The sequence below is a fragment of the Musa acuminata genome, chromosome BXJ2-2 (assembly GCF_036884655.1).
Source record: "Musa acuminata AAA Group cultivar baxijiao chromosome BXJ2-2, Cavendish_Baxijiao_AAA, whole genome shotgun sequence".
In the NCBI taxonomy this organism is placed as follows: Eukaryota; Viridiplantae; Streptophyta; class Magnoliopsida; order Zingiberales; family Musaceae; genus Musa; species Musa acuminata.
This window is the reverse complement of record NC_088339.1, coordinates 18,955,036-19,099,214: the sequence shown is the minus strand read 5'-3', so window position 1 is coordinate 19,099,214 and position 144,179 is coordinate 18,955,036. Positions and strand designations below refer to the sequence as shown.

The window sequence follows — 144,179 nt, the reverse complement described above, 5'->3', positions numbered from 1 at the left end:
GCCTTTGTCTTCCACTCCAGCGATAAAGTGTTTTATTATTGGAACAGGAATAATGTATCTGCAAAAGATATATGGAGCAAGGATAATGATATAAACTTTTCTGTGTAAGTAATTTGAAATAGTCCTCTTAGTTTATAGAAGAACAACTTGCTCCATATTAAAGTGCAGTAAACTAGCCCTTATGTTTCTTTGGTCATAAACTTGCAGTAAACCATCTGATCAAACGACAAGAGAATTAGTAGACATTTCAGAGTGTATTAGCATAATAAATTTAATTGTTAAGAAGATAGTAGTATGAAAATTTGTTCGCACCAAGACTCACTAAAAAAGTTATCAACAAAAAAACAAATTTGTGGTACTCATTTTCATGATTAATAGGAAATGTTTTATCTTCCCTACATTTGAAGTATCTAACATCCTTCTTGCAATGGGAACAAGATGTCAAGAACAAGTTAATAGCTCAATAGAACTCACCCAATGTTTTCTGCACCTGAAAGGTTTTGAAAAGCCACTCCAGCAACCTTGTCACCCATGATTGCAGGCCCCCCACTGTTTCCTGGGTTAATAGCTGCATCAATCTGTATGGCCATGAGCTGGGCAGCACCATGAACATACTGTGTTGGTTCAACTCTAGAGACAACTCCTTTGGTAACAGAAATGTTGTCTCCACCTGCACCAAGAAGGAAGCATTTTCATCCACAACACAGATTAATGTTTTCTTAATACCCCACCCAGAAACTACATAGAGAAAGTCTAAAATTGTTTCTATGGGAACAACACGCTAGTTTTTCTTACCGTCCAAACTGTCTTAATTTACTATAGTAAAAGTGCAATAAATACAAAGGCGAAGTTTGACCATTAGGTAGGAGCAATTACAACTTTATCTATTGTGAGCAGTATCAGTGAGATAGCTAAAGACCAATGATTTTACATTTAAGCAAGCTCCTTCAACCCTAATGGATGATGGCATTTTGGTCTGTTTGATGATACAACATTGAAGTTTCTCCCACTGGAGAATTTTAGCTTTTCCCATTTATAAAATTCATTCATTTAGTTATAAAGAAATTTTTACATAAAATGCACTAAAAACTAGAAGAGTGAAGATCTGTCTGTATCACTCTCCATGTGAAGAGGATAAATATACACAACATGTTTGTGAAGAGGAAAATTAGAATCCATGACCAAGTCATCCTTCTGAAGTCAGTATTCATACCTTGAGGATACCCAACTACAGCAACTGCCTCCTGTAAATATGGGATGTCACCCAGCTCCAAGAAGTTCATGCCATCCCAAAATTCCTTGCTGTCAACAGTGAGAAGTGCTAAATCACATTCATGACCAACAGCTTGAACTTCTGCCTTGTACTTGGTTGGTGAACCATGCTTTCTTACAAGAACAAATGTGTGATCAGATACTACATGAGCGTTTGTTACAATTCGCCGGCCAGGAATCACAAATCCTGTATGATATCAGGCATATGATAAGTTTAAAGGAGCGAGTCTCAGGGAGTCAGTAAATGCCAACTTTCATATGTAGCTTGATAGATATAAAAGGAAAATATGACTCATCTCCACTGCTCTAAAAAAGGTTTGCAAATTCAGAATGTAAACATAGCTGCACATTGGCCTAGCCCCCTGTTAGGGTGGAAAGGTATCAGCTGCGACCGGCATGTATTGAACATAACAAGTAAATGGAAAATTAATCAAGTCATGCCTGTGTGTATCATACCTCACCAAAGTTGTGTTTTTTTGCTTTATTTTTATTGTTTAATCATTTTAAGATATCAATATTTTTTTATAGGTTTTGTGCTAAAGCATAGACAGTTTCATACTGGAGGATCATCACCTGACTGTGGATCAACCTGAATTTCCAAAGCATATTTCATTTCAAGGGTATCAGTACAATGATTAGTCAACCTGAATTTTGACTAATGCTTTAGCAACCAGCTTAGCAAGGTAAGATGAACTATTAATAAAAGAAAATTGAAAAAAAAAAGTAAGATGAACTATTAATAATTGTAACAATTATGCTCGACCAGCTTAGCAACCGAAAAAAAGCGACTTTTATGCTACTTTATACTAGAATAAGTATGGCAAGTTCCAATCGATAAACATAAGAAACCACATTACTCTCTGAGGCGCCTTCCCTGTCAATATTGGTGAAACTATGAAGACTTGAAATTTGAATATAAGTAAACTGCATACAATCAATAAATTCAGGAATTCCATACGCTAAGCACGTAGGGACAGCAAAAGAAAACCACAACATTCTATTTCTATAATCCTCTAATTCAATCACAGCAAGTCACAAACATTTAAAGGAAACAAGCATCAAACAAGTAAACGCGAAAAGAATTTTCATGCCGCAGACAAAACTAGAAGGCATCTTAAAAAACAAATGCAAGAAGGAACCTTTTCCCCTCACCCGAACCCATGCTCTCCCTCTGCGCCTTGTTCTGCCACGGCAGGAAGTAGTTGGGACTGCTCGACACCGTGAACACCTTCACGACCGAGTCGAGCGCGAGCTCGATGGCCGCGTACGCGTCGGTACACCGGTGGCTCGCCGGCTCTTCGTCCACCTCGGAGACGGCGTAGGGGGAGGCATCTCCGCCGGCAACGCCCTCGAAGGGGGCGGTGGTGGAGAGGAGGGAGAAGGGGGCGAGACAGCGGGCTAGCGGGGGCAGAAGGGTAGGAGGTCGGAGGATGGGACGGGTGGTACGAGGAAGGGAGGGGCGGCACAGGGGGGGTGCCCGGCGGAGTGAGGAGAAGCGGCGGAGAGAGGCGAGCATAGCGTCGGAGGCGCGGACGAAACGCGAGGGTTCCGGCGACTTCTCTTGATGCTTGTTGAGGAGATGCTATCGGATCGGATCGGATCGGATCGAATCGGGTCGGGTCGGATAAGCCTACCCGAAACGGTTGGAGTTAATGGATATAATTAACAAATAAATTATATAATTAAAGACACAAATTAAGGTTTATAATATCGAAAAAATTTACTTCAGTTGTTCAGATAATATCTTTATAATCCTCTCGATTTGAAATTATTGCACTCTTCTGTTAATTATATGCATAATTAAGTATGTTTAATGTATAATAAAAATGCAAACATTGATCTATGGATGAGTAAATGTTATTTTGTGTATTTCTAAATATAGTGGTGTGCATATTTGAAAATGTTATATGTAATTATGTAAATACCAATTGAAATTCTTAATTTTGACCAATGATAAAAATTCTTGTGTACGAATATACACTATTTATCTTATTTGACATACTAAATTGTGCTTTATTTTTTATATATATTTAATAAACTACATATCCTTAAAGATATAAATTTAAAAACTACTTTATAATGGATTAATGTCATATATATATATATATATACCAGTTTATAAGAAATATCAAATTCTTTTGATTCGATGTCCGAACTCATGATACGAAGTCTATCCTCCAATATGTTGACCAATCATCCGACATGATATTCTCCGGCTCAATGTTAGATTCTGCTTCCATGATTCAAGTCATATATATATATATATATATATATATATAAGTTTATAAGAAATATTCAATTCTTTTGACTCGATATCCGAACTCATGACACGAAGTCTATCTTCCGACAAGTCGACCAATCATTCGACATGATATTCTCTGGCTCAACGTTAGATTCTGCTTCTATGATTCAAATTTACGATCGAAGTTTTTTCTGCGTCATTTATCTTAAACACATATTAGTTCATAACTTCATTAATTAATTTCATCATCAAAATTCAAGGTTAAACACAGCTTTCAAAACAATTATTACCAACACTATCATAAAATGTTAAGATCACGAGGCATATGATCTTTAGCAATAGATTAACCCATAGATATATAACCAAGTTTTTTAAGTTAGATAAAAAAAATAACTACCACTTATACTTTGAATAAAATTGGCATAAAATAAGTAAGAATTTGGATTCCCAAATTATATAATAGCATGAATACATTAAGAGTGAAAAGTTATTATTTGGATTTCCAATGTTAAAAAAATTACAAACAAGTATGAATCTCCTCAAAATTTCTTTTTAAAACTTGCCTAAAATAGAGTGATCCATTTATATTGTTTATCAGGAACATGCATATTCGAGCTAGACTTTTTCTTTTTATCATAAAGCTATGCCTAATTTTATTATACTTTTAAGTTTATTTTATAAAAAGAAAACTATATATTACTTAATCACCAAATACATCTTAGTTCTCAATAAGTCCAAAAGCTCTGAAGGTAAACCATCTCCCCACCATACATCAGATCTGATAAAGTTTGCCACTTTATTTCCTTCTCTAAAAATATGTGTAATAGAATAGACACTAAAAAAGAATTCCAAAATACAAATAATATTCTTGACCACATTCAACTTAGGAAATCGTTAGGAGGGTGGCAAGGGAAAATGATAACTTTCTCTCTCTTAAAATGATGAAAATGAAAAGAATTTACTTAAAATTAGATCATCATAGGCAAGGCCTTTGTTCCCTTGGCTTAATCATTGAAGTATTGAGAGCCTAATACTTTGATAAAAGGGATAAAAATTTTTATTTGAAATAACTATAAGAATTTTATTAATCTATACATCTTGTTAGGAGATATATCTATTTTTATATAAGAAAAATAAATTTATCATATTTAAAATGTAAAAAGCTATCATTCACTTTTAGTGGCTGATCAATGAGAAAAGATGCTAGAAAAAGATATCAGTACAACTTGTAAAAAGATATCCTATATCCACTTACTATGTAGTCGATAAATTTTTGATATACAAAGTCTATTTATCAAATATTAACATTAAGGGTATGAAATATAATCTAATAATTCTTACACCTAATATTATTAGTTTAGTGATTATATATATCAGACTCACTCATCAATAAATCATCGGAACATCGCCGGAAGAAATCTAGATTTATCGGACTTATTTAGCTTAGTGTATGTCTTCAAATTTGTAGTTAGCACATAATTGGGTTAGAATTGGGCCAACTCAATTAGGGGTCAATTAGGTCTAAGTTTGGACTATGTTGGGCCAAGTGAAAGGTCCAAATAGTGACCCAACAGGTGGAACCATCATGGCACAATCTTCGAGACTATGTCAGACAATGATATCGCCAGTCTGGACAATGGTACGACCCAGACTCAATCTACGAGACTGTTAGGCGATGGTACCGTTAGAACCCGAGAAACCTGGGATAATCTTTTTATGCTCCAAGTTTGAATCCATTTGAGGCATATAAATATCCCTCTTATCTTTGGTTAACATACACATAACTAAGAGCAAAAGAAAAGAAAACACTGTTGTAATCTTGTGTGAACTTCTCTCAAACTCCAAGTGTTAGTCTTGTTTAAGAGAGGGGTGAAAGAGGTCGTAAAGGTTCTCTCCTAAATCTGTCAAAAGGAGAATCGAGTTGTAAACGTAGTTGATCTTCGCCTATTGAAGGAAGATCATTAGTGAATACTGGTGGCCTCGATGGAAGAGGAATCGATGGAGTGGATGTAGGTCACGACGATCGAACCACTATAAATTGGTTTGCATTTCATTTTGAGTAATTTACCTTTACTGCAAACTGCTTTACCTTCTTATTACTTTCACTACACTCCCATACTCTTTCAAGTTAATATATTTATGAAACAATTTTCGTCGGAATCGAATTTTTATCGTGCGAAGATTTTCAAACCGACGTACTTTTTTCGCTGCACTAATTCACCCCCCCCCCCCTCTTAGTGCCGACTAGATCCTAACAATTACAACTTATAAAAAGATACCCTACATTCACTTACTATGTCATTGATAAAATTTTTTATATACAAAGACTATTTACCAAATATTAACATTAAGGATATGAAATATCATCCAATAATTCTTACACCTAATATTATTAGTCCAGTGATAATATATATCAGACTCACCCATCAAAAGTTAAAGATTTAAAATATTATTATAATAATTTATGTATAAGTTATTACTATTTACAAATTTTACATATAAAATATTGATATGATGCTATATATCAAACTTACTTACCGAAGATTAGGAGTTCAAAACCTTATCTGAAATTTTTTTTTAATGTTCTATCTGACTTAACTAGTAAAGAGTTTATTATATTACGGATGAATACCCACCTTTATCATTTATCCATTATAAAATCATACAAACTAAATGAAATATTAGAGAACTGAATCCATATTGAAATATTTTTACAACAAAGCTTGATTCCGCGACCTGCATTTACTATTTATTTGTTAAAAAAATCTACAAATTAGATAAAATATTAGACATCGAAATATGTATCAATGAGTATTTCCTTCAGCAAAGGTTGAAAGTTCGGATGCATGATAAACTTCTTTAAAATATTCTCACTGAAATAAACATAAAATAAGGGAAAAAAACTATGTTCCATATCCATGACAAGAGAGGGAGAACACATCATCCAAGCAGAAAAATTATAATCTTCAAAAATCACAAGATCATGAGAATAATGTTATTGGAAAATCTCCTAATAATTTTACTCATGAGTATCCTTTTCCATGAAACTCTAACAAAAGGTTCATGCCATGTGGTAAACCGTTCCTCTTTAGATGAGTTTGAAGGCCTTTAAAGGATTTACAAGTGAGGAGTTGAGGCTAAAAAACAAAAAAAAAAAAAGCTACAAAATATCCATCTCCAAAAGTTATGAGAATACTAATACAAGAAAAACCAAAAGAACTCATATAAAAAACTATAATATTTTTTTTACAAAATTCTACCAAAAGACCTATTAAGATCATTTTGGATAGTTACATACAGATCATGAAGGAACTGATCTTCTCATACAATAAATCGAAAGCTTATCAAATCTGGATTTGGTGACAGTCCAGTGTGCTGCTAAATTACATTCTCTAAAGCAGTGTAAAATGGCATGGGAATTAAGCTATAACGATTGATGTTTGATGCTAGCAATTGAATGCTTGATTAGCCATAGGGTTTGCTCATTTGATTTGAGTAGGTTTACTAATAATGTGATGGAGTCTCATCCCAATTTGTAAATTGTGGTAACCATTGTCGAGTGCATATTGGAGTCCCAATTCTACAGCTTTTGCTTCACATTATAGTGCTAAGCTGCTACATATTTACTCAAGTCCAACTGCTCTACATCTTCCATGAAGAATAAAGTCAGTTCCTCCGTCCTACAAAGAACAAGATCCTATATATATATATATATATATATATATATATATATATATATATATATATATATATATATATATATATATATATATATATAATTTGTAAGGAGGAGGTTCCTTCTCGTCCATGCAAAAAAAAAAAAAGGGGAAAGGCGACGTTGCTCGGTTTTATGTACAAAGAAAAAAGAAAGAGAAAGGCACCTAAGCTTCACAGGCAAAAAAAAAGAAAAAAAAGAAAGAAAGAGAAAGACGACGTCTCCCCGATTTCCCTGTGCAAAAAACAAAAAAAGAAAAGAAAAATGTATGTTGCTTGATTTCCCCTAACAAAAAAAAGGGGTGGGGGGGAGACATCGCCTCGGTTTCCCCACACGAAAAGAGAAAAAGAAAGACATCGTCTCACTTGGTTTCTTCTGTTGGGGAGAAGAAATTGCTTTTCCCCGTGACGTCACCGAGGCTTCGTCGCTATGCCGAATCACTAGGTTTTATTTTTTCTTCTCCATCTTCTTTCTTCTCCGTCATCGACCTCTTTCTTCTCCCTCTTCTTTCTTCTTCATCACCGACCGATTTAGGAGCGAAAATAGTCACAATCGATGCTACCTTCCAGTAGCAGACGATTTGTATACCGATCTATTGATGGACCGATATGTACCATCCGATACAAACGATATTATTCAAAATTAAAATCCTTGAATGCAGATGAATAAATGCACCCATGAAAGTAGCTCTCTCACAAGGGTGTTCCTTCCATATCCAAGTATTTATCACTTGGATACTTTGCAATCCCTACAACTTTTATAGCATTAATCAAATCAGGCGTTCATATCCAATAGCAACTGGTAATTCTAGCTGCCATATTGGATTGGCACATCAACCTTTGTATCTATATCTATAGGCAGCACATATATTATTAATAAATGCTGGAAAGGTATTATACTATAAAGCCAAGGGTCTTGAGACAAAGATGTATCTGATCCATTTCCTATTTGTTTGAAAATTCCTTCCCTTAATGCAAACATTGATTGACTAAAAAGTTTCCAACTCCAACTAGATCTAAGAAATTTTGGAATATTTCCAGGATTTACATAATCATATTTATCATGAATGATGTTGGATCAGAAAGAACCATCATTATTATGATATCTAAAGATTTGGGAAGCTTGTAAAGTGTGTTTAAAGTTACTGATGTCATGTATATTAAGATCACCTGCATCAGTAGTAAATGTTATGGTGTGCTAGTTAATCAGATGTAAGCCTTCTACCAAAAATTTTTTTTTATTAAGGTTTCAATTTTCTTAATAACAGGATCCTGAATCGGTATGGAAGTAATAATTGATTTAATTATAGTTAAATCATATTTTTTTAACTTTAATTAAAATGTAAATTTGAATTTATTCATTTTTAGTATGTCATCATGAGCACTTAAAAGGAATTCTTCTAGGTGCAATAATGGCACCTAAGATACTCAAAGGGGAAAGGGACAAATAGATGCTTGCTTTGGTGGATCTAGAAGTAGATTTGGGAAAGAAAATTTTAGATTTTACAGCATTGATATGTTGATTTGTTAGAGATTTATATTTTTAATTTTTTTTTATAGTATTACAAGATTTAATTTTTGCTCTAAAATATAAAAAGAAATATCCTTGGCAAACATAATATGAATACAATTTTGAATCCATGTAATATATTTGGAGGAAAAATTCATAATGGAAAGGGTTTTAAAATAGGTTCCCAAGAAAGCATATCAAAAGTATTTTCTAAATCAATCTTAATTAAAATAATAAAATTGCTACCCTCAGAAGTATATATTCTGAGGATAATTAGTATAGTATCTATCATATATACTATGCTCAGAAATAAAAGCAGGTTGTTTTCTATTAATAAGAAGGTTGAGAAAAGGCTTTAAGCGATTTGCAAGTACTTTAACCAAGATTCTATAATTAACATTAGATGAGGCTATTAGTCAAAAAATGATTTATTTGAGTAAGATTTTTATTTTTAGGAATAGAAGTTAAATGAGTTAAGAGGGAGGGATGCAGCATGGTCATAAAAGGATTGAAAAACCTTAAGTAAATAAGGGGAGAGAATGATTGTTATTAAGTAAATCTTTGTAAAAAGGATGGAATTAGAATGATTGTTATTGTCCAGTTTAGATTCAAAATCAATAATTTTGTTTTGAATATTTTCTAACTTGGTTTTTATAATTCCAAGATTGTTTCTATTCCCTTGAGAGAAAACTCAGATATGACATTTAAGTTGGAGTTCGAGAGGAGAATGATTTGAGCAGGCTCTCTGAGAGATTGATAAATAGAGAAATCACTATAAGAGTTGATCTATAAATTATTGCCAAAGATCCTATCAAATCTAACAAAAATTCTAGCTCTATTATTATACCATGTATAATTGGAAACGAAGAAAACATAAATAAGTAAGATTATAGCTTTTCATAAAATCTATAAAAGCACACATTGAAGCATTACTATAAAAATGTTTACCACACAATTTATCAATAGAATTAAGAATGCAATTAAATTTTTTTCATAATACACCAAGATATATCAGAGAAGTTTAAAGCAGTTAATTGATCCCAAAGCTTACTGTGATCGAAGTCAAAGAACAAGTGGTATTGGGTGGGATTAGATTGAAATTTATACTTCAAAAAATTACATGATATTATAGGAGAATTTTTAATATTGTGATGATTGGAGATAAACATATCTTAAGATTATTATGAAGCTAACAACCTTGAGACAAAGGCTTCAGTCTGATCATATTGGAGATAAACATATCTTAAGATTGTTATGAAGCTAACAACCTTGAGACAAAGGCTTCAGTCTGATCATATATATTGTGGTCCAAGTTAGAGCCATTATGAAAGCAAGCAAAATATCCCCTGAAACAATTGTTCTTGAAGCATCAACTACACCTCCTCCCTGATTTCAAAGAAGGTCTTCTCTTGGACCACTTGAGCTTGTTTTATAGAATTCTGAATCAATGCTCAGGGTGCTGATGCTCAAACTTAATATACTTCTCACTGAATCCTTCATTCTGAAACTTGATCAGTAAACCTTTTTTGTGTGGCCAATGACAAGGTAGAAATTCATCATCTGTCTATTTGGTAGATGACTTGAAGACAATGTTGTATGTTGACAAGCAGACAGCAAGATTATCAATTTGTTGTTTGAAGAAATTACTGCAATATGCCAAAACAAAGAAGAAAGAAACATTATATGCATAGTCTATTATTTCCTGTCAGATACTACTAAGATGCTTTAGTTTCAAACATGCGATACAAGAACTGCAATAATAATCCTTCTTCCTCTTGCATAGTCTATTAAATACCTCTAATTTCATTCTTCTTGCATGATCACTAAATGCTACTATATTATTAGAGGGATGAACCCTTGAGAAACATATTAAGCTTCAATGATTTGCTGCAGCAGTAGTTTCATCTCAGATTTGTAAGGATTAGCTTTGACAGCAAATCGTCACTCGACACATAGCACCTAATCAAATAATTGGTGACCAAACCGGGTTTGAAACGCGTCACCTAATTTGATCATGAGTGGCCAACCAGCATGACAATGATGTGGCACCACTTAGGCAATCTCATTCATTATGATGGTGATGTGGCATCACTTAAGAATACATAGTCAATAGGATATTCAAAAGAAAATATTTTTCATTAATACCAGTTTTATTTTTCTGCCCCTTTCGACTTTATTAAGTCTACACTCAAGGAGATGAATATGATCGATCACTTCAAATATTCTCGAGATATATTTGATTTCCAAATGTAATAACATTCGAAAATTAGGCATGATCAAGGTCAATGTAATCATTAATATAGAGCTTACTACTATTTCTAAGGTGAAAATTGGTTCAAGAAAAATTCAACCTCAATCCCAAGCTGAAATTGAAGAACTCTTGAAGTTTCTCAGCAACAACACATATTCTACATGAATGGACATGAAAATGAGATGGTCCACCAGAGAAATGTTCCAAAGCAACCTGCAATCTTTCAACATCTCGCGTTCTTTCTTCAGTCAAGGAGCTGAAGCAACAAATAAGACTCGTCGCAATCTGTAAACAACCAAATGGGAAGAAAGGTATGTCCTACCAACAAGACCCTTTCAATGTCACAATGTGATCAAAACACAAGAAATTTCTCAACCATCCATGTCAACAATAAGCTCTCATGGCTACCACATGATAAAGAAAAAAAGGTATTAAATGAGATAAAATATTAGAGATGGGTAAGAGATTAATAAAGGATTAAAAAACAAGTTATAAATACTGGAATGATGCACAAAATGAACCATTGAAATATTGACTATGATTTTTCCATACCTGATAATAAAAATAAATGGCATGGTTACAATGCCAGGTGAAGAAAACTAAGTTGACAAGTTTGACAAGGTGTTGTTGACTAATTAGAATAGAAAGTAAGGTTGACTGAAATGAATGAATAACTTAACAAGAAAACAACCTTCATATATAATAATGAGGTAATCATTAGCATTTTGCAGATTAACACAAATAATTTTTTGGTGCATTTTAAATTTATATTTAAGAAAAATACAGGGACAAGGAATATCTCACTAGAATTTACCTTTTCTATTACAATTAATGATGGAGATATTGAAGTTCATTCTAACTACAAATGTATTCATTTCAAGCTTGATCATTTAGTATTCTGATCTGGTTTAAGTAGGCTTGATGGATGTAAATATCAAAAGAATTAAATTCTTATCATGTATATTGAATTAATTAATATCTTAAAGTTGAGTAAATTGAATTGTTGGATTATTAGTGGGTTCTTTTTTTTTTGCTGTATCTTTTTGAAAAGTTGTAATCAAAAGATCAAACCTTATGCTTCGATGACATTTCAAGCAGTGGCGTATAAAGACCGTCTACCCAGAAGTCCATTCCTCACATGCATAATGACTCAGCCTTGTCGAGAGAGAGAGATGAGCGAAAAGAAAGAGAAAAAGGAGGCTTTTGTTTTTCATTGTCAAAAGCAGAATTCAAGCAACGCATCAGACAATCTATAGAGAAAAAATAGTCTAATTTATACAAATCATAATATAGATTTGATATGTGAAATTAAACTCAGGTATATAATGTAAATTAATTACCAAAAAAGTATTTATATAAATAATAATTGAAATCATGAAGGATTCGTAACCACCCAATTCATACCTTTCTATATGAAGCGAGGAAGAGCGAGAGGTGTGATTCGGGTACGAGAATTCAATACTTTCGCCTACCCACCCCCGAATACCCTACCATCAGTTGCTGTCACCACAGTGCTGAAGAGTCCCACGTGGGTCCCGCCGAGGAAGGGAAAATTCGGATTGGGTACCGATAATGCAGAGAGAGTCAATATTGTCGGGAGAGAAAATACTTTTGCCTACCGCCCCATCGTTCCCCACTCCTCTACCATCAGTTGCTGTCACCACAGTGCAGAGGGGACGCACGAGAGTCAACATTGGCGAGAGAGAATTCGATACTTCGGCTTACCGGCCCCACCTACTACTTCTTCCGCTCCTCCACCATCAGATGCCGTCACCACAGTGACGATGGGTCCCACGTGGGCTCCGCTGGTCAAGCAAGGACGGGCAGTGCGGTGCGACGAGCATCGCAACCCTGTCGCCGGCTTTTGACTTGCCGTGCCGTGCCGCCGCAGTGGTTGAACCGCACGCTTCGACGAAAGCACAAGAGGATGTCGGCACGTGGGGAGATCACACATAGGTTTGGTGGCGCTAAGAGGATTACAACCGTAAGTGATGTGATATAGCTGCTTATATACAGTGATAACCTCAGGCCAAAAACAATATGGAGTTCGATGGCAAGTGCTAACCACTAAACATGACATATTGACTATGTTTTGATGTAGATGGATAGCACTAATTAAATCATTATATTTGCTTTAAGGACGACTTGGGGATACACATAGAGCCCGCCCACTGTGGTAAAAAGAAACGATTCATCCAACCAAGATTGACCGGCATCGGAGTGTAACATATAATAAATAGCTTACTGAAATTATATTAATGCTGGTGGTTATACACATTCAAGACAAGTGTATTATAATTAGACATCAACACTTGGTTTTTGTGTTTTGGGATCAGAACAAACCCATCATTAGATCACTAATTCGGTAAAATCTCAATGTAATAGAGTGACACATCACATAGCTTTAATCATTGAGTATGTTTATCTTCCATGCTCCTTCCTAAACTCTCTTGGCCTATGTGGCTTTCGCACACATGAATCATGTGACACAACAATGATGACAACGTGACCTCATTTATGGACCCATTTGTCATGGGGTAAGGAAGCTTCCTCCAAAAGTTTTCTCATCCTTTGTAACACTCTCCCACACCTAATCATGATACCATATAAGGCTTCCAAATTTGGTGTAGGAAAGAAATTAATGACGTCATTATTATTGTCAAAAACATGTTGATACCAAATGTCCATTAAACTATAAAACACATAAAAACAAATACAATTAAATTAATTTTTTTTTTTATCATGTGACAACATTAACACAAAGGCTATATATATATATATATATATATATATATATATTAAATATCCTCTCACACATATTTCAAGAAATCTCTCAATTTTGTGCATGTTCTCCCCAGGAAATTTGTCTTGATTGAGGTAAGAAAAAAAAAACCTTTTCATTTGTCATGAAAAAATATAGTAAATATGAATTTTTTTATCGACCAAACAACCTTGTCACAACATAATTACATGACATTTATAATATTAAATATGAAAATTTCCTGACAATTAGGAATTATGTAATAATAAATATCATTAGATTCCAACTTTATAATAAATTATTAAGATTTTTATCTACTAATTTTTTAATCAATTTTATTTAAAAGAATAGATAAAAAGAACACACAGCCATCTTAACCCCTAATTGGTAGGCGAAATATGTGTCAATCCAAAACATCATTATCCTTCACAACATAATTACATGACAGTTATAATATTAAGTTATTTATCATCATTAATTTTACTTAAAAGCTTTAATTGGACAGCTGAAACACGGCATACCCATCTTTGCACCTAGTTGGTATGTCGGTGGGTAGGGAACAACCGTGCAGTAAAATTGCTCTTAATTAATAGTATTAAAAACAAAAATAATTATCCTTTGCACCATAATTACATTTTTAATATTAAATTAATTATCATCATTAATTTTATCATATGCTTAAGCTGATAGGTGAAACAGGACCCACCCATCTTTACCCCTCCCGTCTCTAATTGGTGGGTACGTGGTAGGTAAGTGAGTAACAAGAAGTAAGCCTCCACCTCCACTGTCCTCCAGCGGTACACGATCCAACGTGCAAGCCTTCACATCTCTGACGCCTGACCTCCATTTCCAGAGCCAAAGTCAACAGAGCAGCAGCACAGCCAGTTTGTGCTCCAAATCCCATCTTACCAACTCTCCTCCCTCCACTGGCTCCGAATCTGCCACGCTTTTCCTGTTTTCCTGCACGGTAGTGGGTCATCGACGCAGCAGCCATGGTTAGGTGGCAACAACCCTCCCTCTCCTCCTCCTCTTAAAGCCCATACAACCGGCTTTCTCCTCATCTCTCATCTCTCATCATCACTCAACACTGCTTCTGAGGTGCGGCCATGGCGGGTGTGGAGGAGATGGTGAGGAACAAGCAGGTGGTGCTGAAGCACTTCGTGGTGGGAGAACCCAAGGAGACGGACATGGAGTTCAGGGTGGGGAAGGCCAGCTTGAGGATTCCCGAGGGTGTGGAGGGGGCTATCCTGGTGAAGAACCTGTACCTCTCCTGCGATCCCTACATGAGGGGAAGGATGAGGGAGTACTACGAGTCTTATATCCCTCCCTTCCAGCCCGGCTCGGTATCATCTCTTCTGCTTGCTTGTTTCCTTTCGCATGGAACTCAAAGATTCAATTTTGATGCATGGTAGTGTAGTTCTGTGTGAATTCTTGGTCTTCTTTTTTGTTCTTAGATGAGGGCTGAAACTTGCTATTTTGGGGGAAAATATTAGAACAAAGCTTGAAATAGAGAAGATCTAAGACATAAAAGAAGAATTTTGTTGCTCTAGTGGCAAAGAAAACATAAGCGCAGGGGTGGGGATAGGTCTAATTGATTCACACTTTGATATCTTGTAGTTGAATCTTCTACTCCCTTTCCGTTTCTTCCAACTGTTCGATCAAATTCCAAAGACAGAGAAGTTGCTCTGCTGCAAATTATGGAAAACATTTCTACATGGCTTACCCAAGTTTGACCTATTTGTGCTATATCACTCTGCACCCACAATTCATACACAGAACTCTGTTAGTTTTGGTGAAAACAATTCTGGATTTTCTTTGTGTTAATTGGCTTTAGGTGATGGGCATGAAAATTTTTCATAACGCGGTCCTTTGCTGTCTTGGTTGGGGAAAATAGAGAGTAAACACAACAAGAAAGAGAGACAAGACTAGTTAAGACTGAATCATGGCTAGAAAACTTGGTGAAGTAGATCATGCTTCAGCACTTCAGCTAAATCCTGAAAAAGAATATAAAGGTGAATTTGTCTTGGACCTTGCTCGAAATCCCACTTGATTACATCAACCCACTATAATCAAGTCCAGGGACCAATCAATTGATTTAGTATGAATATAGAGGGACACTCTTCTCGGGAAAACACAGCATATATGATAATTGAAGTTCCACGAGTGCAGGTGCCAAGCAAGAACCTCTGCTTTAGAATGACCAGAAAGAAACTACCACCTTTGTTCTTAGTTAAACAATATTATACATCAATTTTTGGAAGCATGATTATTTGTATATAAGTTAGTGATGATATGAGATGATGCTTGGACTATATGTTACTAATAAATAATAAATTTCAAAACACATGGTATCTGATGCATGGAGTATATCATCTGATGTTGCATCACATCCACCCAAATCTTGATCCGTCACGTTCCTAAGGATTTTTTTTTTCCTTTCGACTTGACATTTCGTTCTCTAGGATGTTTGTATCTCACTAAACACTTTATTTAACAGAGAGCTTGAATTTTTGTCTTCCACTCTTTGTTTGAGATCAACAATGGACCCATGCTAAATAAACCTACTAGTGCAATCTTCCTTGTCTTGTTGCCTTTGCAATCACCTTGCTTTGTGAGGTGGTTGAGATACAAAGGAACAAAAACAATAATTTTTGGACAAAGGATGTGACCTGTGGAGCCCCCCCATGTGAGCATGACACAAGATAAAGAACAGCTAAAGTGTTCCAAATTTGAGCGGAAGGTATATAATATCCTTAATGCATAAGATACTTTTCTCACTTAAGAAGACATCTTAATCATATAATTTGTTTAGTTTTCTTTCTACTTTTTGACAATGTCTTAAAGCGACCCACTCAAAAACCCTATTTGTTAGATCACTGTATGCAAAACAGTGGCACTTACAAACATCTAGTGGGACTTTGTTTAGGTGGAGATTAGCCTCTGGGGTTGAACATAAGGAATCATCATAGCAATCTTTTTTCAGAATGGCCCATTTTTCAATTACAAAATTACCCTTAATTATGAGGATGATTATCATTTAAAAAAGTTGAAGTCTCTATGGTAAAAGAAAAAAAAAGCGATCTTTGGTAAAGAAGTAAAACTTGTGGATTTTCCTTCAATTCCTTTCTTTTATGTTTAAAAAGGGAAAGCATGAAGAGTCAATACATATAACTCAAAATCTAAACCCAGGAGTCATGAAGAATCTAGAACTCAGCAAAATATATGTGCATCAGATCATGCTTCAGAAGCCTCTTAAGACATGTAAATAATTTTTGAACTCTACTGGTGGAATCAATTCCCTTAGGACATGGGGTAGCATGGTTTGAATCAGATAGTTGTGGTCTTAGGACCAGTCATTCAAGAATATTCTCAAACTATATCACAATGATATCGTATACTATTTTAGCTTATAGCTGAGACTTGAATGATTATATACCACTTTTAAGCTCCTAATCATTTACTTGGTTGTTATTTTCATGCAGGTAATAGAGGGATTTGGGGTAGCTAAAGTTGTTGATTCCACAAACCCAAAGTTTACCGTCGGTGACTATATTGTGGGACTAACTGGCTGGGAAGAGTACAGTGTTATCGTCAGAACTGAGCAGCTGAGGAAAATAGAAACTCTTGATGTCCCTCTTTCCTATCATGTGGGACTTCTTGGTATGTAATTTCTCTTTAAGTAATCTTGGTCTGACTGTATACCTTTTCCTTTTCTTCTTCTTTTTCATTTGGCTTCTTCTTTTTCATTTGGTCTCTATTCAATATTTGGAATTTATATTGTAAAAATGGTAGAATGTTGCTCTTTTGGCTGCTAAACTGTCATTCCATGTTTGTATCCAATGAATGCAGATATAATTTGCTTGATATGTTTCATTTGTTGGAACAGGTATGCCTGGTTTCACAGCTTATGTTGGCTTCTACGAGATCTGTGCTCCAAAGAAAGGTGATTATTTCTTTGTATCTGCTGCATCTGGAGCAGTCGGCCAACTTGTAGGTCAACTTGCCAAGCTACATGGATGTTATGTTGTTGGGAGTGCTGGATCGGCAAAAAAGGTCGGGTCTGTTCTTGAGTTCATGTTATATGTTGCTGTTACTTTATCTGAGTTACTAATTGAACGTCATATCAGGTTGATCTTCTGAAGAACAAGCTAGGGTTTGATGAAGCATTCAATTATAAAGAGGAACCTGACTTGACTGATGCCTTGAAAAGGTCAGTATATGACTCAACATGGCATGAAAATCAGAAAGTAACAATCTCATACCACATAGATTCTTACACCAATTTAAGTGAATATTATGACCTACAAATCAATGACATTCTATCCTGATTTTTTTCAAAGATCATTTAAATATTCTGATTCTATGTTCTGCTCAAGTACCTAAGATTCTTTCATGTATAAATAAATGTTCAGATTTGTCCATCTCTTCTTCAGTTCTTTCTCGAATTATTCCATACTTCAAATCCTTCAAAGTCACACCCTCACTCAGAGGATTCTTTAAAGCAGCCTTCATCTTCATGACAATTCAGCTCAGTATGTTTTCTTTCGACCATGTGTCTACTTTGATGTAAGTTAAACTACTAGTAAAGGCCTAGGCAAGGAGTGCAAACTGTAATGTCATTACCTTCCTTTTTTGTGCATTAATTGCAATTTTGTTCATCAAACACAATATAATTATGCTTCTTTTTTTCATATTCCTTTCAAGTAGATGAGCCTGTAAGTCACTTTACTGTATCACAAAAAGCCCACATCTATTTTGCTTATAAAAAATATTGAACAATGTTTGGAATATTTGCATATGTACTTATGATCAAATCATCTATTAGTATATATCTCCCAAGTAATTATTGTGCCTCCTAAGCTACAAGAAGTTAGATACACATTGCAATTTCTCTTATGTGCTTTTTTTTTCTTGTTCTTGTATCATTTCAACGTCAGGTACTTCCCCAAGGGCATTGATATCTACTTTGACAACGTCGGCGGTGCCATGCTTGATGCAGCACTTACGAATATGAGAGTACATGGTCGAGTTGCCATTTGCGGAATGGTCTCTCAGCATTCCATTTCTGACCCCAAGGGGATCTCAAACCTGTACACTCTCGTGATGAAGCGCGTAAGGATGCAGGGTTTCATCCAGAGTGACTACCTGCACCTGCATCCTGAATTCTTGAAAACCATTGTGAGTTTCTACAAGCAAGGGAAGATTGTTTACATAGAGGACATGAACGAAGGACTCGAGAATGGCCCTGCTGCATTTGTTGGATTGTTCAGTGGCAAAAATGTGGGCAAGCAGATCGTACGTGTTGCACAGGAGTAACTCATACTCGTCATTTACATCTCATCATTTTTTTTTTTTTGTTGTGTTCTACCATGTGTGAGGCTGTTATGATGGAGACACTTCTCTTACAGAATGTTGTGTCCAAATTCCTCAGTAGAATGTAATTTTTGACTAAATGCTGAAAGATGTTTTCGGAGATGCATAAATTGAAGTTATGGAACTGAAGGAACAATCTGTAAGGATACAAGTATTAATATAGTAACTACAAAATCTTTTTGATTAAAAGCTTTAGCATTGTATGCAGATGATGATCCTGCATCATCCTATAAAGGATTCATGGAGAAGAGTATTTGTTTCTTCTATTGTCAGATGTATCCTGCTCAACTAAATAAAAGTTATGGGATGCATTATGCTAAAATAAAATATTATTCATTAGAGATTGTCAACATTCTTGTCGCATTCCCTTTATGTAGATTAAGGTTTTTACATGATTCTAACTGGATTATTGCACACACCCACAGATCACTGTTTGCCAATTAGATATGCAACAAAATAGTCACAAGAAGCAAGAGTTCCAATCTTGGTACACATGATATATTCTTCAACATTTACAAATGTTTTTGGGTCTTTCAAAAAATAAAAAAAGAAATATTTAGGGTCCCAAGAGTGATGTTGGTGACTGAGCTTGATAAATACCTCCTTGAGGGATCTAATTCTTCAACAAAACATTCTCTTAGAGAAAAAGAAAGAAAAAATAAAAAATAAAACATTCTATGAGCAAAAGCCACTATAGAAGAAGAGAGATGCTTACATTACTTTTTCTCTCTTTCTCTGTCTCCTTTTTTTTTTTTTTTTAATGTCAAGAACATAAAGAAAGAGAAGAAGAGATGGTTCATTGTCATTTTCCTTGTTGATTTTTAACTTGATCAGGCACATCATTTAAAAATAAAGGTCTGTTTATGTGTATCATTTTAAAGTTTCAGAAATAAATTGTCTTTTCAGATTTTAATGTGGATCCCTCAAAGATTAACAGCCTTCATGTACTCCTCCCATAACCATCGCTAATTAGGATCGATATTAACTCATTAAGTTATATATTGTTATGGCAAAAATGACGTAGTTGGCGTGTCAACTCCCTTTTTGACACCGTGGCTTTATCTGGTCGACATGACAAAACCTTTTAACCGTCTCATCAGCTTCCTATAGAAGACACAGTATCTCCACATAATTACCAACAAACTGCACGTGGCTGTCACAGCGGAACCGCTGCACTCGTCACCACCATAGCTTCATAGAGACACCCTATAAGATAGTTGGCCATAGCTTCGTAGAGAATCCCTTTGAGTAAAGATAGTTGGCCGCTCGATGAATGTAGGGGAGTTATGCAATCTCGAATTCTGTGAGTTAACAATAATTATGATCAAATCCCACATCCCTGCATCGCCATTAAATAGACGAAACGATTTTGAACCTCCTGGAAAAGGGACAGGACCTCTTAGGGATAAAACAATCAATCATTGAGAAATTATAGATCTTTTCTTATATCTTCTTTATCCATAATCCAAGTTCTACGAAGGATAGGAAGAGAGGAGAAGGTGAGTTTAGTTCTTCTTGCATATCGATATTGTTATAACTTTCGGATCCGATAACGATGCGCTTATAGATCAGATAAAGACTTTATGAGTAGCATCAAAAAGCTAAGTATCATATATTTAATTTATTATTATTTAATTTTAATTTTTGATATTAAAGATTTTTACGAAACAATAGTATATCATAGTTTTTATGCTCATAATTAGCATTAGAGACATTATAAAATCAAATACTTTAGATGATAAAGTATTTCAAATATATTTTAAATTTAGATCTATTTATTAACACCCTCGCTTATGAAAAAGTGTTATTTAGTCTTGATTTACAATGCTTAAATGATTTATTTGTGTTGGCGATCTATTTATCTATTTAGTCCGTCTTACCACATGCTTGCAGATGATGCGAGGTTCTTCATGTTTGATCTATGGATCACAATCTATAGCTTGCTTTTAGGTATCAATTTAACTTTACGTCCCTCATGAATAGTTCTATCTATCTTGACTATTGGTATTGGATTATTTATGGTTCCTTTAGGAACACAAACTAATTTGTATGAGCTATATTTTTTAAATAAATATTTATAAGTAAAATATTCACATATACTATAAAAATTATATTTATTTTCATGAAAAATATGTAATGTGGGTCCTTTAACAAATAAAATCAATTTTTGTTGAGTATTACTACTCACAAAATTGATTCCTAGTTTTCTATGTACATGACCTTTTTTAATGTTTAAAGATTTATTTCTAATTTTAAAATTTTCTAAAATTTATTGTAATACTACATTTACCTTCTTAAGTGAATCTAACGCTTTATACTTACTACAAGGAGTTAACAAGCATTTATCATATTTATTTTTAAAATTTTTAAATTTATTAGAAAGAGAAGTATAATCATTTTTAATAATTTATATTTTTTACTAACTAATTTATATTTATCAAACAAATTATGAAAAGCATTAAGTAATTCATCATAAGGCAAATGAGTTTCGGTTAAGTCACATACTTCATCATTGAGAGCCATTAGTGTGTAATTCGCCATCTCACCTTCATTGGTTTGTTCCTTATTTTCGGATGAGCTCGATTCGTCTCAAGTCGCCTTGAGTACTTTCTTCTTCTTCTTCTTCTTCAGTTGAGGACATTCACTTTTGAAGTGTCTCGGCTTCTTGCATTCATAGTAAACAATTGTGTCTATTTTAAGTTTATTTTTATTTTTAGTGTCTTATTTTGTTTTGTTCATTTTTTAAAATTTTTTAAATTTTCTTGTAAGAAGTGTCAAGTCATCATCATCACTTGAGTTTTCTTCTTAATAGTTTCTTTTAGTTCTAAGTGTCATATCTTTCCTGTTCTTTAGAAGATTGTTTTTATATTCATCATGTGTCATACATATTATTTCATAGGTCATTAAAGATCCGATAAGTTCTTCAAGTGAAAAATTGTTTAAGTTCTTTACTTCTTATATTGCCATTAATTTTGGATCCCAACTTTTTGAAAAAGATCTTAGTATTTTATTTACAAGTTCAAAGTTAAAAAAACTTTTACTATGTGCTTTTAAACCATTGACGACATTTGTAAAATGGGTGTATATGACTCCAATGGTCTCGCTTGATTTCATTCGAAACAATTCATAACTATACACCAAAAGATTAATTTTTGACTCTTTAACTCTACTTGTGCCTTCATTTGTGACTTAAGTGTATACCAAATATCACGTGTAGTTTCGCATATAGAAATTCGATTAAATTTATTTCTATCTAAAGCACAAAACAAAGTGTTCATCGCTTCAGCATTTAAAGAGAAAGTCTTCTTCTCCAAATCATTCCATTCGTTCATTAGTTTAAAAGACATTTGAAAATAACTTTCAATGATATTCTATAAATCGAAATATATAAAAATTTAAAAAATTCTCATGCGAGTTTTTCAATACGTGTAGTCCGTCCTATTGAATATAGGAGGACGAGTGATAGAGTGACCCTCTACTAACAAAAGTCATCTCTATTGGGTGTTAAACCAAATGGGGAGAAACGTGACTATGATACAAACTGTTAGGATTATGAATAACATTAAAAGGGGGGGGTGAATTAGTGCTATTAGAAACTTTTGACGATTTTAAAAAATTACATTCGATGAAAACCGATATCTAAAATAAGCTTGACTTAGAGTAAATGTAAAATGGAGTGAGAAACAAAATTAGTAAGCAATAAAGGTAAACAATAAAGGAAAAGAGTATACTAGATTTATAGTGGTTCGGTTGTCGTGACCTACGCCACTCTTGATTCCTCTTCTAATGAGGCTACCGGCAATCACTAATGGTCTTCTTTTAATGGGCGAAGACCAATTGCCCTCTTACAATTCTATCTTCTTTTTACAAGTTTAGGAGGCAACATTTACAAGTCTCACACCTCTCTTAGAATAATCACAAATCTTAAGGAAGAGGAGGAGGACACTTAGCACTTTTTTAAGACTTTTACAACTCAGAATCTAAAGACTTTTGTTTACTTTTCATGCTTTGTCAAACAGGAATGTGTGGGATATTTATAGGTTCTAATTGACTTAAAAAATGGAGCCAAAAGGTATTTCATCCCGGGTTTCCAGAATATTGGTAGTACCACTGCTTGCTCCAACAACTAGCGGTACTACCACCAATCTAAGCGATACGATCGCTTGATAGAGCCTTGGAGACTGGGCTCTGGCGATACCCCCACCCGACAACATTAATTATTGGCGGTATTATTGAATCTCATATTTTGATGATGAAACCAATTGATAAAGTTATGATCTAATCTGCATTTTAAGTAATACAGGACTAACTTCAATTAGAAAAGGCAAATCAATTAAAGCAAGAGAAATCCGATGTTGGGTCGGAGTTGAACATGTTAGGAGATTGGACGTCAAGTTGAAGGATCGGTCGACATGCTGGCAGAAGGCTTCATGCCATGAGTTCAGACATTGAGCCGAATGATCAAACATTGTGCTAAGTAGATCGGAAGTTACGAGTGTCAACATGCCGATTGGGCAATACGTCGAAGAAGAGGACGAAGTGCTGAAGGATCGGACGAAGCACTGAAAGAATCAATGGCATGCTAGACAATATATGATTTATACTTTGTAATAATTTGTCTAGATCGAGTTAGTTTAGGTCGTAATTGAGTTAGTATCGGGTGTAACCATTCCAACTCAATTAGTGGCCAACTAAGCCCAAAGTGGGGCTGTTTTAGGCCAAGAGAAAGGCCCATTCAATGGCCCAAATATTGGGTCAAGAGGTGGCACCGTCGACCCAGGCGGTGGCACCACTAGAGGCTTAGTCTCCAAGACACAGTCTTTGAGATAGTGTCAGACGGTGGTACAATCGGACTAGGCAATGATATCGCCCAATGTCAGGTGGTGATACTGTTAGTCTAGGCGGTGGTACGGCCCAATGTCAGTGTTGTAAGAGATAATATAGCCCAACACAGGCGATGGTACTACTAGGACCCGGGAAACCCGGGATGAAACCTTTTTTTGCTCCAATTTTGAAGTCATTTGGGGTCTATAAATACCCAACTATTCCTGCATGGAAGAGCATGAATTTGAGTAAAAGAGGAGGAAAGAATACTTAAGTAAAAATTGTAATCTCTCTAGATTAGTAAGTCACTTCCTCCTATAATTAGAAGGTTTCTATGGGAGGAGTAAGGTCTAAAAGAGAGGTGTAAAGGTTCTCTCATGAGCTTGTGAAAAGAAAAAAAAGAGTGTAAAAGGGTAGTTGATCTTCGCCATTAAAGGAAGATTGGTAGTGAAAGTCAGTGGCCTCAAGTGAAGAGGAATTGGGAGTGGATATAGGTCACGATTACCGAACCACTATAAAACCCAACTTGCATTTACTTTAAACTCTTTACTTTCATTGCAAACTACTTTACTTACTTATTCACTATCCTTACGAATGCTTTCAAGTTAAACTCTTTTTAGATATTAGTTTTAATCATACGAAGATTTTTAAATCGATGTAAGTTTTACTATATCACTAATTTACCCCCCCTTTCTCTCTCTCTCTCTCTCTCTCTTAGTATCGACTCCGACTCGATCCTAACAGTTGGTATCAGAGTCACGATTTTTTCTCTCTATTTGGTTTAACACCTAAGAAAGATGATTTTTTTCGGCTTTCAAGAGGGTTACTCTATCATTCGTCCTCCTATGTTCAATGGGACGAACTATACATATTGAAAAACTCGAATGATAGTTTTTTTTCTATTTTTAGATTTTAATTTATGAAATATTATTGAAAATGGTTTTCAAAAGTCTTATAATCCAATGAACGAATGAAATAATTTGGAGAAGAAAACTTTTTCTTTGAATGCTAAAGCGATTAATGCTTTTTTTGTGCCTTAGACAAAAACGAATTTAATCTAGTTTCTATTTGTGAAACTGCGCATGACATTTGACACATTTTTAAAATCACACACGAAGGCACTAGTAGAGTTATAGATTCAAAAATTAATCTTTTGATGCAGGATTTTGAATTGTTTTAAAAGAAGCCAAGAGAAACTATCGTTGACATTTACACCCGTTTTATGGATGTCATTAATAGTTTAAAAGCTCTTGGCAAATATTTTTTGAAGCTTAAACTTGTTAATAAAGTTTTATGATCTCTTTCTAAAAATTAGGATTCAAAAGTAACTGTAATATAAGAGGCAAAAGACTTAAATAAGTTTATATTTGAAGAACTTATCGGGTCTTTAATGACTTACGAAATGACTTATGTGGCACATGACGAACTTGAGAACAACCTTCCAAAGAACATGAAGGATTTTGCATTTTAAACAATATAATACTACTTGAGTGATAATTCAAGTGATGATAATGATGACTTTGAACTTCTCACTATAAAATTTAAAAAGTTCATGAAACAACAATTAAAGAATAAAAATAAACTTAAAAAGGACAAAACAACTTGTTATGAATGCAATCAGCTGGGGCACTTTAAAAGTAAATGTCCACAACTAAAGAAGAAGGGGCTCACACAAAAGAAGAAGAAAACACTCAAGATAATAGTGGAGGATGAAACGAGTGCATCTGAAGACAAGGTTGCGAACCATACTTTGGTGGCTTTCGACAACGAGGTAAGTGACTCAACCAAAACTCCTTTACCTTATTTTGAAATTACTTGATTCATTTCATGAGTTATTTTTAAATTAATTTTTTTAATTATATATAAATTATTAAAAAATTGATCATGAAAATTACATGTCTTATGATAAAGGAACAAAATGTTAGATTTAAATCTAATGCTTGTATACCTAATAAGATTAATTCTATATATATTTTAAGAAGTAATAATATGTATCTTGATGATTTTCATATTGCTTTTCGATTATAAATGATGATGCATGGCCAAAGACTAGAGCATGAAATCAATCACAAAATTTGAAACTAAAAGAACTAGCTATTTTTAATCTTATATGAATATATTTACGTTGCTTTTATTGAATTATTCGAAAAGTGATTTTGATAATGATTTTGAATTTCTTTTCATATGATTCATTTTAATAATGAGATAATATATCTAAACGAATTATGATTATTCTTTTTATTACAACTTGAAAGTTTTCTATGAATCAAGATTTTTTCCTTTCACTAAGGAAGAGATTTATCTAAACAAATCTTGATTTTTTCACTTGATGAATTGAGATTTATTATGAATCAAGATTTTCATAAATTATCCTCCTACGATTCTTCGTCTTGGTATTCACTAAAAAAAAAGGGGATGTATTCAAATTAACCATGATATATCACTAGACTTCATGATGTTTATAATTTAAATTTTATTATGTATAATTTTTTTATATTTATGATTTGTATATCTCATGATATGATTGAATCATTATTGCAAAAGAAGAAGGAAATTGTTAGCTTGCACGTTGCAAAAGAAAACAAAAAAGTGCTAACTTGAATGATAAACTTAAATCTCCCAAATGCATAAATTCTTCTTTTATATTTTTTGATCATTATTTTGATTACTCAATTTTTTATTACTTAATTTTTTTTTCTTTTTGAATCAAGATAATTTTCTATCATTCTTTCTATTTACAAAAGAAGAGATTTGTCAAAAATGACATATGGTCTTCTGGTATTCATGAATTGATCTTTCATTTTTCAGTGATTGAAATATTGATGCAAATTTATCTTTATTTTTTACCTTTGTCATGATGTGAAAATTTATGTAAAGGGAAAAGAATTACAATATTGTATTCTTCCCTCTTTTTTTTTTTGACAATGACAAAGGGGGAGAAAGAATTGCTAGCTCAAGATGCAAAATTTGAAAACTTTCACATCGCAAAAGGAAGAAAAACTTGCTAGCTTGCTCATCTCAAAAGATGTAAAAATTTTGCCAAACTTTCATATGTGAAAAACTTGATAACTTGGATGTTCTAAAACTTGCTATTTACTATCTTGCATTATTTTTCAAAAAATTTCTAGCTTGAACATCACAAAGAAAAGAAAACACTGTTAGGAACGAGCTGGCACTAAGGGGCAGTGGATATAAGTGTCGGTTTAAAAAACTTCATATGATAAAAATCGATTTCGACGAAAACCGTTTCGGAGAGATGTTAACTTGAAAGTGTTTTCGTAAGTAGTTTGTAGTAAAGATAAATTGCTCAAATATAAATGCAAACCGTTTTATAGTAGTTCGGTCGTTGTGACCTACATCCACTCTACCGATTCCTCTTCCGTCGAGGCCACCAACATCCACTAATGATCTTCTTTCAATGGACGAAGATCAACTATTCTCTTCTCCTTTTTACTGGTTTAGGAGACAACCTTTACACCCTCTTCACTCATCTCTAAAACTATACTAACACTTAGAGCTTTTAGAGGAGTTCTCACAAGATTACAATAGAGTTTTTCTACTTTTTTTTTTACTCAATTCTTGTGTATGTTAACCAGGGATGAGAGGGGTATTTATAGACCATAAGTGGATTCAAACTTAGAGCCAAAAAAGATCTTATCCTGAGTTTTTCGGGTCCTGGTGGTATTGCCTGATAGCCTCGGAGACTTGAGTCTGGGTGGTACCACCGCCTGACATATTCTCGGAGACTATGCCATGACGGTGCCACCTATTGGGTCACTGTTTGAGCCTTTCACTTGGCCCAACATAGTTCACACATGAGCCCAACTAGCCTCTAATTAGGTTGGCCTAATTCCAATCTCAATTATGTGATAACTATAAAATTTAAAGTATACACTAAGCAAATCCGGTCCGGTTAGTCTAGATTTCTTTCGGCGAGCTTCTAGTGAGCTTCCGACGATCTTCCGGTGAACTTCTAATGATCTCTCGACAATATTTCAACGAACTCCCAGCAAACTCCTGGACTTCACGATGATCTTCTTGGCGAGTTCTGACGAGCTTCTTCGGCAAGCTCCTGGACTTCTCGGTCAATTCTGGTAGAACTTCCGATAAACGTCCGAACTTCCGATGAACTCTCGAACTCCCAACGAAGTATCGTTCTCGACTCTAGGACTTTATTTTACTTTATGCCTTGATCACTATAGTAGTTAATCCTGCACAAATAAAACTTACTTCGATATAGATAATTATTATAAAGCTTAAATCATGTTGTCTGGCATGTCATTGGTTCATCGACACTTCGTCCAATTCTTTGGTGCATCGTCCTCTCTTGCGACCTATTGCTCAATCGGCTAGTTGACCTCCGTAACTCTGATTTTCTTGCCCTAATTTTCGTTCTTCTTGGCCCGATGCCCGAACTCATGGCCCAAAGTCTTATGCCGATACGTCGATCGATCCTCGGACTTGACGTCCAATCTTTTGACATGTTCCACTCTGGCCCAACATGATTTTTCTTGCTTTTAATTATCTCTCCCTAATCAAAGCTTCTTGCATCACTCAAAATGCAGATAAGATAAATTCTATCAATTGGTTTCATTATCAAAATTTAAGATTCAACAAATACGCTATCTTGCACATCTCAAAAGATGCAAAAATTTTGCTAACTTTCATATCTAAAAAACTTGCTAGCTTACATGATGATATATACAATGATGTTTCAAAAACATGAAATTATGCGATGATATATAATGTTTCAAAACTTGAAATTATGCAATGATATAGGTAATGATTTGAAATATACGTCAAAAATATGTTAGTTGTACTTTTCTTCTTTTTGTTAATGACAAAGAGTGAGTTAAAGATATTATTAGGTGTTAAAGACATTTCCTAAGCTATTACAAAGTCTGCAAGTCAAGACTTCTTCCGGCGAACTTCCGACGAACTTCCGGCGAACTTCTTCCGGCGAACTTCCGATTAACACATAATCCTAACTCTAATTAACGTGCTAACTACGAATTTAAAGATATTTCCTAAGCTATTACAAAGCCGTGCATCATTTTTAAAAGCAACTTTCATCACAGTAAAAATTGATAATCTATAAATCGCAAAAGATCATCATGAAAATCATCAAAATCAATAAATTAAAAATTATCCAAAACTCATCATCATCATGCATAGTTTCAAAAAATAAATTTATTAGGCACGATATCATATAAGGTATTTTTAATCAAAATTATTTTGTTTATCATAAACATACAATTTTCATGATTATTTTCAAAATTACTAGAATGATAAGCATGATTCCTAATTTTTTTCATTTTCATTACATTAAGCAATTAAATTTTTTTTTCTAAACTAATAAAAAGAAAATACGTCATGGAAAGCATTAAGTAATTTCAAAATAAATTGGCGGGATTTCGATTACCTCATCATTGAAAGTGGTTAAGGCGTAGTTTGCCACCTCGCCTTTCTTGATTTTCTCCTTATCTTCGGAGGAGCTCGATTCATCCCAATTCTTGTTCTTTTTCTTGCATTCAAAGCAAGCAGTTCTGTTCTTTTCGTTCTTAAATTTTTGTTTCATTAACTTTTTAAATTTCTTAGTGAGTTCGAGTTCACCATCACTTGAGCTTATGCTCAAGTGGTCTTCAAATGTTCTATGTCCCAAATCCTTCCTGTCTTTTAGAAGGTTGTTCTCGAGTTCCCTTTTTGTCACATTGTTCATTTCATAGGTCATTAGAGACCTAATAAGTTCTTCGAGAGGGAATGTTTTAAGGTCCTTGGCCCCTTAAATGGCCATAACTTTTGGATCCCAACTTTTTGGAAAGGATCTTAAGATTTTACTAACTAGTTCAAAATTAGAAAAACTTTTACTAAGAGCTTTGAGTCCATTGATGACATCCGTGAAACGAGTGTACATGTCTCCAATGGACTCAGTTTCATCTGGAAAAGTTCATAAGAATGCACAAGAATATTGATTTTGGACTCTTTCACTCGGCTAGTGCCTTCATAAGTGACATCTAGAGTTCTCCAAATATCAAAAGCCGAGTCACACATCGAAACGCGATTAAATTCATTTTTGTCAAGTGCACAATATAAGGCATTCATAGCCTTTGCATTTAGAGAAGACATCTTCTTCTCTAAATCATTCCAATAGTTCATTGGAAGAGAAGATATTTTAAATCCATTTTCAACTATGTGCCATAAATTCAAATCCAAAGAAAGTAAGAAAACTCTCATTCGAGTTTTCTAGTAAGTGTAGTCCGTCTCATTGAAAAAGGGAGGATGAATGAGAGAGTGACCCTCTTGAAAGTCATAAAGAGCCATTTCTATTTGGGTGTTAAACCAAAGTAGAAAACCATGGCTCTGATACCAATTGTTAGGATCGGAGCGGCACTAAGAGGGGGGGTGAATTAGCGCAACAGATTCAAACTTGTAAGTTTGAAAATGATTCCGTAAAATGCAAGTAGATTTCGCTTTGATTGTAACTTGAGTAAAGTAAAAACCGGAAACATGCTGTTGTGTAGATAACGATTGCAGAAAAGTAAGTACTCATACATTCAATGAACACGCCAATTTAAAGTGGTTCGGTCAAATGACCTACATCCACTTGCAAAGCCTTCTTCATTGAGGCTCCCAACTTCCACTAGCAAATCTCTTTGAAGGGAAAGGACAAATACTCCTCTTACATCCTTTTACATGTGGTTCACACTCTTACAATTTTTGAAGAGAAAGCTGAAGGTGAACACTCAAACTATTGAAAACAAGACTTTTGCTAAAGCTTTTCTCAATTTCTAACTTCCCAAAGGTTGTACTCTCAGCTGAGAATTGAGGGGTATTTATAGGCCCCAAGAGGATTCAAATTTAGGCTCCAAATTTTGAATTCTCTTGGGTTTCCGAGGCTGGCGGTGCCACCGCCTGTCGGTGTCTGATACTGATAGTGTACTGGCAGTGCCACCGCCCAGTCCGGCGGTGCCACCGTCGGACCTCTTGGGTGCTGGGCGGTGCCACCGCTCAGTCTAGCGGTGCCACCGCTCGGTTCTTGGGTTCTGGGCAGTGCCACCACCTAATCTGGCGGTGCCACCGCCTACACTATTTCAGCTCACTGGTTGGGCTCCAAACTTGGCCCAAACCAGTCCGAACTCGGGTCCAATTGGCCCCTACTTGGGTTATAAGATTAACACCTAATCCTAACCCTAATTAAACATGCTAACTACGAATTTAAAGACATTTTCTAAGCTATTACAAAGTCCGTAAGTCAAGACTTCTTCCGACGAACTTCCGACGGTCTTCCGATAAACTCTTGGAAACCATTCTGCGGACTCCCGGCAAGCTCCTGGACTTCACGATTTGATCTTGGCGAGTTCCGATGAGCTTCTTTGGCAAGCTACAATCTTTCTCGCTGAGCTCCGTGACTTCCGACGTACCTTCCGGCGAGCTTCCGAAAACCCTTCGGCAAGCTCCCTACTCATTCTCGGCTAGTTTCGGCAGCATTCCCGACAAATCTTCGGACTTCCGTCGGACTCTCGACCTCCCAACGAATCCTTCGCGCTTGACTCCGACACTTTGTTTCGCTTTATGTCTTCGTCGTTATCGTAGTTAATCCTGCATACACAAGCCAAAACTCTACTCCGATCTAGACAATTATTACAATGCGAATTGACATTCTGTTGCCCAGCACGTCATTGGTTGGCGCTTCGTCCGATTCTTCAGCGCATCGTCCTCTCTTGCAACTTGTTGCCCAATCAGCGGTTGACCTCCGCAACCCCGATATCCTTGGCGCAATTCTGCTCTCCTTAGCCTGATGCCCAACGTCCGAAGCCTTTTGTCGTCCAATATCCTGACGTGATCTCCTCCGGCGCAACGTCAATTCCTCCTACGTTAACTGTCTAATCCTGATCGAGTAGACCTGCATCACTCAAAATGCAATTAAACATCTAAACATAATCAATTAGTTTCATCATTAAAATCCGAGATTCAACAATCTCCCCCTTTTTTATGATGACAACTAATTGATGGCTAACGGAGTTAACCTTAACTCCCCGGAGTTTAACTAAACTCCCTCTATCAATATGCCATTGATAGAACACTTGGATTATCCCAAATCTAAGTAACATTCATCACATGTTATGAAAAACATTTAAACCATCATGTAAATATATATAAAATATTCAATTCAATGCATGAAGTCATCAATATACTTCTCCCCCTATGTCATCAACAAAAAGGAGAAGTAGCTCTAGCTATTTTAAAAGATATGCAAGTTTTTGCAATATGAAGCTAGATTTTCATCACAACATATAAGCACAAAAGCATAGCAAGATTCTTAAGTTCAATCGTGGCAATTCAACACTTGAATTTTTGTGCAAGATTGCACTTTGCTTTTCTTTGCAAGTAACAATATTTATGATGTTTGATATAGCAAATTTCTTCATTACAATGATCGAGCTAGCAAATTCTTCATTCAAGTATGCAAGCTAGCAATAACTTTCTCCCCCTTTGTAAATGTCAAAAAGGAGAGAAATCAATGATTTAGACTTTTACATCAACTTTGTATCAATCAATATTTCAATCATCACATGATGCATACAAGACAATAATGCAAAGAAATCATTTCATGAAGGATATCAATGTGAAAATTCAACAAGGATCACATGATACAATCGCAAATCATGATATCATTATGCGATACATCATGAGATGAAAATTTATCATATCAATGAAAGATATCAATTGTTAAACATGATATGATAATAGTCTCAAAAATTTTAATTTGCGATACATGTGATACATTGCGATACACTAAAAAATTTAATGCGATGCTTTTAAGGATATCAACCTATTTTTGATACAAAGCATGACAAGAGCAATTTTGTTACAAGTTTTCTAAGTTTTGCACTTTTTGTTTCTTTCAATAGGCAAGATCTTTCTTCTCTTTTTGAGAAGTGCAAGCTTACAAGTTTTACTTAGCATGCTAGGAAGTTTACTTTCATTTTCAATGCACAAGCTAGCAAAACTTTCTCCCCTTTTATCAAAGTCAAAAAGAAAGGGAGAACTCAATGGCTAAAAATTTCAACCATTCAAGAAGCTAAATATGCAAAGAATTCATGAAATATATCAATAAGGATCGATTCATGAATACCAAAGATATGATTCATAGTTCATTAAAATTCTTCTTAACAAGTTCATGATCAAGATTCATATAATTCATAATAAAGCAAATTGATGTACAATCATCATATAAGGCATACAAGGCAAAGAAATCTCGTTATTTCTATATTATGAAATATATGATACCAAGGCTCATGATTCATTTGAAAAGATAATAGCACAAAGAGCAACTTGAAACATTCTTATCGAGATCACATTTTAAAATATTCCAAGTATCAAGTGTTTAGAGATAAAAAGTTCAATACATTATATGAAAAAAAATATAATATCAAGTTTTATCATCATGCAATGTAGCAATTAAAGATGTGCAAGTTTAGCATTTTAGCTTTTCTTGAGATAGCAACTGTTTGCTTCTCTACAAGCTAGCAATTTTTACGATATGCAAGTTTTACTACATACTGTAACATCCCATTAGTCCCACATCGGAGGTGGGCAATGTGTATGATTAGCTTATAAGGGCCTGATGAGTGTGCTATGTTAACTCCCGCTTAAGCATTTTGGTCCGTGGTTGAAGGACCAAAATGGAGTTATTGGCCAGTTGACTCATCAAACCTGGGTCATGACATTTGGTATTAGCCGACCTAGTATTTGGGTATGGTGAGAGGGCTCGAGTAGGAAAGGGCTACCCGTGGATGGAGTCAGAGAACTCATCACAGCGTGGAGCCACCACATGACGAGGATGTCAAGCTAATTGAGTTGGGGATATTGTAACATCCCATTAGTCCCACATCGGAAGTGGGCAATGTGTATGATTAGCTTATAAGGGCCTGAGTGTACTACGTTAACTCCGACTTAACGAGCCCCGGCTCCGTTCTCCTATAGAAGATAGCAACTCTGGAATCCGTTCTCCTATAATAAGATCATAATGAATTTGGTATGGTTTCTTCTACGGTGTCTCTATTGTTGAAATAGAAGTCGTTTTTCTGTTGACTTTAGCTATCTTGAAAGTTTGAAGTAAACTCACTACTCCCGTTAACAGCTCTATACTCCGACCGAAATAGAGTTAGACCTAGCATTTGGGTAGGGTGAGAGGGCTCGAGTAGGAAAGGGCTACCCGTGGATGGAGTCAGAGAACTCATCACGGCGTGAGCCACTATTGAGTTAAACCTCACATAAGGCTTGATGAGTGTACTACGTTAACTCCCGCTTAAGCATTTTGGTCCTGGTTGAAGGACCAAAATGGAGTTATTAGCTAAGTTGACTCATCAGACCCGGGTCATGACATTTGGTATGGTTATGACATTTGGTATTAGAGCTGACCTAGCATTTGGGCAGGGTGAGAGGGCTCGAGTAGGAATAGGAAAGGGCTACCTGTGGATGGAGTCAGAGAACTCATCATGGCGTGGATGCTAGGGTTTGATCTGGGATATGTTGGGCCTTGACGAGGACGTTAAGCTAATCGAGTTGGAGATAATGTAACATCCCATTAGTCCCACATCGGAAGTGGGCAATGTGTATGATTAGCTTATAAGGGCTGATTAGCTTATAAAGGCTTGATGAGTATACTATGTCAACTCCCGCTTAAGCATTTTGGTCCATGATTGAAGGACCAAAATGGAGTTATTGGTTAGTTAACTTATCAGACTCGGGTCGTGACACATACAAGCTAGCAAATTTAAAGATTTATAAGTTTTTGTATTTTCTTGACTTGTGCAAGCTAGCTAATTTCTTGTTGAGATGACCCTTTACATCAATTCAAGATAGCACATTAGCAACTCTTTCTCCCCCTTTGTCATTGGCAAAAGGAAAGAAAGATTCAAGTCATGAATATCAAAATAATAATTTTATCATGAATATTTCATCATTGCATGCATCATTATCATACAGTAAAGTATTGCATACATAATACTAAATCATCATATATATTTTTAAAACATATAAACTCATCATTATATGCATGATTCCAAATCATCATTCATATTATTTCAATCATTGTTTCAATCATCATATAACTCAACACAAAATGTAAAATCATTAACATGATACAAACATTTATTTTCAAAATATTTATCACTATTTTCATGTATGATAATAAAGTATTCTTGATACACATTATATGCATGTATCATCACAATAAAAAGCAAATGCATGCATAATTTCAAATCATAAATGTTTCAAATCATGATGGTATTAACTTGTCAAATTTCATCCTACCATTCATGATCATAACTTTTCATTTGTATGCTTCAAAATAATATCAAGAGTATTTCATGCATAATTTTATATCACCACATAAGGAATATCAAGAAGAAAGTAATTGGGTGATGCGATAAACATTTCATGAATACAAGGAATTGCATAAAAATCATATAATGAAATATTAGAACATGTGAATACCAAACGGCATGATTTCTTTTTGAAAAACCTACTCATAAATAATCAAAAGAAAATCTTAAGAGATTGATTAATGAAAAAATCTTGATTCATAATAAACTTTAATTTGTAAATATCACGGAATTAAGATCATGATTTTGGATAAAACTCATTCAAATTCAAATCGTCCAAATCATCAAAATCTCAACATTTCTTTCGAGAGATTCAAAATGACATAAATAATTTTATTGGTCTCTTAGGTAGAAATCAATAAGATAGAGAAAAAGAAAATTTTAATAAAAAAATCTTTCCTCCTTTTGTTTCAACTTATTGATTGATTCCATACATGCATGTCCCCCCCCCCTTTTTTTTTTTCAAATCCATGCATCATCGTTTAAAATGGAAAGATAAAAAATCATCAAGATAAAAAAAGTGCAACACATAATTCAAAAAAAATTATTTCAACTCATTACTTCAAGTCAAACATGATTTCATTTAATCAAAATTGAATAACTTCAAGACCAATAAATCATCATGTATAACAATCATCAAGTATAATACAAACTTTTCAAAACGTTTATCATGATAAGGCATATAAGCCAAAGAAACCATTAAATATAAAGCATATTCATCAATGATGGTTTCATTGGGTATAAGACATTTTCAAACAAAATCATTTTGTTATTTGTTGTAGTCATGCATTTTTCTTTTTAGGTGAATCTATCTTTTCATACTTAGTTTGCATACAAAAGCCGTGCATCATTTTTAAAAGCAACTTTCATCATGGTAAAAATTGATAATCTATAAATCGTAAAAGATCATCATGAAAATCATCAAAATCAATAAATTATAAATTACCCAAAACTCATCATCATCATGCATAGTTTCAAAAAATAAATTTATTAGGCACGATATCATATACGACATTTTTAATCAAAATCATTTTGTTTATCATAAACATATAATTTTCATGATTATTTTTAAAATTACTAGAATGATAAGCATGATTCCTAATTTTTTCATTTTCATTACATTAAGCAATTAAAAATAATTTTTCTAAACTAATAAAAAGAAAATACATCATGGAAAGCATCAAGTAATTTTAAAATAAATTGGGGGGATTTCGATTACCTCATCGTTGAAAGTGGTTAAGGCGTAGTTTGTCACCTCGTCTTTCTTGATTTTCTCCTTATCTTCGGAGGAGCTCGATTCATCCCAATTCTTATTCTTTTTCTTGCATTCAAAGCAAGCAGTTCTGTTCTTTTCGTTCTTAAATTTTTGTTTCATTAACTTTTTAAATTTCTTAGTGAGTTCGAGTTCACCATCACTTGAGCTTATGCTCGAGTGGTCTTCAAATGTTCTATGTCCCAAATCCTTCCTATCCTTTGGAAGGTTATTCTCGAGTTCTCTTTTTGTCACATTGTTCATTTCGTAGGTTATTAGAGACATAATAAGTTCTTCGAGAGGGAATGTTTTAAGGTCCTTGGCCTCTTGAATGACCGTAACTTTTGGATCCCAACATTTTGGAAGGGATCTTAAGATTTTAGTGACTAGTTCAAAATTAAAAAACTTTTACCAAGAGCTTTGAGTCTATTGATGACATCCGTGAAACAGGTATACATGTCTCCAATGGACTCACTTGGTTTCATCCGGAAAAGTTCGTAAGAATGCACAAGAATATTGATTTTGGACTCTTTCACTCGGCTAGTGCCTTCATAAGTGACCTCTAGAGTTCTCCAAATATCAAAAGCCGAGTCACACATCGAAACGCGATTAAATTCATTTTTGTCAAGTGCACAATATAAGGCATTCATAGCCTTTGCATTTAGAGAAAACATCTTCTTCTCCAAATCATTCCAATAGTTCATTGGAAGAGAAGACATTTCAAATCCATTTTCGACTATGTGCCATAAATTCAAATCCAAAGAAAGTAAGAAAACTCTCATTCGAGTTTTCCAATAAGTGTAGTCCGTCCCATTGAAAAAGGGAGGATGAATGAGAGAGTGACCCTCTTGAAAGTCGTAAAGAGCCATTTCTATTTGGGTGTTAAACCAAAGTAGAAAACCGTGGCTCTGATACCAATTGTTAGGATCGAAGCGGCACTAAGAGGGGGGGTGAATTAGTGCAGCGGATTAAAACTTGTAAGTTCAAAAATGATTCCGTAAAATGCAAGGAGATTTCGCTTTGATTATAACTTGAGTAAAGTAAAAACCAAAAACTTGTTGTATAGATAACGATTGCAGAAAAGCAAGTACTCATACATTCAATGAACACGCCAATTTAAAGTGGTTCGGTCAAATGACCTACATCCACTTGCGAAGCCTTCTTCAATGAGGCTCCCAACTTCCACTAGCAAATCTCTTTGAAGGGGAAGGATAAATACCCCTCTTACAACCTTTTACATGTGGTTCACACTCTTACAATTTTTGAAGAGAAAGACGGAGGTGAACACTCACACTATTGAAAACAAGACTTTTGCTAAAGCTTTTCTCAATTTCTAACTTCCCAAAGGTTGTATTCTCAGTTGAGAATTGAGGGGCATTTATAGGCCCCAAGAGGATTCAAATTTGGGTTCCAAATTTTGAATTCTCTTGGGTTTCCGAGGCTGGCGGTGCCACCGCCAATTAGTGTCTGACATTGACATTGTACTGGTGGTGCCACCGTCGGACCTCTTAGGTGCTGGGCGGTGCCACCGCTCAGTCCTGCAGTGCCACCGCTTAGTCCAGCGGTGCCACCGCTCGGTTCTCGGGTTCTGGGCGGTGCCACCGCCTACACTATTTCAACTCACTGGTTGGGCTCCAAACATGGCCCAAACCAGTCCGAACTCGGGCCCAATTGGCCCCTACTTGGGTTATAAGAATAACACCTAATCCTAACCCTAATTAACGTGCTAACTATGAATTTAAAGACATTTCCTAAGCTATTACAAAGTCCACAAGTCAAGACTTCTTCCGGTGAGCTTCCGGCGAACTTCCAGCGGTCTTCCGATAAACTCTCGGAAACCATTCTGCGGACTCCCGGCAAGCTCCTAGACTTCATGATTTGATCTTGGCGAGTTCCGATGAGCTTCTTTGGCAAGCTATAATCTTTCTCAGTGAGCTCTGCGAACTTCCGACGTACCTTCCGGCGAGCTTCCGAAAACCCTTCGGCAAGCTCCCTACTCATTCTCGGCTAGTTCTGGCAGCATTCCTGACAAACCTTCGGACTTCCGTCGGACTCTCGAACTCCCAACGAATCCTTCGTGCTTGACTCCAACACTTTGTTTCGCTTTATATCTTCGTCGTTATCGTAGTTAATCCTGCACACACAAGCCAAAACTCTACTCCGATCTAGACAATTATTACAACGCAAATTGACATTCTGTTGCCCAGCACGTCATTGGTTGGCGCTTCGTCTGATTCTTCAGCGCATCGTCCTCTCTTGCGGCTTGTTACCCAATCAGCGGTTGACCTCCGCAACCCCGATATCCTTAGCGCAATTTTGCTCTCCTTGGCCCAATGCCCGATGTCCGAAGCCTTTTGCCGTCCAATATTCTGACGTGATCTCCTCCGGCGCAATGTCAATTCCTCCTATGTCAACTATCTAATCCTGATCGAGTAGACCTACATCACTCAAAATGCAGTTAAACATCTAAACATAATTAATTAATCAAAATGTCAATTCCTCCTATGTCATCAAAATCCGAGATTCACCAGTGAGAAGTTATGATGATATGAAATGATACATGAAATACTAATGGTATTATAATGATGCATACAATTAGAAGTTATGATGATTATACATGGTATGATGTAATATACTTTGATATTTTGATACCATGATGATTTAAAATATTTATGATGATGCATGTAATACTTATGATAATAATGAATGCAATGCAAGGATATGCATATAATGTGTTACATATGATTATGATTATAATTGCTTCGACTTGAATTCAAGGTTCTATCAATATGATATATTGATAGGGAGAGTTTTGTTTAAATTTCATCATCAATTGGTTGTCATCATCAAAAAGGGAAAGATTGTTGAATCTCGAATTTTGATAATGAAATCAATTGATAAAGTTATGATCTAATTTGCATTTTGAGTGACACATGACTAACTTTGATCAGAAAAGACAAATCAATTAAAGCAGGAGGAATCGAATGTTAGACCAGAGTTAAACATGTCAGAAGATTAGACGTCGGGCCGAAGGATCGATCGACGTGCCGATAGAAGGCTTCGTGCCATGAGTTTGGGTATCGGGTTGAAGGATCAGACATTGCGCTAAGGAGATCGGAAGTTGCAGGTGTCAACATGTCAATTGGGTAATACGCCGAAGGAGAGAACGATGCGTCGAAGGATTGGACGAAGCACCGGAAGAACCAGTGACATGTCGGACAATAGATGATTCATGCTTTGTAATAATTTATCTAGATCGAGTAAGTTTAGGTCATAATTGAGTTGGTTTATGGTGTAACCATTCCAACTCAATTATGGGCCAATTAAGCCCAAAGTGGGACTATTTTGGGCCAAGAGAAAGGCCCATTCAGTAACCCAAATGTTGGGTCAAGTCGTGGCACCGTCGATCCAAGCGTTCGCACCGCTAGAGACTTAATCTCTAAGACACAATCTCTGAGACTATATTAGGCGATAGCACCATCAGACTGGGTGATGGTACAACCCAGTGTCAATCGATGGTACCACCAGTCTAGGTGGTAGTACCGCCCAAACAAAATCTCCCAAACAATGTTAGGTAGTGGTACCACTAGTCTAGGTGATGGTATCACCCAGTGTCAGTGTTGTAGGCGGTAGTATCGCCCAAGATAGGTGGTGGTACCGTTAGGACCTAGAAAACGTAGGATGAAACCTTTTTTGGCTCTAATTTTGAAGTCATTTGAGGTTTATAAATATCCCAGCTATTCCTGGAAGAGCACGAATTTGAGCAAAAGAGGAGGAAAGAATACTTGAGTAAAAGTTATAATCGCTCTAGATTAGTGAGTCACTTCCTCCTAGAGTTGTAATCTCTTTTAGAGTTGTAATCTCACACCTCTCCTGAGCATGTGAAAAGGAAAAAAAAGTGTAATAGGATAGTTAATTTTCGCTCATTGAAGGAAGATTAGTAGTGGAATCAAGAGTGGATGTAGGTCACGATGATGAACTACTATAAAACTCGGTTTGCATTTACTTTAAGCTCTTTACTTTCATTGCAAATTATTTTACTTATTCACTATGCTTACGAAAGCTTTCAAGTTAAACTCTTTTCGAATATTGGTTTTAATCATACGAAGATTTCTAAATCGATGTTGTTGGGAAATCATTGGGGGGCGACATCATATGCGCAGCGGAAGAACAAGAAAAACAAAATCCCCGATTCCCAAAAAGATGTTCGTCGTCGTGCGAAGATTGGTGCGAAAAAATCCGCAAAACACAAAATTGCGTATAGAGATTGTATTACCTAGGGAGATCGTATATCCCTGTTTCCTTGCAGATCCTTAGGAGAGGGTGAAGGAGGTCAAGCGTCCTCCTCTCTAGCGGTGATCCACACAGCAGGGTTGCGACGACGCTCCTCAAAACTCCAGGCCTACTCTGAGGTGGAGAGGGAGAGGAGAATAGGAAAGGCAAGCAAAGACTCTAGCCTATGAGGCTGTGAATCCCTCCTATTTATAGAGATCCCGTGTCAAACCCTAATGGGTCCTTCCCTAGTGGGTATTAGATCTGCATCCAATAAGCAAGGGCTCCGTCGGATATCTCATATCCGAACCTCTACTCATCGCAATGCCTACCATATGTGTGTGACCCTCTAGGCCCAATATCGAGCTGGCCGTGAGTCATACCTGTCAGAACTCCTTCTAACTCAGTGAATTATTATCTCTGTAATAATTCACTCGACTCATCGACTACGGACGTACTAGGCCACTACGCCGTAGTCCCCAGACGATACAGGGGAATCCAATCCATTGGACCTGTCTGTCCTCAGTTACCATGTACCTATAGTCCCTCATCCATCTAATATCTCAGAGACCGTATATCGAGCATGGTGCTGTGAGACCCATACGGTTTCTACTCGAGTCTCGCTCTAATCGGATTCTCCCGGAGAACTCTTTCTCTCTCAACCCGAATGACCCTGGCCAGGGATTTGTTTGAGCAAGAACACATAGGATATTCCTCTCATGATGCCGAGAGTGGATGATCCTCTATTAACACTCAATAGCCCTCGTAAGGTCGACTACCACTCCCAATGACCAGCTGTACTAGATCTGGGGATAGCCAAACCTATAAGTCTGGTATCAAAGAGTGGAGCACTCATACAGGACATCCTTGGTGTCTCAAGTCTAAGGACCAGATACACCACTAGGACTACGGAATCGCTGTCTGACAATAAGGCATCATCAACCATCCAGCATTCCGTAAGCGGATCAATCAGTGAACTCATTCTCCAATGAGCACCTGTACTGTATCCCTAGTGTCCCTACACGAGCAGCTATGAGACCAGCTGCATCCATCATATAGACGGGTATACAGCACACTAGTCTATCCGGTTATTACGATGTCCCTCTCGAGTAACCTATGACCGGGATTATTTAGGATATGTGTTTAAAGGTGAATCGATCTCATTATCGTGATCTCATCACGATCCGATTCCCATTGCACAAATCCAAGGACATCACAATATATATATAGCATTTATGCAATAGTTATAAAGTGATATACGCCAAAATATAATAAGCAAAAAGATTCTGTATCAAGTCACACGTGTCATCACTCACGTGATTAGCTTGCTGGGCACCTATGACTAGCAATCTCCCACTTGACCTAAAGCCAATCACCTATGTGTCTGATCCCCATCAGACCCCTATGACGCTCAAAGACAATCTGAGACAACGGCTTTGTCAGTGGATCTGCAATGTTATCTTCGGATGGAACTCTTTCCATTACTACATCTCCTCGGGTTACGATCTCTCTTATAAGCTGGAACCTCCTCAGAACACTTCTGATGAGACCCGGGTTCCCTTATTTGAGTAATCACCCCATAGTTGTCGCAATATAAGGAAGTCGACTTGTCGCTATCTGTATCGACTCCCAAATCTGTGATGAACTTCTTCACCCAGACTCCCTCCTTTGCTGCATCTGATGCAGCAATGTACTCCGCCTCTGTGGTCGAGTCAGTAGTGGTATCTTGCTTGGAACTCTTCCAACACACTGCTCCTCCATTCAAGGTGTACACATACCCTGAATTCGACTTGCTATCATCGACATCAGACTGAAAACTTGAGTCAGTGTAGCCTTCAACCTTAAGGCTATTACCTCCATATACTAGTAAAAGATCCTTAGTCCTTCTCAAGTACTTAAGGATACACTTTATGCTTTCCAGTGCTCCAAGCCTGGATCCGCCTGATACCTGCTCGTGACACTCAAAGCATGCGCTATATTAGGCCTAGTACATAGCATGGCATACATGATAGACCCTATTGCTGAGGCATAAGGTATCATATCCATGTTCGCCCTTTCTTCTGGAGTCTTTGGGGACATACTCGTAGAAAGCGATATCCCATGTCTCATCGGTATGAGACCTCTCTTGGAATTTTCCATGCCAAACCTTTTGACAATAGTTTCTATGTACCTGGACTGGGACAAGCCAAGCATCCTCTTGGATCTATCTCTATAGATTATAATCCCCAAGATATAAGATGCTTCCCCTAAGTCTTCATGGAGAAGTGTCTAGATAACCAAGCCTTTACTGTGGATAGCATTCCTATGTCATTCCCAATGATGAGGATGTCATCCACATATAATATCAAAAAGGTGATAGCGCTCCCACTTACCTTCCTGTACACACAAGGCTCATCTTCGTTCTTAACGAAGTCATAAGATCTGATTGACTCATCAAATCTTATGTTCCAACTTCGGGAAGCTTGCTTTAGTCCATAAATGGATCTAAGCAACCTACACACCTTATCTGGGCAGTTCTTGGACACGAATCCCTTAGGTTGCATCATATACACCTCCTCCTCGAGGTTCCCGTTGAGGAATGCGGTTTTCACATCCATCTGCCAGATCTCATAATCATAGTGTGCTGTAATAGCCAATAGAATTCTGATGGATTTTAACATTGCTATGGGTGAGAAGGTTTCGTCGTAGTCAACACCTTGCCTTTGACGATACCCCTTAGCCACTAGCCTTGCTTTATAGGTCTCTACCTTTCCATCTACTCCGATCTTTTTCTTAAAGATCCACTTGCAACCGATGGGTACAATACCTTCGGGCGCATCAACTAGGTTCCAAACCTTATTGGAGTACATAGAATCCATCTCAGAATTCATGGCTTCTTGCCACTTCCCGGAGTCTATACTCATAATAGCCTCCTCGTAGGTCTGAGGATCAATATCCTCAGCATCCTCTCCTCTAATATGTCCCACATATCTCTTAGGAGGATGAGATACTCTATCAGACCTGCGTAAAGTTGAAACTTGTGTATTAGGTACCTGAACAGACTCGGGCTGTAGAGTGGTGCTTGAGCTTGGTTCTCTAACTTCGCTCAACTCTATCATTCTCCCACTGTCTCCGCCAAGAATGTGTTCCTTCTCAAGGAACACTGCTCTCTTAGCTACAAAGACCTTTTGGTCCTCGAGATGATAGAAGTAATACCCACAAGTTTCCTTGGGGTATCCCACAAATATGCATCGCTCTGTCCTTGATTCTAACTTATCGGGGTTGTGTCTTTTAACGTGGGCTGGGCAGCCCCAAATCTTAACAACCTTAAGATCAGGCTTCTTCCCTTTCCATATCTCATATGGTGTAGACACTACCGACTTAGTTGGAACTCTGTTCAGAAGGTAAGCTGCGGTTTCTAGGGCATATCCCTAGAATAAGATGGGTAGGTCAGCGAAACTCATCATGGACCGTACCATATCTAATAGCGTACGATTCCTCCTTCCAAAGACACCATTGAGCTGAGGTGTATAAGGAGGTGTCCATTGGGATAATATCCCATGGTCCTTGAGGAACTGAGTAAACTCTGTACTTAAGTACTCACATCCTCGATCTGATCGAAGAGTTTTGATACTCTTTCCAGTCTGGTTCTCCACCTCATTCTTATACTTTCTGAATTTCTCGAAGGCCTCGGACTTGTACTTCATTAAGTACATATATCCATACCATGAGAAATCATCAGTAAATGTAATGAAGTAGGAGTAACCTCCAATGGCATGAGTTGACATGGGTCCACATACATCACTATGTATGAGTTCCAACAACTCAGTGGCTCTCTCTCCAGTTCCACTAAATGGAGATTTGGTCAGTTTTCCACGAATGCAAGGCTCACAAGTTGCATATGACACATAGTCGAATGGATCTAGATATCCATCATTTAGCAACTTTTGAATCCTTCTTTCATGGATGTGACCTAGCCTACAATGCCACAGGTATGCACCGTTCAACTCATCTCGTTTCCTTTTGGACACATTTACATTCATGATATGTGGAGTGGTGTCTAACATAAATAAACCATTATGCAATGTTCCTTTCGTGATGATCTTATCATCTAATAATATCGAACAACCATTGTTCTCAAAAACAAATTTATATCCACTAACTGTTAAACATGAAATGGAGATAATGTTTTTGATAATAGAAGGAACAAAATAACATGCATCTAATGCAATAAAAGCTCCACTAGGCAGATGTAGGGCGACCTCGCTAACAGCTAATACAGCAACTTTTGCTCCATTACCCATCTTGAGGTCCATCTCGCCTCTTTCTAGTCTCCTAGGCCTTGCTAGAACCTGCAATGAATTGCATATATGATAAGCACTACCGGTATCCAATACCCATGTGTTATCATAAGAGTCTGACAAATGGAGACTGATCATGAATGTACCTGAAGCTTCATCAAGCTTTTGTTTCGCCCTTTCTGCAAGGTACTCTTTGCAGTTTCTCTTCCAGTGCCCATCTTTACCACAGTGGAAGCACTGACCTTTGTCCTTTGTTGGGTCTTTCTTAGCAACCTTTGCTTTACCTTGTTTGCCCTTGCCCTTTCCCTTCTTAAGGGACCTTTCTGTTTTCCTTTTCTTTCTGGTCTCACCAGTGTAGAGAACTGGCTTCTCTTTCTTAATAGTACTCTCTGCCTCCCTCAACATATTGAGGAGCTCTGGGAGAGTCACCTCAAGCTTGTTCATATTAAAATTCATTATGAACTGTGAAAAGGAATCTGGTAGGGACTGAAGCACAATGTCCACACACAAGTTATCCTCTAGGACCATTCCTAGACCTGTGAGTTTCTCTATCCACTCAATCATCTTTAGGACATGGTTCTGAACCGGTGTCCCCTCAGTCATCCTAGCGCGGAAAAGGCTCTTGGATATCTCATATCGTTGAGTCCTTCCCTGTTCCTCAAACAATTTGCGGACATGTAGGAGAATGGATCTGGCATCCATCTTTTCATGTTGTCTCTGTAACTCTGGAGTCATAGAGCCCAACATATAGCACTGAGCAAGAGTGGAGTCATCAATGTACTTCACGTAGCGAGCGATCTCATCCTCGCTTGCCCCTTCTTCGGGCGTAGGCATCACTGTATCAAGGACGTACACGATTTTCTCCGCTATGAGAACAATTCTCAAGTTACGGAGCCAATCCGTATAATTTGGACCAGTGAGGCGGTTGACATCAAGTATGCCACGTAAGGGATTTGAAAGCGACATTTTCTGAAAATAAAGATGTAGCAGAAATGAATAACATGCAGATTTTGCAAGAAATAAACTATCAAGATATGGACTTCTATCTTAATATGCTCCCACTATTTTACTAACGAGTCACGCGACACCCTCAGCACGTGAAACGGTAGTCTCCGGCAGACTTCTAGTGGGGATCAGGATCCAATCAGCGTCTTAGTGTAACCTCGAGGGACTCGACCAATCACACTAAGCCTAAAAGGTAGGCAACTCTTGCCGATCACAACTCCTTGTGATTCCCGTCCTGTTCGGCCTCCGAATCACCATGGCCTCGAGGGACTCGACCAACCATGATGCTCGGTTAAGTCAACACCTTCGTTACAAGATGAGTCTGATTTGATGATATACCCTCGAGGGACTCGACCAAGCATACCATGCCCTCAGGTCACCGGTGACATCTCTATGTCGTAAGCAAGATAGCGAATCGCGATATAGGTGAGTCTCGAGGGACTCGACCAACTCAACCTACACCGGGAATCGGTTCCTACTCATAACGATGGAAGGCCACGTGGGTCAATCTAATTGCCTCACGTTTACCGACTTAATATTATCGAGAGATGTTTCTATAATTTGGTCTCCTAATATGACATGTCACACATATACATATTTAATATATATCTACATCGCATGCAAATATATATACATATTTAGTATGTGTATAAGCAATCACACCAGATGATCATGGACCACAACCTAATATGATTAGGCCCGAGCCAGTAGGCCTAATCACTCACATCAAGATCTATGTGTGCAACGGTGCATCTCCATGCCCTGTGATCGTCCATCTCGTCCTCGTCGGTTTCGTCGACATCTTGATGCATCTCCATGCAACACGATCGTCCGTCTCGTGGGTCCCGCTATCGCATCCACGCTCCTGCTGCGCCTTCTCATGTGATTACAACTTAATCATAGGCACGCAGGCCTGACAATAAACGAGAAATATAATGGAGGTTCGCAGACCTCAATAATAATAATCACAAGTACACACATCACACGGTCCATGATCATCCGTCCACACATCATACATCACATGTATAAATAATCATCATCATGTAGGACTACTAGATAATAATAAAAATAATAATCAACTAAACCTTTTAATTAATTAATATTTTTCTGAAATCAGGGACATGTAGGGAATTTCTCAATTCCTAAGGGTATTTTCGTAATTTGGACAAAAGACGGAAACTGGAATTTCTCAAATTCCGAGGGGCAAAACTGTCTTTTTCCAGAAAACCCTAATTCCCTCTTTCTGCTGCCGCTGCCGCCGCCGCCACCCTGCTGGCGGCAGCCTGTGCGACGAGGCGAGGGCGCTGCCCTCGCTTGCAGGCGGAACGCCCGCTGGCGGCGCTGCCGCTGCAGGTAGGCTCCCCTTTCGGGCGTCGCTGCCTCCGCAGGCGGTGCTGTCCCGCCGGGCGGCCGCCCCTGTGGGGGGGGGTTTCGCCCGCGGGAGCAGCGGCGGCAGGCGCCGCTGCCCTGCGGCGCCTCTGCCCGTGGGCTGCCAGCCCCGCCAGCAGCAAGCCTGCTGCAAGCAGACCGCCGACCGGCTGCTGCAGGCACAGCGCTTGCGCATGCGCCAGCGCTGTGCTGCCTGGCTGCGGCTGCGGTTGCCGCGGTGGCTGCAGGTATGCAGATCGAGGGCAGCAACTGTTGCTGCCCTTCCTCGCTTTTGCGTCAACGATTTTGACGTCAATATTCTTCCTAAACACAACACACGCAGTTCAAAACCAATCATTCGCACGAACAACCTGGCTCTGATACCACTATTGGGTAATCATTGGGGGGGCGACATCATATGCGCAGCGGAAGAACAAGAAAACAAAATCCCCGATTCCCAAAAAGATGTTCGTCGTCGTGCGAAGATTGGTGCGAAAAAATCCGCAAAACACAAAACTGCGTATAGAGATTGTGTTACCTAGGGAGATCGTATATCCCTGTTTCCTTGCAGATCCTTAGGAGAGGGTGAAGGAGGTCAAGCGTCATCCTCTCTAGCGGTGATCCACACAGCAGAGTTGCGACGACGCTCCTCAAAACTCCAGGCCTACTCTGAGGTGGAGAGGGAGAGGAGAATAGGAAAAGCAAGCAAAGACTCTAGCCTATGAGGCTGTGAATCCCTCCTATTTATAGAGATCCCGTGTCAAACCCTAATGGGTCCTTCCCTAGTGGGTATTGGATCTGCATCCAATAAGCAAGGGCTCCGTCGGATATCTCATATCCGAACCTCTACTCATCGCAATGCCTACCATATGTGTGTGACCCTCTAGGCCCAATATCGAGCTGGCCGTGAGTCATACCTGTCAGAACTCCTTCTAACTCAGTGAATTATTATCTCTGTAATAATTCACTCGACTCATCGACTACGGACGTACTAGGCCACTACGCCGTAGTCCCCAGACGATACAGGGGAATCCAATCCATTGGACCTGTCTGTCCTCAGTTACCATGTACCTATAGTCCCTCATACATCTAATATCCCAGAGACCATATATCGAGCATGGTGCTGTCAGACCCATACGGTTTCTACTCGAGTCTCGCTCTAATCGGATTCTCCCGGAGAACTCTTTCTCTCTCAACCCGAATGACCCTGGCCAAGGATTTGTCTGAGCAAGAACACATAGGATATTCCTCTCATGATGCCGAGAGTGGATGATCCTCTATTGACACTCAATAGCCCTCGTAAGGTCGACTACCACTCCCAATGACCAGCTGTACTAGATATGGGGATAGCCAAACCTATAAGTCTGGTATCAAAGAGTGGAGCACTCATACAGGACATCCTTGGTGTCTCAAGTCTAAGGACCAGATACACCACTAGGACTACGGAATCGCTGTCTGACAATAAGGCATCATCAACCATCCAGCATTCCGTAAGCGGATCAATCAGTGAACTCATTATCCAATGAGCACCTGTACTGTATCCCTAGTGTCCCTACACGAGCAGCTATGAGACCAGCTGCATCCATCAGATGTAAGTTTTACGATAGCACTAATTTACCCCCCTCCCTCTTAGTGCCGACTCGATCCTTATAGGTACCACTGCCCAAACAAGTTCTAGGAGGCTAAGCCTCAAGCGATTCTACCGCTAGCCCTAGCGGTGCCACCACCTGACATGGCTCCAGGTCACTGAATGGGCTAAATAGCAGGCCAAATTCAGCCCTGATTAAGGTCCAATTGGCTCCTATTTGAGTTAGTAGGATTATTGTCACATCCCAGATTTAGGAAAAGAAAAATAAATCAGTATTTTATTATCCATAATTTATATAGTAAACTTTCACTTTTATTTTTTGAATTCAAATCATTATCTTTACAATAGTAAATATTCTATTAAAAAAATGATCACATCTTCTTGGTAGGGTTACAAGTCTCTTCCACCCGAGCTTCAAATCTATTACAAAGTAGTAGATAACTCTGAAAATAAATATAAAATAAAAACATATCAGCAACCATACATATTGGTAGGAATCTCAGAAAAATCATAAAAATAATATTTAATATTCATAAAATATAAACAAATATCAATAATTTAATAAGAAATGATAATATATCGATTCATCATAAAACTTATGCACCGAAAAAATGATGATAATTTCTTACATAATAAACATAATTATGCATCAACCACATACAACACATATATAATAACTAGATAACAAAGGCGTACATCACACCCGATGGTGCACTCTCCCGATAGTGGATGGATAAACATATTCCACGAGATGAATTCCTCCCAACAACGGATGGAGATAATCCATATCACACTCAACAACGGATGGAGTGATATCCCTCACCCGTCCAAGTGGAGACACATTCCTCCCAACAACGAATGAAGGAACCGTTTAACCATCACGTTTGACGGCTCACTAATCCTCGAAAGGAACCGCCATACTTACCCTTGATAGGGATACATAAATATTTATGATCATTCATTTACACTCATTCATTCACTAACGCATGCATCAAGAAATTAATATGATTAAATATTATGAGAGACCATACTTGATGTAAATATGCTAGACTGTGTTCATTGGTGGCTCCGCACTATGATGGGCTCGTAGCTCATTTCACAGGTCACACTTTCAATGTGAACTACTAGCATAGTCATATCTACTACATGATAATAATCATATCAATATCATAAACTTAAGAAAGTAGAAAACCAATAATCATTTTCAAATGACAACTTTAAATAAAACCTTTAAATTAATCAAATCATAAAGACATGAAACATCAATACCTTAATAGTCCTTAATCAATCAAAACCCTAATTGGAATAGCTTAATTGACTTAAACCAAACTCAATTCAATTATGATCTAATGGAACCAACCTTAAATCCTTATAGAATCGATCTAAAATCACCCTAGACCGGTCTAATCTAGATTTGATTGATTTCGATTAGATTAAGTAGATTTAAACTAGTCAAGTTAGTCTGTAACCACCATAAACTGACTTTAATCAATTAAACATATATGATTTAATCAATTAACGAGATTAAACCAATAAAGGGAGAGGAAATTGGACAATGTCTTATAGTGCTAGCCTAAATCAAACCAACCCACCTAAGTCTTAGACGGGTCACATACGCTGCATATGTCTATTCCAAGTAATAGGTTGAGTTAAGGTACAACGGGCTAGATAGAGGAGCAACGATGTATCTGATGCCAATCACATAGTTGGGCAGGCTTAACTTCATAGACTAAGCTAAGCCTTATTTATAAGTTGAGCTGAACCTTACCACTGAACTAGGCCATGCTTGGCTCGCGAGTTGGTCGTACCTAGACACATGAGTTGGGGTCGTATCGGACCACATGGACTGGATCGTACCTAGCCGCATAAGTTGGGATATATATAGTTACATGGACTGGATCATACATGGCTACATGAGTCGGGTCATGCCTGACCATATGGATTGGGTCGTACCTTGTCACATGGGCTGACTCTTACCTATGCCTAGACACATGCGCTAAGCTGTACTTGGTCACATGGGCTAGATCATACAAAACCACATGGGCTGAGTCAATCTGGACTAATAGATCAACTTGACTCAAATCCCAATTAAAATCCTCTTAAAACAATTAAAGAATGACTCAAATCCATTAATTAAAACTTTAAATTTATGATCTTAAATTTAAAACTAATTATATTATAGAAATTCATACATACTTCTTAAAAACATAGATATATCCAATTAAATAAATTAAAACTATTATGCTAATCCAAAAATAATAATTTTAATAATTAAGTCAATATTAAAATTTACTTAAGCTTCAGAGATCAATATAAATCAAATAATCATTCTAACATCACAAAATAATTATCATTATTTATTAATAATAAAAATTTAAAATTAAAATACCATATCATAAAATTATAACAATCTCAACATCAAGATTTCAAAATATGAATCAAAGCTACTTAAAAAAAATAATCTTACCTCTCATCAACTATTCTTTCATCGATATCATCTCTTTGGAAAATCCTCTCCTTAATCCTTCCATTGTTAGGCTCGGTGAGGAATGAGAGAGGAGTATTCCCCTTTATATAAGAGAAGATAGATCTCCCCAAAGAATAAGTAATAATTTAATTCTTATTTTTAATTTATTTTTTTCATTCATAAATAAAAGAGAGAAATATAATATTTATTTCTTATAGTTCACACAACAAAATGAAATGTAAACTATTTACTTCCTAAAAATCAAATCACACATTCGGAAATAAATTAATTAATAATTTAATTGATTAGTAAAACTCTTAACTTATCCATATGATTAAAGAAATCAAATTTAATCATTTCTTTAACTATAGTATACATACAAGTTAATAATAAAGTAATACATCATTTATATAAAATAATTTATGTTAAGGAAGAAATTATCAGTGATTACAATTATTCCCAAAACTAATGGCGCGCTGTGGCTTCAATATATATATATATATATATATATATATATTCTGGATTTAAAAATGGCGCGCTGTGGCTTCAATCTTACCGTTATTTGGCGGTGCTTTCTCCCAACTATAAAAGCTGTAACATTTCCCTCCCCTTCCCTCCGGAAAACTAGGGTTTCCAATCTCCTCCCCACCTCAACTCCTCCTCCATTCCCTCCCCTCCGCTAATTCATACCCACTTCCACCCCGATTCCTTCTCCTCGACCTCCCGCCTTCCTCCAAGTCTCCTCCCCGCCCTGGTTCTCGATCGAACCTGGGGTCTGCATCCCGATCTCCTTCGAAACTCTCTTCCAAAGATGTGATTTTTCCATTCGTTTTTTGGTCTGTCTTCTTGATTAGTGGGGTTGGGGCTTTTCCTTTGATCGAGGGAGATGGAGCAGGCGTCCCCCCAGCTCAACCGCGTCGTCTCGCGGCAGCTCTCCGGGGGCTCCGGGAGGAGAAGCGGTCGGTTCACCTTCCAGCGGAACCGCTCCTTCGATCATCGGCTGAGCAACGTGATCCGGTTCAGCTTCGGGCGGCAGTCCTCGCTCGACCCGAACCGCAGGAGCAGCAGCCCCGCCAGGGAGGAGCTCACGGTGCCAGAGAACCTGGATTCCACAATGCAGCTCCTTTTCTTGGCCAGCCGAGGGGACTTCAAGGGGATGGAAGAGCTCCTCAGGTGCGGCGTCGATGTGAATAGCATCGATCTGGACGGCAGGACGGCGTTGCATATAGCGGCGTGTGAGGGGCATGTCAACGTCGTGAAGCTGCTGCTGAGCTGGAGAGTCAACGTAGATGCCAGGGATCGATGGGGCAGCACGGTAAAAATCCCACCTTTCTGCTTATGATTTCTCATTTGCTTCCATGTGTTCATTAGTATTAGGTCAGAAAAACAACGAGCCTTCGCTAAACCTATTGCAAGCGACCCAAATTGAAGTAGTTCATGCTCTTCGGTGATATCTGATTTAATTTGGGGATTTTACACTATATAACAATTTTGCTGCATAGTAGGCTGCTGCAGATGCCAAGTGCTATGGCAATGTTGAAGTCTACAACATCTTAAGAGCTCGAGGAGCCAAAGCTCCGGTATTCTTTCTGGTCCCTCTAAGACATTTTTTTCTTTTAATTAGGAGAAAGAACCTCCTAATTTTCTTTCTTGTTAATTCTGCAGAAAACCTGGAGGACTCCCATGGCTGTGTCAGATTCCCAAGAAGTTCCAGAGTATGAGCTAAATCCAGGGGAGATACAGATTAGACGAGGTGAAGAGGCCCTAAAGGCATGTTTTCGTCACTTTTTTCCCTGCGTAACCACCTTGCTTTGAACAGCATATTCAGCATAAATTCTACTTATTTTGGGGAACAAAAATTAGTAGTTATGATCTCCTACTTCGCATCAAGATTTCATCTAGTTTCTGTACTTTGGATGGAACAACAGAGTGTTTGGTGAGAAACAGAGTTTGACTCTATTGCGACTTGTAGTCTGGCCAAAAAAGGTGCCCGATTATACATGTGAGTGCTATGTGGCTGTTCTTCTATGCTAGTGAAACTTGATATATGTTGATCCATAACAGGTCAATATGGTATGCAAATAATGAATTTAGTGTGTTGAATAAGGTACTGTTGTTGCAGCAAAAATCATTTCTAGTGTTTGAGCTTTGATTTCTTGATTTAGTGCATTCCAACTCTTATATATTTTCATTGTACAAGCTGAATTTATCTTGCAATAGAACCACACTGTTATCCGTATGGATTCCTCGCATATTGGTTTGTTGATGCTTCTTTAAGTCATATGATGGTTTATCTGATTAGCAGTTGAAACTTTACTTATTTCTTTGCTCAACATTTTGTCAGGGTACTTATCAAGTTGCTAAGTGGAATGGTACTAAGGTTTCTGTGAAAATCCTTGACAAGGAAAGCCATTCAGATCCAGACAGTGTGTAAATTCTTAACCTACTTTTCTATTCTTTAAGATAGCTGTTATTATTTGTGCAATAAGAATAGGTGGCCAACCATTTTTATATTTCAGAAGTTCTCTGGATCAAATTATGACTTGCTTCTGTCATTTACATGTGGCAAATTCAATGTTGTATTTATTCCACTAATGACCACCTGATATTTCAGCATCACTTCTGTTCTTGTATATTAGACTTCACAAAGTGTTACATTTAGTTTCTTGCATCCTCTCGATTCTTTGTTCTTACACTTTTTAAGATGTTTCTCATCTACAGAAATTCTTTCAAGCATGAGTTGAATCTGTTACAAAAGGTCCGGCATCCTAATGTGGTTCAGTTTGTAGGAGCTGTAACCCAAAATGTACCTATGATGATTGTTTCGGAGTATCAGTCAAATGTAAGTTATTTATGAGTCCAGTGTGTTCGAATATTTCTGTACCATCATGTTTCTTTGCCTCATGGTTTATATCCTTTTTGCCTTTCTATATGAGCCTCTTAGTTCTAATTGTTGTCTCACCACAAGGTTATCATAATATTTTATCCACGAGGATTCTTCATTTTTTCTTGATCATAATGTCTGGAGTATTTTCGTTGAAATTCAGGGTGACTTAGGGAGCTATCTTCAAAAGAAAGGACGTCTACAGCCCCATAAAGTTCTTAGATTTGCTCTTGAAATTGCCAGGTAAGTCATAACCTACTTTAAAGACTGTACAAAGCTAATAGTAAGTTCCTACAATTGTTTGCTATAAGTTTTGGAATTAATAATTCATCATATGTTTTATTCAGAAAATTGGATTTAAGACTTTGTGGAAGCTAGTGATGTCACCGACTCTGTGGATCTTTTCTCTAACATAGTTGCACCCCCACCAATCATTCAAGTTTTAGTTGATGTTTTAAGAGATAATGTGTAGTTTTCCTTCAGGGCAGTGAAGTGCTACACTAACAAGTGTCCTTTTTCTTGTCATGACAAGACTAAGTACATCTCCCTTTGTTTTTGTTAACATTTTACCTTCATTTGATTTATAATTCCAGTCTTCGAATGAAAAAGGATCATGGTTAGACACTAGCTGCAAATATGATACTCCAAATTTAAAAGTTTATCAAACTTAAAATTCCATTGGCCACAAGGTGCTTGTCATGATGATGAAGGAGCTCGTAGTGCACGTCACTTCAGCCAATGTGAGTCTCGGGAGGATCACTATATATAGCCTTACCTTTGCAAGCAAAAAGATGTCATGTACAACTACAATATTTAGTTAGAAAGAAGTAAAGGTCACATATTGTACACCTTGCAAGAGATGTGATGACAACAATTTATGGTGTCAAATGAGCTGAGAAGCAAAGGTCACATGTGGTACCCCTTGCAAGAGATGTAATGACTTACAATTTATGGTGTCAAATGAGCTGATAATTAGCACTGTGATTAACAATAAACAATAAATAATAATTGTAATTAGCTGTGCTTTAAAAGCCAACAATGTAGTTAAGTATCTAGTAAAATATCCCTAAAATAAGGTGGATTCTTACAAGTTGATATCATCAAAGTCAGTGTGAAATATACTAACTGCTCTTGTTTGATTGCATGTCTCTAAATTTGTATTGAAGACCTCTACTTTTAATAACATGGAGGGCTTTATTGATGCTGTGGTTGTTGTTTCATATTCAGGGGTATGAATTATCTTCATCAATGTAAGCCAGAACCAATCATTCATTGCGATTTAAAACCAAAGTAAGATGAACCAATGAAGATGTGAGCTCATTTTCATGCGTATATTATTCTGCATCAATGTTTACTTATTTGTTTTTGTATTGTACTTTAATATTTGAAATTTGGTAAGGTGCCAGAAATATCTTGCTCGATTGTGGGGGGCAATTGAAGGTGGCCGGTTTTGGATTAATGAAGTTATCAAAAATTTCATCTGATAAATCAAAATTGGCAGATTCCAAAACTAAAATTAACAGCTTGAGTAAGTATTGCTTTCAGCCAAAATTGCACAGTTTGACAGGAAACTTTCACTTTTGAAGTTTAAAAATTTATTTGTACACTGTCATAGACTATGAAGTGATTCTTTGCCATTACTTAGACATCCATGAGGTAATTACAGTTGGTACATGTTTGAATGCTATATGTGTTTCTTGTCCTAAAGACTGTTCTTTAAGCTCCATATGATAGATATTATAGCAGGTATTGTTTAAGAATGCTATATGTTCTTGTTTGTGAAAAATGCTTGTGTGAGTATTTTCTGTATTACAACGGGATACAATAATTTAATTCCACAGATTATCAGTGATTGGCTTGATTGACATCAACAATGATGACTTTTGTTTCTTGAAATGCTAAAGTTGTTTACATGTTTGGTGGGTAATTGTTCCTTTAGATGATAGATAAAAAGCATATAGGTTGAAGAAATTGATCAAACTACTCCACATTGACATTTATGAGAATGGCATTCTTAAAAATTAGTTCCAATCTTCAATATTCTTAGTTTCACTTTAGAGAAAATAGTCTTTTTAGAATAGTGCCTCGAGTCCTTGGCTATGTTAGTAACTTTGAATCTATTTGTGAAAAGAACTTCATAGAATTGGAAAGGATTGACATGCTTAATCCTTGAGAGACTAGTATTAAGAATGACTAGTATACCGCAAATGATGTTACAATTCTTATGACAAGAAAATTGATTGAGGCAACATTAGAATTAATTAAGTGTGACAATCAGATTCTTATATTGGATTAGACATTTTTTTTACTGTTAGATTGCGTTAAGCTGAAATCTTTTGCATCATATATTTATCAGTATCATCTCTCATTATCTTCATTAGAATACACAATAAGCTCAATTCATATTGGTATCTTCTAAGAGTTATCCAGATTCAGCCAATTGCTTGGCCTTATATTCATATATTAGTTGGAAAAGACTAGAATCGATAAACCCAATCAGAGTTAAAAAGGAGACAATTTGACAACCTTGACAGAAAAATAGGAGACAAAACAAAGTTTAAAAAGAGACACATGACTATGACCCCGATATAGAGGAGATGGTAATACTGTTGTGTTTGTTATTCACTGAAACCATTGTATACATAGTTCACATTGTTGTTAATTTTATTGTTAGCTGTTGGTCAAACAGAGAGGAAGTATTATCAGGAGAGAAAATGAGAGGATGAAGTGAAATCCTTAAGAAGGCAATCTGTTCAAATTAAAATTTGAATTGAAAATCCTAAAGGACACTCTATTTAAATAAGTTTTTTTACTGTAATAGTCTTTGCATTACCAAACATGTCACTTGCATTACAATCAACACTGAGATACAATGGGTTGCATCATTTATCTTGAACATCACAAGAGGATATATTTTGAATCTTTTGTTTTTATTGGATATATGTGTTTTTTTAAGAAAGTCAAATATTTCATGAAGTTTTTTAATGTATAATTAATGTTGTTCCTATAATCTTTTTATCATTGTATTCTTTATTTTAGATTTTTTTTGGCTGCTTTTGATATCATTGTTTCTATCTGATCGATCTTACTGATCCCAGTCATGTAATCCCCTTTCAATCCCAATTACTGATGCTGGTACCAATCCCTATTCTGGCCTCTCAAAACAAAAAGATAGCTCTTTTCTTTTATAACTTGGGAAATTATCACATAGAGCAGAACAAATAAAGTTTCATGTTAGCTACTGGAGCTTTCAGGAGCCACACTTCAACACTTGTTTTAGCCTAATTTATGGGAGTGCTGTCTTTAAACACTCTCCAATGGATGATCATACAGGAAAAGCCACTAGGTTGAATGGTATCTGTGCCTGCAAGGTCATGGTGTTCAAGATTGAAACCCTTCCAAAGTTGAAAATGGTTTTCTGCATAAGTTTATGCATTTTACTAGTGAAAACAATGAGTGAAACTTATTTCATATCGTCAGTGAATAATTGCAGACCTTATTTGACAGGAGCATAGAGCATAGGAGAGATATTGCTTGTTACAAATCAGTAATCTTACAGTTCAAAGATTACACTTATTTTGGCAGGCTTGTACGTGGCACCTGAAATTTACAAGGACGAAATCTTTGATATGAGCGTTGATGCATTCTCTTTTGGTCTCATTCTGTATGAGGTTTGTTGAAGTCTTTAGAAGTATTTTATCTGCACAGTTTGAAATTTAGTTTTCTGCAACAGTCTTTCTTAAAATTTCTTAAAATGTTAGTGATACGAGGAGAGATAGAGGGAGAACTAGAAAATTTTTATTAGAAACTATAAATAAAGATTTAGATATTCTCAATTTAACTAAAAATATAATTTTTTATATAGGTCAATGATGACAAGAGATTCATAGTAGCAGTCTTCTTATCATCCAAAAAATGACTTGCAGTAAACAAGAAATATAGCATGCAACTCATTGCCAGTTTATTAGTAATGATGAAAGCTTGTTTCAATCTCTAGGGAAATGCATAGGTATTATATGTGAACCATGATCCAAAGTATCTTCTTGATCATGTTGGTTAACTGGTACTTACTATCAGGTAGGTGGCTTGTTCATTCTGTTTTCATCTATTTGAAATATTTGTGTCAATTTCCTTGCCATGGGATAATATTTTGGATCATTTCCTGCTTTTTTTTAACAAATTGTATGTCTTCATTTTACCTCTCGATTTTGGAACCTCATGTAGTAGTATTCAATATAAATTATATTAGTTGATTAACATAGTTAAGATAATTCTGTGGTAATTTTCATCAATTTTATGGGTTGGTTCTCATTTATTGATCTAGAGATCCAAACACGGTTAATTTCCTCACTTGATGGTTTCAGATGATCGAAGGAGCACCAGCTTTCCACCCAAAGAGTCCAGAAGAAGCTTCAAGATTGATTTGCTTGAAAGGCATGAGACCTCCATTGAAGAACAAATCTAAAAGTTATCCTCCAGAGGTTAAGGAGTAAGTTTGACTTATTAAAGTTCTTCTAAACCAATGTGATTTCTTCCATAATATGCATATATAATTTCTGAGAAATATGCTTCAAATAAATTCAAATTATTTAGTAGATATAATCTTCTACAAACAAATAAAAAACCTGAAACCTTAGCATTTGTCGTGTATTACATGCTAGAATTCACGAATCAAACTACTAAATAGCTTATCAGGTTAAGTATTCTTTAGGTTTTTCTGCATACATGTATCCCTCCCTTAGACTTGTGGCATATGCATTAATGCCCAACAAATTCCATGGCATTAAAGTTGGTATTTGTGTCCATGCCTTCCAAAACATAAGATTTATGTGCCCCCCCTTCTATCACTTCTTAAAACTTTTTTTTTCCATGTAATACATTTAAATTCTTGGTGTGTTTTTCAGAAACTGAGAATTTTAGAACCTGATGTGTATGAATATTTACCATATTAATTAAATGTGGAACCAAAAATTATGTGATCTTTTGCTTCAAAGTATTTCTCTAGCTTAGGAAATGTTAGTATTATATATCGCTTCTTTTCTTAATCTTAAATAATTGATGTCTTAGCTTCACTATAATCATATCATCCTATTATTTGTTTCAATAATTTAAGATCGACTACATAAAAAAAAAACAATATATTGGTAGGAGATCTGTTTATCAAATCGTCTGTTTATCATGGCAGGTTGATCGAAGAGTGTTGGGATCCCGAGCCTATCGCGAGACCGACCTTTTCGGAGATAATTGTTCGACTTGATAGAATCTATGCTGCATGTTCTAAGCAGCAGGGAAGTTGGAAAGAGACCTTTAAACTCCCCTGGTATGCACTCATTCATGTACTTCAAGAAGATGAGGATTCATGTGGGAAAATATATGAGCATTCTTGAATATTTCTTATGTTATTAATGAGAAAGTGATCATGTAGTTTCTCTATTGATAGACAGGTGAAGACACCATGCATTGACCCCCTCCACACTCCTTAGCTTTGTCCACTAGATTCATTTTTCTTAAAAAAAGAATTATGATTCATTCCTTTGGACACTTTACAAAAGAAAGTTAAGCCTTTTATGGGGATGTTTTTTGAAACAAAATAGTGCATTCGGTTGATCTAGATCAATAGCACAATTCTCTCTCATCTAGTTTTATAACTATTTGTCCTACCTTTACTATTATATTGGGTATTGATAGGCATGTATTTTGCATAATTGTATATATAATGCAAGACATATTCTTGAATAAAATGCTTAGCAAGTATATGTTGTTTTTCCAACTACAAACTTAATTACAAGGCAAAAAAGTTCTTGTTATTATTTAAAAAAGAATATAGCATAGAATTGGTCTTGGATAACACTTGGATGAAAAAAAAAAAATGCTTTTTATCTTGTGATCTATGTTTTCCCTGTGTTGCACCTAATATATTATCAGGTTTAGTCATCAACTACATATTTTTCCTAAACTTTGCTAGTTGGGTACCTCTTCATCTCATGTATTAATCCAAGAGCTCCAGGTAGCTGTTTGAGGCTTTCTTAAGTACTCATTATGGTTGTATCCACAGTCCAAACATAATTCATCTGCCTTTTTCCATTCATGCTGTTGTAGTTGGTTACTGTCTTTTATTTCATTTGACAAGATGTCATCATTGATTTGCAGGAAATAATGAGAAAAGGTGGAAGGCCTCATCATGTTTTCCTGCAGATGTACATGATAAACACAACCATCTGCTACAGTGTACATTTTCTTGTTCACAGTTGAAATACACAATTGAAGCATCATCCTGTGTACTTTTTATATTCTGATTCATATTTATTGTTGAAAAAAACAAAATGACATTTGAGATCTCTACACAAATTTTTGATCTGTGAGAAATGATAGCACCAACTCATCCTTTTATTTAAAAAAAAGCCTATGAATCCTCACATGTTGCTTAGCCATTTACCAAGTTATAATTTCTCTATACTCACATTAGTATTTATAATTTTCAAGGTTCTGATATCATACTACTACGTATCAGTGTGTCGATATTTATCAATTAGTACTGGTGCACACCAAATTAAAAAAATAAAAAAAAAGATTAAAAAAAGAACTACTAGCAAGTGGCTTATGCAAAGTTGTCTATACGGGTCGATTTACCATCGAATCGATAAATATTATCCAATATTATATTGTAATAAGTCGTATTATAAATTTTGGTATAAGTTAATAACCTTATAAAAGAATATTTTATTATATCTAATCTGTTGATTAAATCATATACTATGCAAAATTAGCAAAAAATCATACAAAACAAGATTATTGGACAAATTATTGCAAATAATCTTACTAAAATTCTTATTCCAAGTCTATAATGTAAGCAATCTTAAATGCCACAATTAAAACAATCATCATACAAGTCAATGTGATGGATGTTTTTGTCAAAAGTGTTTGTAGTTTCTTCTTGGCAACTTTAAGAAATTTATTTTGCTCTTTGTACATTTAGATTCACCTCAACAGAAATACATACACCGTCAACTCAAGAAGCCAAATGTTTAGAGCTCCTATACAAGATAAATCCTTAAAGATTTAGCTAAAAAATACAAGAAGTCAAATTAGGATTATTTGGATTTATGTGGATTGCAAAAAAGAACAAAATATTAGCACAGCAAACATTTTAAGGAAAAAGACACTTGCATCCAAAAGAGATAGGCATGTCAAAGGCTAAAACCATATAATTGAATTAATTGTCCGAATTGAGATATCATAAAGTAGGCAACATACTAACAGTACAGCTTTTTAGAGGAAAAAAGGGTACTTGTATCTGAAAACAAAAATGTAACGAACAAAGAGAAGATATGCTTCCAACCCATGAATCAGTAGCACGAATTGGTATCTTAATAATGATCGGCTACAAAAGACAAATTTGTTCTACTGGTCACATTTTATCAGCCACAATTGCTGATAATTAATGTTGAATTTGATGCAATCGATTTTCTTGAAGATGTACATGTCATGTTATTGTATCAAAATGAATAGTCTCAATGCACATTATCCATCTGACGTTACTTATGCTATCTAAGTTCCATCACAACTTTGCTTGTTAACCCTTATGTTCAGTATCAAACTCTTTATCCATGCTTGTTGATATGTAAAATCCACATGGAAAATTCAACATGCAGTTGATATGTACAGAAATACCAGATGAAATTGCATGGCCACAGCCAATGCTTTCTTTCCCATTTTGTCAACAATTATTTGAGATGAAAACATCCTAATGTATAATTGCCCTAAATAGTTGAGACATTTCAGCTTGTTGTTGTTGTTGTTGTTGTTGTTGTTGGATAATCGGAGATACATTAGCCCCAGAAAACTGAAGTTTCACATCTAAGCCAATATGTTTATCTAATATAGGCTAATGTATCCCAGGAATTTTACTGCCCAAATCAACAACGATAACAAGCAGATAAAGTCCCAACAAACTTAATCATGTCAGTCAAGTAGCATGATCAATTGAGCAGAGACTATATAAGACATTGTCTGCATAGTAACATGAAGAGATGAGATTCCAAGTGTGTTCACATCTTAGCATTAGGTCTTACGCTTGGTTGATCTCCTTCACAACATCTTGCTCATTAGCCTTCAAGAAGCTTGAAAACCAAAGTGCTGATGATTTTGGGTACCTTGTAAGACCATTCTTATAATCAACATAGACCAGTCCAAACCTTTTAGTATATCCTTCGGCCCACTCAAAATTGTCCAAGAATGACCATGCAAAATATCCACGAACATCAACACCATCCCTGCACCAAACACACTAGATAAGATGATTATATCTGCTCAATCAGTCAAATGTTAGTTTTATATACCTTATGACTTTACTGTCTAGGAATGTTATTGACGAAATTAATGGATGTGCATGGCTATGACAAAATTCTCACAGCATAATAATCACAGACATGTATAATTCTTTAATAACTCCATCTAGATTGAACTCTTAAATTGTCATGGAATACATGTTCACTAAAGACAACACGAACACATCTAATACAAACAGTATATGTTTATCTAAAATGTATTTTATCAATCACATAAAGAATGATGCATGTATATTCAAGGATTAAACTTTTGTAAGATTAACCAAAACTGTAATAAAATGTAATTAATCATAATTGTATGCATGTGACAATTTTGAAGCCCCATAAAAGTCTATAAAAGAAGTTAATGGTTTTGTGTGTCTTTTCCTTTCCTTTCCCCTTCCCCTTTCCTGTTAGGATTATTGCAACACTGGTTTGAATGTTCCAGATCACAAACAATTTATGATCTCAATCGTGAATGCAATCTAGATCACAGACCGCTACCTTTGATAAAAAAATTGTTTAAACAAAATGGTCTAGAAGGATATGCATCTATTATAATGTACCTGATTGCTTGTGCAACTGCTGCAAGGTATGTCTGATAGTATCCGACTCTCATTTTGTCATCTAGGACCTCTTCAAGACTTGCTGTTTCGGTTTCTTCTTGATCCATGCCTGTCAATAAAGGAGATTGATTAATTATAACATGGTAACTTAAAGAAAAGCATGAACAGATTTGGAGTTTTCTTTCGAGATGCAGTAGCATGACTGATTATATAAAATTTACCTGATTTTTAAGAGGAAACAACGTAACCAAAAAAGTAATAGTTTCCTGTTAAGATTCAATTAACTATAACTTCATCACTGAATGTTATTGACATGTGTAAATTGATTGAAATGCAACTGTAGTCATTTCAATGAAACTAAATAAGTAGAACACTGTTTCATGTTATCTTTGTCTATAGCTGCCAAGTTAAACAACTTTGTGTACATTCAGAATTTTTTACCAGTCTTGTTAAACAAGATTAAAGAAAGAATACATATTTGATGCTGTGGATGTCTATTCTTAAAGCAAAAGGTGTCATTTGATTATTTTGAGGCCATTCATTTTGGGTCATTGACTACAATGTATGCAGCAATCTGCATAAAATCTTTATTACCATGCAAGAGACCAAGTAGTATGAGCTTTATGGGTGAGGCAACTATTTATAGAACCTTTGGAAATAACAGTACCAATTCCTTACATCCACACATTTAAATTTCAAAATTCACAAGGAATCAATGGCTAAAAGAGTCAGGAGATAACCATTCTCGGTGACATATAATGGAGGATTGTGGTAACGCTTTGCTATATAGTTAAGAACCTTCTGGAAGCCCCAAGGAACTACGTAGAGCCATTCTGATGCAGCCTGAAACATACAGTTTATTTAAACAAAGTTGCTCATATTTCTAGTACAATGGTTATCACATGAAAAAGAGTATTTTTTAATAACTCATTGCTGTACAAAACCAACGAATGTAAAAGTGTCCTGAATTTGTATGATAGAGAACGATGGAAGGATATTTCTTACCCTTTGACCAATTGGTTCACCACTTTGCCATTTAGCTGTTTCATAGCAATAAAAAAAAGGCATTAAAATCGACAAAGTTGACATGTAGCTGAATTATTTTTGTTCACTGTACCATTTAGCTGTTTCACCAAAACAGACTTAACTGGTTCACACTCAAAAGTCAAAACAATAGCTTAGTCTTTAAATATTCATGTAAGAAAATGGAAACAAAGGATACTACAAAAGATTTACTATAAGCAATGCCCTCTTGTTATATTTTAAATGCTGTATTTAAAGAACATTTCGGATTGAACTGGCAAAGAATCAGAGAACGTTCTGGAACTAAATTTCTTCCAATGTACATAAGAAAACCATAATAAGAAAAATTATTGGAGATCTTGATGTAAATACCTATCCTCTCTGATTCTTGTACTTGATAGAAATGAATATCTCTTTGGTTTTCTGCATGAGCAACAAATCTGGTTGTATAGTGGTTCAGACCAACAAAGTCAGTTGCATTCTGCAGTAACTCCTTATCTGCCTCTGATAATTTTGGAAGCAGATCTCCTACACGCTCACGCATGGCCAAGGGGTAGTCCCCATAGTAAATTGGATCCAAATACCTTCAAAATGAATCAGGTAGGACCATAAGAATAAATAATTTGAATTAAAAACCAACATTGCATAAAATTTGTATTTCTGAAACTCACGTATCAAGAAAATCACTAATTAAATCTATTTGGGGAATGAGAAGTAAGAGTATTCCCCTTTTCTTTTTGGCAAAAGAGAACTTCTATGATACAAGAAGTTTTATGTGTAAAATGAAACGGGATCTTCAGAGTTTCAAATGCCAAAGGTTCTTTATTAGCAAAATAAACTCCAAAGGTGCAAGTCAATTTCTAGATGGCTATAAGCTTTTACTGAGATATATATATATATATATATATATGACAATAAGTCCATACATATAACATACACCGATATGGAATAATAGATTAATAACGCAAAGTTAAATGAAAATTTACTAAAAAATTCCTGTAACTTCCATTTAGATAAATATTGGTTATTATATATCAAAATTTCCATAATTCTTTACTGTAGTGGGTTCAATTGAGAACATGAAAACTGTAGTGAATACAACAATGCTTAAGAACTAATTAAGTAATTAGGAAATCATAGCTTTTAACATGGATAACATGGAAGGCCTATATAGGTATGAGTTATAACATTGTTATTGTTAATGTAAGTTAGAATGAAGCAACAAAGCTAGCACAATAAATCATTAACAACAAAGCTTTATATGACTAGAGGCATTAACAATAAACACAATAACAAAACTATAAGTTCCAATTATTTGGGGTTGGCTACATGGATCTTTTGTTACTATTGAGGTATGTAAAAAGCTATATGTTTAGTTAAGTTCAGAGTACTTAAATCTTTATTTGTAGTTTCTATTAAGGTCTTTCTCTATCTCTCCTCATACTACTAATATTAATTATTGTACCTCTTCTAACTATCACATCAAAAGATCTCCTTAGCACATGCTCATATCATCTTAAATGATTTTTTCTCATCTTATCCTTTATCGAAACGATACTAGTTATTCACAAATCAAAATATTTCTTTTCCTATCTTTCCTAGTAACTTCACATATCCATTTCAGCATTCTTATCTCAGTAACACAAATTTTTTGTATATGTTTTTTTTTAGCTGTCCAACACTCAGAGACATAAAGTATTGTTAGTCTCACAACTGTCTTATAAAATTTTTCTTTTAATCTCAAAGGTATCCAATGATCACACAAGAATCCTGACACTCCTCGTCATTTTAACTATCTTGTTTTTACTCTATGAATAATATCTTCATCTAGCTCTCTATCTTGTTGAATAATTGATTCAAGATACCTAGAGCTTTTACTTAAAGAGACTTCTTGTCCATCCAATTTAATAATATTCTCTTATCTATTTTTAGGATCACTAACATTGCATTTTATATATTTAATTTTAGTCCTACTTAATCTAAAACTTTTAGATTCTAAAGCTTGTCTCCATAGCTCAAGTTTATAACTAATTTCACTTAGGCATTTAACAACTAATATAATATCATTAGCAAATAGTATATACCGGGGAGTAAAATCATGTAAATGACTAATATGTTTATCCATTATCAATAAGAAAAGGCAAGGATTTAAAGTGGATCCTTAGTGTAATCTTATGCTAATAGGAAACTTACTAGATACACTCTCTATAATTCTAACACTAGTAGCTATATTATCAAATATATCTTTAACAATATCAATATAATTAGTGGATACACCTTTCTTTTCTAAAACTTTTTTTTGTTTAATTTTTTTTCTAAAACTTACCATAGTAAGTCTCTAGAAACTCTATCATAAGCTTTCTCTAAGTCAATAAAAAGTAAAAACTATATGCAAATCTTTCTTTTTCTCCCTATATTTTTTATTAATTATGGTTGATCTTCCAAGCATAAAACCAAATTGATTTTCAGAGATATTTATTTTAAGCCTTATTCTACTTACGATAATTCTTTCCTAAAATTTCATAGTATGACTCATGATTTTAATTCTTCTATAATTTAAACAATTCTATATGTCATCTTTAGTTTTGTAAATTGGCACTAGAAAACTTTTTTTTCATTCATCAAGCATTCTTCTGAGTCTTATAATTTTGTTAAATAACTTAATTAACCAAGCTACTCCTTTGTACCCTAAACTTTTTCAAACCTCAATACGGACACCATCAGGCCCCACATTCTTAGCTATTTTTCATCTTCTTTAATGTGTCTTTTACTTCATTAGTTCTAATTTTACGAATAAATCTATGATTATTAAATCTACCACTATTATTTATCGCTAAATCTAAGTCCTATGTAGAATATTCATTAAATAATTTATAAATATAAGTTTTCATCTTTCCTTAAATCTCATTATCATTAATAGGTATTCTTTGATTTTCATCTTTAATGCATCTATATTACCTATATCCTCATACCTTTTTTCCCTAGCTTTAGAAATTTGATATATATCTTTTTTACCATCTTTAGTACCTAATTTGTTATAAAAATTATCGTAAATTTTATATTTTATCATATTAATCGCTTTTTTAGCCTCTTTTTTAGATTCTTTATATCTTTTAAATTTTTTCTCATTTTTATAATTTTTATAATTTTTCAATCTTTAAAACATGATCGTTTAGTAAAAATTATTTTTTGAATTTATTCGCACCACCACCAACTCTCTTTTAAAGTTACACCTCTATGTTTAGTTTCACCAAGAATCTCCTTTGTTAAGCTCCTAATCTTATTAGTCATCGTTGTTCAAATAATATTAATATCATTCTCATCTAAGTTCCAAGTCGCTTCCATTTCCATCTTATTCTTACAAGTATTTACATTATCATCTTTAAAATTCCACCATCTAGTCTTAATAATTCTTTGACTATCTTTGGCTTATTAAATTTCCTATAGTAGATATCTAATACAATCAACTATGTTGATTCATCAAACTTTTGTCAAGTATAATTTTATAATTCTTAAAATTAACTTTATCTACCTTTCTAGTGAGAAAAAAGTCTATTTGACTACAATTGTGGCCACTTTTATAAGTAATTAAATATTCATCTCTCTTCTTAAAGTGAACATTTATAATTATAAAATTATATGAAGTTATAAAATCTAAAATCATACCACCAACGTTTCTCTCAATAACCGAAGCCCTCATGCACCCCTTTATTTTCATCATATGTTTTTCCTACATGATCATTCAAATCTCATCCAATTATAAGTTTTTTGGTTGAATGATATCACCTAAGTTTTCTTAAAATTCTTTTTTAGTTTGATTATCCAGTCCGACTTGAGGAGCCTAAGCATTAATGAAATTCAAAATATCTTGTCCTTTCATAAATATTAGAACTATAATTCTATCTTCAAATATTTTTACATTTAGAACATTATTCTTAAGATCCTTATTAATAACAATTCCTATACCATTTATATGCTTAACTTTTTAATATATCAAATTTTAAATTCAGTACTATCAATCTCTCTAAATTTTTCTCCTATCCACTTAGTCTCTTGTAAGCAAATAATATTTATTTTTCTTTTGGTCATAGTGTCCACCAATTCGAATTCCTTCCCTGTAAGTGTTTCTATATTCCAAGTTGCTAGCCTAATCCTCAGTTCTTAGACCAACTTTTTTACTCTCATTAGCCCAAAACAATATGAGAACTCTTGCCTACTTGGCACCACATCCAGGTACCAATGTGATGGGTCATTTCCAGGCGACCTCCTAGCCCACCCTTTTTAATTCAGGATATCTAGGGTTTGAAAGAGTCTTGCATCATTCCCGGGGTGATGACCTAGCTCTATACTGAAATCGATTAAAATATATGTTCATGAGATCTGACATTGTTTTATGTTGGTTGTTAGTGACCTAATGCAACCCTCCACCTTTTTCATCCAGGCATGGGACCAACATTGGTGATGTTACTAGAGACATTCAAGATGCCTAATTTTGGGATCATAAGGTCCAAACACGAAAGTGTTGTCTCTAGATGCAAACATAATAGAGCATAACAACAAGCAATCATAAGAGGATAAATATTTGGGGTTGGTGATACACATCTCTTCCTGCAAGTGATCTCAACTTAGGACAAGATATCAATCACACTATAACCCAGCAAATATCATTTTATTGCTTGTAATAATTTTTTCCTATGACATCTTTATTAGAAACAATAGAGATTTAATGAATCTTAGAATAAGTATCAACAGCAAATTTCAGCAACAAACTTCAGCATTTCACAATAAGGAAGCTCCAGCACAGGATAACAGAGGTGATTCCTATTTGGGTTTTATAACAAAAACAATCCAAAGAGGCAAATCTATCTGAAAATATTTAATACCCAAAAGGAACTGAAGAAAACTTACCATCCAAGTTGAAAGTCCAGCCACGTATCAGCAGCAATTTTATCTTCCAACTTGTCAGAAAATGGCTCTGCCCATTCACAATCAATTGTCAGGCCAATTACACCACCTTGAGCATCCTGGAACAAGTAAAGGCTATTAAACTCATATTGTAAGATTATGCAACAGAATCACTAATACCAAGAAAGAATTCATGTCACTATTTTCTACCACTGAAGAATGGTATTAAATCCTGTTAAGTGCTTCAATTTTACACATGTAGTCAAAACATGTTAAATGCTTATCCAAGAAACAAATATTTCTCCAAGAAATGCAGGTATACTGATCAGAGATCACACCTTAAATTTCTTCCTGTATACAGCAACAGCAGCTGCATGAGCCAAAAGTTGGTGATGAGCAGCCAAATAAGGTTCCGCAGATGAATTTTCACATCTTCCAGGAGCAAAGAAACCATAACCATATCCATTCACAGCTGTTTGACGTGGTTCATTGATTGTAATCCAGTGCTTCACTCTGTCTCCAAACTTCTCAAAACATGCTTCAGCATATAGTGCAAAATATTGCCTGTCAATTATGATAAATTATCAAATTACCGAGGTCTTGATGTTTTGTAATTCCACAGTGAAATTCAATCCATATTAACTGATTAAATTTGTAAATACTAGAAATCATAAAAAAGAACACTATTTGATTTAACAGTTAATTTCAAAATTCCAATACTGTGGCAGCAAATATTTATCAGAATTTTCATGTAGACATAATGTCATTTACTATATTTTCTCCACAATAATTATATTAGGTGTTTATACATAAAATGGCAATAAGTAGATATTAGAAGATTATTTGTCAGCAAGTTTTTGCATATGTTAACTCGTCTTCAGTTTTCTGACAGAAATTTAGGCAGAAAAAGAGAAAAGAATATTGATAAGCATTAATGTAGGGAATGAAAAACAAGAGATACATTTAACTTTAGCTTCTCTGTAAAAATATTAAAGCAGAAAAGAGAATGCAGAGAAGCAAAACATAGGATATCGAGATTATATCTATCAGTCAAATGCAATAAACTTATTCACATAGCCATTCCTTTGAACATAAATAAGCCAACTAAGGTTTGTCATGTCGTGGTATACCACCTAGTATGGGTGGTACATATCGATCTGATAGGGACCGACACATGGACCAACTTATACCAGGTGATATATGCTAAATGACCCCATATCACCCAATACAGGGTCTATCCCGATTAGAACAATCAAAATCCGATCGTTACCGACCTGCATCGGTCGGTACCGATTGGATTTTGACCAGTACCGATGGACGGCTCATATATGATTAGTTCCAATAGTCAGATCCATTTGAAAGGATTTTTAAACCTTTTCCTCCTCTTTCACCTCCTTTCACTCTCTTAAACTCCCCTACTCTCTTAATCTCTTTCTCACTCACTTCTTTCTCTCATTCTCACATTTACACTCTTTTAGAGCTTCACAAAACTGTTAATTTATTACTTAGATCAAGCTTAGAAAGCTAATTAGGGAGGATTAACACCTAAGTTAGAGAAAAAACTCTCTAATCAAAGGTATGTATTTTTTCTCGATTTTTGATAATTTATGAGATGAATAAGCATGTTCTATGTTCTCAATATCTAGTATGTTCTTTGAGGTTTTTATGATGATAGAATCAAGGTTTGAAATATTGTATCGTACCGACGTTTCAACATTCGCTCGGTACGGTACGATACAATATACTGAACGGTATACAGCTCGGTATATATATATATATATATATATATATATATATATATATATATATATATATATATATATATATATATATATATCGTCCGGTAACGAGCGGTCCGTGTACCGGTCAGCTAATGGACCGGTACGTACCGCCCGGTACGAGCGGTATTATTCGAAACTACATACCTTGGATAGAAGAATGATAATAAAGGAGTAATTAAGGCATTTAATGTTGTGATTAGTATGTTTAATGCTGATTTTTTTTTAAATTATATACTTAATGGGTCAAATCTTTGTATTTCATGCATATTAATGTGATTTACATGTTTGTGATAGTATAATAGGTTTAATTAGGTTTTAATTAAGTTTTTTAATGTTATGATTAGTGGTTTTAATAATGATTTAATCCAAATTTGATCCATATTGTATCAATTCAATGTCTTTAATACCTATTAAGGGATTTGACATGTTTAGAAAGAAGACTAATTAAGAATTAATTAACTATGTTAATGATGTGATTCGTGTATTTAATGTTGATTTAATCAAATTTGACCCATATTGGATCAATTAAATGTCTTTAATGTCTATTAGAGTGTTTGAGATGTTTATAATAGTGAAAGAAGAATAATTAGGGAGTCATTAACTATGTTAATACTGTGATTAGTGTATTTAATGATGTTTCATTGTAATTTGATATATATTGGATCTAATTTATGCATTTAATGTCTCTCAGGATGTTTGACATATTTATAGTAGTAAAATAGGGCTAATTAGGGTTTAATTAAGTTTTTTAATACTGTAATCAGTGTATTTAATGATAAATTCATCATTATTTTATGTATTATTGGGTCAATTTTATGTATTTAATAATTATTATTATTTGACATGTCTACTGTGGTAAAAAAGGCTAATTAATGAGTAATTAGTGTTTCTAATGTTGTGATTAGTGTATTTAATTATGAATTCATCGTAATTAACCTATATTTAGCTAGCTGGTACACCGGTTTGGACCGATAGGGTAAACCTTGAAGCCAACAAAAATAGCCCTTTTGTGAGCTAAAAAAATGAGCCCTTTTACTTTCTTCAACAAGAGTAAATAGATCAAATATTTTCTAGATAGCAATACGTTACAAGTAGTAAATGGAAAGTGCACACAACAAGAAAAGCAAGCAAATAATAATAGCTCGCCTCACCTTCCACTTGAATGCCATTTAAGGCATATGCTTTTCAATTTATAATGTAACAACTGTATTTAGACAGCACAAAGGGATCAATACATGCTCATTGAGTTTCACTTAACATGCAGAACTCTCATACTAGCTCAGCCTACCTCTAAAGCAACCTCATGTTAAATTGAAGTATTCCAGGCCAAGTCCAACTTAACAAATGCCCTTAGTACCATTAATTAGCTGGTAGAGCAGGTTAGACAATGATCCTAGGACATGAAGGTTACTTTTTCTGATAACTTTTCTGTTTCAAGGCTCTACGTACTAGAAATTCTGAAAGATTAAATATAATAAACTATGCAAATCAACATGAACTAGTTATCTGGAATACAGATGGAGAGCTCAAACATGATAATTTACACTTCAGAAGGTACATAAAAGATAAAACATCTGTTACATTAGTACTTTTCTTTCCATTTCATAGAATAAGCTTGCTTGAAGCTCGAGAAATTTGGATATATTTCTATGCCTATGATCAATTACTTTTTTGACAGTTCTATGGAATAACTTGTTTAGTAGAAAAAGGAACTTGATGCTGAGAAACATCTGTCACATAATCTCTTAGAAATTCTAAACATAGACAACTTACACAATCTTCTCCGACAGCCATCCCCCCATTGATTCATGAAGAAAATATGGAAGATCCCAATGATATAGTGTAACATAAGGCTGTATACCTGCATTTGAGAACATATAAATGTGGCTCTTGATGATTATTTGAAGGCACAAATGGATTATCAACAACCTTTTTCAAGTAGGTAATTGATCAGATTGTTATAATAAGCAATCCCATCTTCATTGATCTTAGTTCCTAATCCATCTGCCAACATGAAAAAATCAAGTCAAATCACTCATCCATGAATGAGCATCATTTGATGAAACCTATTGAAAAGCAAAGAGTCGCCATGAAAAAATGTGCCAAAAGAGATAACATATAGCTCGACTTGAATGTTATATAAGTTCCTTTACTTTTGTAATCTTGTACTGAAGCAAAGGGTTAAAAGCGAAGGAACAAAATTTGCCATTATTTCATTTGAAGTCTTTGTAATGCATTATCATTTTAATATATTTCTAATTTAAATTTCATTGTGTTAGTTTAGAGCCTACTATACTAATGTTATAAGTCGTCACATGGTAACATCTCCAACAAATTTGATTTTTCATTGAAAATTAAAAGATCTTGATTGAAGATTTTATCTATATAAGAAATTTTCATTATTTGAGAAAACAAATTATCATAAAAAAAGAAAGATTATTTTACACATTATATCTGGAAGATAAATCAATAAATGAAAAACGAGTTCTTTTTCAAATCATATGTGAATCTATGTGGTCATATTTTGTTTTATCATTGGATTTTATTGCCCACATGTGAGATGTATGGAGGTATAAAGCCTTCAATAATACATTATATTTTTTTATTATTATCTTTCCCTTCGTCCGTATTTCCTCCTTCTATTTTCAAATAAAAAAGAATACAATTTCTCTACTTGTCACAAACTTGTGCTACATCACTTGCCTTCTACTTTTCTAAGTCATTGGAAAAATGTCCTACCAAATTCTACCTATGTTGCCATTATGAAATTATTTAGACATTTTGTCTCAAGAAGGACTATTGCTAAATTGATAGTACAACAATCATACCCATCAATTGTACTAAGCAAGGCTCGTAATTTCATATCATACCAACGTTTCAAGCTTTGCTCGGCACAGTACGATACGAGTGTACCGAGTATATATATATATATATATATATATATATATATAAGTAGAAAAATAATATTTAAAAAAAAAAGAGACATACGTTGCCTCGGCAACATCACCTCGTTTTCTTCTCCTTGTCGCGTTAGAAGTAGAGAAGAACATGGTCTTCTCCTCATCTGCGGCATTCAGTGAAGACATCCAAGGCCGTAGACATCTCCGGCTTTCGATGAAGAACACGGCAAAGGCCGCAAGCGTCTACGACCATCAGCGAAGAACGCGACGAAGGCTGTAGGCGTCTCTGGCCTTTCGCAAAGAACGCGACAAAGAAGAAGCTAAGCCATCGCCTCTCCATTACCTCTTGGATCGGGATCGTCGGGGAAGGTGGTGCCGGATCAGAAAGCATCGAGGTTCTCCCGAGTCTCCCTCTTCTCCCTCAACGCTTCTTCTTCCCTTGTCGCAGGTAGGCTATAGCCAAGCTGATACCGCCTGATAGCAGGCGATCCACGTACCAGTCTGTTGGCAAACCGGTATGTACCGCCCGTATCATTCAAAATTAAAATCCTTGGTCCTAAGCACTAATTCCAACGAAATGGACATCTAAGCTTACCTTCTAAAAGTTAATGTATCTGATTATATATTGAATATATATCTTTTCTCCAATTTTCTAATTATCTTAAATTTTTTTATTCTGTGATTCTTATCATACCCTTTTAAACTCATTTTCTGATTTTTTTTCTCACCTTGTAAATATTGCCAACCTATTGGCTCCAAAAATCTTTCCAATAATTAATACTCTACTAAGGTAACAAAAGAAGAGGCAACTCTGACACATTGACATGATCATTTTAATCAAAAGGATTCAATAGGTTTACAATAATAGACTTGAATTAAAAAAATATAATATAATTTTAGTGATGCAATAGATATTCTTGTTAAAATTTACTTATGGTGTTACTCTCTCTCTCTCTCTCTCTCTCTCTTCCTTTGTGATGGCACACATTGTTATCCAACACAATGGCACACTTCAAGCCAGTTGTCAGCCAATAGGTGGCATAAGTCTGCACCACAAAATCCTTATCCTTGGTTAAATCAGCATCCTGTAATTTTTGTATTGCATTGCACCATTTGGGTTGCTCATGAAACATTATTATTTATTATTCACAAAGTGGTAGAACATTTCTTGAGAGGCTTGTCTGCACTAGTGGACTTATAATTTTTAAATACAGACCCCAAGGGGTATCGCTCAGGGTGGAGGGAAGTGGATTGTATGCTTGATACATCACCACATATCTAAATTTGTAAAGAGCAATTCAATGCACATCTGGATTATATATATATATATATATATATATATATATATATATATATATATATATATATATATATATATATATATATATATATATATATATATATATATATAAAATATAAAGGTGGTGTATCACCTTCTAAGGACAGCCAATATGTTTGAATGGGAAAACAGTCTATACATTGCCATAGACCATTAAGATAACACAGGGCAAAAAAGGACTTAGATTAATAGTCATTATTGCACCAAAGTACAAGGAAAATGAAAGGAAAAAGCCACCAAAAGTGGCTTCAAAAAAGGTTCAATAAGGTTAAGATAGTGTTATCCCTCAAGTTAAAATAAACCATCAATACTTGAGCTTTCTAAGATTTCTCATCTCTTCTTCCAAATATAAACTGGTTATCCGTAGCAAGAACTTGCATCCTACTATAACTAGACGTCATATAGAACCACAAATTGATTTCATTTATTGTATTCATGTCTATATTTGTATGGTGTAGAGAAAAGAAAACCTTCCATCAGCTTCTACGATCTAATGATTATAAGGTCTTCCACGTCCAGCAACCCAAGTATTAGTGTCTAGCCCCCTTATAGAATGTGACTTTTGTAATTGACAGTTCTACTGATAAAGTACCAGAACAAACAAGTATGAAAACTAAATTTTCAAGCTTAAATTAATGAAAATGGGTAACAAAGCATACCGGGAAATATACGAGTCCAAGATATAGAAAATCGGTAAGCACCAAAACCTAGTTTGGCCATAAGCTCCACATCTTCCTGGGCAACAGAAAAATGCTGATAGTTACAATGTAATTATGCATAGTGAATCTCGAATTATAAAACAGAATGTCTATAAATGATTCTTGTTCCCAAGGTTTTTCCTGTCTGTGTAGTTATTCATGGTGGTATCTAATGTTCCATTTATGCAACTGTGAAATTTGTAAAAATCTGAACTTTTCATGAGGGCTTTGTGAATATACACATATTACTGAATTACATAAAAACTTTTCTTCCCTTTTATATTTATATTCTTGCTGTATGTCATTTGTCATACGAGCTATACCATCCCATGAAAAACAGTGTTAATCCTGCTAAGAAAAGGATGATTTCAAATTTACAGATGCTTTAAATGAGAAGATTAATAGAGGTAATTAACAGGTACATTATGCATTAAACTAAAGGAAAACAAGTTTTACATGATAGAATAGCAGTAGGAAAAAATCGTATTAAGGGCTGAAATTTAATTAGAAAGAAAAGACTACAAACGAATAAGTGTGCAAGACAGAAGGATTCATTAGACAGAGTAGCCAAGACACAGGATTCATTGCACTGTGTGGTTAAGACACAAAAGTAGTCATTGGACTGAGTGGCCAAGACATAGAAGGACTCATCCTCACAAGCTCAAAGAAAACAAAAAACCTCCCGCATATTTGAATTCAGATATTGAAGTACGATAACCATCCAATACAAGGTTCAACATGAAAATTACATCAAGAATAAGTGATATGTGAATCAATCCTAGACAAGTTGGTTCACCATAACAGTTATGCAATCCTAAAGCATCACAGGAAATCAAATAATAAGCTTCCATAAGTAGTCAAGATGAGAAAACATTTAACCTTGTAGCGATGATATTGATCCACTGCAATATCTCCATTACTTCTGTCCTTTATATTATCTGATGATATAAACATTAAATGCAGATAAACAAAAAAAGGTGAAAGAAGTGATGATGATATGCATGAAAAGCCCAAACCTTTTTGCGCTGAGAAAACATCCCAAATGCTATCACCTTTTCCACCCTCTCTTCTTGCGCCTTCAACCTATAGAAATGAAAGTTTTTTCTCCATCAGGATTTTATAAAATTTACCAATTCATTATTGAGAAAAAAGACTGCTGATAAAATTAAAATAGTACATACAACAAATTAAAATGGGAATCTAACTCGACTAAAAGATTAACAGTATAATCTCCGGATGCAAAAATCACAAATTAATTTATGGAAAAAGACAAAAAGGGACTTTTTTTTGTAACTGATAAGATGTAAATGACATGAACATTTTTATAGATGAAATGCAAATGCTGGGTACTAGAATATCACTGGGAATTTCACACTAAAGACATGCTATAATCGTTGATTATTTCTAACTGACAGAATGTAGATCCCTAAACATATTTGTAATATAAAAGTATTTAAAAACCTGATACCATAAATAACAAGTGGTTATGAAAATGATTTGCAACCTTCAAGGAAGATGTTACAAGTGAAATTTATGGTACACAATTTTTAATTCTTGGCAGTTGGTCCACATACATTAGTAGCTTAGGGCATTAGGCCCTACGTGATGGGAGTAGAAGCTCACCAGGACCTAATTGCAGCCTAGGTGGTTCGCAGTGGCTTACAGGACATTATTAATACCAAAAGAGATCAATCAGACAACAAGACATAAAAATTTCCTGGAGAGAACCACTTCAATTTATCAGTGTGCTATACAAGAAGAGGTTTCTCATAGACTCTGCACCTATATTTCCAACCTGATCTGCCAAACTGTTTATTTGCAACAATCAGATATTGCATCCTCTCTACCCTGTCCTCAGTGGTTCCTCCTCTTAAGTCCTTCATCTCAACTTAAAGTCATGGTGGATCAAAAGTTACCTCTGAGACTTACTTTCATTATATCAAACTAAGGACATGGGGATGTTGGTAGCAGAAAATGATAATCTGATAAGAATATTCATGGTCTTTGTTAGTAAAGCATATAGGAGAAGTCGTGAGATGTTAGAAAAGGCATATTCTAACATTGAAGCCATTTTTTTAATTTTCAGTGTCGGGAACCATTTCAACTTGAAAACCTTAAGTCAATTGGACAAAAAGTGTATCACAAAAGTACGCTCTACAGAAAAAGAAACCTTCAAACTATCAGGTATATGATGACATTAAAATCTGTTCTTGTGAGAATATCATTTTTCGTCCAATGTTGTCCCAGTCAATGATCAGAACTTTTAGCTTTAAATATTATTCATTCAGCATGGATATATACATACATGTGCACATACACGTTTATATTTATGCATGTATTTATTATTTATACATAAATACATATATAGAAAAAGAGAGAGATGATCCAGGATGTGCTCAAAATTATCAAGCCTTTCATGACTCATGTTCAAAATCAAATGATAGAATGCAATAGAACGTAAGGTTTACAGCATTTGGATCGAGTACAACCCTACAATTTAAGAAAAAGACAGGTAGGACTATCTCCATTAAAACAGTGAATTAAGATCAGTCAGAAAAATAACATAAAAATAAAAACTTAGAAATTCAAATAAATCTAAAACTCTAAAACATAAGAAGTATTATAACCACACAGGATATTTCACAAATATATCCTACAAGTTTTCCCATCCCAATCAAAAAAATCCTCCTCTTTTCTTTGTCGTAGATCCTAACTCACATATATCATCCCAAAACCTCCTTCCATATATTATACGGTAACTATGTCCTGTTTCTTGATCTTGCCTCATTCTTATTCCTTCAGGGTCCATTTGGTTGCAAGAAAAAAAAAATGATGGAGAAGGACGTCCTGTGAAAAAAATTAATTTCATGGGAACAAAATACAATTTGTTTGTATTCTAGAATAAAGTTCCTTCTCGTTTTCAGAATGCTGGAAAGCTAGATTTAATCTTTTTTTCTGGAAAGTTAGCAAATAATGAGGACTCATTTGGGGAAGTTTTCTTTTCTCATGCCTTCTTTTCTTTTCCAAAACAAATCCAGAGAACAACAGCTAATTTTTCCACATAAATCTGTAAAATATTTTCCATTTTTTTTGTTTCCCAGCAATTAAAACCAAAGAAAATAAGTTCTCTAAGAGAGAACCATTTTTTGTGAATCTTTGCTACAACCAAAAACAAACGCTGAACAAATGAAAGACTGGTAAAAACACTCTCATACAGCCATCAACCACCTAATATAACGTCTTCCTCAACATTTCCGTGCACTAAGAAGTCGTTTTGCTTTCATTCCTCACATCGTGACAGATGAAACAGGTTTCGTCCAGGCCAACAAACAATCTAATGGCAGATGGGTTTCTAAAGGGATAAACAAATGAGCATGAAAACATTTACACACATTACCTAAGTATTTCACGCAATAATGAAATCAAAAATGTTCAAGAATACACGTCATAAAATACACTGAAACATATCACGTGAGAGAACATAAATGCAATGCATGTAGGGCTTGGCCGTGACAGTAAGTGCGCTTTTACTTTCGGAAATAGACTACATTATGCTAGTTTATAACTTCAAAAACCAATCTTTAACTAACTTTCCATCAAATGCTCATCCGAAAGAAAGCTTCATCAAGAAAAATACCGTCGAAAATTAGAATGCGAGATGCCACGAGAACAAACAAAACCAAACGGAGGAAAACAGAAACTTGAGCGGCACGCCAAAAGCAAAAAGAATAACCAATCATCGACCCATTCCGATCAATCAGAAAAGAAATGAAGAATCAAAAACCTTTTCGGTTGGATGTGAACCCTCGATAGGTACGAACCAAAAGGAGCTAAGAAAAACCGGGATAACGTGGAGAATAATTAGGCGAGAATGCCCGTTCTACCCCTGGATCCTGGATTTTCCTTTGATCAATGTAATTTACCTGGTAAGCGGAGGTCGCGGCTCCGAAAACGAAATCTTTAGGGAAATCCCTCCGAGTGACCTCTTCGGTAACCCCATCACAGCCATTCACCTCGCTCCTCCTACAGGCCATTGAGAGAGAGAGAGAGAGAGAGAGGAGGGGTTTCGGTGATGGTTGTAGTGGCCTGCACGGGCGGCAGATGCTGGGGCGTTAAATAGGGAGGAAGAAGACAAAAGGAGGGTCGGTGAGTGAGAGAGAGGGCAATTTGGTCATTTGAGGATTAAAATCTTCCGAGCGACAAAGGGAATATGACGTACGGCCAGCGTCCGTTACGCGGTGGAGTCGGGGTTGCGGCCATTCACCGCCACGCAGGACATCGCGGAAGGCGAAAGCGAGGCGTCTCGTTCCGCATAAGATTTCTGGTGCGTAGTGAAGTGACATGTGTGCATGCCACGCCAAGACGACGTTAGGCTTCGTCGCCACTGGGTCAGGGATCACCTGTCGATTGCCAGTCAGCTGTTGTAGTTATCAGCAATGTGGTGGTCAATTATAGCTTTAGAGAAACGAGCCCACATTTTTTTCAGCAATGACCTTTACTCCACGTCACCAAAGAGCCATGAGGTTGCCCGATTGCAGACAGGCGATCCCGACCCCCGGGTGGGGGCCGACCGGGAACACTGGTTCAGGAACCCAGCGAGCCTTCGTACCGACCGGGAACCACTGCTGACCCCAAGGTTCTGCCACTTGTATCTGACCGCGCGTTTAAACAGATAAATAGGTGTCTGAGGGGTGACAGGCGATCCCGACTCAGCAAAAGGTCTTGATAGAGGTAAACTGACTCATTCGCCCTCGTTTCAGATAAAGCCAATAAATATGAAGAGTCAGACTCCCACAATAAATAAGAGGCGGAAGCAATTATTTATGGAGCATGTGGCGCTTGCAGCTTCTTTTCTTATGCCCTGTGATTGCTGTGACGAATAATAATGTGTCACATGCTGATAGGAAGCAGCTGCAGCAGCCTCTGATCATGGGAGACAGATCGGTGCAGAAACATGGAGCGTCACTGCGTGCTGTCATCAGACTTGCAGAGCTCAGAAAGAAACAGAGGAGGTGGCCAGCATGGTTGATGGGTGACAGTAAAGCTTTCTTACACCAGAAGACCATTGCTGTAAAGCTTCTGTGAAAAGTTTGAAGCATTCGACAAGGAGAAGGCAGTGCTGGTCACCGAGATGGGAGCATGAGGATACACCAGAGGAATCTGATTTCTTGGGGAGGCCGCCATGTGGGATAGTGTACAGTTGTCAAGGATGTTGCAAAATTGCCCACCAGATGTTTGTGAGGTTTTACTGCTGCGGTGCCAAGCGCAAGGGACAAGGTCTGTGGGGAGGTGCGGTGCATGAGGGCTGCGTTGCAATGCATGTGTGCCAGTGGTCATCAGATGTATCTGCAGCGAAGAACATGGGCTTGGAGTCGAATGGGTGAGGGAGTCGTTGGTTTTACTTTTGAGAAATCATGATGGTGATTGCCTCCTCTCTGTGTGCAGGTTTCTGTCAGGGATCCTTGGTCAGAGGCATTACGTCGAACACTCAAAGTGTGATTATAATCACTGACGAAGCAGCATCATTTGTGATACTTTGGTGATGCGCAACGGAGTAGCTCATTTATGATCCCTTTTCTTCTCTACTACACTATAATGTAGCGGGTTATTTTTGCACTCGTTTCAGCAAATAATTAAATGTTCCTGTTAACCAAAAATAAGATAAAATGCGGAGGTTTCATAGTCGAGAGAGAGAGAGAGAGAGAGAGAGAGAGAGAGTACATATGTTGATCCAAATCAAATCACTCAAATAGCAAGTACAAACAAATTTTAGTTGAACCCATTCAATGTGAGAACAGTGAATGGACCATCACAAAACATTTGGATTACCTCCTGCCTGATGTAGGTATATAGGCATCATTCAGTAGTATCATAGGATGCATATGGAAGACATAAAGAAGAATGAAAGATGTGTATGAGCACTGTACATGCAAATCAATAAGAAATCCATTAAGAGTACAAAATCTTATCTGATTGAATTGTATGATACCAACAATTAGGGCAAAAGCTCCAAACAGCATGCTTCCAGGAATTCCAACAACCCACTTCTCATTTTTCATTACAATTGGATATAAAAAATCCACAGTTAGGTCATAGACAATCTGATTTTTGAACCACAACCCCGTCATCTTCTATAGCATAGGGAGCTTGGCTGGCACAAAATCTAGTCGAAACCAATGTCAAAATCCTGACCATTCCCAGTTACTCATAGGCTTCATTGCCATGTATGACCACCTACATGCCCCATTGGCACTTGAATTCTCCCAGTGCAAGAAACCAAACCTAGAATGACATGCAAATATTACTCCATTAAGGTAATCAACCCAATGAATTTTGACCAAACAAAAAAAAAATACTATAATATTTTGCTTACCATACCAATATAGATAACCTGACACAAGCTCCTAGCATATATACTGCCACAAGATCAAGGAAAGTTGCTTGAACACACTAAATAAAAAGGAACAAGTAAATGCGCTACTTCGTGTGCTGGCCAAATTGAATAGGAATGACAGTGTGGACCATCAACATACCTGAGGTTAAAATCGAGATAAGTGGTAGTGTTCCTACCCTGTCCTCCGGCCAAATGGTGTCTGATCTTCCTGTGTTAATTTATAAATAAAGCATCATCCGTGTTGTGATCAATGATATCAGAAATCAAGACGACACTCAGCACACATACATAATAATAAAATTTTCATTTTAGAAAAAACCTGTAGCATTTGTTGACAAATCCATTGCATTCTTGATTGACTTCCAAGAGCTTGTTGTCCAAAATGGCTCTGTATACATGAACATTGTTGTTTAAAGGTCATCAGAATGCAAATCACCTTGTGAGCACAACAATTAACACAGGTAATAATGCTAAATGTCAAAAGAGAAAAAATTAACAAATTTTCAAATGGCGAACCAAAGTAAGTAATGCATGTACAAATTCAAACAGCCACATTATGGACCTGCAATGTAGTGCCAGACTGCATCGGGTTGCCAAGATGATGCTGGTGGTTACTTTGTAGTCCATAATGGCTGCTAAACGCTAAGTCATTTTGGTTAACTTCTTCCTGAATAAAAATTACCATGATAAAATGAGAATGGACATCCGATAAACAGCAAATTAACAGAAAGGAAAACTAAAACAAAATCGTAAAGGTAATCTTATGCATAATTTGTCAAAACCATTAACCACCATTATATCAATCACTCCATGCGTCCTATCATGAGTGCCAAAATGTGAAGCAGTCGATGAAGATTGAAACATATTGCTCTGATTTCCATCAGCTGATGCCCTTAAGGAGTCCTATTACGAGTAAAAATTGGATTAAAAAATAGACAATAAACAAAATACAAGAAAACACTACAGTAGTTGAGTACCGTTTTGCCATTTGACCCGTTTAGTGGTTCTATTTCAGGCTCTTTTCTTTTTTTGGGAGGGCGCCCCCTTCGCTTAGCTGGAACAGAACTGGAGGTCTTATCACCATCTACAATACCCACCTGCGATGCTGCATGATTCTCATCACTTCCAGTCAACCTAGTTACAGATGACACGAGCCTACTATGCAAATCTTGAAATATGTTCTCATCTAACAGAGATCTTTCTACTTCTCTAACTAACTTCAACGTAAGCTGGTACTTCTCATCAGACACCATGCCAACTTCAACAAGTCGAAGGCAATGCTTGGAGAGAGAATCATATTGCTCAATATGTTTATTGCCATAAATATCTTTCGAGGAACATTCCAAAGCATACAACAGTTTGAAATCCTTTCTCCAACGATTGAGGATGTACTGCGATGGAACTTCATAGACTTGTTGCAAACTGAAAACTGATAATGCATGTCTGCATAATATTCCTGTAAATTGGAAGAAACCACAAATACATTGAACCTCAAATTCACCGACATGATACAATACCTCATAATACTTGTCATGGTTTCTTTCATCACCTCCTGTATAAGTGCACTCCCTCACCTCAAATGTAGAGATTGATCCATCTACCTTTAGTAGTGAAACCTGACAATAGATAGTTGCCTTTAGCTCATGCTGAAACTTTTCAAACATGCTAAGCGTATAAATCTTGGAAAGCTGCTGCTCCATATGAGATTCGGATACGGTAAGCCGGCTATTGTGGAATGAGTCAAAATCTGCTTTCGCCTCTAACTCATACTTAGTTCGTAAAACCATTTCGTAATTTTCTAAAAAGTTCTGTAAAGAAGTTTCTGGATATATGAGCTCTTCAAAAAAGGGTCTTACACTGTCTTCCTGTAGTGCAGTGGACAACCCTGCCCAAAACATGTCCTTCAGATAAACAGGGGCCCAAATTTTCCGATTTTCATATAACAAATTTAGCCATTCGTTACCTTCAAGCCCATATGTTTTAGTCAGATTCCTCCAGCCTTCTTCAAATTCATCAACTTTTAAAGAACCATATATTACTTCATTCATGGCTTTATGAATTGTCTTCCACTCTGTATGATCCCTCAATTTCTCTGGAATACTTCCAGTTATATCTGACAAGCACATCCGATGACGCGCTTCTGGTAAAACTTTAGCAACAACATCTTGAATTTCCTTGGACTGATCAGTGATTATTACATTTGGAGCGCGCTCTAACATACATGTCAACCATGCCTTAAATAACCACAAGTAGTTTCCAGGAGTTTCATCTGCAAGCAAACCACAACCTAACAACACCAACTGACCGTGACTGTTTGATCCAACAAATAAGACAAGGGGAATGTTGTACTTATTTCTTAAATAAGTTGAATCAAAGTAAACAACATCACCATAATACTGATATGCTGATCTCGACCTAGAATCAGCCCAGAACACATTCCTTAGATGGCCTTCCATATCTAAATCCAGCAAGTAAAAGAAGCTTGGGTTCTTGGTCTGCATCTGTGAAAAAAATTCATGTAGAGCTTCCTTGTCACCTTCAGAGAGCTTCAACTGTCCCTCTTCAATAGAGTTTAAGAATTCCATACCAACATATGGTAAGTGCTCACGTCCAGCAGCTCGCACAGCAAGATCTTTGGTAGCACCACTGGACATATTCTTATAGCATCTGTAGAGGTGGGCTTCTGATGGATTAAGTTCATGATTGTGTTCAAGTTTAGCTTCCACTACATGCAACAACCCGTCACCCCATAACTTAGCGATAAATGCAGCTTCACAGTTTGTCTTCATTGATGGCCTCGATTGATGGTAGCATGCTTTTGTCTGTGCCTTTCCCTCCTTACTGCACACAAGTACAAGCCTTCGACAAAGTCCATATGTTGTAAATGATGACTTTTTTATAGTAACACCAAATCCAACACGCATTGCATATCGTTTATAGAATGTAACAGCTTCTCCATAAGAGTTGAACACCATCCCCACCCGAGGGATTCCATCATCTCCTCCGATCACTCCCTGAACATTAAGTTCAGCCTTGTCCATTTTTCCCACACTATCATCTTCATCATGAATAACCAGTTCTTTAGTCTGATCGATTTTCCCTTCATCGACAGTGTCAGCTGTGATACTCTGAGAAGTTCAAAAAGGTTCAATCTAAGTTGAATGAAACATAAGGACCTTATTTAGTAAATTGTAGATCAATTGGCATCCAAGAGAGATAAACTCATGCACACCAATTTTTACCTACCTGAGATGCTTCATTTTCTCCCATAGCTCTATCATTAGCTCCATCCTCATCATGTCTTTCATCTATAAAATTAGCACCATCTTTTAAAATTATTTCACCTCCCTTACCCCCCATTTCCATGACTGAACAATCAAAAACACAGGAATCCCCTCAAACCTGAAAAATAACCTAAAGTAAGCATCTAAAACATCAAATACATTAACCATGAAGCAGCATGAAGAAAGGGGAAAGGACGGATAAGTTTTACATCAAACTCAATATTTGCAAGATAGGGAAAGGACGGATAAGTTTTACATCAAATACCATCATCATCATCATTGCCATCATTTGAAAAAAAAAATTTAAAACTTCTTAGCAATCAAAAAAAGGAAGAACCACCTCACAATTATATGAACATTTTATAACTGAATAACCTGAAGATTTAGTTTGGAGCTGTATCTATATCTTTAGTTATATTTATGTTGAATATGAAGAAGGCAATGAACTACAACTTTTCATGAAAGTAGCCTCCTCTCAATCATAATGACCATGCTGTTGGCATCTACCACTAACGCAGCAAAAAGACCCAAACCCAATATATTGGTTACAATCTTTGCTTAAACAAGGAAATCGCTTACGACTATATAATTAACACAAATACCAAAGCCGTGGCATTTGGTCTCAAGCTAACCCTAGATCATCTCTGCTTACAGAAAATAACACAAGAAATTATTTTTATCACCTAAAATTCAAGGAACAGGTGAGAGATCGAGACTGAATACTGGAGAATTGCGCCAGCTAACAAGATCATGCGTCAAAATCGAATTCCGAAGCCTAAAAGCCGTGGAAAAAGGGGGAGCGAAGAAACAGAACCTCGGATCGGAGCAAAAGAGCGTGAAGGGGCAAGCGTTCCTGGTCTTCTGCGATCGACTCTTCCTCGATCGAGGAGCAGAGTTGGAAGAGGGAAGGGATTTAGGGTTCGTCGCAGCGAGAACGAGAGACGAGAGGAGGGGGAAGGGGGAAGGTGATGGGAGGGCTGTTATCGCACCCAGTCTCGAGCACCCGTATTTCTCACCCAGTTGGGTCGGGACTTGGGAGATCATGGGTGTGGCTGTGGGGTGCCATTAGTACTTCCGGATTTAGATGACGAACCCGCCTACCCATACGAAAGACGGGGCCCACCTAACTGGAGTTGGGCCCCCACTGACATCTGCGTGGGTCCCTCTTCTCTCGTCTTTCCTTCTTTTCGAACACCAGCTGGCAAATTTGCACATATATAAATATAATATTAGTCCAAAATAAGTTATTGTTTTTTATTTATTTTCTTCAAATTTAATTTAACAAATTATAAAAAACTTGTGTATATCTATACATGGTGGTAAATCTACTTTCAATGATATTAATATCCTTTCAAAACCACTAATAATTATAAGAATATTATATATACGTTAGATGTATAAAAATCTTTTAACTCAAACTACTTAATACAAACCGAAACTAATCACAATTAGCTTATATTTTCTGGATGAATATGTGAACATCATCATTTGAAGGAAAATAATACTACGCTATATCTAAACTGATGTAAAGATCATAATGTCAAGAGAAATACATAAGTGATTTATGTGCTATCAAAATTTATAAGAAATACAGAACTTCTAACGGATGGATACGTCAAAAATGATATTTTCACCTCACCCGGCGACTGCGGCGCCCACCACACGCAACCCGCTTATGGATTTGGTAGCCATTCGGGCCACGGTGGGACAAGCATTTAACATGACCTGAAGGTTACCCAAGTCAGAACCAAGCATTTAACATCAGAACAGATGAATCAGCCAACTAAACATGCCAAAAATGAAAAAAGATGATCATTAAAACAAAATTATGAACATGACGAGTGGAAGAATCTATTGAGGATGTTAAAAGAGTCAAAAAGACGACGATTATGATTTTGATGTTAAAAGAAGAAAACAAAAAAAAGATGCCAGGGAATACAACATTACTGATTTCCACTAAATACTTTTCCAAGCCATAAAAAGCTAAAACATCTGGCAAAACTAGTTTAATTGATGTCATCCATGCTTGACATGGACCACCACAAGCTCATCCCTCTTAGTTCAGCTTATCAATGAGCTCATTGATGTGATCTTCACGGTTGCCTGCATCGCCACCCTCCTTGTAGAGCTTTTTCTTCATCTGTAATCTGCGTTCTGGGCATTTAAGCTTGAATGGCCACAGGAAGCTGGTAACCTCCTTGAAATGTGATCCCACTGTGGCGATCTCATGCACGACATCTTCAAGACAGATGATACCATACTTCCCAAGTGCCTATTTCACACACAACAAATATTAACAAGTGCATAAACTTCTGGTTCGGTAACAAATACCAAGAAGATGAGAAGAAAGTGACAAAACAAAGACGCAGATAATGAAAGCAGAAGAGCTGTCTTGCATTCAAGTCTCACAATGAGAATGTCCGCTCGGTGACCTGGCGCAGGCTTCTGCTAGATTTCCCATGATTTATTGACATTTGATATGCTAGTAAGTTAAGATGGAAGGGCTTAGCCTATCATACTGGTGATAAAAATCATGGACTGGAGACCCTACAAGTCAATTAATGCTGCTGCATGGTCAGATATTTTGACTACACAACAAAATTGGCTGCTGAGCTGTGGCTGGCTGGAAATTTGCTGTAGTGTAGTCGAGGTCACCACCAGAAGAAGCTTAGGTTTCGACTGGAATATCTATCCTAAGTATTTCCAAGAGCTTCATTTTATTGCATAACTTTCTTTACTTCAAGGATATGCAGAGAAGTTACTATGACAGGTACACCTCCAGAAAGAAAACACTGCAAACTACCATGTAGCAACACATTTTATCATGTCTGAAACAAACCAAAGAAAATGAAGTAAAAAACTGTCCATGTGCAATGCTAAAGACATGAACATTCTCAATGTGAACTAAGAAATAAATTTGCACGTGAAACTACTAAGTATCTCATACAATGACAGAAATTTGCAATTTAGTTGCTCAAATATGACAGAAAATCTTAGGTAGTATTAGCAATATCTTGACCACCATCGTACCTGCTCAATGACGTTGTTGTCAGTAAGAGGAGTCCTCTCCTTTTCTATATTTCCACAGCCCTTCTTGTAAACAAGCTCCCTCACACTTTTCGAAGTAGGATAACTATAAAGTTGAAACCAAACAAATTAGAAGAAAAAAGAACAGTTTAGGTTAGAATTAAGTTTTGCATAATTACCCATAAGTAATGAACGGTTCTACAGTCAGAAGCATTCTCAAATTTGCTTCATTGGCTTTCAGAAATACACCACTTAAGATATGTCTCAACCGCAACTTATTTAAGATTTGTCTTGTCCGGGGATGCATATCCTTTGATCTGAATTCAAGGTAACATTTGAGCAGATAAAAAAACATCCAAGAAGGTTAAACATGAAGTTCAAGAACAGAAAAAAGCAGGATCACATGATATCTAACTCACCCATGGATGCGAATAACAAAAAGTAACTTAGACTTTATGGCATCATTGGAAGATTTCCGTAGCTTTAGCCTCTGCTTCATGCGAACAAAGTCCAGCTCCTACGTATTTATGGTCTCATTAGGTCCAAAATTGAGAACTGACCCTTCTTATATATAAGGCAGTTAGATTAACTACAGAACTTATCTACAAACAGATATTAATTGAACTGCATGAAAATCCAGAGTGCTGGAAGGCACATATCTAACTGACTTCACTACATCACAAAGTATAAGCCACAGCAACCAAGGTCAAGAGATACCCATGAGAACATGGTAGATATCTGCCACCAAGGAATAACACAGCAAGTCACACCCCTTTCATCAGAATTCGGGACTAAATACATATCCATATTTTGCAATTTACACACAAATCCAAACTTTTGTGAATTTCTTTATCTGCCCACAAACTCAAACATAACACACTAGCATCAAATTTTCCTCAAGAAAATAGAGAGCACAATAGTTTTTCCAGTGAAAGCAAGAGACTGAGACAAACATAAAATATTTGAACAGAAGGCATCACAAACAGAACTACCTTATATGTACTATCTACATCTCCAATTCCCATGAGTTTGCTTTTCACTATGTCAAGTTTATTTTAGATTATTCCAAGTCTTAGTTAGAACACACGGTCATTTTTTGGTCATCTCAACAAAGTCTCAGTTGTAATGTTGATCAATGTTTAACAGGTCACTTGGGTCAGGATTTTGGTTGAGTTCGAGTTGTCTCAGGTGCTTAAGGAGTTTACCAATTTTAGACAAAGTAGCAACCTATTGGAGTTACTTTTAAGAGGTCAGGTGGCCTGCTCAAGACCCTGTTCAGCTATGACTAGAGAACCAATACATGACTAGAGAACCAACCTAATGGTTGGTTCATATCCCTCATCATAAAAGTTTGTGTTCAGCTGGAAATTTTGATTACTTAAGACTAGTGACACATTGTAAAAGAAACAGATTTCTTCTTTAATTTTGTAACAGAAAGAAATTCAAAATTAAAGAAAGTCTAGGATTGGCTCAGTGCATGATGCTATCACCGATGTGGAGACTAGAGAATGTCAACATATGCAGTCTGACTGTTGCAAGTATGGAAAATATTTCTGTGACTTGAACCTTTGTTACCCATGTCAAGAGGAGCGACCTATTGCATGCAAGGGTTATCATACAACATAAATAGGGAAAAAATGAATGATCTGAAATGATACTTCAACATTGGCATAAACCAATTCATTTCATATGATATACCTTCTGATATCTTAAGAAATGAGGAGCCATTTAAATTTATATCTCATTTGAATAAATTTGGTTAGTTTAGGGATACTTTACAATGTCATGAGTTGCCACATGACAACATCTCTCTACTTTAGTTTTCTAGATTATCCAAGAAGAATAAAAAAAGTCAACACAAAATGATGGAAGAAATTGATCATCAGAAGTCAATCAATCAGATAAATCATAAAAAAGAATGGTTATTCTTCAAATCACATCTGAAATTCCATCTTTCTCAAAAAACAACCATGAGAAAGAGTATATGATTGATTCACTTTGATGGATTTGTAATCTTTCCTCGTTTTTTGTATGTGTTCTTTACTTGAGAAATATAAAAAAAGTGAAAGTGCTCGTAACTAAGGACAATAGAATGATTGAATAAACCGCCATTCTTTTACCACATTACATGTAATTAATGTGAGGTATGAGACCTTCATCGTGTTTTTCCTTAAACTAGAGTGAGTTTCTTTTTTTTTATCTGAATTAGTATCAATTCCTGACTCTCACTGTCTCTCTTGCTCTATTCCCAAATTTAAATATATACATATCGTTTCTTTGCTCGTCATGTGCTTGACCTACATCAAGAATATGCTCCTACTTTGAAATTTTAATTGTTAAACGTGGGATCATGTGCATTGTATAAATTGCATCAAATGAGAATCCATTAGCAGGATTAACTAAAGATCCCCTATGTTAGCACATTCTAATAGATGATGAAGCATCTAAACCAACATTTCCACATGCCAAAAGAACAAATTGGAACATACCATCATTTGACTTGAAATTCATGTTGAACAATGCAATAAAGTTCACTACTGAATCGTAATTTCCTGTGGGTAATTGCAAGATATATACAGCATTTGATGTCTAAAGGCATGATTGAGTGCAGCAGATGCAATTTATGTGTATGGGCTAGGGTTAAGCCAAACCAATATTGGTTAGGTACACAATTCAATTAAGTCTAGCTCCCATCTAAACGTAAATTAAGGGTAAGCGTACTGGAAATGTGTAAAAGGAGTATGGCTTCTACTCAATCTAAATTACAATCCAATTTTGGCATTCTTACATGGCCATGTACCATCATTTTAGCCCTTTTGACTGCCTTTTAGAGAACAGCTGAAACAGATTCTCAATTTCTAAATGATGATAAGTTGCAGCAAAAGTAATATTGGAGAAAAGTTTGTCCTTTTTAAAAGTTCTGATCCTATATTCATCGAATAACTTCTTTCCAAACTCAGCCAATGACAATTTGGCCCACCCAGCCCAATCTTTCTGCATTGGACAAACCTAAGCTGATTTGATTTGTTGGCATAACAATGCCTCAATACATCACCTCGCCTTTCCTCCTGTTTGATGCTGCTGCTCCTCTCTCTCTCTCTCTCTCTCTCTGTGTGCTTCAACTATGTATATGACATCATAAAGAATACAAGATAATGGATTAGAACAAGCCAGTTCCTGCTAGCTTAAAAATTTTTAGCACTTGAGGATGGTGAAATATTTTATGGGCCATTGTCCTGAAGATCATAGAGGTAGGTAATCCAACAGAGTTTTGTTAATTTGCAGTTAGGCAGTTTTAACATTTCAGAAAAGGAATTATGTCATGCATATAAGAAGAGTCCACGATAATAGAGCAGTTCTTAAATGAGACAATCAAGTTGGTAAACTAAAACTGACAAGACAAAGATGTAAAACCATTGTAGTTTAGCTTTCCAAGTACGAAGACTTACTTTGTCACGATATTCTTTGACAAACTCTTCAGGCCTTTTAATGGCAGGCTTCAAGCTTTCTTTACTTTTCTTTCGCTCTGCTAATCGCTCCCTTTTCTTGATAACCCATTCCTCATTGTTTTTTCTTTTCTTCAACACTGTCTCTTGGACATAGTTAAGGGGCTGCGGCTCGTCGTCAGCCATGACAGCCTATCCTGAGAACAACTCCCCCTGTGCATTTGACGTTGCAACATGTCAAGCAAACCAAGGAAGAGAACACTATAAGCACCACTATGGATTACAAAAAGCGGAATATTAAGTGAAAACCCAAAAGAAGGGAATGAAGTGAACCTAAATACTGTTACATAAATAAAGAGAAAGCCCCACCAACGAATTCAGAGATCGCCGGAGACACTAAAGCAAATAAATCCATGAGTGGTTTTGAAGAAAAAGCGCACATTTTTAAGCAAGCACAGGCGGATGATAACGGACTACCACAAAAGAAAAAAAAAGAACCACATACAACTGGAAGAATTACTAAAGAAGAAACCAATGAAACGAAGAAACAACTATCTAAAGCTAAAAATTACAGGTTCTTACGAGAGCAACAGAGGAAATCTAACAAAAACTAGAGATTGAGAAGCCTCGATTCGCTTGAAAACGGGGCTGATACTTCGCACGAGTAAATGTAAAGGATACAAAAGAACAAGCATCTCAAACCAAAAACATACCGAATATTACAGGAAGAAGAGAGGAAATCAAACAAATGCTATAGATTGAGGAGCTTCGATACGTCTGAAAACGAGATTGATCAATATCAGGAGGAAGGAGAAGGACGATTACGTTTGTTGGTGTTTCACCACTCTGCTAACGAGAGAGGAGGCGAAGGGAGGCCGAGCGAAGGAAAGAGAGGTTAGGGTTTTGCTTCACGTTTTATACCCCAAAACGATACCGGTATTGTTACTGCTCCGAAGGAACTCGGTGGCGGTTCAGACCGTCCGGTTCGAGTTAAGTCGAACCCGACCGCAAGAAAGGCCGGTTTGACCTGATTATATCTGGACCGGGGTTTTTTCATTTATTCGCACACACACACATAAATATATATATATATATATATATATATATATATATAGTCAGAAAAATTAATTGTATTTTATATTGTTATTTTTATTATACTTTATGTATAAACTAGTAATTTAAAACCATTGATTAACTTGACTTTTATGGATTTTTATTTTTATTTTTCGTTCCTATGCACTAGACGCTAATTGTGGGACTCTTAAGGTCGGTTTGACCTGATTATATCTGGACAAATATCCGGTCCATATATAATCAGGTCAAACCGGCCTTTCTTGCGGTCGGGTTCGACTTAACTCGAACCGGACGGTCTGAACCGCCACCGATTTCCTTCGGAGCAGTAACAATACCGGTATCGTTATGGGGTATAAAACGTGAAGCAAAACCCTAACCTCTCTTTCCTTCGCTCGGCCTTACTTAAGCTATCTTAAATGAAGCAGCTAAAACATCAAATACATTAACCATGAAGCAGCATGAAGAAAGGGAAAAGGACGGATAAGTTTTACATCAAACTCGATGGTACCACGACAATATTTGCAAGATAGGTTTGAGTAATATCATCATCATCATCATTGCCATCATTTGAAAAAAAATAATTTAAAACTTCTTAGCAATCAAAAAAAGGAAGAACCACCTCACAATTATATGAACATTTTATAACTGAATAACCTGAAGATTTAGTTTGGAGCTGTATCTATATCTTTAGTTATATTTATGTTGAATATGAAGAAGGCAATGAACTACAACTTTTCATGAAAGTAGCCTCCTCTCAATCATAATGACCATGCTGTTGGCATCTACCACTAACGCAGCAAAAAGACCCAAACCCAATATATTGGTTACAATCTTTGCTTAAACAAGGAAATCGCTTACGACTATATAATTAACACAAATACCAAAGCCGTGGCATTTGGTCTCAAGCTAACCCTAGAACATCTCTGCTTACAGAAAATAACACAAGAAATTATTTTTATCACCTAAAATTCAAGGAACGGGTGAGAGATCGAGACTAAATACTGGAGAATTGCGCCAGCTAACAAGATCATGCGTCAAAATCGAATTCCGAAGCCTAAAAGCCGTGGAAAAAGGGGGAGCGAAGAAACAGAACCTCGGATCAGAGCAAAAGAGCGCGAAGGGGCAAGCGTTCCTGGTCTTCTGCGATCGACTCTTCCTCGATCGAGGAGCAGAGTTGGAAGAGGGAAGGGATTTAGGGTTCGTCGCAGCGAGAACGAGAGACGAGGAGGAGGGGGAAGGGGCGGGGGGGCGGAGGGCTGTTATCGCACCCAGACTCGAGCACCCGTATTTCTGACCCAGTTGGGTCGGGACTTGGGAGATCATGGGTGTGGCTGTGGGGTGCCATTAGTACTTCCGGATTTAGATGACGAACCCGCCTACCCATACGAAAGACGGGGCCCACCTAACTGGAGTTGGGCCCCCACTGACATCTGCGTGGGTCCCTCTTCTCTCGTCTTTCCTTTTTTTCGAACACCAGCTGGCAAATTTGCAGATATATAAATATAATATTAGTCCAAAATAAGTTATTGTTTTTTTATTTATTTTCTTCAAATTTAATTTAACAAATTCTCAAAAGCTTGTGTATATCTATAAATGGTGGTAAATCTACTTTCAATGATATTAATATCCTTTCAAAACCACTAATAATTATAAGAATATTATAGATACGTTAGATGCATAAAAATATTTTAACTCAAACTAACACTAATCACAATTAGCTGACATTTTTTGGATGAATATGTGAACATTAGTATTTGAAGGAAAACAATACGCTATTATATCTAAAATGATGTAAAGATCATAATGTCAAGAGAAATACATAAGTGATGTGCTATCAAAATTTATAAGAAATACAGAACTTCTAACGGATGGATACGCCAAAAATGATATTTTCACCTCACCCGGCGACTGCGACGCCCACCACACACACCCGCTTATGGATTTGGTAGCCATTCGGGCCACGGTGGGACAAGCAGACGGACGACAAGCGATATGACATTTGCTCCACTTAAAACCATGACCTGAAGGTTACCCACGTCAGAACAAATGATCATTAAAGCCGGACGACAAGCGTCTAACACCAGAACAGATGAATCAGCCAATTAACCATGCCAAAAATGAAAAAAGATGATCATTAAAACAAAATTATGAACATGACGAGTGGAAGAATCTATTGAGGATGTTAAAAGAGTCAAAAAGACAAGACGATTATGATTTTGATGTTAAAAGAAGAAAACAAAAAGATGCAAGGGAATACAACATTACTGATTTCCACTAAATACTTTTCCAAGCCATAAAAAGCAAAAAAGTCTGGCAAAACTAGTTTAATTGATGTCATCCATGCTTGACATGGACCACCACAAGCTCATCCCTCTTAGTTCAGCTTATCAATGAGCTCATTGATGTGATCTTCACGGTTGCCTGCATCGCCACCCTCCTTGTAGAGCTTTTTCTTCATCTGTAATCTGCGTTCTGGGCATTTAAGCTTGAATGGCCACAGGAAGCTGGTAACCTCCTTGAAATGTGATCCCACTGTGGCGATCTCATGCACGACATCTTCAAGACAGATGATACCATACTTCCCAAGTGCCTATTTCACACACAACAAATATTAACAAGTGTATAAACTTCTGGTTCGGTAACAAATACCAAGAAGACGAGAAGAAAGTGACAAAACAAAGAAGTAGATAATGAAAGCAGAAGAGTTGTCTTGCATTCAAGTCTCACAATGAGAATGTCGGCTCGGTGACCTGGTGCAGGCTTCTGCTAGATTTCCCATAATTTATTGACAATTGATATGCTGGTAAGTTAAGATGGAAGGCCTTAGCCTATCATACTGCAGATAAAAAATCATGGACTGGAGACCCTACAAGTCAATTAATGCTGCTGCATGGTCAGATATTTTGACTACACAACAAAATTGGCTGCTGAGCTGTGGCTGGCTGGAAATTTGCTGTAGTGTAGTCGAGGTCACCACCAGAAGTTTATCTCCAGAAATTAATCGAGGTCCTAAAAGTTGTATCATTTATATGCCTGGAATGAAGCAGTAATCAAGTGTCGATATGCACAAAAGCCCAGGCATTAACACAAAAGACAGAAAAAAAAAAAAAGTGGCACTAAGCCATGACCACCATGCTATGTCCATCTTAGAAGAAAGAACTCCCTAAGATAACAGAATAACTGAAGATCAAGAGTCTTTATACACAAAAGGATCAGTAGGGTATAGAAGTGCAAAAAGATATCTCCCATTCACTAAAGAGTCATGTGCAGCTTTCTGAATGTTAATAACCAGATCAAGCTTAGGTTTCCACTGGAATATCTATCCTAAGTATTTCCAAGAGCTTCATTTTATTGCATAACTTTCTTTACTTCAAGGATATGCAGAGAAGTTACTATGACAGGTACACCTCCAGAAAGAAAACACTGCAAACTACCATGTAGCAACACATTTTATCATGTCTGAAACAAACCAAAGAAAATGAAGTAAAAAACTGTCCATGTGCGATGCTAAAGACATGAACATTCTCAATGTGAACTAAGAAATAAATTTGCACATGAAACTACTAAGTATCTCATACAATGACAGAAATTTGCACTTTAGTTGCTCAAATATGACAGAAAATCTAAAGTAGTATTAGCAATATCTTGACCACCATCATACCTGCTCAATGACGTTGTTGTCAGTAAGAGGAGTCCTCTCCTTTTCTATATTTCCACAGCCCTTCTTGTAAACAAGCTCCCTCACACTTTTCAAAGTAGGATAACTATAAAGTTGAAACCAAACAAATTAGAAGAAAAAAGAACAGTTTAGGTTAGAATTAAGTTTTGCATAATTACCCATAAGTAATGAACGGTTCTACAGTCAGAAGCATTCTCAAATTTGCTTCATTGGCTTTCAGAAATACACCACTTAAGATATGTCTCAACCGCAACTTATTTAAGATTTGTCTTGTCCGGGGATGCATATCCTTTGATCTGAATTCAAGGTAACATTTGAGCAGATAAAAAAACATCCAAGAAGGTTAAACATGAAGTTCAAGAACAGAAAAAAGCAGGATCACATGACATCTAACTCACCCATGGATGCGAATAACAAAAAGTAACTTAGACTTTATGGCATCATTGGAAGATTTCCGTAGCTTTAGCCTCTGCTTCATGCGAACAAAGTCCAGCTCCTACGTATTTATGGTCTCATTAGGTCCAAAATTGAGAACTGACCCTTCTTATATATAAGGCAGTTAGATTAACTACAGAACTTATCTACAAACAGATATTAATTGAACTGCATGAAAATCCAGAGTGCTGGAAGGCACATATCTAACTGACTTCACTACATCACAAAGTATAAGCCACAGCAACCAAGGTCAAGAGATACCCATGAGAACATGGTAGATATCTGCCACCAAGGAATAACACAGCAAGTCACACCCCTTTCATCAGAATTCGGGACTAAATACATATCCATATTTTGCAATTTACACACAAATCCAAACTTTTGTGAATTTCTTTATCTGCCCACAAACTCAAACATAACACACTAGCATCAAATTTTCCTCAAGAAAATAGAGAGCACAATAGTTTTTCCAGTGAAAGCAAGAGACTGAGACAAACATAAAATATTTGAACAGAAGGCATCACAAACAGAACTACCTTATATGTACTATCTACATCTCCAATTCCCATGAGTTTGCTTTTCACTATGTCAAGTTTATTTTAGATTATTCCAAGTCTTAGTTAGAACACACGGTCATTTTTTGGTCATCTCAACAAAGTCTCAGTTGTAATGTTGATCAATGTTTAACAGGTCACTTGGGTCAGGATTTTGGTTGAGTTCGAGTTGTCTCAGGTGCTTAAGGAGTTTACCAATTTTAGACAAAGTAGCAACCTATTGGAGTTACTTTTAAGAGGTCAGGTGGCCTGCTCAAGACCCTGTTCAGCTATGACTAGAGAACCAATACATGACTAGAGAACCAACCTAATGGTTGGTTCATATCCCTCATCATAAAAGTTTGTGTTCAGCTGGAAATTTTGATTACTTAAGACTAGTGACACATTGTAAAAGAAACAGATTTCTTCTTTAATTTTGTAACAGAAAGAAATTCAAAATTAAAGAAAGTCTAGGATTGGCTCAGTGCATGATGCTATCACCGATGTGGAGACTAGAGAATGTCAACATATGCAGTCTGACTGTTGCAAGTATGGAAAATATTTCTGTGACTTGAACCTTTGTTACCCATGTCAAGAGGAGCGACCTATTGCATGCAAGGGTTATCATACAACATAAATAGGGAAAAAATGAATGATCTGAAATGATACTTCAACATTGGCATAAACCAATTCATTTCATATGATATACCTTCTTATATCTTAAGAAATGAGGAGCCATTTAAATTTATATCTCATTTGAATAAATTTGGTTAGTTTAGGGATACTTTACAATGTCATGAGTTGCCACATGACAACATCTCTCTACTTTAGTGTTCTAGATTATCCAAGAAGAATAAAAAAAGTCAACACAAAATGATGGAAGAAATTGATCATCAGAAGTCAATCAATCAGATAAATCATAAAAAAGAATGGTTATTCTTCAAATCACATCTGAAATTCCATCTTTCTCAAAAAATAACCATGAGAAAGAGTATATGATTGATTCACTTTGATGGATTTGTAATCTTTCCTCGTTTTTTGTATGTGTTCTTTACTTGAGAAATATAAAAAAAGTGAAAGTGCTCGTAACTAAGGACAATAGAATGATTGAATAAACCGCCATTCTTTTACCACATTATATGTAATTAATGTGAGGTATGAGACCTTCATCGTGTTTTTCCTTAAACTAGAGTGAGTTTCTTTTTTTTTATCTGAATTAGTATCAATTCCTGACTCTCACTGTCTCTCTTGCTCTATTCCCAAATTTAAATATATACATATCGTTTCTTTGCTCGTCATGTGCTTGACCTACATCAAGAATATGCTCCTACTTTGAAATTTTAATTGTTAAACGTGGGATCATGTGCATTGTTTAAATTGCATCAAAAGAGAATCCATTAGCAGGATTAACTAAAGATCCCCTATGTTAGCACATTCTAATAGATGATGAAGCATCTAAACCAACATTTCCACATGCCAAAAGAACAAATTGGAACATACCATCATTTGACTTGAAATTCATGTTGAACAATGCAATAAAGTTCACTACTGAATCGTAATTTCCTGTGGGTAATTGCAAGATATATACAGCATTTGATGTCTAAAGGCATGATTGAGTGCAGCAGATGCAATTTATGTGTATGGGCTAGGGTTAAGCCAAACCAATATTGGTTAGGTACACAATTCAATTAAGTCTAGCTCCCATCTAAACGTAAATTAAGGGTAAGCGTACTGGAAATGTGTAAAAGGAGTATGGCTTCTACTCAATCTAAATTACGATCCAATTTTGGCATTCTTACATGGCCATGTACCATCATTTTAGCCCTTTTGACTGCCTTTTAGAGAACAGCTGAAACAGATTCTCAATTTCTAAATGATGATAAGTTGCAGCAAAAGTAATATTGGAGAAAAGTTTGTCCTTTTTAAAAGTTCTGATCCTATATTCATCGAATAACTTCTTTCCAAACTCAGCCAATGACAATTTGGCCCACCCAGCCCAATGTTTCTGCATTGGACAAACCTAAGCTGATTTGATTTGTTGGCATAACAATGCCTCAATACATCACCTCGCCTTTCCTCCTGTTTGATGCTGCTGCTCCTCTCTCTCTCTCTCTCTCTCTCTCTCTCTCTCTCTCTGGGTGCTTCAACTATGTATATGACATCATAAAGAATACAAGATAATGGATTAGAACAAGCCAGTTCCTGCTAGCTTCAAAATTTTTAGCACTTGAGGATGGTGAAATATTTTATGGGCCATTGTCCTGAAGATCATAGAGTTAGGTAATCCAACAGAGTTTTGTTAATTTGCAGTTAGGCAGTTTTAACATTTCAGAAAAGGAATTATGTCATGCATATAAGAAGAGTCCACGATAATAGAGCAGTTCTTAAATGAGACAATCAAGTTGGTAAACTAAAACTGACAAGACAAAGATGTAAAACCATTGTAGTTTAGCTTTCCAAGTACGAAGACTTACTTTGTCACGATATTCTTTGACAAACTCTTCAGGCCTTTTAATGGCAGGCTTCAAGCTTTCTTTACTTTTCTTTCGCTCTGCTAATCGCTCCCTTTTCTTGATAACCCATTCCTCATTGTTTTTTCTTTTCTTCAACACTGTCTCTTGGACATAGTTAAGGGGCTGCGGCTCGTCGTCAGCCATGACAGCCTATCCCGAGAACAACTCCCCCTATGCATTTGACGTTGCAACATGTCAAGCAAACCAAGGAAGAGAACACTATAAGCACCACTATGGATTACAAAAAGCGGAATATTAAGTGAAAACCCAAAAGAAGGGAATGAAGTAAACCTAAATACTGTTACATAAATAAAGACAAAGCCCCACCAACGAATTCAGAGATCGTCGGAGACACTAAAGCAAATAAATCCATGAGTGGTTTTGAAGAAAAAGCACACATATTTAAGCAAGCACAGGCGGATGATAATGGACTACCACAAAAGAAAAAAAAAGAACCACATACAACTGGAAGAATTACTAAAGAAGAAACCAATAAAACGAAGAAACAACTATCTAAAGCTAAAAATTACAGGTTCTTACGAGAGCAACAGAGGAAATCTAACAAAAACTAGAGATTGAGAAGCCTCGATTCGCTTGAAAACGGGGTTGATACTTCGCACGAGTAAATGTAAAGGATACAAAGGAACAAGCATCTCAAACCAAAAACATACCGAATATTACAGGAAGAAGAGAGGAAATCAAACAAATGCTATAGATTGAGGAGCTTCGATACGTCTGAAAACGAGATTGATCAATATCAGGAGGAAGGAGAAGGACGATTACCTTTGTTGGTGTTTCACCACTCTGCTGACGAGAGAGGAGGCGAAGGGAGGCCGAGCGAAGAAAAGAGAGGTTAGGGTTTTGCTTCACGTTTTATACCCCAAAACGATACTGGTATTGTTACTGCTCCGAAGGAACTCGGTGGCGGTTCAGACCGTCCGGTTCGAGTTAAGTCGAACCCGACCGCAAGAAAGGCCGGTTTGACCTGATTATATCTGGACCGGGGTTTTTTCATTTATTCGCACACACACACATAAATATATATATATATATATATATATATATATATATATATATATATATATATATATATAGTTAGAAAAATTATGTGTATTTTATATTGTTATTTTTATTATACTTTATGTATAAACTAGTTATTTAAAACCATTGATTAACTTGAGTTTTATGGATTTTTATTTTTATTTTTATTTTTTGTTCCTATGCACTAGACGCTAATTGTGGGACTCTTAAGTCACACAAATAATTAACTAACCATCAAGATCTCTTTTCAAAATTTATAAAATATTCTTAAATTTAGAAACCTATTTGTAGTTAATAGATTTCTTTTCTTTAATTGTTCAACGAGCTAATATGCCATAAGAATGTAATTTCTTATCAAGCATCTTATATAGATTGATAATACTATAAAATCATCTAGGCATAATTAGATTACATAACTTTTTTTAATATTTAATTTATTATGTGCTATTTTTAAAATTATTTTCATAAAAAATATGTTTAGTGATCGTAGTGATTGATCATTTAAAAGAGGTGATCAGATTATATGACCCTATCTAATTAAGTATAATTTATTATAGATTTGATTGAATTCTGATGATGGTTATTGGTCAATACAAATGAAGTTCCATAAAATTTATTAGGAGATGATATTAATGAAAGGAACTCTTATAATTATTTATTTTATACTTTTTACTCTATCTATAAATAGACAAGACCTCCTATGGACCAAACATAAAAACATTAGACCATAAGATGTTATACATGAAAGTTATTGATAAATTATAGTTTTTCTCATATTTTCCTTTGTAATTAATTCATTAGTGTTATGAAAGAGAGAAAAATGTAAGTTTAGTTTTTCTTACAAATCGACATCATTTTAATTTTCAAATCCAAAGATAGTGGTGTTGTATATCAAATAAAGATATTTCCATGTGACATTAAAAGTACGTATCATAAATATGATTGATTGTTATTTAATCTCAATCCTAACATTAAAATTTTTTCGCATAATAGTACTATATTACAAGGATTGTCATACCGACCCGTACCGCCCTGTACGAGCAGTACGTACCGTTCCGATGGTATACCGGTACGCGGACCGTCCGTTACCGGGCGGAACGAATAATAATAATAAAATAAAATTATATATATATATATATATATGTATATTTATATTTATATATATATATATATGTATATTTATATATATATATATGTATATTAATATATATATATATATATTATATATATATATTAATAATTTAAATAAAATCGAGGCGACACGACGTCGCCATTCTCGGCGACGCAACGCTTTTTTCGGCGACGTCACTATATATATATATATATAAATATATATATTATTTTATTATTATTATTCGTTCCGCCCGGTAACGGACGGTCCGCGTACCGTTATACCATCGGACCGGTACGTACCGCTCGTACCGGGCGGTACGGGTCGGTATGGCAATCCTTGTAATATACTACTATTATGCGAAAAAATTTTAATGTTAGGATTGAGATTAAATAACAATCAATCATATTTATGATACGTACTTTTAATGTCATATGGAAATATCTTTATTTGATCTACAACACCACTATCTTTGGATTTGAAAATTAAAATGATGTCGATTTGTAAGAAAAACTAAACTTACATTTTTCTCTCTTTCATAACACCAATGAATTAATTACAAAGGAAAATAAGAGAAAAACTATAATTTATCAATAACTATCATGTATAACATCTTATGATCTAATGTTTTTATGTTTGGTCCATAGGAGGTCTTGTCTATTTATAGATAGAGCAAAAAGTATAAAATAAATAATTATAAAAGTTCATTTCATTAATATCATCTCCTAATAAATTTTATGGAACTTTATTTGAATTGACCAATAACCATCATCAGAATTCAATCAAATCTATAATAAATTATACTTAATTAGATAGGATCATATAATCTGATCACCTCTTTTAAATGATCAATCACTACGATCACTAAACATATTTTTTATGAAAATAATTTTAAAAATAGCACATAATAAATTAAATATTAAAAAACTTATGTAATTTAATAATGCCTAGATGATTTTATAGTATTATCAATCTATATAAGATGCTTGATAAAAAATTACATTCTTATGGCATATTAGCTCATTGAACAATTAAAGAAAAGAAATCTATTAATTACAAATAGGTTTCTAAATTTAAGAATATTTTATAAATTTTGAAAAGACATCTTGATGGTTAGTTAATTATTTGTGTGACTTAAGAGTCCCTCAATTAGAGTCTAGTGCATAAGAACGAAAAATAAAAATAAAAATAAAAATCCATACAACTCAAGTTAATCAATCGTTTTAAATTACTAGTTTATACATAAAGTATAATAAAAATAACAATATAAAATACACATAATTTTTCTAACTATATATATATATATATATATATATATATATATATATGTGTGTGTGTGTGCGAATAAATGAAAAAACCCCGGTCCAGATATAATCAGGTCAAACCGGCCTTTCTTGCGGTCGGGTTCGACTTAACTCGAACCGGACGGTCTGAATCGCCATCGAGTTCCTTCGGAGCAGTAACAATACCGGTATCGTTATGGGGTATAAAACGTGAAGCAAAACCCTAACCTCTCTTTCCTTCGCTTGGCCTCCCTTCGCCTCCTCTCTCGTCAGCAGAGTGGTGAAACACCAACAAAGGTAATCGTCCTTCTCCTTCCTCCTGATATTGATCAATCTCGTTTTCAGACGTATCGAAGCTCCTCAATCTATAGCATTTGTTTGATTTCCTCTCTTCTTCCTGTAATATTCGGTATGTTTTTGGTTTGAGATGCTTGTTCCTTTGTATCCTTTACATTTACTCGTGCGAAGTATCAGCCTCGTTTTCAAGCGAATCGAGGCTTCTCAATCTCAAGTTATTGTTAGATTTCCTCTGTTGCTCTCGTAAGAACCTATAATTTTTAGCTTTAGATATTTGTTTCTTCGTTTCATTGGTTTCTTCTTTAGTAATTCTTCCAGTTGTATGTGGTTCTTTTTTTTTCTTTTGTGGTAGTCCATTATCATCCGCCTGTGCTTGCTTAAATATTTGCGTTTTTTCTTCAAAACCACTCATTGATTTATTTGCTTTAGTGTCTCCGGCGATCTCTGAATTCGTTGGTAGGGCTTTGTCTTTATTTATGTAACAGTATTTAGGGTCACTTCATTCCCTCCTTTTGGGTTTTCACTTAATATTCCGCTTTTTGTAATCCATAGTGGTGCTTATAGTGTTCTCTTCCTTGGTTTGCTTGACATGTTGCAACGTCAAATGCATAGGGGGAGCCATTTAAATTTATATCTCATTTGAATAAATTTGGTTAGTTTAGGGATACTTTACAATGTAATGAGTTACCACATGACAACATCTCTCTACTTTAGTGTTCTAGATTATCCAAGAAGAATAAAAAAAGTCAACACAAAATGATGGAAGAAATTGATCATCAGAAGTCAATCAATCAGATAAATCATAAAAAAGAATGGTTATTCTTCAAATCACATCTGAAATTCCATCTTTCTCAAAAAACAACCATGAGAAAGAGTATATGATTGATTCACTTTGATGGATTTGTAATCTTTCCTCGTTTTATGTATGTGTTCTTTACTTGAGATATATAAAAAAAGTGAAAGTGCTCGTAACTAAGGACAATAGAATGATTGAATAAACCGCCATTCTTTTACCACATTATATGTAATTATTGTGAGGTATGAGACCTTCATCGTGTTTTTCCTTAAACTAGAGTGAGTTTCTTTTTTTTTATCTGAATTAGTATCAATTCCTGACTCTCACTGTCTCTCTTGCTCTATTCCCAAATTTAAATATATACATATCGTTTCTTTGCTCGTCATGTGCTTGACCTACATCAAGAATATGCTCCTACTTTGAAATTTTAATTGTTAAACGTGGGATCATGTGCATTGTATAAATTGCATCAAATGAGAATCCATTAGCAGGATTAACTAAAGATCCCCTATGTTAGCACATTCTAATAGATGATGAAGCATCTAAACCAACATTTCCACATGCCAAAAGAACAAATTGGAACATACCATCATTTGACTTGAAATTCATGTTGAACAATGCAATAAAGTTCACTACTGAATCGTAATTTCCTGTGGGTAATTGCAAGATATATACAGCATTTGATGTCTAAAGGCATGATTGAGTGCAGCAGATGCAATTTATGTGTATGGGCTAGGGTTAAGCCAAACCAATATTGGTTAGGTACACAATTCAATTAAGTCTAGCTCCCATCTAAATGTAAATTAAGGGTAAGCGTACTGGAAATGTGTAAAAGGAGTATGGCTTCTACTCGAACTAAATTACAATCCAATTTTGGCATTCTTACATGGCCATGTACCATCATTTTAGCCCTTTTGACTGCCTTTTAGAGAACAGCTGAAACAGATTCTCAATTTCTAAATGATGATAAGTTGCAGCAAAAGTAATATTGGAGAAAAGTTTGTCCTTTTTAAAAGTTCTGATCCTATATTCATCGAATAACTTCTTTCCAAACTCAGCCAATGACAATTTGGCCCACCCAGCCCAATGTTTCTGCATTGGACAAACCTAAGCTGATTTGATTTGTTGGCATAACAATGCCTCAATACATCACCTCGCCTTTCCTCCTGTTTGATGCTGCTGCTCCTCTCTCTCTCTCTCTCTCTCTCTCTCTCTCTCTGTGCTTCAACTATGTATATGACATCATAAAGAATACAAGATAATGGATTAGAACAAGCCAGTTCCTGCTAGCTTAAAAATTTTTAGCACTTGAGGATGGTGAAATATTTTATGGGCCATTGTCCTGAAGATCATAGAGGTAGGTAATCCAACAGAGTTTTGTTAATTTGCAGTTAGGCAGTTTTAACATTTCAGAAAAGGAATTATGTCATGCATATAAGAAGAGTCCACGATAATAGAGCAGTTCTTAAATGAGACAATCAAGTTGGTAAACTAAAACTGACAAGACAAAGATGTAAAACCATTGTAGTTTAGCTTTCCAAGTACGAAGACTTACTTTGTCACGATATTCTTTGACAAACTCTTCAGGCCTTTTAATGGCAGGCTTCAAGCTTTCTTTACTTTTCTTTCGCTCTGCTAATCGCTCCCTTTTCTTGATAACCCATTCCTCATTGTTTTTTCTTTTCTTCAACACTGTCTCTTGGACATAGTTAAGGGGCTGCGGCTCGTCGTCAGCCATGACAGCCTATCCTGAGAACAACTCCCCCTGTGCATTTGACGTTGCAACATGTCAAGCAAACCAAGGAAGAGAACACTATAAGCACCACTATGGATTACAAAAAGCGGAATATTAAGTGAAAACCCAAAAGAAGGGAATGAAGTGAACCTAAATACTGTTACATAAATAAAGAGAAAGCCCCACCAACGAATTCAGAGATCGCCGGAGACACTAAAGCAAATAAATCCATGAGTGGTTTTGAAGAAAAAGCGCACATTTTTAAGCAAGCACAGGCGGATGATAACGGACTACCACAAAAGAAAAAAAAAGAACCACATACAACTGGAAGAATTACTAAAGAAGAAACCAATGAAACGAAGAAACAACTATCTAAAGCTAAAAATTACAGGTTCTTACGAGAGCAACAGAGGAAATCTAACAAAAACTAGAGATTGAGAAGCCTCGATTCGCTTGAAAACGGGGCTGATACTTCGCACGAGTAAATGTAAAGGATACAAAAGAACAAGCATCTCAAACCAAAAACATACCGAATATTACAGGAAGAAGAGAGGAAATCAAACAAATGCTATAGATTGAGGAGCTTCGATACGTCTGAAAACGAGATTGATCAATATCAGGAGGAAGGAGAAGGACGATTACGTTTGTTGGTGTTTCACCACTCTGCTGACGAGAGAGGAGGCGAAGGGAGGCCGAGCGAAGGAAAGAGAGGTTAGGGTTTTGCTTCACGTTTTATACCCCAAAACGATACCGGTATTGTTACTGCTCCGAAGGAACTCGGTGGCGGTTCAGACCGTCCGGTTCGAGTTAAGTCGAACCCGACCGCAAGAAAGGCCGGTTTGACCTGATTATATCTGGACCGGGGTTTTTTCATTTATTCGCACACACACACATAAATATATATATATATATATATATATATATATATATATATATATAGTCAGAAAAATTAATTATATTTTATATTGTTATTTTTATTATACTTTATGTATAAACTAGTAATTTAAAACCATTGATTAACTTGACTTTTATGGATTTTTATTTTTATTTTTCGTTCCTATGCACTAGACGCTAATTGTGGGACTCTTAAGGCCGGTTTGACCTGATTATATCTGGACAAATATCCGGTCCATATATAATCAGGTCAAACCGGCCTTTCTTGCGGTCGGGTTCGACTTAACTCGAACCGGACGGTCTGAACCGCCACCGATTTCCTTCGGAGCAGTAACAATACCGGTATCGTTATGGGGTATAAAACGTGAAGCAAAACCCTAACCTCTCTTTCCTTCGCTCGGCCTTACTTAAGCTATCTTAAATGAAGCAGCTAAAACATCAAATACATTAACCATGAAGCAGCATGAAGAAAGGGAAAAGGACGGATAAGTTTTACATCAAACTCGATGGTACCACGACAATATTTGCAAGATAGGTTTGAGTAATATCATCATCATCATCATTGCCATCATTTGAAAAAAAATAATTTAAAACTTCTTAGCAATCAAAAAAAGGAAGAACCACCTCACAATTATATGAACATTTTATAACTGAATAACCTGAAGATTTAGTTTGGAGCTGTATCTATATCTTTAGTTATATTTATGTTGAATATGAAGAAGGCAATGAACTACAACTTTTCATGAAAGTAGCCTCCTCTCAATCATAATGACCATGCTGTTGGCATCTACCACTAACGCAGCAAAAAGACCCAAACCCAATATATTGGTTACAATCTTTGCTTAAACAAGGAAATCGCTTACGACTATATAATTAACACAAATACCAAAGCCGTGGCATTTGGTCTCAAGCTAACCCTAGAACATCTCTGCTTACAGAAAATAACACAAGAAATTATTTTTATCACCTAAAATTCAAGGAACGGGTGAGAGATCGAGACTAAATACTGGAGAATTGCGCCAGCTAACAAGATCATGCGTCAAAATCGAATTCCGAAGCCTAAAAGCCGTGGAAAAAGGGGGAGCGAAGAAACAGAACCTCGGATCAGAGCAAAAGAGCGCGAAGGGGCAAGCGTTCCTGGTCTTCTGCGATCGACTCTTCCTCGATCGAGGAGCAGAGTTGGAAGAGGGAAGGGATTTAGGGTTCGTCGCAGCGAGAACGAGAGACGAGGAGGAGGGGGAAGGGGCGGGGGGGGGGGGGAGGGCTGTTAACGCACCCAGACTCGAGCACCCGTATTTCTGACCCAGTTGGGTCGGGACTTGGGAGATCATGGGTGTGGCTGTGGGGTGCCATTAGTACTTCCGGATTTAGATGACGAACCCGCCTACCCATACGAAAGACGGGACCCACCTAACTGGAGTTGGGCCCCCACTGACATCTGCGTGGGTCCCTCTTCTCTCGTCTTTCCTTTTTTTTCGAACACCAGCTGGCAAATTTGCACATATATAAATATAATATTAGTCCAAAATAAGTTATTGTTTTTTTATTTATTTTCTTCAAATTTAATTTAACAAATTCTCAAAAGCTTGTGTATATCTATAAATGGTGGTAAATCTACTTTCAATGATATTAATATCCTTTCAAAACCACTAATAATTATAAGAATATTATAGATACGTTAGATGCATAAAAATATTTTAACTCAAACTAACACTAATCACAATTAGCTGACATTTTTTGGATGAATATGTGAACATTAGTATTTGAAGGAAAACAATACGCTATTATATCTAAAATGATGTAAAGATCATAATGTCAAGAGAAATACATAAGTGATGTGCTATCAAAATTTATAAGAAATACAGAACTTCTAACGGATGGATACGCCAAAAATGATATTTTCAACTCACCCGACGGCTGCGACGCCCACCACACACACCCGCTTATGGATTTGGTAGCCATTCGGGCCACGGTGGGACAAGCAGACGGACGACAAGCGATATGACATTTGCCCCACTTAAAACAATGACCTGAAGGTTACCCACGTCAGAACAGATGATCATTAAAGCCGGACGACAAGCGTCTAACACCAGAACAGATGAATCAGCCAATTAACCATGCCAAAAATGAAAAAAGATGATCATGAAAACAAAATTATGAACATGACGAGTGGAAGAATCTATTGAGGATGTTAAAAGAGTCAAAAAGACAAGACGATTATGATTTTGATGTTAAAAGAAGAAAACAAAAAGATGCCGGGGAATACAACATTACTGATTTCCACTAAATACTTTTCCAAGCCATAAAAAGCAAAAAAGTCTGGCAAAACTAGTTTAATTGATGTCATCCATGCTTGACATGGACCACCACAAGCTCATCCCTCTTAGTTCAGCTTATCAATGAGCTCATTGATGTGATCTTCACGGTTGCCTGCATCGCCACCCTCCTTGTAGAGCTTTTTCTTCATCTGTAATCTGCGTTCTGGGCATTTAAGCTTGAATGGCCACAGGAAGCTGGTAACCTCCTTGAAATGTGATCCCACTGTGGCGATCTCATGCACGACATCTTCAAGACAGATGATACCATACTTCCCAAGTGCCTATTTCACACACAACAAATATTAACAAGTGTATAAACTTCTGGTTCGGTAACAAATACCAAGAAGACGAGAAGGAAGTGACAAAACAAAGAAGCAGATAATGAAAGCAGAAGAGTTGTCTTGCATTCAAGTCTCACAATGAGAATGTCGGCTCGGTGACCTGGTGCAGGCTTCTGCTAGATTTCCCATAATTTATTGACAATTGATATGCTGGTAAGTTAAGATGGAAGGTCTTAGCCTATCAAACTGGAGATAAAAAATCATGGACTGGAGACCCTACAAGTCAATTAATGCTGCTGCATGGTCAGATATTTTGACTACACAACAAAATTGGCTGCTGAGCTGTGGCTGGCTGGAAATTTGCTGTAGTGTAGTCGAGGTCACCACCAGAAGTTTATCTCCAGAAATTAATCGAGGTCCTAAAAGTTGTATCATTTATATGCCTGGAATGAAGCAGTAATCAAGTGTCGATATGCACAAAAGCCCAGGCATTAAGACAAAAGACAGAAAAAAAAAAAAAGTGGCACTAAGCCATGACCACCATGCTATGTCCATCTTAGAAGAAAGAACTCCCTAAGATAACAGAATAACTGAAGATCAAGAGTCTTTATACACAAAAGGATCAGTAGGGTATAGAAGTGCAAAAAGATATCTCCCATTCACTAAAGAGTCATGTGCAGCTTTCTGAATGTTAATAACCAGATCAAGCTTAGGTTTCCACTGGAATATCTATCCTAAGTATTTCCAAGAGCTTCATTTTATTGCATAACTTTCTTTACTTCAAGGATATGCAGAGAAGTTACTATGACAGGTACACCTCCAGAAAGAAAACACTGCAAACTACCATGTAGCAACACATTTTATCATGTCTGAAACAAACCAAAGAAAATGAAGTAAAAAACTGTCCATGTGCGATGCTAAAGACATGAACATTCTCAATGTGAACTAAGAAATAAATTTGCACATGAAACTACTAAGTATCTCATACAATGACAGAAATTTGCACTTTAGTTGCTCAAATATGACAGAAAATCTAAAGTAGTATTAGCAATATCTTGACCACCATCATACCTGCTCAATGACGTTGTTGTCAGTAAGAGGAGTCCTCTCCTTTTCTATATTTCCACAGCCCTTCTTGTAAACAAGCTCCCTCACACTTTTCAAAGTAGGATAACTATAAAGTTGAAACCAAACAAATTAGAAGAAAAAAGAACAGTTTAGGTTAGAATTAAGTTTTGCATAATTACCCATAAGTAATGAACGGTTCTACAGTCAGAAGCATTCTCAAATTTGCTTCATTGGCTTTCAGAAATACACCACTTAAGATATGTCTCAACCGCAACTTATTTAAGATTTGTCTTGTCCGGGGATGCATATCCCTTGATCTGAATTCAAGGTAACATTTGAGCAGATAAAAAAACATCCAAGAAGGTTAAACATGAAGTTCAAGAACAGAAAAAAGCAGGATCACATGATATCTAACTCACCCATGGATGCGAATAACAAAAAGTAACTTAGACTTTATGGCATCATTGGAAGATTTCCGTAGCTTTAGCCTCTGCTTCATGCGAACAAAGTCCAGCTCCTACGTATTTATGGTCTCATTAGGTCCAAAATTGAGAACTGACCCTTCTTATATATAAGGCAGTTAGATTAACTACAGAACTTATCTACAAACAGATATTAATTGAACTGCATGAAAATCCAGAGTGCTGGAAGGCACATATCTAACTGACTTCACTACATCACAAAGTATAAGCCACAGCAACCAAGGTCAAGAGATACCCATGAGAACATGGTAGATATCTGCCACCAAGGAATAACACAGCAAGTCACACCCCTTTCATCAGAATTCGGGACTAAATACATATCCATATTTTGCAATTTACACACAAATCCAAACTTTTGTGAATTTCTTTATCTGCCCACAAACTCAAACATAACACACTAGCATCAAATTTTCCTCAAGAAAATAGAGAGCACAATAGTTTTTCCAGTGAAAGCAAGAGACTGAGACAAACATAAAATATTTGAACAGAAGGCATCACAAACAGAACTACCTTATATGTACTATCTACATCTCCAATTCCCATGAGTTTGCTTTTCACTATGTCAAGTTTATTTTAGATTATTCCAAGTCTTAGTTAGAACACACGGTCATTTTTTGGTCATCTCAACAAAGTCTCAGTTGTAATGTTGATCAATGTTTAACAGGTCACTTGGGTCAGGATTTTGGTTGAGTTCGAGTTGTCTCAGGTGCTTAAGGAGTTTACCAATTTTAGACAAAGTAGCAACCTATTGGAGTTACTTTTAAGAGGTCAGGTGGCCTGCTCAAGACCCTGTTCAGCTATGACTAGAGAACCAATACATGACTAGAGAACCAACCTAATGGTTGGTTCATATCCCTCATCATAAAAGTTTGTGTTCAGCTGGAAATTTTGATTACTTAAGACTAGTGACACATTGTAAAAGAAACAGATTTCTTCTTTAATTTTGTAACAGAAAGAAATTCAAAATTAAAGAAAGTCTAGGATTGGCTCAGTGCATGATGCTATCACCGATGTGGAGACTAGAGAATGTCAACATATGCAGTCTGACTGTTGCAAGTATGGAAAATATTTCTGTGACTTGAACCTTTGTTACCCATGTCAAGAGGAGCGACCTATTGCATGCAAGGGTTATCATACAACATAAATAGGGAAAAAATGAATGATCTGAAATGATACTTCAACATTGGCATAAACCAATTCATTTCATATGATATACCTTCTGATATCTTAAGAAATGAGGAGCCATTTAAATTTATATCTCATTTGAATAAATTTGGTTAGTTTAGGGATACTTTACAATGTCATGAGTTGCCACATGACAACATCTCTCTACTTTAGTTTTCTAGATTATCCAAGAAGAATAAAAAAAGTCAACACAAAATGATGGAAGAAATTGATCATCAGAAGTCAATCAATCAGATAAATCATAAAAAAGAATGGTTATTCTTCAAATCACATCTGAAATTCCATCTTTCTCAAAAAACAACCATGAGAAAGAGTATATGATTGATTCACTTTGATGGATTTGTAATCTTTCCTCGTTTTTTGTATGTGTTCTTTACTTGAGAAATATAAAAAAAGTGAAAGTGCTCGTAACTAAGGACAATAGAATGATTGAATAAACCGCCATTCTTTTACCACATTACATGTAATTAATGTGAGGTATGAGACCTTCATCGTGTTTTTCCTTAAACTAGAGTGAGTTTCTTTTTTTTTATCTGAATTAGTATCAATTCCTGACTCTCACTGTCTCTCTTGCTCTATTCCCAAATTTAAATATATACATATCGTTTCTTTGCTCGTCATGTGCTTGACCTACATCAAGAATATGCTCCTACTTTGAAATTTTAATTGTTAAACGTGGGATCATGTGCATTGTATAAATTGCATCAAATGAGAATCCATTAGCAGGATTAACTAAAGATCCCCTATGTTAGCACATTCTAATAGATGATGAAGCATCTAAACCAACATTTCCACATGCCAAAAGAACAAATTGGAACATACCATCATTTGACTTGAAATTCATGTTGAACAATGCAATAAAGTTCACTACTGAATCGTAATTTCCTGTGGGTAATTGCAAGATATATACAGCATTTGATGTCTAAAGGCATGATTGAGTGCAGCAGATGCAATTTATGTGTATGGGCTAGGGTTAAGCCAAACCAATATTGGTTAGGTACACAATTCAATTAAGTCTAGCTCCCATCTAAACGTAAATTAAGGGTAAGCGTACTGGAAATGTGTAAAAGGAGTATGGCTTCTACTCAATCTAAATTACGATCCAATTTTGGCATTCTTACATGGCCATGTACCATCATTTTAGCCCTTTTGACTGCCTTTTAGAGAACAGCTGAAACAGATTCTCAATTTCTAAATGATGATAAGTTGCAGCAAAAGTAATATTGGAGAAAAGTTTGTCCTTTTTAAAAGTTCTGATCCTATATTCATCGAATAACTTCTTTCCAAACTCAGCCAATGACAATTTGGCCCACCCAGCCCAATGTTTCTGCATTGGACAAACCTAAGCTGATTTGATTTGTTGGCATAACAATGCCTCAATACATCACCTCGCCTTTCCTCCTGTTTGATGCTGCTGCTCCTCTCTCTCTCTCTCTCTCTCTCTCTCTCTCTCTCTCTGGGTGCTTCAACTATGTATATGACATCATAAAGAATACAAGATAATGGATTAGAACAAGCCAGTTCCTGCTAGCTTCAAAATTTTTAGCACTTGAGGATGGTGAAATATTTTATGGGCCATTGTCCTGAAGATCATAGAGTTAGGTAATCCAACAGAGTTTTGTTAATTTGCAGTTAGGCAGTTTTAACATTTCAGAAAAGGAATTATGTCATGCATATAAGAAGAGTCCACGATAATAGAGCAGTTCTTAAATGAGACAATCAAGTTGGTAAACTAAAACTGACAAGACAAAGATGTAAAACCATTGTAGTTTAGCTTTCCAAGTACGAAGACTTACTTTGTCACGATATTCTTTGACAAACTCTTCAGGCCTTTTAATGGCAGGCTTCAAGCTTTCTTTACTTTTCTTTCGCTCTGCTAATCGCTCCCTTTTCTTGATAACCCATTCCTCATTGTTTTTTCTTTTCTTCAACACTGTCTCTTGGACATAGTTAAGGGGCTGCGGCTCGTCGTCAGCCATGACAGCCTATCCCGAGAACAACTCCCCCTATGCATTTGACGTTGCAACATGTCAAGCAAACCAAGGAAGAGAACACTATAAGCACCACTATGGATTACAAAAAGCGGAATATTAAGTGAAAACCCAAAAGAAGGGAATGAAGTAAACCTAAATACTGTTACATAAATAAAGACAAAGCCCCACCAACGAATTCAGAGATCGCCGGAGACACTAAAGCAAATAAATCCATGAGTGGTTTTGAAGAAAAAGCGCACATATTTAAGCAAGCACAGGCGGATGATAACGGACTACCACAAAAGAAAAAAAAAGAACCACATACAACTGGAAGAATTACTAAAGAAGAAACCAATAAAACGAAGAAACAACTATCTAAAGCTAAAAATTACAGGTTCTTACGAGAGCAACAGAGGAAATTCAACAAAAACTAGAGATTGAGAAGCCTCGATTCGCTTGAAAACGGGGTTGATACTTCGCACGAGTAAATGTAAAGGATACAAAGGAACAAGCATCTCAAACCAAAAACATACCGAATATTACAGGAAGAAGAGAGGAAATCAAACAAATGCTATAGATTGAGGAGCTTCGATACGTTTGAAAACGAGATTGATCAATATCAGGAGGAAGGAGAAGGACGATTACCTTTGTTGGTGTTTCACCACTCTGCTGACGAGAGAGGAGGCGAAGGGAGGCCGAGCGAAGAAAAGAGAGGTTAGGGTTTTGCTTCACGTTTTATACCCTAAAACGATACTGGTATTGTTACTGCTCCGAAGGAACTCGGTGGCGGTTCAGACCGTCCGGTTCGAGTTAAGTCGAACCCGACCGCAAGAAAGGCCGGTTTGACCTGATTATATCTGGACCGGGGTTTTTTCATTTATTCGCACACACACACATAAATATATATATATATATAGTTAGAAAAATTATGTGTATTTTATATTGTTATTTTTATTATACTTTATGTATAAACTAGTAATTTAAAACCATTGATTAACTTGAGTTTTATGGATTTTTATTTTTATTTTTATTTTTTGTTCCTATGCACTAGACGCTAATTGTGGGACTCTTAAGTCACACAAATAATTAACTAACCATCAAGATCTCTTTTCAAAATTTATAAAATATTCTTAAATTTAGAAACCTATTTGTAGTTAATAGATTTCTTTTCTTTAATTGTTCAACGAGCTAATATGCCATAAGAATGTAATTTCTTATCAAGCATCTTATATAGATTGATAATACTATAAAATCATCTAGGCATAATTAGATTACATAACTTTTTTTAATATTTAATTTATTATGTGCTATTTTTAAAATTATTTTCATAAAAAATATGTTTAGTGATCGTAGTGATTGATCATTTAAAAGGGGTGATCAGATTATATGACCCTATCTAATTAAGTATAATTTATTATAGATTTGATTGAATTCTGATGATGGTTATTGGTCAATACAAATGAAGTTCCATAAAATTTATTAGGAGATGATATTAATGAAAGGAACTCTTATAATTATTTATTTTATACTTTTTACTCTATCTATAAATAGACAAGACCTCCTATGGACCAAACATAAAAACATTAGACCATAAGATGTTATACATGAAAGTTATTGATAAATTATAGTTTTTCTCATATTTTCCTTTGTAATTAATTCATTAGTGTTATGAAAGAGAGAAAAATGTAAGTTTAGTTTTTCTTACAAATCGACATCATTTTAATTTTCAAATCCAAAGATAGTGGTGTTGTATATCAAATAAAGATATTTCCATGTGACATTAAAAGTACGTATCATAAATATGATTGATTGTTATTTAATCTCAATCCTAACATTAAAATTTTTTCGCATAATAGTACTATATTACAAGGATTGTCATACCGACCCGTACCGCCCTGTACGAGCAGTACGTACCGTTCCGATGGTATACCGGTACGCGGACCGTCCGTTACCGGGCGGAACGAATAATAATAATAAAATAAAATTATATATATATATATATATATATGTATATTTATATTTATATATATATATATATGTATATTTATATATATATATATGTATATTAATATATATATATATATATTATATATATATATTAATAATTTAAATAAAATCGAGGCGACACGACGTCGCCATTCTCGGCGACGCAACGCTTTTTTCGGCGACGTCACTATATATATATATATATATAAATATATATTATTTTATTATTATTATTCGTTCCGCCCGGTAACGGACGGTCCGCGTACCGTTATACCATCGGACCGGTACGTACCGCTCGTACCGGGCGGTACGGGTCGGTATGGCAATCCTTGTAATATACTACTATTATGCGAAAAAATTTTAATGTTAGGATTGAGATTAAATAACAATCAATCATATTTATGATACGTACTTTTAATGTCATATGGAAATATCTTTATTTGATCTACAACACCACTATCTTTGGATTTGAAAATTAAAATGATGTCGATTTGTAAGAAAAACTAAACTTACATTTTTCTCTCTTTCATAACACCAATGAATTAATTACAAAGGAAAATAAGAGAAAAACTATAATTTATCAATAACTATCATGTATAACATCTTATGATCTAATGTTTTTATGTTTGGTCCATAGGAGGTCTTGTCTATTTATAGATAGAGCAAAAAGTATAAAATAAATAATTATAAAAGTTCATTTCATTAATATCATCTCCTAATAAATTTTATGGAACTTTATTTGAATTGACCAATAACCATCATCAGAATTCAATCAAATCTATAATAAATTATACTTAATTAGATAGGATCATATAATCTGATCACCTCTTTTAAATGATCAATCACTACGATCACTAAACATATTTTTTATGAAAATAATTTTAAAAATAGCACATAATAAATTAAATATTAAAAAACTTATGTAATTTAATAATGCCTAGATGATTTTATAGTATTATCAATCTATATAAGATGCTTGATAAAAAATTACATTCTTATGGCATATTAGCTCATTGAACAATTAAAGAAAAGAAATCTATTAATTACAAATAGGTTTCTAAATTTAAGAATATTTTATAAATTTTGAAAAGACATCTTGATGGTTAGTTAATTATTTGTGTGACTTAAGAGTCCCTCAATTAGAGTCTAGTGCATAAGAACGAAAAATAAAAATAAAAATAAAAATTCATACAACTCAAGTTAATCAATCGTTTTAAATTACTAGTTTATACATAAAGTATAATAAAAATAACAATATAAAATACACATAATTTTTCTAACTATATATATATATATATATATATATATATATATATATGTGTGTGTGTGTGCGAATAAATGAAAAAACCCCGGTCCAGATATAATCAGGTCAAACCGGCCTTTCTTGCGGTCGGGTACGACTTAACTCGAACCGGACGGTCTGAATCGCCATCGAGTTCCTTCGGAGCAGTAACAATACCGGTATCGTTATGGGGTATAAAACGTGAAGCAAAACCCTAACCTCTCTTTCCTTCGCTTGGCCTCCCTTCGCCTCCTCTCTCGTCAGCAGAGTGGTGAAACACCAACAAAGGTAATCGTCCTTCTCCTTCCTCCTGATATTGATCAATCTCGTTTTCAGACGTATCGAAGCTCCTCAATCTATAGCATTTGTTTGATTTCCTCTCTTCTTCCTGTAATATTCGGTATGTTTTTGGTTTGAGATGCTTGTTCCTTTGTATCCTTTACATTTACTCGTGCGAAGTATCAGCCTCGTTTTCAAGCGAATCGAGGCTTCTCAATCTCAAGTTATTGTTAGATTTCCTCTGTTGCTCTCGTAAGAACCTATAATTTTTAGCTTTAGATATTTGTTTCTTCGTTTCATTGGTTTCTTCTTTAGTAATTCTTCCAGTTGTATGTGGTTCTTTTTTTTTCTTTTGTGGTAGTCCATTATCATCCGCCTGTGCTTGCTTAAATATTTGCGTTTTTTCTTCAAAACCACTCATTGATTTATTTGCTTTAGTGTCTCCGGCGATCTCTGAATTCGTTGGTAGGGCTTTGTCTTTATTTATGTAACAGTATTTAGGGTCACTTCATTCCCTTCTTTTGGGTTTTCACTTAATATTCCGCTTTTTGTAATCCATAGTGATGCTTATAGTGTTCTCTTCCTTGGTTTGCTTGACATGTTGCAACGTCAAATGCATAGGGGGAGCCATTTAAATTTATATCTCATTTGAATAAATTTGGTTAGTTTAGGGATACTTTACAATGTAATGAGTTACCACATGACAACATCTCTCTACTTTAGTGTTCTAGATTATCCAAGAAGAATAAAAAAAGTCAACACAAAATGATGGAAGAAATTGATCATCAGAAGTCAATCAATCAGATAAATCATAAAAAAGAATGGTTATTCTTCAAATCACATCTGAAATTCCATCTTTCTCAAAAAACAACCATGAGAAAGAGTATATGATTGATTCACTTTGATGGATTTGTAATCTTTCCTCGTTTTATGTATGTGTTCTTTACTTGAGATATATAAAAAAAGTGAAAGTGCTCGTAACTAAGGACAATAGAATGATTGAATAAACCGCCATTCTTTTACCACATTATATGTAATTATTGTGAGGTATGAGACCTTCATCGTGTTTTTCCTTAAACTAGAGTGAGTTTCTTTTTTTTTATCTGAATTAGTATCAATTCCTGACTCTCACTGTCTCTCTTGCTCTATTCCCAAATTTAAATATATACATATCGTTTCTTTGCTCGTCATGTGCTTGACCTACATCAAGAATATGCTCCTACTTTGAAATTTTAATTGTTAAACGTGGGATCATGTGCATTGTATAAATTGCATCAAATGAGAATCCATTAGCAGGATTAACTATAGATCCCCTATGTTAGCACATTCTAATAGATGATGAAGCATCTAAACCAACATTTCCACATGCCAAAAGAACAAATTGGAACATACCATCATTTGACTTGAAATTCATGTTGAACAATGCAATAAAGTTCACTACTGAATCGTAATTTCCTGTGGGTAATTGCAAGATATATACAGCATTTGATGTCTAAAGGCATGATTGAGTGCAGCAGATGCAATTTATGTGTATGGGCTAGGGTTAAGCCAAACCAATATTGGTTAGGTACACAATTCAATTAAGTCTAGCTCCCATCTAAACGTAAATTAAGGGTAAGCGTACTGGAAATGTGTAAAAGGAGTATGGCTTCTACTCAATCTAAATTACAATCCAATTTTGGCATTCTTACATGGCCATGTACCATCATTTTAGCCCTTTTGACTGCCTTTTAGAGAACAGCTGAAACAGATTCTCAATTTCTAAATGATGATAAGTTGCAGCAAAAGTAATATTGGAGAAAAGTTTGTCCTTTTTAAAAGTTCTGATCCTATATTCATCGAATAACTTCTTTCCAAACTCAGCCAATGACAATTTGGCCCACCCAGCCCAATGTTTCTGCATTGGACAAACCTAAGCTGATTTGATTTGTTGGCATAACAATGCCTCAATACATCACCTCGCCTTTCCTCCTGTTTGATGCTGCTGCTCCTCTCTCTCTCTCTCTCTCTCTCTCTCTCTCTCTCTCTCTCTCTCTCTCTCTGTGCTTCAACTATGTATATGACATCATAAAGAATACAAGATAATGGATTAGAACAAGCCAGTTCCTGCTAGCTTAAAAATTTTTAGCACTTGAGGATGGTGAAATATTTTATGGGCCATTGTCCTGAAGATCATAGAGGTAGGTAATCCAACAGAGTTTTGTTAATTTGCAGTTAGGCAGTTTTAACATTTCAGAAAAGGAATTATGTCATGCATATAAGAAGAGTCCACGATAATAGAGCAGTTCTTAAATGAGACAATCAAGTTGGTAAACTAAAACTGACAAGACAAAGATGTAAAACCATTGTAGTTTAGCTTTCCAAGTACGAAGACTTACTTTGTCACGATATTCTTTGACAAACTCTTCAGGCCTTTTAATGGCAGGCTTCAAGCTTTCTTTACTTTTCTTTCGCTCTGCTAATCGCTCCCTTTTCTTGATAACCCATTCCTCATTGTTTTTTCTTTTCTTCAACACTGTCTCTTGGACATAGTTAAGGGGCTGCGGCTCGTCGTCAGCCATGACAGCCTATCCTGAGAACAACTCCCCCTGTGCATTTGACGTTGCAACATGTCAAGCAAACCAAGGAAGAGAACACTATAAGCACCACTATGGATTACAAAAAGCGGAATATTAAGTGAAAACCCAAAAGAAGGGAATGAAGTGAACCTAAATACTGTTACATAAATAAAGAGAAAGCCCCACCAACGAATTCAGAGATCGCCGGAGACACTAAAGCAAATAAATCCATGAGTGGTTTTGAAGAAAAAGCGCACATATTTAAGCAAGCACAGGCGGATGATAACGGACTACCACAAAAGAAAAAAAATGAACCACATACAACTGGAAGAATTACTAAAGAAGAAACCAATGAAACGAAGAAACAACTATCTAAAGCTAAAAATTACAGGTTCTTACGAGAGCAACAGAGGAAATCTAACAAAAACTAGAGATTGAGAAGCCTCGATTCGCTTGAAAACGGGGCTGATACTTCGCACGAGTAAATGTAAAGGATACAAAAGAACAAGCATCTCAAACCAAAAACATACCGAATATTACAGGAAGAAGAGAGGAAATCAAACAAATGCTATAGATTGAGGAGCTTCGATACGTCTGAAAACGAGATTGATCAATATCAGGAGGAAGGAGAAGGACGATTACGTTTGTTGGTGTTTCACCACTCTACTGACGAGAGAGGAGGCGAAGGGAGGCCGAGCGAAGGAAAGAGAGGTTAGGGTTTTGCTTCACGTTTTATACCCCAAAACGATACCGGTATTGTTACTGCTCCGAAGGAACTCGGTGGCGGTTCAGACCGTCCGGTTCGAGTTAAGTCGAACCCGACCGCAAGAAAGGCCGGTTTGACCTGATTATATCTGGACCGGGGTTTTTTCATTTATTCGCACACACACACATAAATATATATATATATATATATATATATATATAGTCAGAAAAATTAATTGTATTTTATATTGTTATTTTTATTATACTTTATGTATAAACTAGTAATTTAAAACCATTGATTAACTTGACTTTTATGGATTTTTATTTTTATTTTTCGTTCCTATGCACTAGACGCTAATTGTGGGACTCTTAAGGCCGGTTTGACCTGATTATATCTGGACAAATATCCGGTCCATATATAATCAGGTCAAACCGGCCTTTCTTGCGGTCGGGTTCGACTTAACTCGAACCGGACGGTCTGAACCGCCACCGATTTCCTTCGGAGCAGTAACAATACCGGTATCGTTATGGGGTATAAAACGTGAAGCAAAACCCTAACCTCTCTTTCCTTCGCTCGGCCTTACTTAAGCTATCTTAAATGAAGCAGCTAAAACATCAAATACATTAACCATGAAGCAGCATGAAGAAAGGGAAAAGGACGGATAAGTTTTACATCAAACTCGATGGTACCACGACAATATTTGCAAGATAGGTTTGAGTAGTATCATCATCATCATCATTGCCATCATTTGAAAAAAAATAATTTAAAACTTCTTAGCAATCAAAAAAAGGAAGAACCACCTAACAATTATATGAACATTTTATAACTGAATAACCTGAAGATTTAGTTTGGAGCTGTATCTATATCTTTAGTTATATTTATGTTGAATATGAAGAAGGCAATGAACTACAACTTTTCATGAAAGTAGCCTCCTCTCAATCATAATGACCATGCTGTTGGCATCTACCACTAACGCAGCAAAAAGACCCAAACCCAATATATTGGTTACAATCTTTGCTTAAACAAGGAAATCGCTTACGACTATATAATTAACACAAATACCAAAGCCGTGGCATTTGGTCTCAAGCTAACCCTAGAACATCTCTGCTTACAGAAAATAACACAAGAAATTATTTTTATCACCTAAAATTCAAGGAACGGGTGAGAGATCGAGACTAAATACTGGAGAATTGCGCCAGCTAACAAGATCATGCGTCAAAATCGAATTCCGAAGCCTAAAAGCCGTGGAAAAAGGGGGAGCGAAGAAACAGAACCTCGGATCAGAGCAAAAGAGCGCGAAGGGGCAAGCGTTCCTGGTCTTCTGCGATCGACTCTTCCTCGATCGAGGAGCAGAGTTGGAAGAGGGAAGGGATTTAGGGTTCGTCGCAGCGAGAACGAGAGACGAGGAGGAGGGGGAAGGGGCGGGGGGGGGGGAGGGCTGTTATCGCACCCAGACTCGAGCACCCGTATTTCTGACCCAGTTGGGTCGGGACTTGGGAGATCATGGGTGTGGCTGTGGGGTGCCATTAGTACTTCCGGATTTAGATGACGAACCCGCCTACCCATACGAAAGACGGGACCCACCTAACTGGAGTTGGGCCCCCACTGACATCTGCGTGGGTCCCTCTTCTCTCGTCTTTCCTTTTTTTTCGAACACCAGCTGGCAAATTTGCACATATATAAATATAATATTAGTCCAAAATAAGTTATTGTTTTTTTATTTATTTTCTTCAAATTTAATTTAACAAATTCTCAAAAGCTTGTGTATATCTATAAATGGTGGTAAATCTACTTTCAATGATATTAATATCCTTTCAAAACCACTAATAATTATAAGAATATTATAGATACGTTAGATGCATAAAAATATTTTAACTCAAACTAACACTAATCACAATTAGCTGACATTTTTTGGATGAATATGTGAACATTAGTATTTGAAGGAAAACAATACGCTATTATATCTAAAATGATGTAAAGATCATAATGTCAAGAGAAATACATAAGTGATGTGCTATCAAAATTTATAAGAAATACAGAACTTCTAACGGATGGATACGCCAAAAATGATATTTTCAACTCACCCGACGGCTGCGACGCCCACCACACACACCCGCTTATGGATTTGGTAGCCATTCGGGCCACGGTGGGACAAGCAGACGGACGACAAGCGATATGACATTTGCCCCACTTAAAACCATGACCTGAAGGTTACCCACGTCAGAACAGATGATCATTAAAGCCGGACGACAAGCGTCTAACACCAGAACAGATGAATCAGCCAATTAACCATGCCAAAAATGAAAAAAGATGATCATTAAAACAAAATTATGAACATGACGAGTGGAAGAATCTATTGAGGATGTTAAAAGAGTCAAAAAGACAAGACGATTATGATTTTGATGTTAAAAGAAGAAAACAAAAAGATGCCGGGGAATACAACATTACTGATTTCCACTAAATACTTTTCCAAGCCATAAAAAGCAAAAAAGTCTGGCAAAACTAGTTTAATTGATGTCATCCATGCTTGACATGGACCACCACAAGCTCATCCCTCTTAGTTCAGCTTATCAATGAGCTCATTGATGTGATCTTCACGGTTGCCTGCATCGCCACCCTCCTTGTAGAGCTTTTTCTTCATCTGTAATCTGCGTTCTGGGCATTTAAGCTTGAATGGCCACAGGAAGCTGGTAACCTCCTTGAAATGTGATCCCACTGTGGCGATCTCATGCACGACATCTTCAAGACAGATGATACCATACTTCCCAAGTGCCTATTTCACACACAACAAATATTAACAAGTGTATAAACTTCTGGTTCGGTAACAAATACCAAGAAGACGAGAAGGAAGTGACAAAACAAAGAAGCAGATAATGAAAGCAGAAGAGTTGTCTTGCATTCAAGTCTCACAATGAGAATGTCGGCTCGGTGACCTGGTGCAGGCTTCTGCTAGATTTCCCATAATTTATTGACAATTGATATGCTGGTAAGTTAAGATGGAAGGCCTTAGCCTATCAAACTGGAGATAAAAAATCATGGACTGGAGACCCTACAAGTCAATTAATGCTGCTTCATGGTCAGATATTTTGACTACACAACAAAATTGGCTGCTGAGCTGTGGCTGGCTGGAAATTTGCTGTAGTGTAGTCGAGGTCACCACCAGAAGTTTATCTCCAGAAATTAATCGAGGTCCTAAAAGTTGTATCATTTATATGCCTGGAATGAAGCAGTAATCAAGTGTCGATATGCACAAAAGCCCAGGCATTAAGACAAAAGACAGAAAAAAAAAAAAAGTGGCACTAAGCCATGACCACCATGCTATGTCCATCTTAGAAGAAAGAACTCCCTAAGATAACAGAATAACTGAAGATCAAGAGTCTTTATACACAAAAGGATCAGTAGGGTATAGAAGTGCAAAAAGATATCTCCCATTCACTAAAGAGTCATGTGCAGCTTTCTGAATGTTAATAACCAGATCAAGCTTAGGTTTCCACTGGAATATCTATCCTAAGTATTTCCAAGAGCTTCATTTTATTGCATAACTTTCTTTACTTCAAGGATATGCAGAGAAGTTACTATGACAGGTACACCTCCAGAAAGAAAACACTGCAAACTACCATGTAGCAACACATTTTATCATGTCTGAAACAAACCAAAGAAAATGAAGTAAAAAACTGTCCATGTGCGATGCTAAAGACATGAACATTCTCAATGTGAACTAAGAAATAAATTTGCACATGAAACTACTAAGTATCTCATACAATGACAGAAATTTGCACTTTAGTTGCTCAAATATGACAGAAAATCTAAAGTAGTATTAGCAATATCTTGACCACCATCATACCTGCTCAATGACGTTGTTGTCAGTAAGAGGAGTCCTCTCCTTTTCTATATTTCCACAGCCCTTCTTGTAAACAAGCTCCCTCACACTTTTCAAAGTAGGATAACTATAAAGTTGAAACCAAACAAATTAGAAGAAAAAAGAACAGTTTAGGTTAGAATTAAGTTTTGCATAATTACCCATAAGTAATGAACGGTTCTACAGTCAGAAGCATTCTCAAATTTGCTTCATTGGCTTTCAGAAATACACCACTTAAGATATGTCTCAACCGCAACTTATTTAAGATTTGTCTTGTCCGGGGATGCATATCCTTTGATCTGAATTCAAGGTAACATTTGAGCAGATAAAAAAACATCCAAGAAGGTTAAACATGAAGTTCAAGAACAGAAAAAAGCAGGATCACATGACATCTAACTCACCCATGGATGCGAATAACAAAAAGTAACTTAGACTTTATGGCATCATTGGAAGATTTCCGTAGCTTTAGCCTCTGCTTCATGCGAACAAAGTCCAGCTCCTACGTATTTATGGTCTCATTAGGTCCAAAATTGAGAACTGACCCTTCTTATATATAAGGCAGTTAGATTAACTACAGAACTTATCTACAAACAGATATTAATTGAACTGCATGAAAATCCAGAGTGCTGGAAGGCACATATCTAACTGACTTCACTACATCACAAAGTATAAGCCACAGCAACCAAGGTCAAGAGATACCCATGAGAACATGGTAGATATCTGCCACCAAGGAATAACACAGCAAGTCACACCCCTTTCATCAGAATTCGGGACTAAATACATATCCATATTTTGCAATTTACACACAAATCCAAACTTTTGTGAATTTCTTTATCTGCCCACAAACTCAAACATAACACACTAGCATCAAATTTTCCTCAAGAAAATAGAGAGCACAATAGTTTTTCCAGTGAAAGCAAGAGACTGAGACAAACATAAAATATTTGAACAGAAGGCATCACAAACAGAACTACCTTATATGTACTATCTACATCTCCAATTCCCATGAGTTTGCTTTTCACTATGTCAAGTTTATTTTAGATTATTCCAAGTCTTAGTTAGAACACACGGTCATTTTTTGGTCATCTCAACAAAGTCTCAGTTGTAATGTTGATCAATGTTTAACAGGTCACTTGGGTCAGGATTTTGGTTGAGTTCGAGTTGTCTCAGGTGCTTAAGGAGTTTACCAATTTTAGACAAAGTAGCAACCTATTGGAGTTACTTTTAAGAGGTCAGGTGGCCTGCTCAAGACCCTGTTCAGCTATGACTAGAGAACCAATACATGACTAGAGAACCAACCTAATGGTTGGTTCATATCCCTCATCATAAAAGTTTGTGTTCAGCTGGAAATTTTGATTACTTAAGACTAGTGACACATTGTAAAAGAAACAGATTTCTTCTTTAATTTTGTAACAGAAAGAAATTCAAAATTAAAGAAAGTCTAGGATTGGCTCAGTGCATGATGCTATCACCGATGTGGAGACTAGAGAATGTCAACATATGCAGTCTGACTGTTGCAAGTATGGAAAATATTTCTGTGACTTGAACCTTTGTTACCCATGTCAAGAGGAGCGACCTATTGCATGCAAGGGTTATCATACAACATAAATAGGGAAAAAATGAATGATCTGAAATGATACTTCAACATTGGCATAAACCAATTCATTTCATATGATATACCTTCTTATATCTTAAGAAATGAGGAGCCATTTAAATTTATATCTCATTTGAATAAATTTGGTTAGTTTAGGGATACTTTACAATGTCATGAGTTGCCACATGACAACATCTCTCTACTTTAGTGTTCTAGATTATCCAAGAAGAATAAAAAAAGTCAACACAAAATGATGGAAGAAATTGATCATCAGAAGTCAATCAATCAGATAAATCATAAAAAAGAATGGTTATTCTTCAAATCACATCTGAAATTCCATCTTTCTCAAAAAATAACCATGAGAAAGAGTATATGATTGATTCACTTTGATGGATTTGTAATCTTTCCTCGTTTTTTGTATGTGTTCTTTACTTGAGAAATATAAAAAAAGTGAAAGTGCTCGTAACTAAGGACAATAGAATGATTGAATAAACCGCCATTCTTTTACCACATTATATGTAATTAATGTGAGGTATGAGACCTTCATCGTGTTTTTCCTTAAACTAGAGTGAGTTTCTTTTTTTTTATCTGAATTAGTATCAATTCCTGACTCTCACTGTCTCTCTTGCTCTATTCCCAAATTTAAATATATACATATCGTTTCTTTGCTCGTCATGTGCTTGACCTACATCAAGAATATGCTCCTACTTTGAAATTTTAATTGTTAAACGTGGGATCATGTGCATTGTTTAAATTGCATCAAATGAGAATCCATTAGCAGGATTAACTAAAGATCCCCTATGTTAGCACATTCTAATAGATGATGAAGCATCTAAACCAACATTTCCACATGCCAAAAGAACAAATTGGAACATACCATCATTTGACTTGAAATTCATGTTGAACAATGCAATAAAGTTCACTACTGAATCGTAATTTCCTGTGGGTAATTGCAAGATATATACAGCATTTGATGTCTAAAGGCATGATTGAGTGCAGCAGATGCAATTTATGTGTATGGGCTAGGGTTAAGCCAAACCAATATTGGTTAGGTACACAATTCAATTAAGTCTAGCTCCCATCTAAACGTAAATTAAGGGTAAGCGTACTGGAAATGTGTAAAAGGAGTATGGCTTCTACTCAATCTAAATTACGATCCAATTTTGGCATTCTTACATGGCCATGTACCATCATTTTAGCCCTTTTGACTGCCTTTTAGAGAACAGCTGAAACAGATTCTCAATTTCTAAATGATGATAAGTTGCAGCAAAAGTAATATTGGAGAAAAGTTTGTCCTTTTTAAAAGTTCTGATCCTATATTCATCGAATAACTTCTTTCCAAACTCAGCCAATGACAATTTGGCCCACCCAGCCCAATGTTTCTGCATTGGACAAACCTAAGCTGATTTGATTTGTTGGCATAACAATGCCTCAATACATCACCTCGCCTTTCCTCCTGTTTGATGCTGCTGCTCCTCTCTCTCTCTCTCTCTCTCTCTCTCTCTCTGGGTGCTTCAACTATGTATATGACATCATAAAGAATACAAGATAATGGATTAGAACAAGCCAGTTCCTGCTAGCTTCAAAATTTTTAGCACTTGAGGATGGTGAAATATTTTATGGGCCATTGTCCTGAAGATCATAGAGGTAGGTAATCCAACAGAGTTTTGTTAATTTGCAGTTAGGCAGTTTTAACATTTCAGAAAAGGAATTATGTCATGCATATAAGAAGAGTCCACGATAATAGAGCAGTTCTTAAATGAGACAATCAAGTTGGTAAACTAAAACTGACAAGACAAAGATGTAAAACCATTGTAGTTTAGCTTTCCAAGTACGAAGACTTACTTTGTCACGATATTCTTTGACAAACTCTTCAGGCCTTTTAATGGCAGGCTTCAAGCTTTCTTTACTTTTCTTTCGCTCTGCTAATCGCTCCCTTTTCTTGATAACCCATTCCTCATTGTTTTTTCTTTTCTTCAACACTGTCTCTTGGACATAGTTAAGGGGCTGCGGCTCGTCGTCAGCCATGACAGCCTATCCCGAGAACAACTCCCCCTATGCATTTGACGTTGCAACATGTCAAGCAAACGAAGGAAGAGAACACTATAAGCACCACTATGGATTACAAAAAGCGGAATATTAAGTGAAAACCCAAAAGAAGGGAATGAAGTAAACCTAAATACTGTTACATAAATAAAGACAAAGCCCCACCAACGAATTCAGAGATCGTCGGAGACACTAAAGCAAATAAATCCATGAGTGGTTTTGAAGAAAAAGCGCACATATTTAAGCAAGCACAGGCGGATGATAACGGACTACCACAAAAGAAAAAAAAAGAACCACATACAACTGGAAGAATTACTAAAGAAGAAACCAATAAAACGAAGAAACAACTATCTAAAGCTAAAAATTACAGGTTCTTACGAGAGCAACAGAGGAAATCTAACAAAAACTAGAGATTGAGAAGCCTCGAGTCGCTTGAAAACGGGGTTGATACTTCGCACGAGTAAATGTAAAGGATACAAAGGAACAAGCATCTCAAACCAAAAACATACCGAATATTACAGGAAGAAGAGAGGAAATCAAACAAATGCTATAGATTGAGGAGCTTCGATACGTCTGAAAACGAGATTGATCAATATCAGGAGGAAGGAGAAGGACGATTACCTTTGTTGGTGTTTCACCACTCTGCTGACGAGAGAGGAGGCGAAGGGAGGCCGAGCGAAGAAAAGAGAGGTTAGGGTTTTGCTTCACGTTTTATACCCCAAAACGATACTGGTATTGTTACTGCTCCGAAGGAACTCGGTGGCGGTTCAGACCGTCCGGTTCGAGTTAAGTCGAACCCGACCGCAAGAAAGGCCGGTTTGACCTGATTATATCTGGACCGGGGTTTTTTCATTTATTCGCACACACACACATAAATATATATATATATATATATATATATATATATATATATATATATATATATATAGTTAGAAAAATTATGTGTATTTTATATTGTTATTTTTATTATACTTTATGTATAAACTAGTAATTTAAAACCATTGATTAACTTGAGTTTTATGGATTTTTATTTTTATTTTTATTTTTTGTTCCTATGCACTAGATGCTAATTGTGGGACTCTTAAGTCACACAAATAATTAACTAACCATCAAGATCTCTTTTCAAAATTTATAAAATATTCTTAAATTTAGAAACCTATTTGTAGTTAATAGATTTCTTTTCTTTAATTGTTCAACGAGCTAATATGCCATAAGAATGTAATTTCTTATCAAGCATCTTATATAGATTGATAATACTATAAAATCATCTAGGCATAATTAGATTACATAACTTTTTTTAATATTTAATTTATTATGTGCTATTTTTAAAATTATTTTCATAAAAAATATGTTTAGTGATCGTAGTGATTGATCATTTAAAAGAGGTGATCAGATTATATGACCCTATCTAATTAAGTATAATTTATTATAGATTTGATTGAATTCTGATGATGGTTATTGGTCAATACAAATGAAGTTCCATAAAATTTATTAGGAGATGATATTAATGAAAGGAACTCTTATAATTATTTATTTTATACTTTTTACTCTATCTATAAATAGACAAGACCTCCTATGGACCAAACATAAAAACATTAGACCATAAGATGTTATACATGAAAGTTATTGATAAATTATAGTTTTTCTCATATTTTCCTTTGTAATTAATTCATTAGTGTTATGAAAGAGAGAAAAATGTAAGTTTAGTTTTTCTTACAAATCGACATCATTTTAATTTTCAAATCCAAAGATAGTGGTGTTGTATATCAAATAAAGATATTTCCATGTGACATTAAAAGTACGTATCATAAATATGATTGATTGTTATTTAATCTCAATCCTAACATTAAAATTTTTTCGCATAATAGTACTATATTACAAGGATTGTCATACCGACCCGTACCGCCCTGTACGAGCAGTACGTACCGTTCCGATGGTATACCGGTACGCGGACCGTCCGTTACCGGGCGGAACGAATAATAATAATAAAATAAAATTATATATATATATATATATGTATATTTATATTTATATATATATATATATGTATATTTATATATATATATATATGTATATTAATATATATATATATATTATATATATATATTAATAATTTAAATAAAATCGAGGCGACACGACGTCGCCATTCTCGGCGACGCAACGCTTTTTTCGGCGACGTCACTATATATATATATATATATAAATATATATATTATTTTATTATTATTATTCGTTCCGCCCGGTAACGGACGGTCCGCGTACCGTTATACCATCGGACCGGTACGTACCGCTCGTACCGGGCGGTACGGGTCGGTATGGCAATCCTTGTAATATACTACTATTATGCGAAAAAATTTTAATGTTAGGATTGAGATTAAATAACAATCAATCATATTTATGATACGTACTTTTAATGTCATATGGAAATATCTTTATTTGATCTACAACACCACTATCTTTGGATTTGAAAATTAAAATGATGTCGATTTGTAAGAAAAACTAAACTTACATTTTTCTCTCTTTCATAACACCAATGAATTAATTACAAAGGAAAATAAGAGAAAAACTATAATTTATCAATAACTATCATGTATAACATCTTATGATCTAATGTTTTTATGTTTGGTCCATAGGAGGTCTTGTCTATTTATAGATAGAGCAAAAAGTATAAAATAAATAATTATAAAAGTTCATTTCATTAATATCATCTCCTAATAAATTTTATGGAACTTTATTTGAATTGACCAATAACCATCATCAGAATTCAATCAAATCTATAATAAATTATACTTAATTAGATAGGATCATATAATCTGATCACCTCTTTTAAATGATCAATCACTACGATCACTAAACATATTTTTTATGAAAATAATTTTAAAAATAGCACATAATAAATTAAATATTAAAAAACTTATGTAATTTAATAATGCCTAGATGATTTTATAGTATTATCAATCTATATAAGATGCTTGATAAAAAATTACATTCTTATAGCATATTAGCTCATTGAACAATTAAAGAAAAGAAATCTATTAATTACAAATAGGTTTCTAAATTTAAGAATATTTTATAAATTTTGAAAAGACATCTTGATGGTTAGTTAATTATTTGTGTGACTTAAGAGTCCCTCAATTAGAGTCTAGTGCATAAGAACGAAAAATAAAAATAAAAATAAAAATCCATACAACTCAAGTTAATCAATCGTTTTAAATTACTAGTTTATACATAAAGTATAATAAAAATAACAATATAAAATACACATAATTTTTCTAACTATATATATATATATATATATATATATATATATATATATATATGTGTGTGTGTGTGTGCGAATAAATGAAAAAACCCCGGTCCAGATATAATCAGGTCAAACCGGCCTTTCTTGCGGTCGGGTTCGACTTAACTCGAACCGGACGGTCTGAATCGCCATCGAGTTCCTTCGGAGCAGTAACAATACCGGTATCGTTATGGGGTATAAAACGTGAAGCAAAACCCTAACCTCTCTTTCCTTCGCTTGGCCTCCCTTCGCCTCCTCTCTCGTCAGCAGAGTGGTGAAACACCAACAAAGGTAATCGTCCTTCTCCTTCCTCCTGATATTGATCAATCTCGTTTTCAGACGTATCGAAGCTCCTCAATCTATAGCATTTGTTTGATTTCCTCTCTTCTTCCTGTAATATTCGGTATGTTTTTGGTTTGAGATGCTTGTTCCTTTGTATCCTTTACATTTACTCGTGCGAAGTATCAGCCTCGTTTTCAAGCGAATCGAGGCTTCTCAATCTCAAGTTATTGTTAGATTTCCTCTGTTGCTCTCGTAAGAACCTATAATTTTTAGCTTTAGATATTTGTTTCTTCGTTTCATTGGTTTCTTCTTTAGTAATTCTTCCAGTTGTATGTGGTTCTTTTTTTTTCTTTTGTGGTAGTCCATTATCATCCGCCTGTGCTTGCTTAAATATTTGCGTTTTTTCTTCAAAACCACTCATTGATTTATTTGCTTTAGTGTCTCCGGCGATCTCTGAATTCGTTGGTAGGGCTTTGTCTTTATTTATGTAACAGTATTTAGGGTCACTTCATTCCCTCCTTTTGGGTTTTCACTTAATATTCCGCTTTTTGTAATCCATAGTGGTGCTTATAGTGTTCTCTTCCTTGGTTTGCTTGACATGTTGCAACGTCAAATGCATAGGGGGAGCCATTTAAATTTATATCTCATTTGAATAAATTTGGTTAGTTTAGGGATACTTTACAATGTAATGAGTTACCACATGACAACATCTCTCTACTTTAGTGTTCTAGATTATCCAAGAAGAATAAAAAAAGTCAACACAAAATGATGGAAGAAATTGATCATCAGAAGTCAATCAATCAGATAAATCATAAAAAAGAATGGTTATTCTTCAAATCACATCTGAAATTCCATCTTTCTCAAAAAACAACCATGAGAAAGAGTATATGATTGATTCACTTTGATGGATTTGTAATCTTTCCTCGTTTTATGTATGTGTTCTTTACTTGAGATATATAAAAAAAGTGAAAGTGCTCGTAACTAAGGACAATAGAATGATTGAATAAACCGCCATTCTTTTACCACATTATATGTAATTATTGTGAGGTATGAGACCTTCATCGTGTTTTTCCTTAAACTAGAGTGAGTTTCTTTTTTTTTATCTGAATTAGTATCAATTCCTGACTCTCACTGTCTCTCTTGCTCTATTCCCAAATTTAAATATATACATATCGTTTCTTTGCTCGTCATGTGCTTGACCTACATCAAGAATATGCTCCTACTTTGAAATTTTAATTGTTAAACGTGGGATCATGTGCATTGTTTAAATTGCATCAAATGAGAATCCATTAGCAGGATTAACTATAGATCCCCTATGTTAGCACATTCTAATAGATGATGAAGCATCTAAACCAACATTTCCACATGCCAAAAGAACAAATTGGAACATACCATCATTTGACTTGAAATTCATGTTGAACAATGCAATAAAGTTCACTACTGAATCGTAATTTCCTGTGGGTAATTGCAAGATATATACAGCATTTGATGTCTAAAGGCATGATTGAGTGCAGCAGATGCAATTTATGTGTATGGGCTAGGGTTAAGCCAAACCAATATTGGTTAGGTACACAATTCAATTAAGTCTAGCTCCCATCTAAATGTAAATTAAGGGTAAGCGTACTGGAAATGTGTAAAAGGAGTATGGCTTCTACTCGAACTAAATTACAATCCAATTTTGGCATTCTTACATGGCCATGTACCATCATTTTAGCCCTTTTGACTGCCTTTTAGAGAACAGCTGAAACAGATTCTCAATTTCTAAATGATGATAAGTTGCAGCAAAAGTAATATTGGAGAAAAGTTTGTCCTTTTTAAAAGTTCTGATCCTATATTCATCGAATAACTTCTTTCCAAACTCAGCCAATGACAATTTGGCCCACCCAGCCCAATGTTTCTGCATTGGACAAACCTAAGCTGATTTGATTTGTTGGCATAACAATGCCTCAATACATCACCTCGCCTTTCCTCCTGTTTGATGCTGCTGCTCCTCTCTCTCTCTCTCTCTCTCTCTCTCTCTCTCTCTGGGTGCTTCAACTATGTATATGACATCATAAAGAATACAAGATAATGGATTAGAACAAGCCAGTTCCTGCTAGCTTCAAAATTTTTAGCACTTGAGGATGGTGAAATATTTTATGGGCCATTGTCCTGAAGATCATAGAGTTAGGTAATCCAACAGAGTTTTGTTAATTTGCAGTTAGGCAGTTTTAACATTTCAGAAAAGGAATTATGTCATGCATATAAGAAGAGTCCACGATAATAGAGCAGTTCTTAAATGAGACAATCAAGTTGGTAAACTAAAACTGACAAGACAAAGATGTAAAACCATTGTAGTTTAGCTTTCCAAGTACGAAGACTTACTTTGTCACGATATTCTTTGACAAACTCTTCAGGCCTTTTAATGGCAGGCTTCAAGCTTTCTTTACTTTTCTTTCGCTCTGCTAATCGCTCCCTTTTCTTGATAACCCATTCCTCATTGTTTTTTCTTTTCTTCAACACTGTCTCTTGGACATAGTTAAGGGGCTGCGGCTCGTCGTCAGCCATGACAGCCTATCCCGAGAACAACTCCCCCTATGCATTTGACGTTGCAACATGTCAAGCAAACCAAGGAAGAGAACACTATAAGCACCACTATGGATTACAAAAAGCGGAATATTAAGTGAAAACCCAAAAGAAGGGAATGAAGTAAACCTAAATACTGTTACATAAATAAAGAGAAAGCCCCACCAACGAATTCAGAGATCGCCGGAGACACTAAAGCAAATAAATCCATGAGTGGTTTTGAAGAAAAAGCGCACATATTTAAGCAAGCACAGGCGGATGATAACGGACTACCACAAAAGAAAAAAAAAGAACCACATACAACTGGAAGAATTACTAAAGAAGAAACCAATAAAACGAAGAAACAACTATCTAAAGCTAAAAATTACAGGTTCTTACGAGAGCAACAGAGGAAATTCAACAAAAACTAGAGATTGAGAAGCCTCGATTCGCTTGAAAACGGGGTTGATACTTCGCACGAGTAAATGTAAAGGATACAAAGGAACAAGCATCTCAAACCAAAAACATACCGAATATTACAGGAAGAAGAGAGGAAATCAAACAAATGCTATAGATTGAGGAGCTTCGATACGTTTGAAAACGAGATTGATCAATATCAGGAGGAAGGAGAAGGACGATTACCTTTGTTGGTGTTTCACCACTCTGCTGACGAGAGAGGAGGCGAAGGGAGGCCGAGCGAAGAAAAGAGAGGTTAGGGTTTTGCTTCACGTTTTATACCCCAAAACGATACTGGTATTGTTACTGCTCCGAAGGAACTCGGTGGCGGTTCAGACCGTCCGGTTCGAGTTAAGTCGAACCCGACCGCAAGAAAGGCCGGTTTGACCTGATTATATCTGGACCGGGGTTTTTTCATTTATTCGCACACACACACATAAATATATATATATATATAGTTAGAAAAATTATGTGTATTTTATATTGTTATTTTTATTATACTTTATGTATAAACTAGTAATTTAAAACCATTGATTAACTTGAGTTTTATGGATTTTTATTTTTATTTTTATTTTTTGTTCCTATGCACTAGACGCTAATTGTGGGACTCTTAAGTCACACAAATAATTAACTAACCATCAAGATCTCTTTTCAAAATTTATAAAATATTTTTAAATTTAGAAACCTATTTGTAGTTAATAGATTTCTTTTCTTTAATTGTTCAACGAGCTAATATGCCATAAGAATGTAATTTCTTATCAAGCATCTTATATAGATTGATAATACTATAAAATCATCTAGGCATAATTAGATTACATAACTTTTTTTAATATTTAATTTATTATGTGCTATTTTTAAAATTATTTTCATAAAAAATATGTTTAGTGATCGTAGTGATTGATCATTTAAAAGGAGTGATCAGATTATATGACCCTATCTAATTAAGTATAATTTATTATAGATTTGATTGAATTCTGATGATGGTTATTGGTCAATACAAATGAAGTTCCATAAAATTTATTAGGAGATGATATTAATGAAAGGAACTCTTATAATTATTTATTTTATACTTTTTACTCTATCTATAAATAGACAAGACCTCCTATGGACCAAACATAAAAACATTAGACCATAAGATGTTATACATGAAAGTTATTGATAAATTATAGTTTTTCTCATATTTTCCTTTGTAATTAATTCATTAGTGTTATGAAAGAGAGAAAAATGTAAGTTTAGTTTTTCTTACAAATCGACATCATTTTAATTTTCAAATCCAAAGATAGTGGTGTTGTATATCAAATAAAGATATTTCCATGTGACATTAAAAGTACGTATCATAAATATGATTGATTGTTATTTAATCTCAATCCTAACATTAAAATTTTTTCGCATAATAGTACTATATTACAAGGATTGTCATACCGACCCGTACCGCCCTGTACGAGCAGTACGTACCGTTCCGATGGTATACCGGTACGCGGACCGTCCGTTACCGGGCGGAACGAATAATAATAATAAAATAAAATTATATATATATATATATATATATATGTATATTTATATTTATATATATATATATATGTATATTTATATATATATATATGTATATTAATATATATATATATATATTATATATATATATTAATAATTTAAATAAAATCGAGGCGACACGACGTCGCCATTCTCGGCGACGCAACGCTTTTTTCGGCGACGTCACTATATATATATATATATATAAATATATATTATTTTATTATTATTATTCGTTCCGCCCGGTAACGGACGGTCCGCGTACCGTTATACCATCGGACCGGTACGTACCGCTCGTACCGGGCGGTACGGGTCGGTATGGCAATCCTTGTAATATACTACTATTATGCGAAAAAATTTTAATGTTAGGATTGAGATTAAATAACAATCAATCATATTTATGATACGTACTTTTAATGTCATATGGAAATATCTTTATTTGATCTACAACACCACTATCTTTGGATTTGAAAATTAAAATGATGTCGATTTGTAAGAAAAACTAAACTTACATTTTTCTCTCTTTCATAACACCAATGAATTAATTACAAAGGAAAATAAGAGAAAAACTATAATTTATCAATAACTATCATGTATAACATCTTATGATCTAATGTTTTTATGTTTGGTCCATAGGAGGTCTTGTCTATTTATAGATAGAGCAAAAAGTATAAAATAAATAATTATAAAAGTTCATTTCATTAATATCATCTCCTAATAAATTTTATGGAACTTTATTTGAATTGACCAATAACCATCATCAGAATTCAATCAAATCTATAATAAATTATACTTAATTAGATAGGATCATATAATCTGATCACCTCTTTTAAATGATCAATCACTACGATCACTAAACATATTTTTTATGAAAATAATTTTAAAAATAGCACATAATAAATTAAATATTAAAAAACTTATGTAATTTAATAATGCCTAGATGATTTTATAGTATTATCAATCTATATAAGATGCTTGATAAAAAATTACATTCTTATGGCATATTAGCTCATTGAACAATTAAAGAAAAGAAATCTATTAATTACAAATAGGTTTCTAAATTTAAGAATATTTTATAAATTTTGAAAAGACATCTTGATGGTTAGTTAATTATTTGTGTGACTTAAGAGTCCCTCAATTAGAGTCTAGTGCATAAGAACGAAAAATAAAAATAAAAATAAAAATTCATACAACTCAAGTTAATCAATCGTTTTAAATTACTAGTTTATACATAAAGTATAATAAAAATAACAATATAAAATACACATAATTTTTCTAACTATATATATATATATATATATATATATATATATATATATATATATATATATATATGTGTGTGTGTGTGCGAATAAATGAAAAAACCCCGGTCCAGATATAATCAGGTCAAACCGGCCTTTCTTGCGGTCGGGTTCGACTTAACTCGAACCGGACGGTCTGAATCGCCATCGAGTTCCTTCGGAGCAGTAACAATACCGGTATCGTTATGGGGTATAAAACGTGAAGCAAAACCCTAACCTCTCTTTCCTTCGCTTGGCCTCCCTTCGCCTCCTCTCTCGTCAGCAGAGTGGTGAAACACCAACAAAGGTAATCGTCCTTCTCCTTCCTCCTGATATTGATCAATCTCGTTTTCAGACGTATCGAAGCTCCTCAATCTATAGCATTTGTTTGATTTCCTCTCTTCTTCCTGTAATATTCGGTATGTTTTTGGTTTGAGATGCTTGTTCCTTTGTATCCTTTACATTTACTCGTGCGAAGTATCAGCCTCGTTTTCAAGCGAATCGAGGCTTCTCAATCTCAAGTTATTGTTAGATTTCCTCTGTTGCTCTCGTAAGAACCTATAATTTTTAGCTTTAGATATTTGTTTCTTCGTTTCATTGGTTTCTTCTTTAGTAATTCTTCCAGTTGTATGTGGTTCTTTTTTTTTCTTTTGTGGTAGTCCATTATCATCCGCCTGTGCTTGCTTAAATATTTGCGTTTTTTCTTCAAAACCACTCATTGATTTATTTGCTTTAGTGTCTCCGGCGATCTCTGAATTCGTTGGTAGGGCTTTGTCTTTATTTATGTAACAGTATTTAGGGTCACTTCATTCCCTTCTTTTGGGTTTTCACTTAATATTCCGCTTTTTGTAATCCATAGTGATGCTTATAGTGTTCTCTTCCTTGGTTTGCTTGACATGTTGCAACGTCAAATGCATAGGGGGAGCCATTTAAATTTATATCTCATTTGAATAAATTTGGTTAGTTTAGGGATACTTTACAATGTAATGAGTTACCACATGACAACATCTCTCTACTTTAGTGTTCTAGATTATCCAAGAAGAATAAAAAAAGTCAACACAAAATGATGGAAGAAATTGATCATCAGAAGTCAATCAATCAGATAAATCATAAAAAAGAATGGTTATTCTTCAAATCACATCTGAAATTCCATCTTTCTCAAAAAACAACCATGAGAAAGAGTATATGATTGATTCACTTTGATGGATTTGTAATCTTTCCTCGTTTTATGTATGTGTTCTTTACTTGAGATATATAAAAAAAGTGAAAGTGCTCGTAACTAAGGACAATAGAATGATTGAATAAACCGCCATTCTTTTACCACATTATATGTAATTATTGTGAGGTATGAGACCTTCATCGTGTTTTTCCTTAAACTAGAGTGAGTTTCTTTTTTTTTATCTGAATTAGTATCAATTCCTGACTCTCACTGTCTCTCTTGCTCTATTCCCAAATTTAAATATATACATATCGTTTCTTTGCTCGTCATGTGCTTGACCTACATCAAGAATATGCTCCTACTTTGAAATTTTAATTGTTAAACGTGGGATCATGTGCATTGTATAAATTGCATCAAATGAGAATCCATTAGCAGGATTAACTATAGATCCCCTATGTTAGCACATTCTAATAGATGATGAAGCATCTAAACCAACATTTCCACATGCCAAAAGAACAAATTGGAACATACCATCATTTGACTTGAAATTCATGTTGAACAATGCAATAAAGTTCACTACTGAATCGTAATTTCCTGTGGGTAATTGCAAGATATATACAGCATTTGATGTCTAAAGGCATGATTGAGTGCAGCAGATGCAATTTATGTGTATGGGCTAGGGTTAAGCCAAACCAATATTGGTTAGGTACACAATTCAATTAAGTCTAGCTCCCATCTAAACGTAAATTAAGGGTAAGCGTACTGGAAATGTGTAAAAGGAGTATGGCTTCTACTCAATCTAAATTACAATCCAATTTTGGCATTCTTACATGGCCATGTACCATCATTTTAGCCCTTTTGACTGCCTTTTAGAGAACAGCTGAAACAGATTCTCAATTTCTAAATGATGATAAGTTGCAGCAAAAGTAATATTGGAGAAAAGTTTGTCCTTTTTAAAAGTTCTGATCCTATATTCATCGAATAACTTCTTTCCAAACTCAGCCAATGACAATTTGGCCCACCCAGCCCAATGTTTCTGCATTGGACAAACCTAAGCTGATTTGATTTGTTGGCATAACAATGCCTCAATACATCACCTCGCCTTTCCTCCTGTTTGATGCTGCTGCTCCTCTCTCTCTCTCTCTCTCTCTCTCTCTCTCTCTCTCTCTCTCTCTGTGCTTCAACTATGTATATGACATCATAAAGAATACAAGATAATGGATTAGAACAAGCCAGTTCCTGCTAGCTTAAAAATTTTTAGCACTTGAGGATGGTGAAATATTTTATGGGCCATTGTCCTGAAGATCATAGAGGTAGGTAATCCAACAGAGTTTTGTTAATTTGCAGTTAGGCAGTTTTAACATTTCAGAAAAGGAATTATGTCATGCATATAAGAAGAGTCCACGATAATAGAGCAGTTCTTAAATGAGACAATCAAGTTGGTAAACTAAAACTGACAAGACAAAGATGTAAAACCATTGTAGTTTAGCTTTCCAAGTACGAAGACTTACTTTGTCACGATATTCTTTGACAAACTCTTCAGGCCTTTTAATGGCAGGCTTCAAGCTTTCTTTACTTTTCTTTCGCTCTGCTAATCGCTCCCTTTTCTTGATAACCCATTCCTCATTGTTTTTTCTTTTCTTCAACACTGTCTCTTGGACATAGTTAAGGGGCTGCGGCTCGTCGTCAGCCATGACAGCCTATCCTGAGAACAACTCCCCCTGTGCATTTGACGTTGCAACATGTCAAGCAAACCAAGGAAGAGAACACTATAAGCACCACTATGGATTACAAAAAGCGGAATATTAAGTGAAAACCCAAAAGAAGGGAATGAAGTGAACCTAAATACTGTTACATAAATAAAGAGAAAGCCCCACCAACGAATTCAGAGATCGCCGGAGACACTAAAGCAAATAAATCCATGAGTGGTTTTGAAGAAAAAGCGCACATATTTAAGCAAGCACAGGCGGATGATAACGGACTACCACAAAAGAAAAAAAATGAACCACATACAACTGGAAGAATTACTAAAGAAGAAACCAATGAAACGAAGAAACAACTATCTAAAGCTAAAAATTACAGGTTCTTACGAGAGCAACAGAGGAAATCTAACAAAAACTAGAGATTGAGAAGCCTCGATTCGCTTGAAAACGGGGCTGATACTTCGCACGAGTAAATGTAAAGGATACAAAAGAACAAGCATCTCAAACCAAAAACATACCGAATATTACAGGAAGAAGAGAGGAAATCAAACAAATGCTATAGATTGAGGAGCTTCGATACGTCTGAAAACGAGATTGATCAATATCAGGAGGAAGGAGAAGGACGATTACGTTTGTTGGTGTTTCACCACTCTACTGACGAGAGAGGAGGCGAAGGGAGGCCGAGCGAAGGAAAGAGAGGTTAGGGTTTTGCTTCACGTTTTATACCCCAAAACGATACCGGTATTGTTACTGCTCCGAAGGAACTCGGTGGCGGTTCAGACCGTCCGGTTCGAGTTAAGTCGAACCCGACCGCAAGAAAGGCCGGTTTGACCTGATTATATCTGGACCGGGGTTTTTTCATTTATTCGCACACACACACATAAATATATATATATATATATATATATATATATATATATATAGTCAGAAAAATTAATTGTATTTTATATTGTTATTTTTATTATACTTTATGTATAAACTAGTAATTTAAAACCATTGATTAACTTGACTTTTATGGATTTTTATTTTTATTTTTCGTTCCTATGCACTAGACGCTAATTGTGGGACTCTTAAGGCCGGTTTGACCTGATTATATCTGGACAAATATCCGGTCCATATATAATCAGGTCAAACCGGCCTTTCTTGCGGTCGGGTTCGACTTAACTCGAACCGGACGGTCTGAACCGCCACCGATTTCCTTCGGAGCAGTAACAATACCGGTATCGTTATGGGGTATAAAACGTGAAGCAAAACCCTAACCTCTCTTTCCTTCGCTCGGCCTTACTTAAGCTATCTTAAATGAAGCAGCTAAAACATCAAATACATTAACCATGAAGCAGCATGAAGAAAGGGAAAAGGACGGATAAGTTTTACATCAAACTCGATGGTACCACGACAATATTTGCAAGATAGGTTTGAGTAGTATCATCATCATCATCATTGCCATCATTTGAAAAAAAATAATTTAAAACTTCTTAGCAATCAAAAAAAGGAAGAACCACCTAACAATTATATGAACATTTTATAACTGAATAACCTGAAGATTTAGTTTGGAGCTGTATCTATATCTTTAGTTATATTTATGTTGAATATGAAGAAGGCAATGAACTACAACTTTTCATGAAAGTAGCCTCCTCTCAATCATAATGACCATGCTGTTGGCATCTACCACTAACGCAGCAAAAAGACCCAAACCCAATATATTGGTTACAATCTTTGCTTAAACAAGGAAATCGCTTACGACTATATAATTAACACAAATACCAAAGCCGTGGCATTTGGTCTCAAGCTAACCCTAGAACATCTCTGCTTACAGAAAATAACACAAGAAATTATTTTTATCACCTAAAATTCAAGGAACGGGTGAGAGATCGAGACTAAATACTGGAGAATTGCGCCAGCTAACAAGATCATGCGTCAAAATCGAATTCCGAAGCCTAAAAGCCGTGGAAAAAGGGGGAGCGAAGAAACAGAACCTCGGATCAGAGCAAAAGAGCGCGAAGGGGCAAGCGTTCCTGGTCTTCTGCGATCGACTCTTCCTCGATCGAGGAGCAGAGTTGGAAGAGGGAAGGGATTTAGGGTTCGTCGCAGCGAGAACGAGAGACGAGGAGGAGGGGGAAGGGGCGGGGGGGGGGGAGGGCTGTTATCGCACCCAGACTCGAGCACCCGTATTTCTGACCCAGTTGGGTCGGGACTTGGGAGATCATGGGTGTGGCTGTGGGGTGCCATTAGTACTTCCGGATTTAGATGACGAACCCGCCTACCCATACGAAAGACGGGACCCACCTAACTGGAGTTGGGCCCCCACTGACATCTGCGTGGGTCCCTCTTCTCTCGTCTTTCCTTTTTTTTCGAACACCAGCTGGCAAATTTGCACATATATAAATATAATATTAGTCCAAAATAAGTTATTGTTTTTTTATTTATTTTCTTCAAATTTAATTTAACAAATTCTCAAAAGCTTGTGTATATCTATAAATGGTGGTAAATCTACTTTCAATGATATTAATATCCTTTCAAAACCACTAATAATTATAAGAATATTATAGATACGTTAGATGCATAAAAATATTTTAACTCAAACTAACACTAATCACAATTAACTGACATTTTTTGGATGAATATGTGAACATTAGTATTTGAAGGAAAACAATACGCTATTATATCTAAAATGATGTAAAGATCATAATGTCAAGAGAAATACATAAGTGATGTGCTATCAAAATTTATAAGAAATACAGAACTTCTAACGGATGGATACGCCAAAAATGATATTTTCAACTCACCCGAC

General features: G+C 35.6%; 9 protein-coding genes across 26 annotated transcripts in view; 2 read left to right on the top strand and 7 right to left on the bottom strand.

Annotated features, from left to right (window-relative positions):
- Window positions 1-2,830, bottom strand: part of LOC135605225 (protease Do-like 10, mitochondrial) — a 7,288-nt gene extending 4,458 nt beyond the window's left edge. The window contains exons 1-4 of the mRNA XM_065095059.1: window positions 2,425-2,830; window positions 1,214-1,459; window positions 475-670; window positions 1-58 (exon numbers count right to left, since the gene is read on the bottom strand). The exon at window positions 1-58 is cut by the window's left edge and continues 202 nt beyond it. Coding sequence (XP_064951131.1) covers window positions 1-58; window positions 475-670; window positions 1,214-1,459; window positions 2,425-2,788 — 864 coding nt within the window. The 5' untranslated portion in view covers window positions 2,789-2,830. The remainder of the gene's footprint in view (window positions 59-474; window positions 671-1,213; window positions 1,460-2,424) is intronic.
- An 11,782-nt stretch (window positions 2,831-14,612) lies between these two features.
- LOC135605224 (2-alkenal reductase (NADP(+)-dependent)-like) lies at window positions 14,613-19,252 on the top strand. The gene is made up of 5 exons (XM_065095058.1): window positions 14,613-15,093; window positions 17,233-17,410; window positions 17,637-17,803; window positions 17,878-17,960; window positions 18,688-19,252. The coding sequence occupies exons 1-5, from the start codon at window positions 14,857-14,859 to the stop codon at window positions 19,064-19,066; spliced, it is 1,044 nt and encodes a 347-aa protein (XP_064951130.1). The 5' UTR covers window positions 14,613-14,856; the 3' UTR covers window positions 19,067-19,252.
- Window positions 19,253-52,213: 32,961 nt separating this feature from the next.
- LOC135605223 (integrin-linked protein kinase 1-like) lies at window positions 52,214-61,048 on the top strand. Of its 2 annotated transcripts, XM_065095056.1 has the most exons (12): window positions 52,214-52,884; window positions 53,075-53,149; window positions 53,235-53,339; window positions 53,914-53,999; window positions 54,291-54,411; window positions 54,617-54,696; window positions 55,681-55,743; window positions 55,860-55,981; window positions 58,039-58,124; window positions 58,818-58,942; window positions 59,639-59,773; window positions 60,604-61,048. In XM_065095056.1, the coding sequence occupies exons 1-12, from the start codon at window positions 52,456-52,458 to the stop codon at window positions 60,608-60,610; spliced, it is 1,434 nt and encodes a 477-aa protein (XP_064951128.1). In that variant the 5' UTR covers window positions 52,214-52,455; the 3' UTR covers window positions 60,611-61,048. The 2 variants fall into 2 exon arrangements, with proteins under 2 accessions (XP_064951128.1, XP_064951127.1); XM_065095055.1 differs by having other exon boundaries at window positions 59,639-61,048.
- A 1,063-nt stretch (window positions 61,049-62,111) lies between these two features.
- On the bottom strand, window positions 62,112-80,075 carry LOC104000512 (beta-glucosidase 4). The gene is made up of 13 exons (XM_065095057.1): window positions 79,916-80,075; window positions 77,009-77,075; window positions 76,872-76,930; window positions 75,954-76,029; window positions 72,985-73,059; window positions 72,829-72,916; window positions 69,613-69,838; window positions 69,278-69,393; window positions 64,742-64,953; window positions 64,352-64,386; window positions 64,087-64,189; window positions 63,347-63,455; window positions 62,112-62,726 (listed from the first exon to the last, which is right to left on the bottom strand). The coding sequence occupies exons 1-13, from the start codon at window positions 80,024-80,026 to the stop codon at window positions 62,522-62,524; spliced, it is 1,482 nt and encodes a 493-aa protein (XP_064951129.1). The 5' UTR covers window positions 80,027-80,075; the 3' UTR covers window positions 62,112-62,521.
- A 1,866-nt stretch (window positions 80,076-81,941) lies between these two features.
- LOC135581073 (protein FAR1-RELATED SEQUENCE 6-like) lies at window positions 81,942-86,705 on the bottom strand. Of its 6 annotated transcripts, none has more exons than XM_065095053.1 (9): window positions 86,485-86,705; window positions 85,633-85,788; window positions 83,364-85,514; window positions 83,179-83,289; window positions 82,949-83,053; window positions 82,675-82,774; window positions 82,526-82,594; window positions 82,366-82,442; window positions 81,942-82,274 (listed from the first exon to the last, which is right to left on the bottom strand). In XM_065095053.1, coding segments are annotated over exons 2-7 (2,589 nt in total). In that variant the 5' UTR covers window positions 85,753-85,788; window positions 86,485-86,705; the 3' UTR covers window positions 81,942-82,274; window positions 82,366-82,442; window positions 82,526-82,592. The 6 variants fall into 6 exon arrangements, with proteins under 6 accessions (XP_064951125.1, XP_064951126.1, XP_064951122.1 ...); XM_065095054.1 differs by having other exon boundaries at window positions 82,366-82,408; XM_065095050.1 differs by having other exon boundaries at window positions 82,706-82,774.
- Window positions 86,706-87,460: 755 nt separating this feature from the next.
- LOC135605221 (large ribosomal subunit protein uL30x-like) lies at window positions 87,461-94,477 on the bottom strand. Of its 3 annotated transcripts, none has more exons than XM_065095044.1 (6): window positions 94,311-94,477; window positions 92,147-92,356; window positions 89,117-89,214; window positions 88,877-89,014; window positions 88,701-88,803; window positions 87,461-87,942 (listed from the first exon to the last, which is right to left on the bottom strand). In XM_065095044.1, exons 2-6 carry the CDS (start codon window positions 92,327-92,329, stop codon window positions 87,727-87,729), a joined length of 738 nt encoding a protein of 245 aa, XP_064951116.1. In that variant the 5' UTR covers window positions 92,330-92,356; window positions 94,311-94,477; the 3' UTR covers window positions 87,461-87,726. The 3 variants fall into 3 exon arrangements, with proteins under 3 accessions (XP_064951116.1, XP_064951117.1, XP_064951118.1); XM_065095045.1 differs by having other exon boundaries at window positions 92,147-92,340; XM_065095046.1 differs by having other exon boundaries at window positions 92,147-92,335.
- Window positions 94,478-95,335: 858 nt separating this feature from the next.
- LOC135605215 (large ribosomal subunit protein uL30x-like) lies at window positions 95,336-115,516 on the bottom strand. Of its 6 annotated transcripts, none has more exons than XM_065095028.1 (7): window positions 115,487-115,516; window positions 106,461-106,654; window positions 100,339-100,527; window positions 97,295-97,392; window positions 97,055-97,192; window positions 96,879-96,981; window positions 95,336-95,807 (listed from the first exon to the last, which is right to left on the bottom strand). In XM_065095028.1, exons 2-7 carry the CDS (start codon window positions 106,641-106,643, stop codon window positions 95,592-95,594), a joined length of 927 nt encoding a protein of 308 aa, XP_064951100.1. In that variant the 5' UTR covers window positions 106,644-106,654; window positions 115,487-115,516; the 3' UTR covers window positions 95,336-95,591. The 6 variants fall into 6 exon arrangements, with proteins under 6 accessions (XP_064951100.1, XP_064951096.1, XP_064951097.1 ...); XM_065095024.1 differs by lacking the exon at window positions 115,487-115,516 and adding an exon at window positions 108,633-108,792 and having other exon boundaries at window positions 106,461-106,670; XM_065095025.1 differs by lacking the exon at window positions 115,487-115,516 and adding an exon at window positions 108,633-108,792.
- LOC135605216 (large ribosomal subunit protein uL30x-like) lies at window positions 109,689-123,876 on the bottom strand. Of its 5 annotated transcripts, none has more exons than XM_065095033.1 (7): window positions 123,737-123,876; window positions 120,767-120,976; window positions 114,665-114,853; window positions 111,621-111,718; window positions 111,381-111,518; window positions 111,205-111,307; window positions 109,689-110,133 (listed from the first exon to the last, which is right to left on the bottom strand). In XM_065095033.1, exons 2-7 carry the CDS (start codon window positions 120,947-120,949, stop codon window positions 109,918-109,920), a joined length of 927 nt encoding a protein of 308 aa, XP_064951105.1. In that variant the 5' UTR covers window positions 120,950-120,976; window positions 123,737-123,876; the 3' UTR covers window positions 109,689-109,917. The 5 variants fall into 5 exon arrangements, with proteins under 5 accessions (XP_064951105.1, XP_064951103.1, XP_064951104.1 ...); XM_065095031.1 differs by lacking the exon at window positions 123,737-123,876 and adding an exon at window positions 122,927-123,095; XM_065095032.1 differs by lacking the exon at window positions 123,737-123,876 and adding an exon at window positions 122,927-123,095 and having other exon boundaries at window positions 120,767-120,960.
- A 77-nt stretch (window positions 123,877-123,953) lies between these two features.
- LOC135605220 (large ribosomal subunit protein uL30x-like) lies at window positions 123,954-129,790 on the bottom strand. The gene is made up of 6 exons (XM_065095043.1): window positions 129,773-129,790; window positions 128,951-129,139; window positions 125,913-126,010; window positions 125,673-125,810; window positions 125,497-125,599; window positions 123,954-124,425 (listed from the first exon to the last, which is right to left on the bottom strand). The coding sequence occupies exons 2-6, from the start codon at window positions 129,131-129,133 to the stop codon at window positions 124,210-124,212; spliced, it is 738 nt and encodes a 245-aa protein (XP_064951115.1). The 5' UTR covers window positions 129,134-129,139; window positions 129,773-129,790; the 3' UTR covers window positions 123,954-124,209.
- Window positions 129,791-144,179: the final 14,389 nt, after the last annotated feature.

Excerpts from the sequence above, each read along its gene's own strand:
- LOC135605224 (XM_065095058.1), top strand. The coding sequence starts at position 14,857 with ATGGCGGGTGTGGAGGAGATGGTGAGGAACAAGCAGGTGGTGCTGAAG. Across the intron at positions 15,094-17,232 it reads CTCCCTTCCAGCCCGGCTCG|GTAATAGAGGGATTTGGGGT; the intron begins GTATCATCTCTT and ends ATTTTCATGCAG. Across the intron at positions 17,411-17,636 it reads CTATCATGTGGGACTTCTTG|GTATGCCTGGTTTCACAGCT; the intron begins GTATGTAATTTC and ends TTGTTGGAACAG.
- LOC135605223 (XM_065095055.1), top strand. The coding sequence starts at position 52,456 with ATGGAGCAGGCGTCCCCCCAGCTCAACCGCGTCGTCTCGCGGCAGCTC. Across the intron at positions 53,150-53,234 it reads CTCGAGGAGCCAAAGCTCCG|AAAACCTGGAGGACTCCCAT; the intron begins GTATTCTTTCTG and ends TTAATTCTGCAG. Across the intron at positions 54,697-55,680 it reads TTTGCTCTTGAAATTGCCAG|GGGTATGAATTATCTTCATC; the intron begins GTAAGTCATAAC and ends TTTCATATTCAG.
- LOC104000512 (XM_065095057.1), bottom strand. The coding sequence starts at position 80,026 with ATGGCCTGTAGGAGGAGCGAGGTGAATGGCTGTGATGGGGTTACCGAA. Across the intron at positions 64,954-69,277 it reads CTGGACTTTCAACTTGGATG|GTATTTGGATCCAATTTACT; the intron begins GTAAGTTTTCTT and ends TTCATTTTGAAG. Across the intron at positions 64,387-64,741 it reads ACAAGAATCAGAGAGGATAG|CTAAATGGCAAAGTGGTGAA; the intron begins GTATTTACATCA and ends GCTATGAAACAG.
- LOC135581073 (XM_065095050.1), bottom strand. The coding sequence starts at position 85,752 with ATGGAAATGGGGGGTAAGGGAGGTGAAATAATTTTAAAAGATGGTGCT. Across the intron at positions 83,054-83,178 it reads ATGGAGTGATTGATATAATG|GAAGAAGTTAACCAAAATGA; the intron begins GTGGTTAATGGT and ends ATTTTTATTCAG. Across the intron at positions 82,595-82,705 it reads TTTGTCAACAAATGCTACAG|GAAGATCAGACACCATTTGG; the intron begins GTTTTTTCTAAA and ends AAATTAACACAG.
- LOC135605221 (XM_065095044.1), bottom strand. The coding sequence starts at position 92,329 with ATGGCTGACGACGAGCCGCAGCCCCTTAACTATGTCCAAGAGACAGTG. Across the intron at positions 89,215-92,146 it reads TCAAAGAATATCGTGACAAA|GAGCTGGACTTTGTTCGCAT; the intron begins GTAAGTCTTCGT and ends ATAAATACGTAG. Across the intron at positions 89,015-89,116 it reads TTTGTTATTCGCATCCATGG|ATCAAAGGATATGCATCCCC; the intron begins GTGAGTTAGATA and ends CCTTGAATTCAG.
- LOC135605215 (XM_065095028.1), bottom strand. The coding sequence starts at position 106,643 with ATGGCTGACGACGAGCCGCAGCCCCTTAACTATGTCCAAGAGACAGTG. Across the intron at positions 97,193-97,294 it reads TTTGTTATTCGCATCCATGG|ATCAAAGGATATGCATCCCC; the intron begins GTGAGTTAGATG and ends CCTTGAATTCAG. Across the intron at positions 95,808-96,878 it reads ACAACAACGTCATTGAGCAG|GCACTTGGGAAGTATGGTAT; the intron begins GTATGATGGTGG and ends TGTGTGAAATAG.
- LOC135605216 (XM_065095033.1), bottom strand. The coding sequence starts at position 120,949 with ATGGCTGACGACGAGCCGCAGCCCCTTAACTATGTCCAAGAGACAGTG. Across the intron at positions 114,854-120,766 it reads TCAAAGAATATCGTGACAAA|GCTGTCATGGCTGACGACGA; the intron begins GTAAGTCTTCGT and ends TTCTCGGGATAG. Across the intron at positions 110,134-111,204 it reads ACAACAACGTCATTGAGCAG|GCACTTGGGAAGTATGGTAT; the intron begins GTATGATGGTGG and ends TGTGTGAAATAG.
- LOC135605220 (XM_065095043.1), bottom strand. The coding sequence starts at position 129,133 with ATGGCTGACGACGAGCCGCAGCCCCTTAACTATGTCCAAGAGACAGTG. Across the intron at positions 126,011-128,950 it reads TCAAAGAATATCGTGACAAA|GAGCTGGACTTTGTTCGCAT; the intron begins GTAAGTCTTCGT and ends ATAAATACGTAG. Across the intron at positions 124,426-125,496 it reads ACAACAACGTCATTGAGCAG|GCACTTGGGAAGTATGGTAT; the intron begins GTATGATGGTGG and ends TGTGTGAAATAG.